Raw genomic sequence first — 144,179 nt, 5'->3', positions numbered from 1 at the left:
TAATGTGAAATATCTTTTTAAAGGCCATGCAATTGTAAATGATTCTTTGCTTTAGTTGTTAAATGCATAATGTGATTGATTTGTGGATTAAACAGTTGTGGAGGGTCTTGCCTTGTTGGATCTTGGGGTCTCACCTTACTCAGGAGATGTGTTTCATGAAGTAAGTTCTATTTGATTTGCACATCCATATCTATGTGTTTGATCAATTTTCTTTAAATTTTCAATTCTACAGTCAGAGATCAGCTTTTTTCTGATTATTTCTTCCAGACACCCCTTGTCATATACCTCTTTCATTTTGTGGTGGACTATGCAGAGGTTGTTTTTATGGTAAGTCCTTATTTTTTTGTTTGTCTTTGTTTTTTTTTTACACATCAGTAGACCGTGCAAAATGGGCAAGTGGATGCGACAATCCCAAACGTGATTTACTATGCAAGTTTCAATGCAATTTTCCAGTTTGCTGTGAATTTCCAACAAAAAAAGATTAGAGTGATTTAAGTGAGAGTGAGTTTATGAGGATGAAGAGATAACATAACCTATAACAAGATGTTAAAGATGCAAAAAGTGTGTTTGAATAATAGATCGTAAGTACTGTGTTTGTGTTCTTGTGCAAACTTCACACATGTAAATTTACTCGTATAACATTGTCATCAGATAGCAGATGGAATCACAGCAGTGGCTCTTTATCTGTCAATCCAGACTTATAACAAGAATGTGGTAAGTTATGTCTTGTTTTTTGTTGATATTTGTGTGTTTTAGAAGTTAGAGCCTGTTAATTTATTATGTTTTGTTATTTTTTTATTTTGGGATAGACTAAAAATGTCTTGCATCTTGGTGTATTTTGTAGTTTAGAAAACAGAAATATGCCTTGGAATCGGACCGGTATCCCGCCGACTGTTTGGAGCTCCTCCGCTCTCCCAAGGAGATGTTCTACATCCCCCTCAAAGTTGCCATGTTGTAAGTTCTGTTCAAGCTTTAAATCAAGACTATGCAATCACTTTTTTAATTTAAAGTAAAGCAACAATAAGTTTTCATGAAAAACGAAGGCATGCATTTTCATTTGACTAATTGTCTTGCAGTTATCTGTTGAACCCCTTCACCATCCTGTCTTGTGTGGCAAAGTCGACTTGTGGGCTGAACAATGCCATTATTGCGCTCTTCATTCTCTGTACATTAAAAGGTGAGATTCTCTTAGTGCACTTAAAGATGGGCCAAACTTTATTTATTTATTTTTTTTTTTTTATCAAAACTTCCTGATTTGCATTCTTCTGCATTGCATCCAAAGCATTTTGCTGGTGAAGTACATACTTCTGAGTCTGTAGTGAAACAGTATGCTAGACTGTAGTCTTGACATTGTGACCCACTATACAAACATTTTTTGCATTTGCATGTACACTATCATTAAGGTCAAAAAGATTTTTTATGAAATTAATACTTTTATTTAGCAAGGATGTGTTAAATTAATGAGTAATGACTTTATAATGTTACAAAATAATTCTATTTGAAATATACTTTTTAAAAATTTCTAATCATCAAGAACCCTGAAATAACTGTTTTCAACATTAATAAAAAAAAGAAATGTTTCTTGAGCAGCAAATCAGAATATTAGAATGATTTCTGAAGGATCATGTGACACTGAAGACTTGAGTAATGATGCTGAAAAATTAACTTTGCATCAGAGGAATAAATTACGTTTTAAAATATACTCAAATAGAAAACAGTTATTTTAAATTGTAAAAATATTTGACAATATCACCATTTTTACTGTATTTTTATTCAAATAAATCCATCCTGGATGAGCATAAGAGATTTCTTTTAAAAACATTTTAGCGGCCCCAAACCTTTGAATGGTCGCAAATATGCAAAGAAATTGTGATGGTTATAAAGCATCTCATTGAGAGTGTCTTGTTTTTGGGTCACCAGTCTTATTCTGGAATGACTGAGATCTTCAACAGACTTTGATTTGTGTAATTATTAAGAAATGAACAGCAGGTCATATGTAACTACTATTTATAGAGCATGGCATTATGTCTATAGATGGTTTACTGTATATGGTGTTGTCTTTTTTTAGGTAGTGCCTTGTTGAGCGGGATATTTTTGGCCTTGGCCACATATCAATCCATCTATCCTCTAACCCTGTTTGCTCCTGCATTATTGTTCCTCCTGCAGGTGAGAGTTTGCACTCAGACTAGTGCAGATACCATTTACATGAGCCTGACTATGTTTACATGTGCACCAATAATGGTATTATTTTCAATAATGAGAGTAAGGACTTAACCGCAGTAAGATGTTTACATGACACGAGAAAACGTCTTCACTCCCTTTTACATGCAATTTTCATTATTCTGTAATTATTTTTAACTCCATTATTCACATACCCATATGTACAGCAGCACAAATGTGTTACTGACCACTTCTTTAATATACTTGCATCAAATGCAAAACACATTTCTATGGACGTGTTGGAATTTTTCGGTGACGTGACTAAAACATTTATTTTGACCATTACTATACTGAATTATATTCATGTCATGCAATGTTGTCAACATGAACTCTGTTTATTCAGCACCCTAAAAATGTGATTCCTTTTTTACCTCTATGTTTATGAATCTGTGCATGACGACATCATCAGTGTGCGGATTCAGAGTGGAATAGATTTGATTAAAGTGTTTACATACCTGTTTATTGCATATTTGACTATAATTATGAGCTTAATTGCATCAATTTGATTGAAGATTTGTTTACATGAGGTGAAGTTTAATTGTCATGTCTAAATCTTATTACAGCCACGTTATGAGGGTGCATGTAAACAGTCACTGATGACCAAAATGAACACCCCCCCCCCCCTCTCTCTCTCTTTCTTTCAGAGGTTGTATATCCCAGTAAACCTGAGGAGAAGTAGTTTCTGGTTCTTCACTCTTCAGTATGTGTTCATATATGTGGGCAGTCTGGTGGTGATCACTGGACTCTCTTTCTTCCTCCTGGGCTCATGGGACTTCATCCCTTCTGTCTATGGATTCATGTCAGTCAGCAGTCATACATCACACTCTGTTTTGATTTTTCAAATACTTGTTTATTATTCAGATATCTACAGTATGTTTGTGTGTGTGTTTTCCACAGATTTTCTGTTCCAGACCTCACTCCAAACATCGGACTCTTCTGGTACTTCTTCGCAGAGATGTTTGAGCACTTTCGTCTCTTTTTCATCTGCGTCTTTCAGATCAATGTCTTTTTTTACACCATCCCGCTTTCCATCAAACTCAAGTAGGTCTTGCATATGGCTGAACATGGGCAACACATAAAGCAATGCATTCATTTAACATGTATAGCACTCTTATGGGTAAAAACGTCATTCAAACAGGGAGCATCCAGTGTTCCTCATCTTCATGCAGATTGCCATCATCTCCATCTTTAAGTCGTACCCCACCGTGGGAGATGTCGCCCTATACATGGCATTTTTGCCAGCCTGGAGTCACCTTTACCGATGTGAGTCTCTTTTCATTTAAATATGTTAACAGGTTTCCTAATTAAACAGGAAATTTGGGCATATGAGAGGTGTTGTCCTTTTTTTTTTTATTTTTTTTTTAAAAATTTCACTTTTTGAATGGAATTAGTGTAATAAATCAACTTTTTGATGATATTCTAATTATATGAACAGCACCTGTAACTTCAATTCAAAGGTCAACGTACTGGTTTTATACTCAATTGTGCAAAAAAAAAAAAACATAAGTCTGGAACAGGGGAGAAGTGAACCTCTCCAAGCAGTGTTCACTCTGCTCTCTTATAGCGGTAGCTCTGCAGCACACTCCTTATGAGCAACAGGTGTGCTAATTAACAGCAAGGAAAGCAGAGTGAGGGAGAGAGACAGTAAATAAGGAACTGCTTGAAGCAAGCTAGTGGTTTGCTGGACGCTAGACACTACTTCCGCATTTGTCCACGGCACTATTGTCATGTGGTTTCTACGTCAGTAAAGTCGGTAACAGGGAACTGACGTCATTGACAGGCGACTGCACTGCCCCGTGTCACTGTTTAGAATGGGAATTTTCTCATGATTTACAAGTAGTTGAAAACATTAGAGATATTGTTAGTAATCAGCTCGACAAAATATATAACACTAGCCTAGTGGTTTTTGGATATTTTACTGCTAAAATTGTACATATTGTACCTTTAAACTCTAAAAAATAAAGGTTCCAAAGGGTTTTTTTTTGCAGTGATGCCATATAAAACTATTTTTGGTTCCCCAAAGAACATTTCAGTGAACAGTTATTAAACTAACCATGTTGTCTATGTGTGAAGAACATTTTTTTTTTAAATCTACAGAACCGTTTTCCTCTATATAGAACCTTTTGTGCAATGGAAAAGTTCCATGGATGTTAGAGTTTTGTTCACAGAACCATTGACCAATAAATACATTTCATTTTTAAGAGTGCAAGTTAAAAAAAGTTTGTTAAATGGAGTACATGGCACTACACTTGTGTTGGTAGACACTTTGTGAATGACAGTTAATCAAATTCTGCAGAGCTTTCAGTGAAATTCTGTGTACACAGAAGCCTGCAAAGACATGCACTCTCTTTGTTTTTGTGCAATTGTTTGAGTTGAAATCTGCTAGCTTGCTTTTTTTAATGAAATCAGATGCATGTATTGAATTGTACAAATGAGTGCCTTTTCTTTCTTTCTTTCTCAGTTTTGAGAAACATCTTTCTTGTGTCGTGTGTGCTGTTGGCGTGCTCAGCGCTCTTTCCTGTACTCTGGCATCTGTGGATATACGCTGGCAGTGCCAACTCGAATTTCTACTATGCCATCACGTTGCTCTTCAACTTTGGACAGGTAAAGGGTCCCATCTTGACAAGCCACTTCACTTAAAGGGTTACTTCAGGATATAGCATTAAACTTTGTATTAGTAGAATACCACTAGTATTTTTTAATTACCGTGCTTTCCCCCTTCATATCAGCCCGAGGTGAGAGATTTATGTATTTTTATGATGCAAAAATCGCCAGAGGCTTATAGCTACAGCCAGTAATAGCAGGTAGTTCTGCATTTTTTCACCACGCCCATACATTTGCGCGTTTGAGGTTACTCATGGACATAGATCAAAGATTTTATCAAAAGTGGGTGTCAATTATATTTTTAAGCTTACAGTAATTAACTTTATTTTGTCTGCACTACATCAGTGGTTCATCTCGCAAATTTATCGGTCTCTGCAGTTATCTCAACCAATACAACAACAGGCTTTTGTGGTAACGTTAGCATAAATAGATAAATAAACTCAGTTTTACAGAACAGTGGCTTTACTTTGATAACAGTCAACTTATATGCAACTTATATGTAATTGTCTATCTAACGTTACTTTGCTAAGTTTGCAGTTTTACTGCTACCTACAACACTACATATAGGCTACTGTGTTATAGTATCAGCGAGTCTTACCTCTAAGCGAATACACTTAGTACCAGATGCCCAGGCTGTTCGTCCTCTGGGAAAGTGAATATCGATGGTATCGCGGTGTCCTTCAGAATGGTTCTCTTCATTGCAAAGATATTTGGTTCGTAGTCCTCGTGCTTGAAATGGAGACTACATATTCTGCGTTTTTTTAGGTTTTCTATAACGGTGTCATCTCCAAACTTCGGGTGTTTGATGGACCGCAGCCACTGTTTACATCGCTCCAAATCTTTAACTTAATCGGAAAATGATGGAAACTTACTTGTCCTTTCCTGGTTTTGGGTGTACATCCAAAGCAATTTAGCACCATTTCGCTGTAAATGTACGAACTAACTCATGATTTATTTGTTTGAATTTCCCTGGTAATGCCGCCTGTAACCGATAGGCGTGGTTTGGGCGTGGCCTCGCAAGGGCAGCGAAACAAGTGCATTCTGGGAGTTGTTGCCTTTCATCCACATTAGTCAAAAATACATTTTCTGCCTTTTCTCAGTCTAGAAAGCTCCAAATTCAAAAATAATTTCACATTTCTACTACATAAATGACCAATTTTAAATACACATTCATCTTTCCAGGGGTGAAGTACCCCTTTAAAACAGTTGGAAATATAATATTGATATGTTAGGCTACAAGTCATTAAGGCAGGGGTGCCAATCCTGCTCCGGGAGATCTACCTACCTGCAGAGTACAGGTCTAACCCTGATCAAACACACCTGTCTGTAATTATCAAGTGCTCTCGAAGATCCTAATTACCTACATCAGTTGTGTTTGATCAGGGTTAGAGCAGGGCTGCGTTCAGCCCCGACAAAACGTTGCAAAACTTTTTTTAAACGGAAACAGTGGTGCGTTGAACACCCTGTTCTGGGGCACGTTCAAGCTCAAACCGGTGCGCAACGTTTTGCTACGTTTTGAACGACATGTTTCCTGGAAACGGTGTGCAACAGGTTTGAGATACGTTTTCTCTTGTTTGGTGGGTGTTTCAGAAATGTCTGCCCAATCAGCGGCCAGATGTATATAAACCACGCGGTATTAAAGAGACAGGTATTAATGTTACGAAAATACTATACTTATATATTTTGTTATTGTATTGTGAAGTGACACTTTAATAAACTTTTCTATACTCCTCTGATTATATAATGGTAAATATTACAATATCATAGCACACCAACAGTGATCAGCAATAATGATAAGCCTAATACTCACAATAAAAATAATATAGATCAACACAGTCTCTGAGGGAAGAAGTGCATTATCCTTCACCTGAAATGTTTGTCTTTTCATGCTGAAATGCGAGGCAAATGATGTATCACAATAATTAGATTCCACAAATCCCTTCACTCGATTGGGATGTTCTCTTTTATTCTGGACAGCAAGGGCAATGACTGTAACATCGAGTGTATTTTGCAGTATTAAACAAGTATTTATATCTATTTCATCAGGCTCTGAAAATTCTTCAAAAAGAACACAAAGAATGTCCTTCTCAGCTGCCATAGTTGCAACACTTGCATCATCAGAACGGGGTGTTCAATGCACCAGCGTTTCCGTTTAAAAAACGTTTTGTCTGGGCTGAATGCAGCCCTGATGACTTTAATACCGCATGGTTTATATGCATGTTGATGCTGATTGGGCTAACATTTTTGCACACCCACCAAACAAGAGAAAACGTATCTCAAACCTGTTGCACACCGTTGCACACCGTTTCCAGGAAACATGACATTCAACAGGGAAACCGTAGCAAAACGTTGCGCACCGGTTTGAGCTTGAACGTGCCCCTAAACTCTGCTGGAAGGTAGATCTCAAGAAACAGGATTGGGTACCTCTACTTTAAGGTAGCCAAAAATGACGTTTTATTCTTAGTTTTTAGCCTCAAGGTAGAGTGTGTTTCTGTGTTCATTAGACTATAATAGAAGCTTGTCATGCCAGGTTTTTTCCTGTACTTATAGAGGTATTACACACAACCTGGTGTCAGGTTGCAAAAAAAGATGGAAGAAAGGCCTATTGGAATGCATAGCAAAAAAAAAAACTAGTAAAATAAAGGTTAACTGCAAATATAGCAGCAGTTATCCACTCCTAGTTTTTGATGTTTGAAAATTTTGGATATGACAGTGTTTACAGCTACTAGGCTAACAAATTGTGAGTGGAAAAATCGATGTAGGAACAAGGTTTCATTATTCATTAACTTGTATTACTTTCAACTAAACAGTCCCGTATTAGGTTAACCAGGGCTGCTGGCAGCACGCCTTACACACGAGGCACGTGCACCTCATGCTTGCTTCACAATGTGACAACAAATGCCATATTTTTTGTAGAGAAATTAGACTTACCCCCGGTTTCACAGACAAGGCTTAAGCTAGTCCTAGACTAAAATGCATGTTTGGGCTTTTTTAACTGAAAGCAACTTGCTCTGACATATCTTAAAATATGTCAGTGCCATTGTTTTGTCTCAAGATGCACACCAGTAGTGTTTTTTTCTAGCCTACGTTTATAAAAGATACTTACTTAAATGCCCTAACTGAACTAAGGTCTAATCCTGGCTTAGTCTAAGCCCTGTCTGTGAAACCGGGACATTATGTCTGGGGATTTACAGCATGTGGTTTTCTTTATAAATGACCTTTTCAACATATTTGTCACAGTTTGAACCCATAACGAAACTAAAAGTTAACTTAGTGAGTACTATTAAGTTTACATAATACATGAACTAATGTCATGTGTGTTTATGCCACCACAGATCCTCCTGGTATCGGATTATTTCTATGCCTACCTGCGTCGAGAACATCACCTGACGCACGGCCTCTACCTGAAGAAGGAAGATGGTTCTGAAGCCACTCTAGTGTTAAAGTGACCTTCTTTCACAGGACTAAGAGATCTCACCGACTGCCTCACACTCCCATATCTTTACTTGTTTTTTATTTAACTTTCCATTCACACTACACCCCCCCCCATGTCTTTTACTTTTTCACCTCAACTTGCCTCTCCTTTCTTTTTTCAAAACCTGTTACTTTCTTTTGCACATTTGAGCATTGTACCTCATGTTTGGATGTTGACACCCCCTCTTGGACCAAAGCTGTTTTGTAAGAGACTTTTTGATAATGGAGCCAACTGAAGGTGTCTGAGTGATACAGGAACTTTACTATTACTTTATTTGGCTCCCATGAATGGTGTAAAAAGAGGTGGGTAGAAAGGTTATTTTCACTTTTGTTTTGCTTGTTGTCTTTCTTTGTTTCAAAGGATTTGCTTTCTTTATTAAACTCCATTCAGACAGTGAGGTTGCTTAGTTGGAAGTGCAGTTTGTAGTCATGGTCAGTAGAGGGTATAATATGAATGTGCAGTGATGGTACAAACTCTGACTGCAGAGGGCCCAAACTGACAGACTCCTCAGAGCCTTTGTGGACGTTTTAGCGGACAGTCCAACATGAAGAGGTGGTTTTGTTCTTTGTATGTGTTTTTTTTTAACTCAAACAATTAAGAGTTGCTTAAATATTCAGATTTGGTGCTTTCTGTATGACAGTTTTGTTTGTTATTACAGAATGAGGGATTAAACTGCACTGCAATTTTATTTATTTTTTTAATTGGTGATGGTTTGAATTGTTTATTGTTCTGATTCTGGAATTAACCGGGCTGGATTTACTTTGATCTGTGCTTTTGATCTAACTCCAGGACACATGAATTGATCTACTGCACACCTGTACGACTCAGCCCTCTTGTGGTTAGACCATCCTTGTAGTCCTTAAATCATGGAATTTTCCATTGCCTGTATTGTTTCCAGACTTCTCTAATAATCTGCCCTTTGGCCAGGTAGGAAGACGTAAACATCCGTGCGGCTTTGATTATGAGGTCACCCGATCCAAAGTTTAGTTTGTGGAAGTCATCTCTAATGTCATAAAGATGTAGATATTGAAGGTTTACAAACATATGCTTGCCATTTTATTTACACATGCAATGACATACTTATCGTACCTTATGTTGACCTTATATGACATACTGTATAACGCAAATGTATTTTCCTTAAGTAAATTGTCATCAGTATTTTATATCATACTGTAAATTAAACTACAGGAATATAGTTCAAAAATAATTTAATAATTCTTATTCATTTTGTCTTGATTTTGAGTAAAAATATGCTAAATTAAGACTTGTTTTCAATTAAGATTACTTTTCTTACCATATTGGCAATACTTTTTTCTATTTTAAGCCTCACTTTTTTGTTTAATGTATGCTTAAAACAAAAAAGATCAATAAGGTAAGAAAAAAATTACTTTATTTACTTTGGAAATCAAGACAAACACTGATTTAAGGTTGTTGTGTTTTTGTTTTTTGTTTTTTTGTATAATACAGCATTTTGACTGAAACTTCTGACCTTAAGTGACCATTTTGAGCAAAAATTAAATGTTACCCCGGTAGATAGTACCCTTTCTTTAAGTTGGACTAGCCAGTACTAAGACCTTTCTGTCCTTGAGGAGGTTATTTATTGTGTTCTTCTGGATGATTTTCCTCCCCTGTTTTACTTTGGATGAACAAGTGTTACACAGACTTGCGTTCATAAATATGCTCTCGGTACCAAGCTAGAAACATTTGAATGGACTGGGAACTGTGAAAATATGTGGTTGGCAAGATATTAAGGGCTTTCCTCCTGCTCGCATCAGAGATGAAACTGCAGGGAATATTTTAAATAGTTAAAGGGTTAGTTCACCCAAAAATGAAAATGTCATTAATGACTCACCCTCATGTCGTTCCAAACCCTTAAGACCTCCGTTCTTCTTCGGAACACAATTTAAGATATTTTAGATTTAGTCCGAGAGCTTTCTGTCCCTCCATTGAAAATGTATGTACGGTAGACTGTCCATGTCCAGTGTCACTGCGGAGTTGTGAACGCGGATTGACAACAGACCCGGAAGAGAAGACGATGCTGAATAAAGTCATAGTTTTTGTTATTTTTGGACCAAAATGTATTTTTGATGCTTCAAAAACTAACTAACCCACTGATGTCACATGGACTACTTTGATGATGTTTTTATTACCTTTCTGGACATGGACAGTATACCGTACATACATTTTCAATGGAGGGACAGAAAGCTCTCGGACTAAATCTAAAATAGCTTAAACTATGTTCTGAAGATGAACGGAGGTCTTACGGGTTTGGAACGACATGAGGGTGAGTCATTAATGACATAATTTTCATTTTTGGATGAACTAACACTTTAAATGTTTTGTCAAGATTATTTTTTTCTCATTTTGAATGCAGTGGTTCAGAAATGTGCACAATGAAGTATTACGCATGAAAAGACCTCCATTTCACATTACCCTGGTTCCCCTTTTGGTCTGAGAGAAGAGTTTGGGTCGTTTAGGATGTCAAGACACTGATTTTTAAATGATTTGTCAATTATATTGTGATTAAAATGCCAATAAAGATTATTTCTCAGTTGTGTTGTTTTGTTAAACTACATGTTGGTTCTCGATTTATGAGATTTTGTAATCTTATGATCTGTTTTCTTTAAGGTAAAAGTTCAGTTTACATTCAGCCTGTCATGGGTTTTCATCGAGAAACAAGAAGTGTAATCTCTCATGTCAGCAGGTATTGTTAGTCACAGTTCAAGCACATTGCTAATAGCATAACTTGATGAATGAACTAATGAATAGACTTCTTAGAAAAGTTTGAAGTTTTCTATGTATTCTAGATGATACATACATTGCAAAAGCATTCCTTTAAATGCTGTCAAAGGTTTGTGCCATATGTCAATGAGAGCTTTGTAGGAATAACTGACAAATGACATTGAAACAAGATCGTGCAGAAAAAAAAAAAAAATACATTTTGAAAATTGAGCAATGATGCCCCACCTGCTTCTGATTGTCAAATACTTCAAGCTGTCTTGAGTGAAACAAAGAGATTTAGCATTTTATTCCCAGTTGCAGCACAAACTCAATACTTGTCTGAAATTGAGTCATGTTTTGTCTATAGTTTATCATTTTAATGTTTTTTGTTTGTTTTTTGCTTTGAAACATTAACTGTACTGACTTGCTTGTTTGCATTTGCCACAAATTACATTACAATCATTTTTTGTAAGTCAAAATGATGTTAGTCATGCCAAGTGAAACTCAGAATGACTCGGCATAACTTTTTTCCCTCCCTTGTTTTGGTGCCCTTTCACCTCTTCCAGCAGATTTAATTATTACTTGACTAAAGGGTTATGTAGATTTCATTATTTATCTTGACATGTTTATTTTTTAGATCATTTCCTTTTGAATATTGATCTTCAGCTATAAAATGTAAAGCTATTAGTCACAATAAATCATAAGTTAATATTTAAATTATAGTTTTCTTTGACATTGAAATAATTTTAATAATTTCCTGTCACTGGAATCAAAGTTTGTTCATTCTTTACAATCAGGTCGTGTATGTTCACAGTTAACGCATAGTTGACATGAACTATTACCATGAGCGATACTTTTAGAGCATTTATTAATCTTGGTTAATGTTAATTTCTACATACATTTTTAACACTTAAAGTTAATAAATGAATACTGAGTATGTTTATAATTAACCTAAGCTGTAAAAAGTTATTGTTTACTTTTAGTTCATGAAATCTATAATGCTACCAAATGTTAACAACTTATAGAGTATACAAACCATATACAGTATACAAACTAAAGTTTGCTTAACACCACACTTCCTTTCATGTGGTTTCTGTGCAGACTGACCGACTGGATAATGTTGCATAAGCATTTACATAACATCTGAGCTACCATGACAACTTCACGGGACTCGATGAATCAGATTTTCAAGTCACCATTCTTTTGTTGAAGCTGATAAAGCGATGTATTGTGATAACAGACTTGGTTCTCTTTGTGAGTGCCGTTGACTCTTGGATAGACTAAAGGGAAATGCTTTTGCGAGCCTTTTGAAAAAGGGCCCCTCATCCTGCCTAACTGGAAACTTGTTGAGTCATGTGCTGACTAGCCAACAGAATATAAGGAGTTACTGAGGTACAGCATGGAAGGTATTAATGAAGGGTCACAATGTTAAAAAGACAGCATGTTCTTGCCATAATCGGTTAGTAAATTGTTTGGTAACCAAGAACAAAACCGCCTTACCAAACCTCAAAACCGTTATCCAAGCTTTAATCAATGGTGTAATTATGTTTTTTTTTTTGTTTTTTTTTTTGTTTGTTTTTGTTGCACAGAGTGTTTAGACATGACTCCATGACAAATCTTTGTTCTTATTATTATTTTTTTTTTACATATACTATTTTAGAACCACTGCAATGGTAACATTGTAATTCTTCTCTAGTATTCTTTGAAAAACCTTGGAGTATCATATGTCGTGGTATATGAATGTGATACCAAGATAAAAGTAATATATATTATATTTGTCTTTCAGCTAAATACCAATATGAATTTATGACTTCAGTTCACAGGCAACATGGTTGCTTTTTTTGAATGCATGATCATATTTCTAGACACGCTGTTCTACTTATTAGTCAGACATTAAAGCTGCCAGCAGGCGCTGTTCCCTTGAACTAAGTATTAAAAAGTCTCCTTTCATTAAAAAAAGTTCATGGGAACCCAAATACACCCATGAGAAAAGACCTTGAATGTGGATTTAAGTAATTAGTTCTCAACAAAGGAAACTTTCTTTCTTTTTTGAGGAGGGTGGAGGTCAAAGAAAGTAACACAAATGTTTACTAGTTAAATTGCAGCACCTGACCTAGTAAGCATGTCACCAGTCACGTACAATTATTGTTTTTATGCTGTAACTAAAAAATGAATATTGATTTAGTTTTTTTAATTGCTTTGGTGCAATTTTCACAAGAAATTGGTAAATTTTCAAAACTCTTAGTCCTAATATCACAACAGATCATCAAAAGTGCACTTTTTTCAAACATTTCACTTAGTGCAATACACAAAATCACAAAATTCAATACACAAAATAAGTGTTTCATCTATATAAATATTTAATTCCGAGTAACTGCCTTTCATAATGCTATTACTATCATTTGCATCTCTTTTCATTAAGTTTAATACATTTGACTATTATTTAATCTAGCTGATCTTAATGGTTAATCAATGAATCATTTGGTACGGATAATAGTATCATCAAAAGCAATTTATTCTTTTAATGTTCAAAGTGTGTGTGTGCGTGCGTGTGCGTGTGTGTGTGGTCATTGTGTTCTCTACATTATGAGGAACAAATGTCCCCACAAGTATACACTGTTTGCAGAATTATTAGCCAAGTTGATTTTCTGATCATATTTTTTTTCCAAGCACATTTTACCAATTCCAATCCACATCATCTTAATAACTACCATTAATATTGTTTGCAATCATTTATAAGTGATGGCTGGAAATGAAAAATGCCTTGCAGAATTATTAGGCAGGTTTTCTTTTACAGACAAAATGAGCCAAAAAAGAGATTTAACTCAATTTAAATACTCATGAGAAGGACGCAATACTAATGCAATACTAGAAATTGCAAAGTTAAAGCATGACCATTGGACAGTGAAATGCTCATTGGATCAGCGGGGTCATACAAAAACAGGTGGAAAAGAAAAGACACATGTTAACTGCAAAATAAAAGGTGAAGAATTAAGTGTGAAACCATCAGGAACCCTTTAGTCTCCAGCGCCACCATTTTCCAGAACTGAAACCTACCTGGAGTCTTCAGAAGTGTGAGGTGTCAGGATCTCAGAGACTTAGGTTAGGTGAAGAATCCTAAAAAATGACCCGCTCTTAATAAGAATCACAAGCTGAAGTGTTATAAAATACATGAAGACTGGGTTTTTATAGACCTTATAGACAGTCAGGGGCGTAGTTTGTGGGGGGTGGGGTGGGGGGGGGGATGGTAACCCCCCCAATATTCAAATCCATCAGTTACAACCCCCCCAATACAATACAACCATACCAACGTTCAACCCCCCCAAAGTTGAAACCAAATCTACGCCCTTGTAGACAGTATATCACAATATTCTTGTGTTGTGAAACAGTGATTTTGGAATGAAAACGTGTAAAACCAGAATGAAAGCTTTAGGTTTTGAAAAGGGTGAGGTTTGAGGGGAAATTTACAATGTGATACAAATGTGATCGGTTTGGATTTTAATGGTTTTGAAAATGTACAGCTTAGTCGTGAAAATAGTACTAAAGTCAATAAAAAAAAAACTGTAAAGGTTTTATATCTATACTTTACAACAAGCAAACTGAACATGCATAAAGTTCAAATTCAAAAGAATGTAAATTAAAACTAGATTAAAAAGTTTTGAGAATGGCTTGAGAAAGCCTAACCAGAGAAAACATTTGAAGTAGTTTTAAAGGGTTAGTTCACCCAAAAATTAAAATTATGTCATCATTACTCACCATAAATTATATTTATGGTGAGTAAAAAGATATTTTGAAGAAAGTTTGTAACCAGGCCACTTTGGGGCACCATTGACTTCCATAGGAAAAAAAGGATAGATAGATAGATAGATAGATAGATAGATAGATAGATAGATAGATAGATAGATAGATAGATAGATAGATAGATAGATAGATAGATAGATAGATAGATAGATAGATAGATAGATAGATAGATAGATAGATAGATAGATAGATAGATAGATAGATAGATAGATAGATAGATAGATATCTTATTTGAACATTCCATCAATGTAAATTCAAGGGATTTTTCCAAGTTTTCATGTCAAATAGTATACCAAGTCAGAATATATATATATATATATATATATATATATATATATATATATATATATATATATATATATATATATATATATATATATATATATGTGAATTATATATATATATATATATATATATATATATATATATATATATATATATATTTTTTTTTTTTTTTTTTTTTTTTTTTAAGAAAAAAAAATGATACAGTTACAAAATATACAAACAAAATTCACAAACCTTTAGCAGTTCTCATTGCTGTCAGTCATGAAGCAATTTGCAATTCTGTAATAAATGTCTAGAAATTTAATATTGTGAATAAAGAATCTTCTATTAATAAATAACTTTTTTATTACAAAAGAAAGGCTGACATAATTGTTTAGGGGGCCAAAAAAGGTCATCATTTTGTATGGGAGAGACTGTTCAAGCCGCTGCGTTTGCCTATTGGCTGATGTGGAGTGACAGCAAGATTCAGACCAATCAGGGATGAGATCATTGTCAGTGAGTGGAAAACTACAAGCCACAAAAGACGCTCCTACGTCACCCCACACTGCACCAATCATAAGCGTTATGTCTTGCGATGATTGGTTCGTATGGGATGGACAGCGAAGAGGAATTATAAAACCCATTAGCGCACGAGTCGAGTGTCGTGGGTTGCAACGGTGCGGCATCTCGCTTTACAGCCGAGAGGCTACGGAGGAAGCTATCTTAACGTTTGTTTTACTATATTTCTGCAGCCGCTCTGCTTGGACATCCAAGACTGTGTTGTCTTAAGTGAAGCCTTATTCGCACCTCGGATATTTGCACTAAAGGTTAGTGGGTTTTTTTTTTACATTCATGATGGCTTACTTTCATCGCGCCAATATATTACATTACAAATCTTGATGACTTACATCATATTTTGCATCACCTCCTAGATCATTATAACTCATCTTTGTTCTTGTTTCCTTAATTTGGTGTTGCGTCGTAATGTGTCCGTCGGATATGGAAATTGTCTCGTGGGCATGTCTGGACAGTGGGCAGCACGCACGCGCGCGCGCCTGTATTACAAGCATCTGGGTTACGCGTCAGACGGTTACCGGCTTTCGTGTAATCTTCGTTAAATGCAATCCAGTTGAGCTGCAGTCTGGGGTTTCTGATCAGGCTATTCCCGCATCCTGCCAGTTAAAGGGGCGGAGAGGCTCGCGCGCACTCAACGCGACTGAAACCTTAAGCCGTCGCTGGGAAACACATGTTGTCCTCTCTGGAAAGTTCTGTGGAGCGCAGAATGCCTCGGTTAGAACATGCATTCTCAAGTATGAGCGAAGATTAAAGCAGTAGTTCACCCATAAATAAGATCATTTAAATTGGGGTGTATGTGAAAGCGTACAATTGAGTTCCTTGAATGGACTTACGAACTGACCTGTGCACGCGGCTCGCTGTCACGCTGCCCTACTTGCAAATAGCGAACAAGTTCTGTTTGACAAGTGGGGAAATAGCTGTTACTAGGTGACCCACAATGAGCAGTTCGATCATTTTAACTTTCTATTTCACACGTTGGTTACTGCGCTGTCACACTTTGAAGCTACGCGCGTTCACTTTCTTAGCGTTGATCTTGAATGACTTGTGTGCTTCTACTTTTTTTTTTTTTTTATATGAGTTGGACATGTAGATGATTCTAAACAGCAGCCTCATAAACCGTCCAGAACATAGAAAACGTTTTGCACGTACTTTGTTAGACACACACGCCCCCCTGGACTTCATTCAAGAAAACGGGAAGAGTCTAAACTACAGTTCCGTGCATTATGCATGTATATATTCAAGTAAAATAATGACGAGCTTATATTTAAAGCGTATTTTAGAAAATAAAGTGGCAAAGTAAGAGTTATGTCATGTCGTGTGGTCCCTATTCTGAATAACTCAGCGAGTTTGACTGAGGCGCGGTCACTTTAAGAAATTGTGCACACTCATGGTTACACTGAACTTCTCTTGCGTAATAACACTCCAGTTAATTCATAAGAAGTATTGGCTGAGGCTTACAGCCTGCCTTACTATAATGCAGATTATATTGGGTTATCTAATAGAAGGGGACCGTATTAGTAGCTAATTATTGTTCATGACCATCATTGAGTGGTCTGGATTGTGTATCTTGGGAGGGGGTTTTATGGTTGTGTTGATGGCTTTTGCAACTCACCATTTGTTCTCTTTTTGCTTGTGACAGGAGAGCCACCATGGAGCTGTACAACAAAGACACATTTTCTGAGGATATCCTGCCTGTTGTCATTGTTGGTAAGAGTCAACATTATATATTTGTTGTTGTAAGCTTTATGTGGTTAAGTGAGTTCATGTGACACATGACATCATCTCTTCCATGACACCTCAAACAACTTTTAATGCACGTTCTACATGCAAAATATCTCCATTCTTTTACTATTTTTTTTCTCTCTCTCGTTTTCATCTTTGTTTCATCTAGACTGTACTTCTGTGAGCAATTTGAAATGTTGTATTCCAGCCAAGGTCCAAAATTAACTAATGGACCGGCTCAAATGGAATCTGTGCATGCCGATCTCTGCAGAAAGACTTGTGCAGAATTGGTACGCCTGTTGATTACAATGTTCTGCACATCCACCACTTTTTGGATTTTTGTATATTCAATTTTGGTTACTTTCATAATTCTTACAGCTACCAATTATAGGTAGTGCTCTCAGTTTAAAACATTTAATGTTTAAATGCAAAAAAAAGTCTGGATGTGCTGATGACAGGTGAATTGGGGGAAAAAATGACCAGTCATAAATATTTCTTACCAGCCATTCGCATACCCACTTACATCAGATTAAAAACCGTGAGGCTCAGACTATTGATTTGTGGCCGTTTCTAAACTTTACCAGCTTAAAGGGATAGTTCACCTATAAATGAAATTTGTCATCATTTACTTACTCAAATGTCATTCCAAAGCTTTATGAATTTTTTATTTATTTTTTTTTATTTTTTTTTTTTCTTCTGCTGAACACAAAATATATTTTTAAGAACAGTTGATGGGCCCTATTGACATCCATAGTATTTTTTTTATTTATTTTTTTTACCCATATTCTTTAAAATCATTTAAGTTCAACAGAAGAAAAAAAAAATACAGGTTTGGAACAACTTGAGGGTGAGTAAATGACAGAATTTTCATTTTCGTGTGAACTATCCCTTTAACGTCCTACTTTAGAGACCATTTGAACATCTTAATTTTCACACCAAAAAAATCATCTGAGCTATGAAAAGTTATTTGGAAAATATTGCAGAGCATTCAGTATTTACATACATGGCTTTGTTTCTAACAGGTAATGGACCTTCAGGGATTTGCCTCTCTTATTTGCTGTCAGGATACACGCCTTACCTTTCCCCCGATGGTGTCCATCCCAACCCGATTTTGCATAACAAACTGACAGAGAACCCTCAGCTGTCTTTGCTTGACCAGGTAACACTTAATCCCCTTACACACATGTACCACACCTCTTTACATAACAAGTGGTGATTGATTGTATAGTTTTCACTAGACGTCTCTATAGGCTGTTCCAAGGATTAGTGACTTTGTCAATGAAAATAGTTCAAATTTGTTTTCAAATACAGAAAAAAATTCTTCATTGTCTTAATATGTGCATGTAGGAGCTGGAGTACCTGTGTGAGGGTGTAGAGGGCCGTTCGTCAAACCCTGTGGCTGTGCTCTTCGATGCCCTCCTCCTTCCAGATGGCGACTTTGGGGTGGATTGCGCTTCCCCGCTGATATGGCGACATGAGCCGGAAAGGGCCACTCCCCATCTTGTACTGGGGAAGGGACCACCTGGAGGGGCCTGGCATGTAAGTAACCACTCCTAAAATACTTCTGGCTTCTGATCTAAGGCCTCAATGGTCCTATTGTTCACTTTTTCAGGAAACTGTATTTTCTTTTACTGTAATATAGTTAAAATGTCTGTATTATCAATGAATCTAAACAGAATCACTATTGAGCATAATGGGGGGGGGGGAACGTAAAATGTTCAGACATATTACAATAATGAGAAATAGGGTGAAATATAAATTGAATATGTTCAAGAAGGGTTTCATGAGGTTCACCCTAATACAGAAGTACAGCCCTGTGGGAAAAGCATGTGACTAATGTTTGCAGGTCTGAAAGCAATTTTGAAAGCGGTTTTGTACCGGTTTGATCAGATGGTATTCTTGTGCTTTTCCTGCTTCATATGTAGATGTGAAGTTGTTGTTTGTTGTTCTTGATTCCTGCAGGCGATGGAGGGCTCAATGTTGACTCTCAGCCTGGCTAACTGGATGGAACTTCCTGGTTTGAAGCTGAAGGACTGGATGAGAGATAAACGACGGTATGAAAAACGAAAGAGAAACATATTTAATCGGTGTATGGAACATTGGGAACATTGTTTCATGCAACATTCCTAGGAAGATTCTTATGATGAATTTGAAATGAGTATGAAAATATTTTTTCCTTTGCTAATATGTAAAATTTGGCTAAAAATGTAAATACTGTGGCTTTGTGGTGCCTTTAACCTTGCTACGTTTGTTTGAGCTACTCAAAATAATATAGCCCATCCAAAGTCAGCATTTTTGAAAGTGGTGTGAATGAATTTGGCATAATAAGTATAAAACATATTTCTAAAAGTTTGAAATGACCAAAATGATGAAACGGATCAACTAACATTTTGTATGTTTTGTGTCTAGAAATTTACGTAATGACCGGGCCACGCCAGCTGAGATTGCGTCCTACTACCAGCACTATGTGACTAAAATGGGTCTGGAGAGGAGCTTTGCTTGCGGCACCACCGTAACCTCGGTCTCTCGGGTTTCCCTTGAATCTGACTGCTCCGTTTGGAAGATCCAAGGCCTCCAGAGAAGAGCAAATGGTGGTGAAGAAAAGGAAGTAATCGAAGTCCCATTCACCGTGTATGCAGAGAATGTGGTGCTTGCCACAGGAACCCATGACATCCCAGCCCGTCTTGGCGTGGAAGGCGAAAACCTTTCTTTCGTGTGCCACAGCTTCTGGGAGCTGGAGGCCGCCATTTCCTCAGGGCGTTTAGATGGCGCCTCAGAGCCAGTTCTTGTGGTTGGTGCTGGCTTGACGGCGGCAGACGCCGTTCTCGCGGCTCACCACTTGAACACGCCTGTATATCACGCCTTTAGGCGACCTGTGACTGATCCGGCACTCATCTTCAACCAACTGCCCAAACTCCTCTACCCTGAGTACCACAAAGTGCACCAAATGATGAGCCAACAGCAACACAAACTGAGTGAGAAGGTGGTTAATCTGTCCAACCAACCTGCTGAGAGCACCAACTCGTATACCTGTTACCCTGGTTACCTCAGTTACCCAAAGCACCGTGTGGTTGCCTTCAGACCTGATGGCAAGTGCGTGCTAGAGGATGAGGAAGGGCTACAAACAGTGCTACAAGTCTCAATGGCACTCGTTTTGATTGGTGCCCATCCCAACCTGTCATTCCTTCCAGAACATGGTCGCCCACTGGCGTTGGACTCCAAAGAGTCAATCAGCTGCCGTAGGAACCCGTTAGACGTGGATCCGTACACGTATGAGAGCGTGAAGGAGCCAGGGATGTATGCCATGGGTCCACTGGTGGGTGAGAACTTTGTGCGGTTCCTGAAAGGCGGAGCTTTGGCCATTGCATGTGACATCGCCCGTAAACGAAGTACAAAACTACAAAGTGCGACAGAAAATGGCACAACCAGCTCATTGAATATTCAGTTGACCAACTGTACCTTGGAAGCATGAAAAGACATAGACTTAAAAAGAGATTTTTATATATAGCTATCTGGTGCATTCCGGAAATGCTCAGTGGTTCTGCTCCGATTGACGTGAAGGAACCAGTAGCTGAACGGTTCAAGGCCGTTCCCACATCCCACTGCAAGTGCTTGCATGCAGACTGCGAATGCACTGGCACAGATTTGTGTAGTTAATGGCTAACTAACCAGGCCTAAACATTAATCCGAGTCTACGCACACCGGGTGCTTTAACTTCAGGGATTCATTTGTGCATGGCTGCTCATTTGAAACACTACTCTTGTTCTCATGGCAATCTTGTCTGTTGTGCCAAATTAATGTTTGTAATTGCCGTGTTTACAAATCTAACATTTTCTTCATGGTAAGGAAAACGCAAAACTATTCTTTGCCAAGCAAATGCTGCGCTTGTATCAATGTTGGTACTGACGCTCTTATTGTCGTCTTCATTGATGAATGTAGAAACCTTGGTGGACCTAAAAAAAAAAAAAAAAAAAAAAACATTTGCAACATTTAAAATTTTTGTCTTCCATACATTGCCTTCCCAAGTAAAGCATACACCTGTAGTGAGTCCATTGGTTATTCCAGCAAACCTGACTTGACTGGCTAGTTTTAAGGCTCTAAGATTTTCTTGTTTCATGCTGCTGTTGCTAACTAAAAGCCAAACCTCAGTGAGGTCAGGCTGCACTTACAAAACTGACCACGAGAGGGCCTTTGCACACCGTGACTGAAGCCAGCGACGTTGCATCAGACATAATGATCCTTCATGACATTATTTGAATCAAGGATGTGTCCAACATAAGCTTATTTATGACCGATATGGGCCAAATGTAACTTTGCCTATGAGATTGACACATTAACTGTACTTTTTAGATAAAATGCATATCTAGTTCATTTTAAGACAACTATTCTACACTGAACATTGCAACATTTGTTTTATCTTAACTAATTGTACTATATTTGCCTATAAGTTATGATCCCTGGCAGCTCTGATTAAACATGTTTGTAAATATGGTTTGTACTCTTTGGAAAGGAAAAAAATACAAACAAAAATTGTATATTTTATGTACATTGATCCTTGCAGTCAAACACTTCAAATAAAATAAATGGAGTCTGACAAAGCAATACTGTGTCTTCATGTGTCTATCCACACAGATACTACTGCACTATTACTGTGAAGTTTTAAGAATGTAGGTCAAAGACAAATAAGGTTGTTAAAAAGTGCCAAGTTTTCTCATGGTTACAACTTTTGCAACCCTTCTGACCTCAACAGAATGTGTATTCTATCCATAATGGATCCAAAATAGGAGATATTTTAATTTCTTTAATGGTTTTCTTGTCACATGACAACAAAAATGGTTGCTTCGTGTTGGTTAGGCCAGTGTTTCTCAACCAGGGGTCAATGGACCCCTAATGGTTCTTGACATAATGCCAGGGGGTCCTTATAAAATATCTGAATATAAATTTTTTGTATAATTTGACATGTTCCCAGAAAAGAAGATAATATATGTATAATATGACTGAATATTAGACAAGTCAACTAACGTAGTAGTAAATTACACTTGATTGCATTTGGTCGTCACAAAGACATTAATGAGCCAATTTTATTCTAGGGTCCTTGAGGGTGGTTCCAAATATGACGAGGGTCCATTACTCAAAAAAGGTTGAGATTCACTTGGTTAAACGACACTGATCGATGATTTTTTTTTATTATTTAAGCAATATTGCTTCATTGCTTTTTCAATATGGTATATGAAATTGTATTAAATTTAAATTATGTAAAAAAAATAAATAAAAAAAAATAGCAGGCAGTATACAACAAATACTGTATGCAGTATATTAGTATTTAATTATAAACAGCCCTTGTCTGCTATGCAAACACTTCTGCATTACTAAAGTTTCACCACAAGATGGCAGCCAGCTCCTTCTACAGATATAAAGTACATCTGTTGTACTAGTATGACCTTATTACCCATAGACATATATGTCTATGTTATTACCAATTTGAATTAATCCCCTACAGTGTTTTGTAGGTTTTTTTTTTTTTTTTTTTTTTTTTTGTGACATTATGTATTACAATTTGTTATTTCTCAGTCTGTGAAGATATATAATTTAAATTATGTTGGCCTGTTATGTTATTGTTCGTATTGTTCGCAAAATAAAAAATAAATAAATAAATAAAAACATCTGTTGTACTAGTGGAGTCATGCTAAAAACTCATTTTGGATACTGAACATAATTGATTATAAGTTTGTTATACTTAGGCTCAACTCTAAAATATTTAACCAGAGAGCAAACTATAAAAAAAACGGATAACTGCAAAAAAATATTTTTTTTGAAAATTCTAATTTATGTAGATGTGAACTGATCTGTTTGTTTTCATAGCAACACTTAAAATGGGCCCTAAAAACACTTAAATGCTCAATCCATGAGCTTTATGAGTTTACATGTTTGTGCTGTGAGTGGGCACATAAAGCTGTGGGAAGCCCATGCAGACTGCTGAACAAGGTGACCTCCCCTCTCTCAGGCAGACAGACAGGTGGCCACTAGAGGACGTGATGCTAAATTTATCATGTCTGCGTTGCTATGAGACTGAGCTTAGAGGTGGACTCATTTCATAATGTCAGGTAACAGCACAGGGCTGGGCAAGATTACAATGATGCTGACTCATAGATGTGATATGAATCCATGAAAACCGGCTCACTTGTGAGTAGATAAATATAACAGGATGTAGTTCTGTGTATTCTGGTTTAGCTTTATAGAAAGCACATTTAAAATGCTTAGGAAGACAGAGTTTAGCAACAGTGTGGAAAGTCATAAGTAATATATTTCTTGTAACAGGTTTTATCAGGTCCCTTAAATGAAAAAATAAATAAAATGGTTAAAAGAACGGCACAAAGTAAGCACATGTTTAGGTAGCTGACTTATAACGTCCATTTTTATTAAACATTTTTATTCAAGATCAAAAGTTCTGATGAAATTTTACTTACACAAAAATTTAGATTTTTAGGTGATGCAAGTGCTTAACCTTTCGCAAGTTTTTGTAATCTAAAAATTAAGATAATAAATATCATCTTTAAAAAAAACTTTGTAAAAGTACAAATATTTCATATTGTCTCTAAATAATTATTATGAGGTAATAAAAAAAAACATGTATTATATTTACATAAGAACTGGAGGAAATGTTTAAACAATATAATAAAAAAAAAATAATAATAATTTAAAAAAAATAGGCTATTTTTTGTTGACAAAGTGTAACATTGTCGGAAAATCACGAAGATTTCCGAAGCGCTCATGCTCCGCCCACTTTTAAGTTCGTCCGCCAGCCGATCCACACAAACGGGTTAGAAAGCGAGAGAGAGAGAGAGCCAGGAGTGAATAATGTTTACCACTCGCTCTGTGGAATCTATCAGGAGTCGAAACTTTAGTCAGGTTTTGCCGTATTAATTTCACCCGAAAGCCTTATTCAAACTGCAACAGATCAAAATCATCTCTGTTAAGGATATATCAGCGGCTGGATCGACTGAATGAAACCATGAGGAATAAAAAACACGGCGGTTGTCGCGATCTACACTAACGTGACTATCGATCCAGCAGAGCCAAGCTTTTGAAAACGCCGAGCCAGGTACTTCGGCGCAGACTTTCAACGGTCAGTTTTTCCTGCGGGTTTACCTGTGCTTACGTGGCACTTTTTTGACCTGGAGACTTATTGTAAAAAAATCCCATTTTAGGCTTTTTATCCACTTTTATCGTGGCGATGCGATGTATTTTCAGAGGTTTAGTAAGTTGCGTGGCCGGGACTAGTTTACTTGCGCCGGGCAGCCAATCAGCGGAATAACACTCACTATTTTTGCTTTAATTTATCCTCATTTTCCTTATTCACACGACAACCTTCAAATACAGCCTCGTACCGCACCCTTCAGATTCTGACAGATTCTTTCCAGGCGAGCTTTCATAAGGAGGATAAGTGTCAACGCTACGCGTGTGTTTTTGGGTTGGTAAAATGGATGCGGGAATGGAGAAGGAGTGCAGCGCTTTGGGAGGGCTCTTCCAAATCATCATGAACGACATGAAGGTGAGTCCCTCTCAAATTAAAATAACAAACCCGATGCTTTGATTTCACCCCAACATCATGTGTGGGTTTGGAGTCTGTCTGCAGAAAGGCTCAGAATAAGTTATTTTCCAGCTGTTTTGGAGGGTTGGCAACAGTTCTGTGGTTGGCCGGCTGCTGATAGATGTGAATCCAGCCGCCCTGTGATGTGCGTCCTCTTCAAATCTCCATTTACATTTGTGTACTATGATCATCTCGGATATATGAGTACATTTACTAGTTTAAAAGACTAGTATACATTTAAGTTATATATAATGCAGTCAAAATATGAGGTTATTCCAGATTGATATGATTGATATGTTCAAAGGGACTTCAAAGGGATTGTTGACACACTAACATAAAAGTACCATGGAATTAACATTGCTAATTTGATATACACCATGGTATTTTTCTAAGTACCTACAAGTACTATCATTTACAGAAAAAATGTACCATGGTACTACTATATATTTAGCTTTGAAATGCTATGTAAATACACGAATTTCAGTACTGTGGTACTTTGATGCAATGTTATTGCAAGATCTCTACAATGGCACAATGTCCACAAATCATGGTATTATAGCAGCTCAATTTCCAAAAACACAATATTACTATAATATCCTATTGCAGTGATGTCATGATGGCAAAATCATATTCATATACCAAAGTGTTTAAATGGCACATCAAGGGACTTCAAAAACACTAGTTTATGTTCCAAAGGGCAAAGTATTTAAATGAGATTTGAATATGTTGGTATATGATATTGTAGTATTCATTCAGTATCATGGCTATATATCTAAATGTAGTACTATTACCTGGCCTAGTTGACAAAATCAATCATTTTATCCAAAATGTGGCAGCTCAGTTTGTCATCTGTCAGAAATTCTAGTTATCAGTCTTCACACATGCGGTGGTAAGTTATGTTCTGTTCTCTAACAGCAGTGTTGGTGACTCTCATTGCTGTAACTTCAATGACTGTCTGAATGTGATGATGCATTTTAGGCGATCTGTATGAAGACTTTTGAGGAACATTGTCAAACACTGACTGGACAGTGAATTTTATTGTATTGTAGAGCATTTTCATGTTTTATGTTAACAAATGCTGCTTGTTCATCATCATAACTCTAACGTTCGCTTAGTTGGAAGTGTGTTGTAATGCATTGGTGTGTGAGTGTGCCCAGGTGAGCAGGAAGTATTTAACGTGTGTCACATCCTGTTGTAAACACATGGCTCAAATGTGACTCAGACTATATTCATGATATTAAAATCTAGACAATTTTGCTTTCAGTTATGCATTCAGAATACAAGTTAAAGCATTGGGTTTTTTTTACCTACAGGTGCTCTCAAAAAGTATATGGACACTTTGGCCATATTAAAAAAATATGGTAATTAAAATATAATAATACTTAATTTATGTTATTATCATGCATACTTTATAGGCCTATTATGTGCAATGGCATTACATACAAATAAGTGTCCAAATACATGTTGGTCTATGTTATAATAGGAACATAGTTTGTTGTATGTTTGGCATTTATTGGTTTGTGTCCATGATGCTTATCAGTCCAGAAAATACATTTGAGTACATTTCCATGTTTTTATTTGCTCTCAGAGTTGAGGTATACAGTTGCAGAAGTGAATGAATGGACCAGCAGTTTTTTTGGCAAGGTCAGGCTATCCATTTGTATGCATGCTGCTAATGTGGAAATAGTCCACTTGACTCACAGGAAGGGGGAAGTGTGCAGGATATCCCCATGATTGTGTGTGTGTGTGTGTGTGTGTATGCACGCATGAATTTGCGTACATGTAAAGATATGATTCACAGAAAAACAGCTGCAGGGAATAGACAAAATTTTGGCCTGATAGTACTCAATAAAATAGCTCCGACCTTAGTGTACACTGATATCCAAGTGCATGGAGCAGAGAAGTCAAGTCGTTTCTATGAACGTTATCTAGATTTAAAGGTGCCATCGAACGTTTTTTTTTACAAGATGTAATATAAGTCTAAGGTGTGTCCTGAATGTGTCTGTGAAGTTTTAGCTCAAAATACCCCATAGTTTTTTTTTTTAATTGATTTTTTTTTTTAACTGCCTATTTTGGGGCATAATTAGAAATGTTGCGGCCCCTTTAAATGCTCACGCTCCCTGCCCATGGAGCTCGCACTTGCCTTAAACAGTGCATAAACAAAGTTTACACAGCTAATATAAACCTCAAAATGGATCTTTGCAAAGTGTTCGTCATGCATACTGCATGCATGTGTCGAATTATGTGAGAATTGTATTTATTTGGATGTTTACATTTTATTCTGAATAAATTTGAAGCTGTGATCCGTGGCTAACGGCTAATGCTACACTGTTGGAGAGATTTATAAAGAATGAAGTTCAAGTTGTGTTTATGAATTATACAGACTGCAAGTGTTTAATAATGAAAATATCGATGGCTCTCTTGTCTCTGTGAATACAGTAATAAACGATGGTAACTTTAACCACATTTAACAATACATTAGCAACATGCTAACAAAACATTTAGAAAGACAGTTTACAAATATCACTAAAAATATCATGTTATCATGGATCATGCCAGTTATTATTGCTCCATCTGCCATTGTGCTATTGTTCTTGCTTGCTTACCTAGTCTGATGATTCAGCTGTGCACAGATCCAGATGTTAATACTGGCTGCCCTTGTCTAATGCTTGAGCATGAGCTGGCATATGCAAATATTGGGGGCGTACATATTAATGATCCCGACTGTTACGTAACAGTCTGTGTTATGTTGAGATTCGCCTGTTCTTCGGAGGTCTTTTAAACAAATGAGATTTATATAAGAAGGAGGAAACAATGGAGTTTGAGACTCACTGTATGTCATTTCCATGTATTGAACTCTTGTTATTTAACTATGCCAATATAAATTCAATTTTTAATTCTAGGGCACCTTTTAAAGAGCTTGTTCACCAAATAATAAACTTTCTGTTAGCATTTGCTCACCCTTATGTGGGTGCATGTCATGACATAACTTTCATTTTGGGTTTACACACTCTTAAAGATCAGGTTTTATTTCTAATTGGGATATTTCATTTCCTTAGTTAGTTTGCAATCAAGCAATCAAACAAATACAATACAGAGTGCATAAACACTTTTACTTAAATAGGCTGGACTAAGTAGCTCTTCCCAGATTTCAGATGTAAGGTATATGGGAAGAATCACACTTTTGCACCAGTCTGTTTTCACATTAGTATATTGCTTTGGATAAATCTAATATCTGTATGCTCCCTCACCTCATACATTACACTCTGTTTCACCAAATTTCTACAAAGTTAAACTGTAATGCATTTAAAGTACCACACAAACTGCTGCTTACTTATGTAAAATGTCACTTACATTGAGAGCTCTCAATTTTAGCGTAGGCTGCAAAACCCAAAAGTGGAATATAAATTGAAGTCAGAGACAAAGTCATTGATCAAAAGTAAAGTTAAGCTGCCAATGTGAAAGTTGTTTCATCTAAGAATTTTACGCTATTCTAGCATGTGTTTATTTGAGAAATAATAAAAAATGTTGGCTACGTTAACGTTTTATGAATGTATATGTAGTTTAGTAGTGAGTGATGCAAGCTTGGTTAACATCTTGTACATTTTATTTTATTTATTTTTTTGCTTTTTAGCTTGACATTTATGGACTGAAGCGAGTGTTTTCTGAAATGCACATGACTTGATTTTTCCTTTTTACATCATTTAGAATTTTTTTTTTTTTTTTTTTTTGAAGTCTGTGATTCTGCTCCTCAGGTGCTACAAAAGGACAAGTTTGTGTTCTGAGGAAATTTTCTATTTTTGTTTACCAAAAAAGGTAGCGCATGCTCTATCAACAGTTGCACATAATCAAAGGGATAATTCAGTCAAAAATGATAATTCTGTCATTTACACATCCTCATGCCTTTCCAAACCTGTATGATTTGGGCTGTCATGGTTAGGAAATTTTGTCTGATGATGATTAATTGTCATAGTAATATATTTTTGTCCTAAACTCATCTTTTAAAGGAACCGTGGCTTTAATATGTCCACTGTTTCATCCCCATAAACTTCTAATAAGTAGCCCATTTTCATTATAATTAAGCATGAAATGTTTAATGACCAAAAATCTGTAATTGTAGACAGTATTTTAATTTCTGGATCCTGAACCATCCTTTGAATAATGGAACGCAATGCAGTGAAAGATTCCTTTGCCCTGTACAGTGTGATCTTTACTGGACCAGCGTGTTTGGAGGTATCATTGGACACCTCCATTTATTTGGAGAGAAGGATAGCACAACAGAATTCCATCTCCACCTGCAAAAATACTGTGAAAGATTGCTTTCTATCATAATACACAGACCTCGGTGAAGAAATGTGTCTTTGTAGGGTTCACAAGTTGACAGGAGGACAGCAGGTAACCCCAGAGTTTTCCCATTCTCTTGTACTGTTTATTTTAAGGTGCTGAACAGGGATCAGATTACTCTACTGTCTAGAGATTGTAGCCTGATCCTGAGACACTACATATAATACGTTAACGCTTTGCTTTATATGCTGAAGTGCATTAGAACAAGCAAAGAGGCATCTGGCATGAAAACAGTCAAAAGTGCTGCACAAAATAGATTTTTATTGCATTAGAAGCAAAGAGAAGAAAGTGAAGATGTGAGCAGGACTTGAATCTGCATCACTTGCATGTGCAACATTGTTTTGGAGCATGTCCGCTAATCACTCCAACAAAATAGTATTTTATCGCATATTCTTACAACTACGAATTTAGAAACCGGATGATTTTAGATCATACATGTAGTTGAATGTGAAATGAGAAATCTCATAAACGGGTTGGTGCTTACTAAGTATGGCACAGAAACAGTAATATATAGGTATATAAGGTTTCTTTTTCACAGTATATTGCATGAAAAAATTAGATCATTGTGTGTGTTTTACTAAATGTGTACATTCATAATCTCTTAAAGTTCAATTAATGTAAATAGCAAGTCGCCTAAATAAGTGTATTCCGCCACAGATCAGATGAGATATCATACTGGACAAAAGTGTTTGCAGTTTTATTTGCAATGTTTTGAATCATGACACAACGCCTATAGTGAGCTAATTAGCGATATGTATTCACCCTAGAATTTCACTTGACCTTGCTTCATGTGCTTCAGGCATGAATGATACCTCAAATCATGCAGCATGGAGAGGTGCAGTGGTATTTTTGACTACACGTTTTGCCTGATGGATAGAACGTGTAAAAAAAAAAAAAATCCCTTAGATTTACATTTAAAGCCATTCACACTAAGGCCGTGTGTCCACCAGAGCATTTTTAGCCAGCTGAAAACGCTAGGCGCTCTGCTTAAAACGCCCGTCTGTGAACGCTTGAGAGCGCTTCTGCAGCACAGCGTTTTTTGTTTTTTTTTTCGTTGAGACTCTTTGTTGCTATGATACGGAATATCCGCAGCACTGTTACTTATAACTGATTTTGCAGGTAATTTGTTTCAGACTTAAAATGTTGACACAATGTGAAATTACTTTGCTATGTATTTTCGGAGAGCAGCAATATTAATTTTTCATCCATTTTGTTCCGTTCTCTGTTTGTTGATGTTGTTGTACAGCAAGAATGTTGTGACGGTTGGCCGGTGTAGTATTTGTCCCGCCCCTCCTCCAATCTGATTGGCCAGCTGGCTAAAGAGTGACAGTGATGAGCGCAGCGTTTTACTCAGTTGAACATTCTTCAACTCGAGGCGACCAGTAAAGAACGTCAAGCTCTCAGCACTTGAGCGTGAAAAAGACGGTCAGTGCCTCGTTACGCTCCTGGCGTTAAAAAAACGCGGCGCTCCCGTTGAAAAAAATTGATAAAGTACGCTAGCAGCTGGAAAAAACGCTTGGGTGGACACACGGCTTAAGAACGAAAACTGTAATAGTAACTATAACGATAGGCAGGCAGGCAGGATGTATTCTGATAGTCAGTGTTTTTGTTCGAAAGCTAGAAAAAAATTGTTCTGAAAGTGATTCCAACAATATTGTTTATCATTATAATTGTAGTGTGGACTCTGCTATTCTTTTTTACATTTAGAATGTTGTTTTTTATTTAAATCATAATTGTCGATTATTCCATTGAAATTGTAATTGGGATTATTAATTAGGATTATCACAATTTACATTGAATGATGTTTTTGAATAGATTTATACTATTGTTTGAAGCAATAATATTTTTTACTTGGTCTGCTTGATTTCAAATGGTAAATTGAATTTTTTTATAAACAAACGGTAATAAAATAAGAAAAAATTAACAAATTACTAACAGTAGCACAAATAAATACAATAGAAAGATAGAAAGAAAGATAGAAATTAAATAGACTGATTTCTTTTTCAGGTAGGTCTAACAGTAGTGATAATCTTCATTGTAAAAGTTAAATACAGATTAATCAATTAAAGTTACAGAAGTTAATCAGTCAAGAGCAGTAGTCTTCGTAGATCTTTGTCTTTTGTTGTTTGATGAACATTAACAACATAGAGAGCGGCATGTTTATTCGGCTACTGTCCCTTTAAGATTTGACAGGCACATTCTTCCTGAACTGTTCACCATGATGGGCATTGTGACATTGTTACTGAGTGTATTTGAACATTAATTATCTGCGAAAAAGAGCTTATTTTGGCGCTTGTATGTCAAAGGCGGCTTTATTATGTGTCCGTGCTTCATGTGAGCACGAAATCTGCGGTAATTAATATAATTATGCGCAATCCCGCACCGAAACTCAGACCCGGTCACACAAACACTATTAAACGAGAGAGCATGAGATGATTGAATGAAAGGAGGCGGTGCGTGCGTCTCTCAACTTGCTGTCAGAGGAGAGCAAGAACGCGTATCGGTATCGGTGTATCGATACTGCAGAAAGGAGTATTGGTATCCTTTCTGATATTTCAGTTTTGATACATATCGAAATATAGATATTTTCGACAGCACTACACTGTGTGCACAGCTTTTTGAAAATGCCGGGTCCTGGTGTTTCGCTTTTTTCCCCCTGGTGTTTCGTGTGAGTTTGACATATCATCGTACACCTACATCACTGGTAGCTCCTTTTGTGCTGGGTTATACCTTTTACACTCTGAAGTAGTTGTGATTCGCCTCTCACAACGTGACATGCTCATAACACACCTCTTAAACATGCAGAGTAATCTAAGTGGATATATTTCCTTGTAGTCGCGCCTTTGAACGATTACGAAATCGTGGCATCCATATTCGTAATCGCGATTAGAAATTCGATTAATTGTGCAGCCCTACATTATAGTTATTGTTCTTGGTGTGAACGGGCCTTTAAGTCGTATTTAGTAACAGGAACATCATAGCAACCACTGTTTTGCAGCCATTTTGCATTCCTTCCCCTCAACCACCCAGCGTTTAGTCCTGCTGGACCCTGATCATTAAAAGGCCTCAACACTTTTCGTTGACATCAGCCAGGCTGCTTGAGGCAGCTTAAGATGTATTGGACAAACTAATGATTTCTGTCCTCCCCATTTGGGATGACGCCAGTCTACAGCTGAGGAGCTGCCTGCCTGTGCACATTCCTGCTTCAGGACGTCCCCCTTCCCCCTCTCCAACATCCCACAATCCCCCCGTCATGAGTAAGTATTGCATGTACCGTGCACAGGCCTGCCTGTGAATCACCTCTGAAACACAACCTGCCAGACTCCCCAGACACTCGTACGTATAGTACACGTGCACGTGCACACATACTGGATACACCCTTTCTGCCAGCTAAAGCAGACACACCCTCATATGCACGCACAGGTGCCTATTACAGACATGCAAAGCTTGTGTTAATGAGAGACTTTATGACTTAAGCAGTTTGGAGTCCTCTATGATATTCAGTATAGTGGTTAAACCATTTGGGATTTTCAGTGGTTACGATGTAGGGTGGCCAATCTGAGTATTTGACACTTAAGCATTACTTAAAATGTTGGAATGTCATTGTATAGATAGAAAAAATAAAATAAAATCTCTCTCCAGAAATTTTCTCAGAAATAATCAGATTTCTGAGACATTTTACTGCGATTGATGTATAAAGTTCATTATCTACAGTATCTCACAGAAGTGAGTACACCCCTCTCATTTTTGTAAATATTTTATTATGTCTTTTCATGTGACAACACTGAAGAAATGACACTTTGCTACACTTTGTAAATAGTGAGTGTATAGTGTAAATTAGCTGTCCCCTCAAAATAACTCAACACACAGCCATTAATGTCTAAACCGCTGGCCACAAAAGTGAGTGTCAATATTTTACTTGCGGTAGTGACAAACAAATAATGTGTGATTTTTAACAGTATGCCATGTAATTCAAATTAATTTCAATAAAGAAAAATACTATTACATTTAATTACATACTAATATTATGCAATATTATGCATTATAAATTATGCAAATTACAGCATTTAAATGGTTCTCCTTTTCCCATGTTCTCCTTGCTGTCATATAGTGTCTCTCTCAGTGAATGGGACACAGATTTTACTAGTAAAATTTATATCAAGAATAATATGTGTCAAATAATGTTCTTAGTCTTTTCTTCCTGTGGGGGAGACTACAATAATTTTCTATGAATTAAATGTAAATCAAATTCAATTCAATTTATTGTGTAACCAAAATACCAATAATGCCCAAAAAGAAAAAACTTAGCGTGTGACTTTTAATTATAAACAAGCCCGAAATACACCGGGACTCTTATTTTGAGTCTTATACTCTTATATTTTTGTCTCTGTACTATTGCAGGCTGATCCTTCAGATTCTTACAACCGTAGAAAACATTTTATATAAAGGCCATGAAGTAGACATTGTAATAATTCATCGACTTGAGTTTATTAGCAATCGCTTGGCATAAATCTGTGCTTTTCATTGATTGAGAATCACAGTCTGAAGTGCTGTTGCACAAGCTTGTAGAATGCGCAACAGCACCCCCTTGTGACTTTGAAAAATGCAACGCCCGTGGGAATGTTAGCGGGAGAAAACAGTTCTGACGCACACATAATGAGCAGGTACAAAATGACTAGTAAATCGATCGTGGATGGTTTCATTATCTTGGACTGAAATAAAAGTATAAGAGGATAAAAATAATAAAAGCAAAAATGTGTCTCCAAATATACTTGGGCGGCCGTTAATATACCTGGGTGGCTGACCCAGTAAAGTCAATGTGTGGGAAGCTATATATATATATAATATATATATATATATATATATATAATATACAGCTATGGAAAAAATTAAGAGACCACTCCAAGTTAAGAAATCAATGTTAAGTGGTCTCTTAATTTTTTCCATAGCTGTATATATATGATAGTTTGATAGTTTTAATACAAAGGCATGTACATTTTCAAGTGCAGCTTAAGTCAAGTGCTGAAATGTGCACTTATTATAATGTTTTTGATAAAATTAAAGGATTAGTTCACTTCAGAATTTAAATTTCCTGATAATTTACTCACCCCCATGCCATCCAACATGCTTGCTTCTTCAGTCAAAAAGAAGTTATGGTTTTTGAGGAAAACATGACAGGATTTTTCTCCATATAGTGGACTTCACTTGGGTATAACGGGTTGAAAGTCCAAATTGGAGATTCGGTGCAGCTTCAAAGGGCTCTACATGATTCCAGCTGAAGAATAAGGATCTTATCTAGTGAAAACGATTGGTCATTTTCTAAAAAATAAACATAAAAATGATGTACTTTTTAACCACAAATACTCGCTTTGCACTGCTCTGCGATGCGCCATGTATTACGTAGGCGGAAGTACCGCGGTAGGGTGAAAAAAATCTAATTTTCTCCTCCAACCTCCGACATCATTGTTTTACCTTTTATTGTATAGGGCGTTTGACTTAGTCTTTGCCTGTTTGCTTTGTAGACACCGGATCATTTCGCTAGGTAAGACTCTTATTCCTCGTCTGGGATCGTGTAGAGTCCTTTGAAGCTGCACTAAAACTGTAATTTGGACCTTCAATCCGTTGGTTGCTGTTGAAGTCCACTATATGGAGAAAAATCCTGGAATCTTTTCCTCAAAAACATTAATTTCTTTTCAACTGAAGAAAGAAAGACATAAACATCTTGGATGACATAGGGGTGAGTACATTTTCATGAAATTTTAATTCTGAAGTGAACTAATCCTTAATATAATAATATTATAATTTTATGATAATTACAATATTTCATCCACTTTGTCTTTTAGCTCTCTATTGTTTATTATCCTATAGTTGAAAAACAGTCATGTTTTGCAGATGCATTATAGTTATTTTCTATTTTTGCCATAGCTGATGTTTTTGTAAGGAATAGCCTTTTGTAGATCATTAGGGTGTTGTTGGTTTACAGCATGAGCACTATGCCATGTCTCCCTTGAGTGCTTGTTAAAGAGGGGGAGATGTTTTTAAAAACATTTATTATTAATCAAAGAAACCATCTGCAAGAGACGTCACTTTTATAATTGAAATTCAGTAGCTGATCCTCATTGCAACCTCTACGTGTGTCTGTTTTGTCACTTGATACAGTGGACAGACAGGTTTTCTGTCCTCTTCTCGTCCTCCGCTCTCTGTGTCACCACCTCTTTACCACAGCAACAGGCAAAGATGAGAAGGATCGAAGACAGGAAATGATAATATATTTCTTTCATGCGGTTGAAAGCAAAACTCTGCGGGGCTGCTTCACAGGAGAGGTCCTCTCCTGAGAGACGAGGGGGCAAAGAACTGAGAGTTTGAAAGGAAATAGTTTACAAGACAGATTTGGTAGGAGGGTTCTCATGGGTGTATCGTCCTTTTAAGTTTCTGACAGACTCAGGAAAGCCCTGGAGGCATGTGTACAAATAATGGTCAATAGTTTCCTATGAGATGCATACTTTGTGATAACCTTAAGTTCTTTAATTATGGCCACCGGAAGGAGCTCCTATATAAAATTAAGGCTGTGCCCCAATTCGCTTACTTTTACTGTGCACTAAAAGTAATTTGCTGGTGATGAGCAAGATTATGTTTTGAATGTGCAGGACATTAAACTGTGTTTGCATTACATGTTAGCATTAGCTAACTCGTTGCCACCATTTACTGCCATTAAAAGACTCGGATGCGTCAGAATATTGATTAATATAACTCCTGATTGTGTTCATCAGAAAGCAGTACGTCATATACACCTAGGATGGCTTGAGGGTGAGAAAATCTTGAGGTAATTTTAATTTTAAAGTGAACTAATCCTTTAAAGGTGTCTATTGTGTTTGAACTTGCTTTGAGGCTGGTACACTTGGCATTGCTTGATCTTGCTGCACGTGTTCTCAGGTGAGAGCATGTCTTTAGAGAGCGTTATGATTGCTGAGAGCAACGAAAAGAGAAGGGGTTGAGGAAAGCCCTTATATGGATATGGTTTGGGTGTGTTTTATGCAAATTGCTAACTTTGGGTGTGTGGTAGACATGTGATGGTATCAAATTTTCATGTTGCGATTAATTGCTAAAGCTTTTATCACGGTATGCGGTATTATCATGATATTGAATTAAGTTGCAAAAAAAAAAGTGTTGTCAAAGTAGGCTATAACAGGTTTAAGAACTCTTTTTGTAATGACAAAAAGAACTGAATGTGTAAATACAATAATACAATACACAAAAAATATATAAAGTAAAATTTTCAAACAAATTAAAGTGCAAAAGAAGTCAGTGCTTCCCACACATAGACTTTACTGGGGCGGCCACCCAGGTATATTAATGGCCGCCCAAGTATATTTGGAGACACATTTTTGCTTTTATTATTTTTATCCTCTTATACTTTTATATGCGCCCAAGATAATGAAACCATCCGCGATCGATTAACTAGTTGTTTCGTACCTGCTTGTTATGTGCGCGTCAGAACTGTTTACTCCAGCTAACATTCCCACGGGCGCTGCATTTTGCAAAGTCACAAGGCGACACCGTTGCGCGTTCTACAAGCTCGTGCAACAGCGCTTCAGACTGCTTCAAAGTGATTCTCAATCAATGAAAAGCGATGTCACGCGTTTTTAGGCCAAAACATTTTTTGTCACATACAGCAAACATCTCCTCACTATCTGCTAGCTGCCTGTCCCCTGAACACACTGTAAAAAAAACGCGGTCTCTGTAGTTGCCACAAGCTCCGAAAAAACGGCAATAAAAACAAACTGGTGCAACCTGGACCACGAATCATAATAAACATGCTCCAGCCAATAACCGACAAGAATGATTTTAAATGCATGTTCATGACTGTTTCAGGAAGCATGGAGGGGAGGGTGAGGAGGAGGGAGGGTCTAGCTAGCCTCTGTTTTGTTTGACAACACTTCGAACGTCAACAGGAAGTTACTCCACCCAGGATTGCTTAGAGCACCTTTAACTTATATTTTATTCACAATATAATATAGATAACATATCTAATGTTGAAAGTTTGACATTTTGAAATGTCATGCCAAATATTGGCTTATTTTGGATCTCATGAGAGCTAAACATTCTAAAAAAAGTTGGGACAGGTAGCAATGTACATATGTACCGGGAAAGTTAAATGTACATATAAGGAACAGCTGGAGGACCAATTTGCAACTTATTAGGTCAATTGGCAACATGATTGGGTATAAAAAGAGCCTCTCAGAGTGGCAGTGTCTCTCAGAAGTCAAGATCGGCAGAGGATCACCAATTCCCCCGATGCTGCGAAAAATAGTGGAGCAATATCAGAAAGGAGTTTCTCAGAGAAAAATTGCAAAGAGTTTGAAGTTATCATCATCTACATTGCATAATATCATCTAAAGATTCAGAGAATCTGGAACAATCTCTGTGTGTAAGGGTCAAGGCTGGAAAACCATACTGGATGCACGTGATCTTCTGGCCCTTAGACGGCACTGCATCACATACAGGAATGCTACTGTAATGGAAATCACAACATGGGCTCAGGAATACTTCCAGAAAACATTGTCGGTGAACACAATCCACCGTGCCATTCGCGGTTGCCGGCTAAAACTCTATAAGTCAAAAAATAAGCCATATCTAAACATGATCCAGAAGCGCAGGCATTTTCTCTGGGCCAAGGCTCATTTAAAATGGACTGTGGCAAAGTGGAAAACTGTTCTGTGGTCAGACGAATCAAAATTTGAAGCTCTTTTTGGAAAATTGGGACGCCATGTCATCCGGACTAAAGAGGACAGTTCAGAAGCCTGCATCTCTGATGGTATGGGGTTGCATGAGTGCGTGTGGCATGGGCAGCTTACACATCTGGAAAGGCACCATCAATGCTGAAAAGTATATCCAAGTTCTAGAACAACATATGCTCCCATCCAGATGTCGTCTCTTTCAGGGAAGACCTTGCATTTTCCAACATGACAATGCCAGACCACATACTGCATCAAAAAGGGGATGCCACACAGTGGTAAACATGGCCTTGTCCCAACTTTTTTGAGATGTGTTGATGCCATGAAATTTAAAATCAACTTATTTTTCCCTTAAAATGATACATTTTCTCAGTTTAAACCATTTGATATGTCATCTATGTTGTATTCTGAATAAAACATTGAAATTTGAAACTTCCACATCATTGCATTCTGTTTTTATACACAATTTGTACAATTTCCCAACTTTTTGGAATCGGGTTTGTAGAATACTCCAAATTCATTAACATTCGAACAAGTTTGTGAACAAATCCATCCAACAAATCCACATGTTGTGAATTAGGTTGAAATTTTTCACGAGGACATTGGAAATATGAATAATCCACACAATTATTTTTATTATCTTGTCACTTTTGATCATTCAAAAATGGTTGTGTATATGCTACAGTGTAACTACCAAGTTTTGGTCTTGTATCATTACCTCACATTTCAGTTCAATTCTGGAACAATCATTATTCTGATCATGTGCTTTTATTGCTGAGATATCTTGTTGCCTTCCACAAGTAAGAAGAATGTATACCACTTCAAGGCGATTATATTTTATGGCCTCCTTATAAAGCATTTCCTGGTATGTGTATTTTTAGTGATTAGATGGAAGATTTGCTTTATTTTTCAACTGTAGAGGGTACAAAAGCACACAATTATTCAGATTTAATTCAATTCAGACTGTTGTTCCTATTTCAGTAATGTGTTTAGGCTAAAGACAAAGACCGCCCAAAAATACTGTTTGTGTCACTGCGTTAAAATACTTTTATTAGCAGTGTTGGAGAAGCCTTTTTTTTTTTTTTATTATTATTTTTAAGTAGTTAGCTACTTTTTTGCTGTGAAGCTAACTGCATTAAAGGTATTTAAGGGGACAAAAAGTAACTGTCAAGTTATGAAATTTATATGTAATCAGAGCAGTGTATCTTGTACTCAAAAACAAAGTGGGTCAATATGTCGCAAGATTTGCTGTATTGGAGATTTTTCACATTTTTGAACCCTGTCACTTGCTTCACCATTGGATTAATTTCATGAAATGTCATGTGGCAGATAACGTTTCACCAATGCAATTTATAGGTGCATTTTTTTTATAAAGTATATTTATCCTGTTTATGAAAATAAACAAGTCAGCATTTTATAAGATTTTTCATAAGCAGGATCAGCTGTTACTGATACCCCTTGTTGCAAATAGAATTAGCTTGATTTTGGATTAGATTTAATAAACCCCGGGGCAAAGAAACAACCTTAGGTCAGAGTGTGATCATTAATGAGACAGAGACTACTGTACTAAGGAAACAAGACAAAGATGTTCTGATTTATGCTAGTAGTCTGTGATGCTGTGAAATGACAACTTGTTGAGTGACATCAGATTAGGTCATTAAAAGTTTGGGAATGTTGTACCTGGTTTACATGACATGCAGTTGAACAATACTTTCTGCACCTCTTTTAATTTGTAGTTATGTAATCAATCTAGTAATTAAACTCTGTTGCATTTGTGGCACAACCAGATAGTCAGAAAAGTTGTTTGATCTGACAACCTGTTGTAATTGCTGTATTATTCATCATTGTTGTTGCCTACCAGTCACCTTGTGAAGACTTGAGTTGCCTAGGCTGTTTTTGGTGTAAACACCATGTACATGAATGACTGCTTCCTCTCATGTGATCTCAGAAAGTTTTCATCCTCATGCACTTTTTAAGGGATTTTTTTTTTTAGGCATTTCAATAAACTCATAACTCTAAATATTAAACTTTGGGGCATATCGATATCCATATCCAAAAACAAAGATTTATATGAATGTAGTCAGTAATAACCGATCATCTTTTAAAGAAACAAAATAAATATTGCTTGTGGACATGAGATGAGCTGTGGGTAAAGTGTAATGATTTACTCTGGTTTGCCCTGACTAACCTCTCTTATTCACTCTCTATTTGTTCTGTAGGCGAGTTATCCTGCTTGGGAGGACTTTGTCACCAAAGGGGCTAAGCTGCAATCTCAGTTAAGGTAAGAACAGGCTTCCTGCATTACACACTTCCTTGAATGTGGAATAATTATGATAATCTTGTTTCGAAAGCAGGAAATGTGCTTGATTATTACATCATTCAGGAAGGATTTTTCATCCAGTGTAAGAAGGAACATTTGAGAAAAATGTATTTTAAAGGATCCAAAAAGGCAATGAAGAGGCAGTGATGAAGAAAGAAGGGAACTTTATTTAAAGGAATAAAGAGATGATTCAGAAGCAGAGACATTTAAATGCAGATAATTAGGAAAGGTGCCACATTAAAATGAGGATGTATAGTTAATTCAATGGGTTGTACTGTCTTAGAGTCAGTATGACATTCAATTTGCTACTTCTATAGCAAAATAGAACAGGACTTCATTTAATCTGTCACAAATTGATTGGATCTTGAAAAGTAGGTGTTATATACTAGAATGGAGCCAAATGTTTGGAGGGAGGAGTCATAAAGTAAGTGCCGGGGACACACCAAACCGATTTTCGGCCGTCAGCCAGTGGCGAGTAGATGATGAGCGTCGGTCGGGCTAGTTTTTGTGGTGTGTTCCACATATCGGCTTTAGTCCGGCCAATTGAACATGTTGAATTGGCGTTAGTCCGTCGAGAAAAGAGATCATTCTGATTGGCTGTTCACCTTTGTAAATTAGTGCACGAGAATAACAACGAAAAATCAATAAATGTACCTACATCTTTATCTTTAAGTGCTGCTTTGTTTACAGTTTGTATATTCACATTCCTAATTCATGTTCCCTTTTTTGAATGACTAATAGAGTCTACTGTCATCTGCTGTTGTGGACCGTTATTATCTCTCATGTAGGCACATGAACGTACTTTCTTGTTGGCCATCGGCTGTACTTATTGCAGTGTGTTCCAGCTAGGGCTGCATGATAAATCGCAATTAACATGAAATTGCGCTTAAACTAATTTTTCTTAGTGTGATTATGAAATTGCAAAGGCTGTGAATTTTTTTTTTCTTTTCTATGCGCAGCTTGTGCATGAAGCATGGCTCTGTAATCAGTAGTAAATGCTGAAAACTCTGTGTTTGAGTCACTTATAATGTGCATTTGAAAACACAGCACAAGTCAAACATCTTTCCTGACAAAAGACAATTTATTCACTTCATAATAAGTGATTAAAGTGATAAAGGCTATGTTTATTAGCATTGAAGTATAAATATACTTTATTATCATGAAAATACCCAAGAAGTCTTGAAGAACTCGGATAAACCGTATATTGTCATAGTCTTGTTTATTAGTCATGTTTAATCAAAGCATTTCAATCTTCTGTTTATTGAGCTACAGCGATAGTATGAAGCCCATAGGGATTTCCTGGAATGATGTGCGTTATATCGTACTTCTGTTGGGCATATTTGGAGTTTCTACATGAGAGTGCCCTCTGGCTTTCAGGTGGATAAGCATTTACTACTGATCACAGAGCCGTGCTTTACTGAGAAGCTGCGCATAAAAAAATCACAGCCTTTGCCAAAGAGTGTGCGCATGTGGTTTATTTTAGATTAATCGTGCAGCTCTAGTTTAAGCGCAACTTTTTTGCCCAGATGCAGCCGACGCGAGTCAACACCACCATAGGCTTTCATCGCCACTAGTTCTCTGATTTCTCTTTGGTGTGTAACAGGTTTAAGAGGGCTTGGTGACATTGGTGACCATGAACTTGTATTAAAATTAAGCAACTAAATGGGGCAAATAGTGATTTTGTTCTGACTACGTCATGTCTAATTTTCACAATCTATTTCTTTGTCCAATGATTTGTTGACCTATTGATCAACACCAAGGTACGCAATGGTACAACCCATTGCACAGACTGTACATTTATCCCTTGTGTTAATTTGTGGCAGATTAAAATTGGCATTTATTCTGACAGGAGCATACCTAGTTGGTACTCTAATCAATACAATACAGAAAGACTTACCAAGGGAGGGAATTATCTTTTAGGTTAGCCCTGGTTCCATTTTTTACAGCAAGTCCCCTCTGCCTGACCTCTCTGTTCTGTCCCTGGAGAGTAAACAGGCTAATGACCCTCCCAAAGGTCCACTCCATTCCTACAGATAAACATCAAACACGCTCCACTCACACACACCATTACCATTGCCAGCTCCTCCGTCTGGACTGCCAAGAGCTGATCAGGGACTGTTTTTTAAAGTTCCTCATGACTTGGGGCATTGTAAGTGTTTTTGTAAACAGAGTGTTAGGTAATATGTACCCATTGCAGTATATCATGGACACGGTATGTCTAAGTTGAACAACATCACAGTACATGCAAATATAGATACTAGACTAGCTGGTTTGGGGATGGCTGCTTTAAATCTTAATTCAAACTAACTGCTGTATGTCCGGTATAACCGTACTGAGCCACCTTTAAAGTGCCATTAAACTGGGATACACCTATTATAATTATGAACTGGTTCACAGTTTTTTAATTAATTTATTTGGATGATTTCTTGGGGGTTTGAAGTTCTGTCTGTAGTTGTGTACTGTCTGTAGAATATAATGAAACCAATATGAGTAGGTGACTAGTCATCCAACAGCCGACCGCTGTGACATGTCTCTATTTTAACAGCTCTAAACATAGTTAATCCAACCAGGATATATATTCAGAACTATTCAGTTTAATAGTGCTCTTCAAAAGGAGGGTAACCAGTAACATATTTTTCCAGGGGATCCCTACCATTAACCCAACCTCTGTTCCTACAACCAGAATTAAAAAGAGATGTCTGTTTTTAAAGCGATGTCTGTTGCGAGCCTACCTATCATGCACAAAAGCTTTTGCAGGACTTGGGGGGCCGCTGTGGGGAGGTGGGGGATTTGCTGAAAGGCTGTACTTTGTAGTTCGTATCACCTGATACCACAGAGCTCTCTCTGATAAGCTGAGATCTCTCTCTTCAGAATGAAGGCTGTGAATGGATCCCTACAATGGCACCATTGACCCTGTCAGTATGTGCCCGTGTCCCCTTCGATGAACACGTTGAACTCTTTCCATTGAGTGGCTCGGACCGTTTTCCATATTCTGACCCATGAGAAGGTTATAGATATTTTTCACTTTCTAATCAAATGATTTAGTATATTTAAGCTTTATACATATAGATAAGAATTTGTCTAATGTCAAATCAAGTAGGATTGAGAATTCAACACACGAGCACTTTATTTCATGGCCACAGGTAGAGATCGTAGTATCATGCTACAGTGCACCTTCTATCAGTTGCAGTTCTGGCAGCGCTGTCTCAGCATACTGTTCAACGCGATGTACATCATATAACACAGTGGTAGGGTTACGTGCACATGACATTGCAGTTTATCGCAGTCACAAAGTTTTTTTTATTTGCATGCATTTGAAAGCCTTGCCAGTTAAACTTTTCATTCACACGCTATTCTAACATAAACTTTTCTGAGTGTGTTCACCTGAAAGCGCACGCACTAAAAGCTTGTCACACAGCGTGTGAGTACTGAACTCTCTTTTCTGTCTTATTGCGCTTAAACTGTCAAATACATACAGGGTTTACATAAACACAGTCAGTTATGTCTTCAGTGACTGTAAAGAGTTGGGAAAAAATCAGATGCGTGTCTGTGTATTAGATCCGTGCATTTGTTCTTAAAGTGACCGCAGCCTAAAAAGACAAAGAGAAAATCACTTCCTGCTCTTGACTAAATAACTTTATTTAGTAGCTTTAATAAGAATCAGTGCATATTTAAGGGAAATTAGTTTGGCTGTGCTGCTCAGTGACTTGCAATAGTCTTAAAAACCATCACAAAAAAGAATTGTGATTAAAATTGTGGATCCTGCCTAAAAAAAAAAAATCTTGATATGATATTTTTGCCATATTGCCCACCCCTGGCCACAGTTTAATATGTCAGCACAGATTGCTGGTCTAGAATCAGATTTTAATCAATTTAACATTTCAGTGTAGACTGCATTTGTGTTAGAACTGTATTTGGTTTTGTTCACGAGTATGACTTTTGTACTGTCACTTCCATTTATTGAAGTTTTTGCCATATTTATCTAAACCCTTTTTGCAAAATTCCAGTTTCCCCACACAATTAGCGAAGAAAATGTTAAAAGTATGTAGATTGTTTTGTAGTACGTTGCACTGTAGTTATCAGCATCTACAGGTATTTAAATGTCATTCATCCTGAGTATTGCTGTCTGCTGTGCTGTTAACATTGGCTCCTGCATCTCTCCTGGTGCAAGCTCCAAAAATCTGTCAGTGGAAATATTTGTCATGATATACCGACTGTTAGCAAGAATCCAGTCAAAGCCACTTTGCTTGTGGGTTTTTCCTACAAACAAATTCTTTTTTTTTTTTTTTTCTGTCATTCAGGACAACAATCATCGTCACTAGCTCATTCCTAGACGCTTTCCAGAAAGTGGCTGACATTGCAACTGGAACACGAGGTAAGATGAGATCTTTACCTTCTTTGTCTCTCTCTCTCTTGTCTCACCCCACAAACAGGCTGTCTCTCCAGTGATCGTAATGAGAAAAGCAGTCAAGTCGTACTTGACTAGAAAGGTTATTCATCTGAAACATGAAGCATTAACTCAGAACACCTCAAGATTCGCCCAAATGTCTTTTCCTTATTTTTTTTTTTTTTTTTAAGGCAGATGTCGGCTGTATGACACTAAAGTGAAAAGACAATGTGTTTTATAGCTTTCTGAACGATGATACTCCTGGTGATGCGCATTAAACCGAGAAATAAATCCACACCAACCCTCTGGAATTTGACAGTGCTTATTGCTAAACTGTTTAGTACACGTTTTGAGCAGTTTGACATTCGCTGTTTACCAGTACAAAGGATTGAGACTGAGCTAAGATATGAAAGATGATATTTGTGTAATATTGTTAGTGTTAAAACACTTTTTCCTATCCCAGTTTAAAGTGCAGCGATGGCTAGAAGTGAGCCATTCGTAGATTGACTCGTAGATTTTCTGGTGAAAAATGTAAACACTGTGGTGATAGCAAAACATTGCTGTGTTTGTTGGAGCACTCCAGCCAACCCTAACATAGCAATGCTGGCTCAACCAATGACATGATTTGAGGGGGGGCCGGGACTATCTGTTTAAGTGACCAATGGCAGGCAGGAGTTAATTTGGGAATTCTGTTTGAAAACATTATTTACAGTTTTGTATGATGAAACACTACAATCACTTGTCATAAACCCAGACTCGAATTTTGACGAAAGTCAATTCTCTTTCTGTTTTATCATTTCAAACTTGCCAGTTTAAAGGATTATGCTGTTTATTATTCTTGAGCGATGTTTTCCCTTTGAAGATCAGCTTGTTCTTATCGTTCTCGCATTCAAAACTGAGAACTAGTAATGCAATTTATCCTGTCATGCTCTAGTGGATTATCTTTGTATTTATTCTATATTATCTCTTTGAGATTTGTAGTTTGTTTATTTGAATGCTACGAGGTCTCACCTTTAGGGCAGTGTGTTAACGTCCTGAAGTGAGTGTTGTAAAATCCTGTCACCCTAGGCAGCAAATGTTCAACCTTTATACATACAGAACCAAAAGAAGGTCATCATGGTATTGTTCTGTGCTCAGACAATTGGAGGAAGGCATTACTGTCTCATAATGGTCCGGATTGGGTTACATAGCTCCACTTCTTGTTACGGTGACCTGTTTGTTTCTATAGTATTTACGCTTTGTGTTTGCGCTCCTCGTTCTTTATACTGCTGCTGTGATTTAGCCCTGACTCTGTTTATCTTGCTGATAGTCCAAGAATTTTACCTTGATCTTGTGTCGCTGAACACTGAATGATATTAGCATAACAAAAACACAGACACTGCTCTCCACGTGGTATTTTGAATCTGTCTTAAGTTTATTTCAATTTACTTAATGAATTTAATCAGTGTAGCCTTGGGTAGGAATTATGCTTCCCATTAACCATCTCCCATGTGCTGAAACTTCATTTTAGACCTGTATGCTTAGTGTTGTTTATATGCTCTATTTTCCTTGTTCTAATTAGTCTACAAAGAAAATCGCCAGCCATAGTAAATAATTTGTGAGTTGTTTTGTTTGTAGAGGAAACCTGATGCTTTTTCCTAATGCACTGATCCACAGCTGATTCGGCCAATGGCAAAGCTGTGTTATATATCAGTTGTGAGTTTCATTAAATAGCTTTCTCTTTCCAACTTTCTACTTGGACAAATACAATAAAAACGGCATTTGACATCACCTTTGAAACTTGTGCAGAAGTCCACAGTAGAGATCTCACGTGAACCTGGATGTATAGATGGCATGTCAGCTCTCTAGGTCTTGGAACAGAGCTGTAGTATTAATTAATTAACAGGTTCTGAGTTTCGTTTTTAATTGCATATGCAAATCTTTTTATACCCTAAGAGAATTCATTTTCCCAAAAAAACAGAAGAAGTCTTGACATGCCAGAAAAGGGAAGTGAAAGAACGTTTAAATATTTTTCTGCCAGTGGTGCCGCCACACCTTATCACGAGAGAGCTGTCTTGACTCAAACCTGCTGTGTCATGCCTTCTGATGGATTTAGCTGGAAAATGGTTACTTGAAATTCAGTTTTTGTTGCTGGGAATGGCTGTGTTGAGGATTTTAGGTGATTCTTTTTGTTGTCATTCTCACAGAAGATAAAGGAATCCGTGTTTCCCATAGGATGCCAAATTTTGTACATTTTAAATTTAAATGCATAAATCTGCTGCATTCTGAGAGCAAAATTAAGTGACTAGGTCAATGAAGAAATGTTTTCTCTTGTAAACAATTTTGTGCTCTAATAGTAATTTATTTATTGGTGATGGTAGGGCACATTAGTCACATACACAACATATAGTAGGCTAAATGATCGTTCATAAGTGGTCAAACATGTAGAGTATACATTTAAACCATTAAAAATATGTAGCAAAAGAGGTTACCTCTGTTGAATTAATTTATTTCTAGAATAATTAGCAGGGGCCTGTATCTATACATCTGTATTTGTGGAACTAATGGTCACTCTTTGATTTATTAAACAATCCAGAATGCATTATAGAGAAAAACAACAAATGAATAAAAATATATAATCATAAGCATACCAATAAATAAATAAACTAGGTGAGTGTATAATTCAGCAGAAAAAAATATTCTAGCCTAACTCTTGAGAGGAAAAAAAAAAAAAAAACTTTGCACAGTTAATTTTATAAGATCTAAATGTTAATAAAATGTTTAAAATTACTATTTGTATCCTTATGAAATTAAAAAATATATATATTAGATTAATATGTATGTGAATGTAAAGAATTATATGTATTTATAATAATGTAAGATTAAAATAAATGTATTGTGCAGCTTTTTAATGGGGCAACAAGATATGATAGATACGACAGAACAAAATAGGATATTAATAATCTATGCAAAACCATGATAATATGAAACACTTCAAAACACAGCAGCACAAACTAAGAAAAATGTTCTTAAAGCAATGTGGAATCACAGTGCGCAGTTGCGCTGCGCATTGAAAAGTTCACGCCACAAAGAGAATCCCTGTGTATATCTGCATCTAATATTTTATTAATCATATGTTTCTTCTCACTTTTATATTTCAGTTATTGTGCGTGTGACGCCAGTTCATAGTCCTTGTGTTGAGCGATCTAACAGACACCCTGTAGCCAGTATGATGACATTGTTCAGAAATGGCAATAAACTAAATTTAACTATGTACACATTCTTCTGTCCCTCACATGAAGCTATGGAATGGCTTCAGATGACTTTGAATATAGTGCATGAAAACTTAATTGGTGCTAGTCTATTTCTTTTACTCTATGACTCCCACTTTTACCGTATTAAAGAGAGCGCAATTATCAGACGGTTATTTAATAATCACGACAGGCCTAATTTCCATTTAGTTTTGAGACTCTGACGGGACAAATTAGAATGTGGCGGGCCACCACAGTCTAGGTCATGTATGGGAAACACTGGGAATAGTGCATGTGTTTGGGTTGGAGTTTATGTTTGATTAGGAAGATGGCATTGACATGACTGACATCTCTTTTAGTCTGAAGAGACTGCTGTACATTTTACATTCTTCAGATAGTTGAGTTGTGACAGGCTTGTTTTTTGTGTAGTTGCTTTCCTTTCACTTCTCTTTATCTATGAATTCATGCATTGTGAGAATTTAAGGTTGTTGATAATAAACTGTTACCAGTAATTTAATAGGTGATGGTTCAAATATATTTGTCGAGAGAACTAAACTTGCAATATTTAGCAGTGTTTTCTATCTTATATATTATTGGTCTATTTTCTTTTTTTCTTTTTTTTTACCTTGGTGTTGTTTTAGTTTTGTCTTAGTTTTCTTAGTTCTAAATAGTTTTTTGATTGTACTCATTTTTTAAGGTTTTATATATATATGGATGTGCAACAATTAATCAGTTCAGAGATATATATATATATCAGTTGAAATAAATTGTGTAGATTCCAATATATTCAAGTCTGTGATTTTGAGGTAATGGAAAATTTGTATTTGACATTCAGTTATGCTGAACAATTTAAAGACTGTTTGCAGCTCGCACAGCACAAGTAGGAAGATACTTGTTTCTACACTGCCGTTAGCAAAGCTATTACTCATTGGATGTAGCCTCATGCATCATAGTCTTTGCACATGCAGTCATCCACAACGTAACCATAAGCTCTACTCTTCAGCACAATGGTAACCATAAAGTCTTCAGCATAACAGAAACTCTTTTAAATGTCAAACATAACAAACATTAAACATTAACATGGCTTTTCCTTTCCCACTCAAAAACACATAAAATAACATTTAATTTCAACATTTACTTTCCTGATCCAGCCATATGCAGAGTATGCTGGGTACAATCCACCGCCCAGTTTCAGTTAATGCAACAAAACTCACTCATCTAATCCCAACACAAATGGATAAAGTAAACTTCAATTTTTTTTTTTCAAAATTTAAGTGGATTGAACACAATGAAATCAAGTTAGGACAAAATGTATAGCAATCATGCTGCTTTAGCTCTTTTTGATTAATTTGAAAAGGCAGCAAAATCTTTTTTTTTTTTTTTCTTTCGTTATAGGGCATTCACACTTACTCTCTGTTGTCTCATTTTTACCAAGACCCTTGACTTCAGTCTCAGTATTGATTATGTTCACAAGCATGCTGAACCACCCACATCCCCTAAACCTGATCAGTCGACTTATTGATCACAGCTGAGACAGCTTTGCTTAACCAACCCATCTGCGCAGGGTTCATTTCATTTGATAAAATTGATATTGAAAACATTTAAGCTGTTTTCTAGAAAATGTAGGTATATGTTTTCACATTAAATTACATTATAAATATAAATATATTATAATAAATTATGGGTATATGCAGAAGATTACATTTTATGCTAACTAAAATTTAATTAGAGTTAATGTAATTAATTTTAATTAAATATTGACAGTAATAATGATTTGGCAGTTGTAAATTGAGATGTATGTCTTTAATTTATTGAGTGGGTATAGAAGGCAAACGTATGGATTTATTTAAAAAAAGAAATTATATTTGGGATATCCAATATTGGGTAATTAATTGTTTCTGCCTATTACGTGGCTCACTGTTTCTTGATTTTGATCGGTCAATTACAACATTCTCAGGACAAAATATATATGTGTAATGTCCTGGTCACCCTGTTGATCTTTATTTTGCAATAATGACTAGCTGACTGGACATTTTCCCTTACTTATCCATCCATGTCTAAGATCAATGATGTTAATGAATAATAAAGACTAGCCCAGATCTCCGACATAAGCTTGTCTCCACTCTCTTTCCTCCAAAGCATCTGTCCATGTGGTAGCCAAAAGACAGGATGAGATAACTACCCCATCCTCCATCTTTCTCATCCATGCATTCATCTATCCCACACTCATTCATTCACTGACTGAATTGATTGATAGATTTCTTTTTTTCCTGTTCTCTCTTGCGTTTTATTGGAGGTTACGGACCAGAACTGCCCTGCATGCTCTTCTTCAGCAGTTCTCTTCATCTCAAAGGGTGTGATCAGGTCGTGATTCACAATTTCGCCTGCATTTTACAACCCCATTCCTTCCATTGTAACAGATGAGGAGAGAAACTACCCCGCTCCCTTGTTTTCTGTCCAGCCATCCTTTTTCTTCCACAGCACTTTTAAGTCAGCTCCTTAGAGGACAGCTGCTGGCCTAAATGTGTATCTCATGAGCTTGTGCCCTAGTGAATAAACCATAAATATCAAAGCAGGACATTCTAGTGCTCACTTCTATGGAAAATTCTTCATCTTTTCTCACTTAACATTAAGTTTGAGCTCTTGTTCTTACAGCCCACTGAAGATAAAAATCAATTGTCTGGGTAGCTTCTCTTCATGAGGTACTGTGTGTGTAATGATCCATGGACAGCTGTGTTAAGACAAAAAAGGGAACAGCAGATGTATAATGAATATATGGAGGTATAGTATGGGGGAGTCGTCAAAAGCACTGTTGCACCGTCACTGGCTGGGGTGCCGTTTTGGTCCCACACCTGTTTTGGACTGCGCCTGGTTCACAGCTGCCACACTTTCACAAAGGGGCCACACCAGCCCCAGTTGTCTGTAAAATGTGTGCATGCGTTTGGATCCCCTACTGACCCTCAAACGTCAGACCTCACTGCAAACATTCCAGATACAGGAAGGCTGTATCGGCATGTATGTGTTTGTGGGGAATTAACCCACTGAGAGAGCTGACCCTCACTACCCCCTTCACAATCCCATCTGAGAGTGATTGAGCATGCGGTGGACAGCTGTGAAGTCCAATGACCCTTTCACGTAAAGACTATCTATGGTTGTATGCCATACAGCACTATTTTAACAGCCTCTCAATTCTATCTGACCTATTTTACTCTTCATAAACTAGATGCATATATATTTGTAGTGTCTTAAACCTCAACGTCTAAAGCAGGACTTCCCAACTTTTTCTGCTGAACCCTTTATAGGAAAATTCTGTTATTATTTACTCGCCTTCATGTCATTCTAAACCTGTTTTGCTTGCTTTTTTCTCTGGAACACAATAGGAGATATTTATAATAAGGCTTGAGGCTGTCGAGTTTCAAAATAAAGGCAAAAACACCTTTAAAGTGCACTACTGTTTAAAAGTACTGTTTTTATAATAAATTAATGCTTTTATTCAGCATGAATCAAATTCGACAGTAAAATCGTTCATAATATTACAGATGATTTGTATTTCAAATAAATGCTTTTCCATTCATCAAACTTTCCATTCATCAAATAATCCTGAATATAAAAAATATATTAAGCAGCACAACTGTTTTCAACATTGTTAATAATAATAGTTTCTTTACTGTAAAAATTATATGATCAATAAGTTATGACATGTTTTTACATTGCTTTAACTCATCAAAATAAGTTAAGCAATTAGTTATACAAGTTAGAAGTTATACAAGATTCATCTTATTTTAAGTCAGCTTAATGTAATTTAAGTTGAAATGACTTCCAAGTACAGCGAAGTTGACTGTAAAAAAGTTGCTGCCTTATATTTTTAAGTACAGTGCAAAGAATATTAGATACATATTAGCATATTAGAACAATTTCTGAAGGATCATGTGACAATGAAGACTGGAGTAATGATGCTGAAAATTCAGCTGTACTATCACAGGAATACATTTATATTATATTAAAATCTATAAATTATATTTCGTATAATTTATATAACGTCATAAAACCCCCTAGTTTACGTCATAGTTTTGGCCATCATTCGGACGGTACAACAGGCTTGTGCAAATATAGTAGATTAAAAACAAGACGACAATATAAGTTATAGCCGTAATTTAACTAAACTATACCTGTTCGATCTCCATGCAGCATATATTTGCAGTTTCTGTTATTATAGTGCATCCTGACTGAACGAGCTCTTGAAGCTCCCCCCCTTTGCCCGATCGCAGCAGCTCATTTGCATTTAAAGGGACCGCACTGAAATGGCTCGTTTTTGCTCAACCACTAAAAGTGGCAACTTTATCATGCTATAAAAAATTATCTGTGGGGTATTTTGAGCTAAAACTTCACATACACATTCTGGGAACATCAAAGACTAATTTTACATCTTGTTAAATAGGGCATAATAGGTCACCTTTAATTCAAAATTTAGGAGCACCTTCTGATCAATAACGGACATTAACTTTCCCATTACAGAGCAATATTTTCCTCTTTACATTAATTTCCAGGGGCATTTTTACCATTATAAGAGCATTTTTTCTATGCATCATATTTGGTCAATTTCTTAAATTAAAATAGAAAATTTGTTTTTAAATGTTAAACGCATTCAGTTAGAACATTAAGACCCAATCAGACTGTTACCAATCAAAAGATCTTTGCACTGCAGAAGTGGCACAGAAGCTCCATCTGAAGTGGTATTATTCAGACACATGTACATAGACTGCTTAATGCAGCTCATTGGTAAATAATGTTGTACGAATGTTTTTAAATATATATATTTTTTTTAAGTTAGAAATATGTAAAAATGTAACTTTTTAAAAGTTTGATATTTTAAGAAGAAACAGTCTATGTAAAGTGTAAATATGAAAATAAATGTAAATAGGAAAATAAAAACGGCAGTAGGTGGCGGTAAATCTTAATGTGCGAGTCATTCATTCGTTCAAAACGCAGATTCGTTCAGGAATCACTGTTGCTTGGAGATGCGCAACAATTCTGGTGTGGCTTTGTTTCAGTCTATTTTCACGAAATAGAGCAAAAACAGACAGTATTGTACCTAAAATGTTGTCACTTATTATCAACTTGTTTATTGGACTTCAGTAAGATCAGCAAGTATCACATTTGCAATCATGCCAATACTTGGAGAAACGGGAGTCTACTCGTGTGGTAGTACTTAACTAGCATATTAGGCTTGCTGTGATCAACAGTGTTAACGGTGTTCAGCTGCAACACAGGTTATATCACATACCCACAGTGACTGCGGCACCGCCCCCCACTAGGGTTGGGCGATGTCCCCTAAATTGGCAGTTGACGATGTTTACAGTAAAACATTGTGATTGACGATGATATCGTCGGGGGAGGAGGGGGGGTGTATTTTAATTTTTCGTTATTATATAATTATTATTCATTTTACTTTATTTATCCCTTTGACACGTACGATCACACCGGTGTGATTAGAACGTTCAGTGCAGTGCATCACCTGATCAATTGCCAAATTCAAATGTGCGCGTCCATCTCTAAACCAGAGATGGATGCGCGCAGCACTTTTCATATATCACAAATATGCAGTGTTTTCAACCACATAATGTTTATTTTAGGTTTCAGATGTTTGAATACATATAAGATGTTGTGAATCCAACAGAACCTGCGGCACAAACAAACATGGCGACGCCCATAACATGTATAGCTCAACTAACGCAATCATTATAAAGTTGTTTAAACAGCAAAACACATCCACTTTCACATATTTGACAATCGGAATATCAGATATTTCATGTTATAGTTAACAAATTAGTGAATATTTTGAATAAAAAAGGAAAACTGAAATAAATGTCGGTGTGCGACATGACAAGCAATGACGCGTCACTATGGAAACAATAAAGTGATACGTTCTAAATAACGGTCGCCTTGAAAAACTCACGCTGGGGGGTCAGCCAGAACATTTTAAACTTGCGTGCGAAAGGGTTATTTTATTTCCCAACTAATGACTCATCCGGGCTTTCCAATAGGTTGCACGTGAGGGGAATAAAAGGGGCGGAGCGGGGCGATGATATCGTCCATCGGCACAACCCTACCCCCCACCATCGTTTTGATTTTTTTTTTTTTTTATAGTAATAAAAATTTAGTTCAGTTAGAGAACAGATACAGCTAAAAACTGAACGCATCTGCTCAATTCACCATGAGCCGAAGACATGAGTCGCAGCACAGATCAGCAGCAGGAGTCAGATTTCACTTTACTTTGCCCATTTCTTCCCTCACTTCTTTGAATGACAAGACGATGGATGAAGATTTGGTTGCAAAGTGAAATATGTCAAGTTTGTCTGAGTTTGTCATTGTACTGTTTTGTTGCTGTGTTTTCCATAAGAATAATAACGAACCCACCCACCATACTACTTCAAAATCTAAAGTAATATGCGCTCGGGCATTCATAACTGTGTTTTTTTTATTTTATTTTATTTTTTTTATTATGGAGGTATTTTGCCCCAAGCCCCTGATAATTTCCAACCTTGCTTATGATAATTGAAATGTAGTATTTACAGTTAATTTGGCTGAAACATCAGCAGCATGAGACAGTCTGGTTAAATGCGTCCTACCAGTTTCACCTTGTAAACAATCTTTGAAGTGTAGCCCGTCACGCACGTCTTTGCACTTGCACTGCTGTGCTGACTGAAGCAAAGTCTTTGAATTAAGGCACGAAAAGCAGCAGATTTCAGTACGAAACATAACTGTTGTTCAGTATAGATGCATTCTGGGAGTTGTACTTTTTTATTCGATTGTATTATAGATCTATTCATGAGAATAGATCGGGTCACTCGCACTGAAGCTCCTAGATATTTTTTCACAGTCGTTTTATTATTTTTTTATGTGTATATAATATAATAATATAATATAATATAATATAATATAATATAATATAATATAATATAATATAATATAATATAATAGTTATTTACTAATATTTCACAATATTACTGTTTTTACAGTATATTTGATCAAATGAACGCAGCCTTGGTGAGTGTAAAGGGGCGGTCACACTGCACTTTTTGTTCCATTGACTTCCATTCAAATGCATGCCAATGAGTCAGACCGGAAACGCAAGCTCGTGCGAAAAATGTCGCATTTCGCTGCGTTCCAAAGTTCAAGTTTGGTGAACTCTGACCTGCGAATTCGCATCACGTGAAGACGTGCGACCAGTAGAAGATCGATTTGTCACGGCATGACCTCTTGGCTGTATTAAAAGAATTATATTTTTTGCAGTAAAGTAGAGTAGGTTCTATATTTTTACATTTTGAATGTATTGCTTTAAGTTATGGGTTGAATTCATGTTTATAAAAAAGACGTTGTAGACAGTGACGTCATATCACGACCGTTACAGCATCCGAATAAATTTTGCACGTTTAAAGTCTAGTGTGACCGCGGCTTAAGACTCCAAACTTTTGAACAAAAATGCATAATAAAAAACAGAAAATGTAGTAATTTTGTCATTATTTACTGATAATCCTCTACTACAGTGAGTTTTTAACCAATCTGACTGGATAATGTATTCAGTGAATTGTGTAGAATCGTTCAGAGTGGTTTTGTGAACTAAAAAGATCCATTCATTAAATAATGACAGAATTTTCATTTTTGAGTAGACTATCCCTTTAAGTATCATCTTATTATACAGAGAATAGTTATTTTTATTTTATACGTTGCTCTTTCCTGTGATTCACCCTCCATGATAAATCACATTGACATGAATGGACTTCTCCTTTAGCAGTGATTCTCTTGCCATTGGATTTATTTCATTATATGTGATGGTACGTTCTCTGTTGAAAAGGCCTGCAAAAACTTGCCTTGTGAATCATAAGGTTGGTGCCATGCAGTGGATGTGTTCCCTTGGGGCCGTTTTTTTTTTGGATTTTAAAAGAACAAATGTTTTAGTCTCTTCTCTAGTCTCTCAAGGAACTCATGACTGGTTACCACAGTGGTAGATGTTGCATAATTAGTTGGCACACCCAATGTTTTATCTAAAGTGAAACTGCCTCTGGAGTTTCATATAATATTTTCAGCATCATTGAATTACAGTATGACATGAGTTTTAAATGTATTGCACTAAAAAATGACAAGATCTGGATAAAATTGCCATTCCAATTTTTCATTGGCTTTGTGGCATGTTAACAATTTATCTTTGAGCATCTGAAATTTGTTTTTTATGACTGATTTCAGATTTCGACCCTTAAACAAAAGAATTAACTGTGGTTGTTTGTTTTATGTCCATCAGGTGGTTTCTTTACCGGAATAAGCTGCAAGTTGTACCAGACTTTATGCTGTTAGTCAAAGTCTATCTGCGGGAGACTAGGCACAGGCTAGCAGGAGACGGAAACTTACAGATAAGAAAAAAAAGCTTGAACACTGAATCATGGGCTCATGGAAAGGGGTATCACACATCAGGAACATAAAAAACCTGACATTTCCGTTCCACAGCATTTTTGTAGCACGTTTTTGTGACTCTTTATAAATGTATAAATAAAAAGGAAGGCGTCTGAATCATGAGCAGGCGTTGAATGTCGAGTCTGTGCTGTGGAGAGAGTCAGTGGGTGAAGTGAGTAGGTGTGAACAGTGACGGACTGTGTAACACGGACACACTGGATGCTTTTGTGTGGGCCGGACATGAGTGGGCACCAGCTAAACTAGTGTTTGAAGAATGAAGTAATGGAGTTTATTTTGGACACCGTTTAATAGAGCGGCAAAGAGGGAGTACAGACACGAGGATGGGATGACTATATGGTCATGTTTGGAAAAAAAAGTGTGAGATCTTTGACTTTCATTTTTTTTTTTGATTAACAAAATGCTATTACCAAGTTAGATGCAATAAAGCAGGAACTAAAAAATTATGTTAATTAGTGGTTTTTGTTTGAAATTTATTTGTAACATCTGTGGCAACGAATCTACTCGGATCATGCGAACAGTGAAAGTTGATCTAAGGCTGTCATGTTTGTCCAAATGTCATATGGACCACTTTTGTACATTTCTTGTTTTTATAGACGCGTGTTAAACCAAACCCAGATGTTATGCAGTCTATGCCCACAGATCATCTGCTTGCAGAGGAATTTCTTGAGGGATACCTTGTTCATGTTGCTCCTCAATCCGTACACTATAGCGCTTCACAACAACGTCTGTGTTAAAGAACGTTTTATTTACATCTGCTTTACTTAGTGCCGAAAATACCAGGTGTAAACGGGTGTGTCTCCCTTGTCTACTTGTGATCTGATCGACCAAAATGCATCTTAATACCAGTTGTAAACAGGGCCTTAGTGGACTCTGCTATAACTGCAGAAAAAAAAAAAAAGAAACGTTCCTCTGCTCCATGGTGTTGAACATGAAAAGTGAAAAGTGACATACAGTCTCTGTTCATCTGTTCTCTTAATAAATAAATACATAATCCCACCCAACTTAATGCATAATCTTGCCCCTATGCTCGTTCTGTAAGTTTAAACATATGATTTATGATTAAACATGAAAATGTTAACAAAAACAAAAGCTGTTAAATGCGTTATCAATAAAATTAAAATGACGGTTAGGACTGTCCGTCAAAATAACAGACAATGAGAAAGTCTAATGCAACCACTGCGTAGGGCGTTTCTGTGGCAGATGTTTTGAACTCACATGACCCAGTGATCATTTGGAACACAAACTGCCTAGAGCTTTTATCTTGTTTTGAGGCTTGTGGCAAAGTGGGGCCTCCATGACTCACGTGGAGAAAGGAACCAAGTGGTACAAACGCAACCCTGTGATCCAGTGGAGAACATCCTCTTTCCATACATGCTTTTTAAACAAGAATCACAAGTCTGCATATAAGATCTTTTGGCCAAGATGCACGCTTGTGTGGCTTGAAATAACAGCAATTGTTGTACCCAGTGATTGTAGCTTTTAAAAGTAAATTTTAAAAATAGTGTTTCTTTTTTGCTTTAAAAGATTAGTTCACCCAAAAACGGCTGCATACAATGATATCATACAGTAACCACAGACTGAAGATCCAAATAGGACATTCAAGCACCATAAAAGTACTATAAATTAATTCTATAGAATTTACACTGATTTATGAGCTATATATAAAGCTTTGTATGAGGAACAGAACAAATTTTACACTTCCATTCAACAGTTTGAGGTTGGTAAGATTATTTTATATAATATTTTTCTTTTTTAAAAAATTCTTTGTTCTCAGCAAAGCTGCATTTACTTGATGAAAAATACAGTAAAACAGGAATAATGTGAGGGGGGAAAAAGTTTTTTTTTTTCTGTATGACTTTATTTTAAAATGTAATTTATTTCTGTGATGGCAAAACTGAATTTTCAGCATCATTACTCTACTCTTTAGTGTCACATGATTCTTCAGAAACCATTCTATGCTTATTTGGTGCTCAAGAAAAAAATTCTTGTCTTATTTTTTATTTTATTTTTTTTGGTATGTCATTTTGGCATTTAGGCTGATATAAAAGGGATAGTTCACCCAAAAATGAAAATGTGAATAATATATGTGAATAAAAGCTTAAATTAAATCTGTTCAGTGTATAAAGTGATCATGTCTCTTCAGAAAATTGACTAAACCACTCAATTCATATGGGTTAGTTTTATGATTTCTTTATGAACTTTTAGAAAGTTTCTACCTAAAATAGGCACCCTATGAAGTTCAATGAGTTTGACTGTGCCAGCTTTTCTACAACATAATCTTGCTCACAAAACAAAAATGACCTTTGCTTGGCTCTTTTTTTTGTTTCACTCAGTTGAAAGATCTTGCCAGCTCTCAGCTAGCTGATATGGTGTTTTGTGTTTAAAACCCTCCTGCCAACCTATGACAACCCTATTTATTTTCAGATTTGCTGAATGATAGCACACAGAGGTAAGAGGAGTCTGTTTCACAATCCTAGTGCTCATGTGGAAAAAGTTTGAGAAATTTTAGACGAATTGCATTTTTGCATTTTGCACATTTAGATGTATGAGTTTGTGCTTTATATTAAGGAAGGATAATACAGACAACGCCTGAAGGTCAGGAAGGACTCGGGATGCCTTGGTATGCCGTGACAGATCATTTAAAGTCAGCTAAGGGAGGAAGTTTGTCCCCAGACGTGGTTTACGAGAGTGTCCCGACCTTGGTGGGGAAGGCAAGCCACTGACCGTTTCCTTTGGAAACACACACACCACCACTGAAATGACCTGTGACCGCTCTGTCTCAGGCTTTAACTATTTTTGGTTTGAATTTGAACACAGCACAGAAAACAGTAGTCCCATTCGGAAGGTTCCACGACACTTAAGTGAAATTAATTATGTGGTATGATGTCACTAGGAAAATAGTTTGACTAGGGCTTTGTTTTAGGTTTTTGGGGGTGAAAATGGTACATTACATGCTATAGATCAGTTCAACTGCTGTTTCTTGGGTAATAACGGTGCACATTGAGTTTTGCGTGCATCTGTGAGGGTTTGTGTGCTTGTACATGCTTCCTTGAAGAGATTTGCAATTCATTATCCCCCTGAAGGGCACACATGACCTGAATGAAGCTGAATTGGCAACTCTTCAGTCCACTGGTCCCTGAAGTCCAAGCAGGATGGCTGGCGATTCTGCTGACGTTGCCTCTAGCTGATCTGCTACAGGGTCAGCCGTCATTGACAAAGATGCCTTATATAGACAAGAGCTTTTCCTTGTATTGCACCTTCATCTGTCATCATGATTCTGAACTCAGTGCTGTTGAAATCTTGAAGTGTTAAAGAGGGAGGAATGCCTCTATGAATGTGATTTCTACCAGAACGTCATACTAATACATAAGAAGGGTTTTGTTGCAAAACAAGACAATAAAGATCTTTTGCTGAATGTTAATATCTTCCCTCTGAACCAGAGAGAATAAGATTTAGACTAGCTAATTGATCCCTATAGAGAATATTTCAATGTTTGCCTGCATATATTTACCCTTTCCTGACATTTTAAAGCCTGTTCACATCACGTTTTTGTCACTGAAGGCACTTACATGATTTTATAACAAGGCAATGCTTATAAAATTCCTTCTTTTTTTGCAGGTTGTCATTTTTTATTAATGATTTCTTTTTTTTTCTTTTTTTTTGATGCTGAAAAAGACACCAAACATTCAATTATATATATAATATATTATATATATATAATATATTGTATATTATCTTATATATTTTATATATTTTATAATATACTTTTATGAGCAATTTAAAGTACCAAAAAAAGGCATTATACTTTGGTGTAATTTCTTTGCATTAGATTTGATACAAACAGGACTTAACACTACTGAGAAAAGTGCACCATTGTGTATAAGAAAATGCACTTAACGGATTCATGCAATAATGCTAATCAGATTTGCTTGCATAAATAAAAATGCTTCATTAAGACACTCTTAATATTTCACTTCCTCATGTGGGGTCATTACGGTTCAGCAGTTTTTCAAGGAGACCAGCTGGGAGTGTAGACCTCTGGTGTTCGCTGGCTGATGTCAGTACAATGAAATAGCCTGTGAACCCTGAGGAGAGACATATAATGTTTTATTACTGAATCTTCTCCCAGTAGTTAAAGGTGGGTGATATTCTGATGCAACGTTGTTTTAACAAGATATTGAGCTGCGGAAAGTTTGTGGGAGTGAACAGGCTTTGCAAAACTTTTCCCTGAAATCTATTGATCTTCAAATGAATTTGGTTGAACTATAGTGTAATAAATGTTTTAAGCACATCATCACTGAATAGTTTACTCTGATCTGACCTGCAAACTGGCATGCAATGAATTAAGAAGTTTTATTTCAGCACTCACATTATTACATTGTTTGCATTATTTTTAATTCTCTATAATAGTCTACTCTGTCTCTGTCTCTGTACCCGATAATCAAATGGACTATTTTTACTTTTACAAATGGAAGTTAAAGGGGTCCTTGATTATGATTTCACCTGTTAACTTTAGTTAGTGTGTAATGTTGCTGTTTGAGCATAAAAAAATCTGCAAAGTTACAACACTCAAAGTTCAGTTTGAAAGGGAAATATTTTCAGAAATCTCTTTTTAAGGACTACAGCAAACGGCTTGTAGGGACTACAACAAGCTTCTTCCTGGGTTGGTGACATCACAAACCCCAAAATTTACATAAACCCTGTCCCTGAGAACATGCAACAAAGGGGGTGAGGCCATGTTGGGCTGCTTTAGAGAAGAGGAAGAGTTGTTGTAGTAGAGTGTTGTTGCCATGGCGTTATTTTACGCAGGACTGCTTCACAAACGAAGGCCAATTTAATGCTGGATTTGCACAAAAGATTAACATGACGGCACATGCTAGTGGATGAGTTGAATCAACTCAACAGCAACTACATAAATGTATCCACTTACCATTAAGAAACATCCAGTTGCATTCTAAAAGTTGTAACTTCTTCCTGAGTCTCTCCATCAGTGTCGACTCCGGTTTGAACAATGTAAGGCTGAACACCGTTACTGACAATCATCATTTTGGCTGCGTGAGATTCTCCAGCTTTGTTGTTGTTGAGCAACTGAAGCATGAGCTTTTAAATCTCCGCCCTCTTCTGGAAAGGGGGCCGGGAGCAGCAACTCATTTGCATTTAAAGGGACACGTACAAAAACGGTGTGTTTTTGCTCACACCCAAATAGGGGCAAATTTGACAAGCTTTAATAAATGATCTGTGAGGAATTTTGAGCTGAATCTTCCAAGACACATTCTGGGGACACCAGAGACTTAAATTATCTTGTAAAAGGTACCTTACACCATGAGCATTGCATTTTTTAATAGTTTTAAATGTTTTATTATTATTATTATACTACAGGAAAAACTAATGTGCTGAACACATTTGTTTTATTATTTATATACTGACTTGATACCAAAGTACCAGAACTTTAGCCATCTTTAGTGTACACGTGACGTCATTTTGTATGTGTGAGTGTGATCAAGATGTGTGATCAAGGTGTGCTGTGTCTGTGTGAATGGTTGTCTTTGTCCACAGAAAGGCCTCTTTTAAGCATCATATCACAGACAGCAGTGAGTGCTTGTTAACTAAGGTTTCATTCTTCAGGCCTCTCTCTCAATCTGAATGAATATATTGTGACTGACCCGCGGTCAGAAAACTCAATAGAGAATCTGAGATAGAAACGGAACGCTGTGAATGCTGGCCCAATGCTCTTTCTGTCCTCCTTAGCTCTCTTCATACAGCCAGCTTATGTGCAGGGGAATTAAATTGTGGCTAAGCAAAAGCTTTTCCATTGAGGAAAACGTGGAAAGGTTTATTGCTCTTGAGCAAACATGATTTTGACCGTTTAAGGTGATGAGGCCGCCAGCTAGGTGTGCGTAACTGAGCGTGTTGTTCTTCTGAGGTTGTGTGCAAAGGCTTGGCTTTATGTTGAGTTATGGACTCTTTTCTAACGGCACAAGCGAGTGGAAAGTATTTGTGCGCTGACGGAAACGTACAGTCTCTCCGTCAGTGATAAAGACCATCTTTGTGTGATTAAGAGGTTTAATGGGGATCATACATCACATTGGCAAGAACAGTGAAGAACCTTTTTGTATTAGACACAATGATCTAAGTGCTTGAATGTTTTAATATGGTTTCAGAAAAAATAGATTTGAATTTGATTCTTGCACCTTTTTTCCCCCCTAGGTATTATTTGGGGTTTATAAATAAATGCATATTTTTATATATAATTTATGTATAATTATTTTTTTTTTTTTATAATTATTATATATAATATATATATATATTTCTGTATTAAATATTTATATTTTTTATAAAGATAAAAAACAAACAGTGTGTGTAAATATGTGTAATATATGATTTTTTTTTTCTTTTTTTCTTTCCCTTCAGGTGTTTCACATAAATATCATTATAGTGTAATGGTATTCTTTTGAAATTGTCCTATGGTAATACAGCATGGTATATGAATTGGTAATCAGTCATTCAGAACCGTGGTAGATATCTAATTACCCTCACGTTACTGTCTGATTCCATTGTAAAGCTACTGAATGGATTTGTAAGTATTAGACTTTTTTTTTAATTAATTCTTTTTAATGTGTGATAATGCATGATTTTGATATCAACCATGCTTCATTATAAAATTAAAATTTGTGTATATCTGAATAACATTGCTTATATAATTGGAACAGAAATCACGAACTGGCTCCCAGCTCAGCCCAAATTTGCTACCTTTTTTATCTCCATCATTTTGCCCCCAGATTTATTTTTAATATTTAAAAATGTTTTTTAGTTCATTAACTTGAGAATTCCCCCCCAACCCCTGCTATTTTCTCACTTTATTTATAGGCACAGGAGAGAGAGAACTGCAAATTATGGGTAAAATATAGGATTTGGAAACAATTCGAAGCTAGATTCGTATCTACAGATATTAATACATGTGTTAGAGCATGTGTGCTAACCGCTAAGCCACAACTCCATCCCAACTGTTTTAAAAAGTGGTATGCAATTGTTTGGTAATGTTTTTAATACATAGCCACAAAAGATAGATTAATCTGATTTAGACAGTAACAAGCAGTTAAATTAATTGAATGCTCCCTATTGTGGTTTCCACCAAGCATAACAGATGCTTTTAAAGTGGCTGGAAAATTGGCAAGCCGGTGACGTTTTATCCCAAGAATATACAGAATGGTGCAATCAGCTTGATCCGTTACTCCTACAAGGAATTAAAAAAGGGAAGAACAAATTTCACACGGTTTTTGAATTGGCAACAATTTTTGCCTGACTTCAAAAGGGGTTTATACTGAAACACCTGTAATTATAGAGTTGGAGAACTATTCTTACAAAGTTTGTTTTTTTGAGCTGCTTTTATTCGAGACCGGTTGATTGACATCAGAGACATTTGAAAAGTTTTAATGTCTCAACTCAACCCCCCAGCAGATGTGTTGAGATCTTGCGTGTGACATGTCACGACAGTAATGTGACTCATTGAGCGTCAGCCTGAGGCGTCGGGGTGTGACGTCCCACCTCCCCAGTCAAATGAGTTGACTTCAAAACATCAACAGAGACCAGTTTGTGGCAGTAGTTGCTGCGCTGAAGATCACGCTCACAGCAACAAAAAGACCAGTGAGGTGCATGATATGACATGTCTAGTCGAACTCCCGCTGGAGGAACAGTCAGATTTTAGAGAGCACACATTTGCTGCCCCCAGCTATAGATCGGGGAAATGCTTACCAGGAAGTACAGTGACAGAGATGTAGATTTATGAAGAACTTCAATGGAAAAAACAGAACAGTATCAAGAATTCACTTCAGTTATAGGGTTATAATTCGACTGTTGTCATTGCTCGAGCATTGGACTTTTAACTTGCATTATGCATGCAAGGTTCACTTTACTTGCGCGTTATTGTATGTTATGTAATACATATATTATATAGTATATATTTACATTACCGTGCTTTAGGGATGTGATGGTGAGGGAATTTTCCCACCGGTTAATCGACGTGTGACAACACCGGTAATACCGGTACCACTAGGGGCGGGGACGTTGGAGTTTTTCCCTCTCTTGCACCCCGCTTTTAAATCACCAATTCGAAAGCCAAAGTAAAATGCACACGGCCGTACCACACGGGCATCCATAGCAGTGCGTGTCCACTGGTGCAGAGCGAGCGTTTTCAGTTCTTGCCTATGCAAGTTGAGCTTCATGCTCACGTGGTCCGCACCAAGTGAACACGCACCATTATGAATGCCTGTGCGGCCGTTCACATTTTAGTTTCACTTTCAAATTAGTGACAATTTGGGTAGCAGTTGCTTGAATGGTGAGTTCATTACTACTCTTAATGGAAAAACTTTTGTGGGAAAATTGAAAAGTTTACAGCATATCTCCAAATTTGGAATGAGGAGCTGCTACACACACAGAAAGTGAAATGTCTTTCTTAAAGTTCTTTTTTTTTTTTTTTTTTGCTTTAAAGTAGGATTGACTTGAGACCCTTTTGTCCACAAAAGCAATCTGAGTCCACTTTCACAGCCAGTGGGACAGTATGAATGCAGGCAGAGTTAATTGTGTTCCTTTATACTTTTTGTTTCAGACTGTTTGTACAGTCTTAACTTAATTAATTTTAATATTTCAGTCACTGTGTCTCACTGGGTCGAGTATGTTAATAGCAATTATGTAATTTTAGAGTTTCCGACTCATCAGATGTGACCTTTTTATGTGTTTATGGGTGGGTGGGTTAATGGATGTATCATTGCGATGTAATGCATAATCTAACTAGTTTATCAGGTTTTGTAATCAGAATTATTTAGAGAGTAATTTATCACACATACAGGCTAATAGTATACCAGTCTAGTCAGTTCCTTTCCCAGACGTGTACCTCAGCTGTTATCAAGTGAATAGATGAATTCCTCTCAGATTAGTGATTAAATGTAGCTTTTTTTGGCTGTGCTTCTCAGCTGTACATGTGTTAGCCCAAAAATGTAGCATCTTTTTTTTTTTTTTTTTTTTTCCTTAGCTGACTTTAGGTTGGAAAAAGTCAAACAAAGTCCAGCAGTGTGTGTGGCCCTAAAATGAGATGCCTTTACTGATTGTGAGAGATTGTTTTTCCATATTTTCCTTACCTAGAAAATGAATAATTTGAAAGGCAAAGTAATCATCGTGTTATAATGAATACAATTCATACCGATTGTTTCGCACATTGTATTGCTAAATAAATTAATTTTAGCTAGATGAAGTTTGCAGTGTGTAAACAACTTTGTTGATCATAATGGGCGCGGTCTAGTTTTGTACTTGCTAAACTGTGTCGTTACTAACCAAAGATAATGAGTGCATAGGCTTGAGGGGCCGTGGAAGAGCTGGTTTTTCTGGCACCGTGTCTGTGGAAAGGGGTTCGTGTGAGCGGTGTCTTGATAAATGTGCAGTGCTCTCCCTGCATGCTGGAGGGTTTGGTGCAGTGATGCATTAGCGTGATTATGCAGAAGCAAAGTAATTGATCTGTTTAAAACTTTGGGGCCACAGCACTAATTACTCAGTATTATGGCACTGAAGAGTTTTATATAAAACCATGCATTATGAGTTGTTTTATAGTTTATTTCCATGTATAAAAATCAGTAATAATTGTGAAATATTACATTTTAAAATAACAGTTTTCTATTTTTAATATATTTTAAAATGGAATTTATTCCTGTGATGGCAAAGCTGAATTTTCAGTCCTTTCAGTTTCACATGATCCTTCAGAAATCCTTCTAATATGCTGATTTGCTGGTCAGAGAAACATTATTACATTGCATAATATTTTTGTGGAAAAGGTGATACATTTTTTTTCAGGATCCTTTGATGAATATAAAGAACATAATTTCTTTGAAATAGAAGTCTTTTGTAACATTAAAAATATATTTACTCTCACTTTTTGATTAATTTAATGCATCTTTGCTGATTAAATATTAATTTCTTTTAAAAGAAAATCTTACTGATTTTTGAACAGTAGTGTATTATATATAATTTATTCAATTAACTGTAAAGAATGTTTATTTTTCCTTAGTCCCTAGCTCTTTTTCTCTATTTCTCTTTCTCTATTTTTATTCTTTAAATGAATTTTTGAGCTCTCATTAGAGGCGTTTTGTATTTAGAGAGGAAATGCTTCTCGGTCAAGATGTCTATATGTGTCCCGTCCTCCCCTCTTCTGGGTCAGAATGCCCTGATGCAGGTACAAGGCCTGTGCTAAAATAAACTAGGTCAAATGTGCTTAGAGACTCTTTTACAGATTCTGAGTGCAGTAACGTAATTACCCACCTCAATGGAATGATATTTCTGCCATTATTTACTCACCTTCATGTCTTTCCAAACCAGTAGGATTGACTTTCTTTATTCCGTTGAAGAAAGTTTGACTGTTGTCCATGCTTTTTTCCATGCAATTACAGTAAAGTGAAACTGATTATTTCAAGTAGTCCATATGATTCGTTCACTATAAGTCTTCTGTCTTTGTGAGCAAATCATTCTTTTCAGCCAGATCTTATCAATGAATCGGTTGAAAAAAGTAAGTCATATGGGTTTGGAACAACATGAGGGTGAGTGAATGATGATAGAAGTTTCATTTTCTTTAATCCGCATTAATGAGAGATCTGTGTTGCTTCGTTTGAACCATACATTCCTGTGAAAGATAAGATGAGTTATGTTGCAAACTGTCTGAGACGTTACCAAATGAAGCCCATTCAGCCATTTATTAAAGAAAGAGTGGGGGAAGAAAGGATTAAAGAGAAGAGAAGAGAAGAGAGGAGAGAACAGAAGAGAACAATGTGATGAAACTGTTCTTTCAGAACTCTTAAGCAACGTGTTTTTCCTCTTGGCATTTTGCAGATTCTGATGGAGCTCAGAATGGAAGATTGTGAGATTAAGGACATTGATATTAATTTCCTTTCTCTTTTTTTCCCTCCAGGAGCGACGAAAGAGATCGGATCAGCTTTGACCAGGATGTGTATGAGACACAGAAGCATTGAGAACAAGCTCAAACTGTTTACCACGTACGACTATTTATTTCTCCTTTGTTTTTTGTAAGCTGATTAGTTAAATTGGTAATGAAGATTATGTATTATACAATGCATTACCTGTATGGACAACTGTGTGTGTGTGTGTGTGTAGGGCTCTCATGGATAACTTGATCACTCCTCTGGAACTGAAAATTGAAGAGTGGAAGAAGGTTGCCAGTCAGCTGGATAAAGACCATGCCAAAGGTATCGGCCTCATTCCCTGTGTGATATAATCGGAATTCGACAGGTTTAGTATTTTACCTTTGTGTGCAAAAAGTTGGCAGGAGGTAAAGTATCATTTTAATCCTTTAATGGAAGTGTTTCAAGCTAAGTAGGGTCGAATTTAAACCTGAAAACGAAAAGTTGGTAAACTCAAGCAGAATAATAATAAAATACCTAGAAGAATATCCAGTGTCATACATCATGTTTAGACTTCACATATTAATGACTTAGACAAATGATTTAATTAATATTACTTAAAGGGGTAATATCTTGATATTTTGAGAGGAGTTCATTATACTATGAAGCAGTTTACAACAAAGTCTTATAGGGATAGTTCACCCAAAAATTTAAATTCTGTCATCATTTGCTCATAGTCATGTCATTCCAAACCCATAAATCTTTGGTTAAAATCTAAGAAGATCCAAAAAGTTCATATAGGCATCGTAAAAATAAATATGAATTTTTAGAAGATTAACCAGTCTCACGGGTTTGGAACGACATGAGTGTGAGAGAATCATGACCGAATTTTCATTTTTGGGTGAACTATCCCTTTAAGAGTAAAAGTGCCCATTAAAAACTAAGTTATGATTGTTTTTGGTTAAGTGGACCTCAGGGCAAAAACAGGGCGATAAAAGAATAAATCGATTCTCATTTTTATGAACCAATTCTTAAATCCAAAAAAAATTATCTTTTAGTCTGTGCTGTTTTCAGTTGATGAATGAACAAAACTATGGCATGCCTCCCATCCAATAAATCGCAATAAGCTTTGTGCTTTGTTACTTTTGATATGAAACAAAGTCTTAGATTTTAAATTCTGCCTTTTTTATCATGAAATTCAAACGATAAATACCGTTTTGGTGCTCTTTAATGTGGCGTGAAAGATTGCTGATGCCACAATTTAAATGTTTATAATTTCAAAAACTAATTGGAGTAGAATAAATATATAATTATAAAGTTAGTATTATAACTTTTATTAATATAAAAAAACACATTTTTTTGTATACAAATCTTTTAAAAAAAGTTAATATTAAACTTCAATATTATAGTAATGTAGCCTAGTACCAACTGACTCCCTGTATAGTTCACAGATAGTTGAAATTTTTTCTTTGAGAAAATTTGCCATATACTGTATATCCAAATGAATTGATATCAAATTGAATCAGAATCAAATCGAATCACAAGCTTGTGAATCGAAATCGAATAGTGAAATTTGTGTCAATACCCAGCCCTAGCAAAAAAAAAAAAAAAAAGTAAAAAAATGATATCACCACCCCTTTAACAACATCACTGTCAGAAAACCTGTGCTATTAGCTGCACTGTTAATTATTAAATGGCTCTTAACTCTGTGGGAGTCCCTCAGACAGTGATATTACAGCTCATAATGGATCATTTATTCATAAGAACAATCCATTATGTCATATAAAATAGGCGTTCAATCAGTTGCCTTGCAACTTGCCATTAAATGCGGCTACACCCACACGATCTCCTGCTCAGCTGTCTGGGGTTGCTAAGGGGTCGTTTCGTTTGACATCACTGTGAATAATTTATTAGCAGTGCTTGCTAAGGAAGGCAGTTATTGTTGCTCATATTTAAGATTAGGGATTTGAACAGCTGCCTTGATTAACATTTATCTTTTGCTTCCACTGAAGAGTCTAATGTTCTTCTTTTCCTGCCTGTGTTGTTTTTTTAGAATATAAGAAGGCACGTGCAGATATCAAGAAGAAATCTTCAGACACAATTAAACTGCAGAAGAAAGTTAAAAAAGGTAAGATCTGACTGCTTGGATAGGAAATCATTGAATGAAAGTCACCGAGGCTGAACACCTTGGGTAAATAATGTCTTAATAATGCTCTGTGAGTTGCAACATATAAAGAGTCCTGTTGTCTTGTTACACAAACACTCACACACACACATGCTTACACACTTTCTCAAATTACTGCCTTAGATCTCTTTGTCTTAACACAATAGGACATGCCTATGACTTCTGTTGGCACCACACCTTGTGTTGTCATAATACCACGACCTGTGTTGTCATGGCATCAACCTTGGCGATCTTGCCCCTGGTCAAACTGTTTATATTTTAACAGCTTGACAAAAAACAAAATCTAGCCAAGAGTTAACAAAGTAAAGTAATGGAATGATGAGGATATGGTTTACCAACAAATCATAATACATGTTTTTTTGGGAGAATCTCACATCACCTATTAATACCTATAAACATATAATATGTCTAGGTCATAGTTCACTCCAAAATCACAAGGGGGAAAAATTATATTTTGCAAAAAAAAAAAAGAAAGAAAATTAAACTTGTTTGCAGAATCACCATATTCATACTCAAATGATCATTACTGTAATGCAAATAATAATAATTTCAGTTGTATTTATGCATCATGGTAGTAATTGCTTTGTACTTTTTATAGATTGTGCTGATGTAAATAAAAATTGTATTGCAAAAGTTGAAAGAAAAAAAATCAAAAGATCTGTGTTAATATTATTGTTGATATAACTATCATAGCATTTATTCATATTCAGAATTTAAAAATCAAAAGTTTGTTTTAGTAATTTGTTTTTTGATTTTTGTTACTTACATTTTTTTATTTCTGTTTAGCAGTGTTGGGCTTTACTTATTTATTTTACTTATTTATATTTGAAAATGTGAATCGTTCATCATTTTGCAAGCAAAGATGGTGATAAAGAAAAAATGTTGGAAATATTTCAGTTTTAAACCATGGAGGCGAGCCAGTGGATATCACACAGACAATGTGCAAACTTTGTGCAAGAGTTAAGTCTCAAACCCCAGTCAATTATTCACTACAGAATCTGAAAGTAAAATTGACCAAGCTTTCTTCATCTGACGCTGCATTAACATTTAATATGCATAATTCGCATGAGAATAGTATTGCGATGCAAAAAAGTTTTGTTTTCTTTTTACAAAATGTAATTGGTTTCTTTGATTTTAGTGTGTGAAACATGGTTTGGACATGTTTGTGAGATTCAGCTTTGTGTATTAAATAGTTAACAGATTTTGAGAGTGGTGGAATGTGGCACAAGATGAGTTCTAGATGGTGGAAGAGCCATGATGGATTGAATACATGGAATAAAGGTGGATAGAGAGATGCGTATGCAGATGTGTTCTGTCATTATGGTGGGTGTCGTCTGCTTCAGCTGTGTGTGGGCAGCAGTAAGAGACTGAATAGTCATTCGCTGTTCACTTCTGCTCTGGTCTGTTTGAGGGGTCAAAACGCCTGCTAGTCTATATTCTGCATCCACCCTTACGCAAATGCTTATTCAACATTTCCAGAGGATGTGATTAAAGAAGTTACTTTTGAAACATCAGTTTTCGGTGTGCTCATACATATACAGTAAATCATAAAATTAGTTAGATCAGGGGTTTTCAAGCTTTCTGGTGCCAAGAAAGCTTGTTATGATGATCTCCTTTTATTCAGCAAGGATAGATTGAATTGATTAAAAGTGACAGAAATATTTTGTTATCATGTACAATTATTTACTATTTCAAATAAATTCTGAACTTTCTATTCATTAAAGAATTCTGAAAAATGTATTATGAATTCCACCAAAAACATTTAGAGGCACAACCGTTTTCAATATTGATGATGTTTCTTGAACACAAAACCAGCATATTAGAATATAGGGCTGGGTTGGAAATATACATTTCTTGATTTTAATCTGTTCTCATTTTGATTTATTTATTTTTTTTTTATTTTTTTTATTGATTTTTTTTTTTAATCTTCTCATTTTGAAAATTCATGTCCCCTTATCTTAATTTTAAATCTTGTATTTAAAAAAAATGGTGGCTAAAAGGTTATTTTATGCATGTTTCTGTACATTTGAGGAAATGAGCAGTTTTTGACAGAACATTGTCACTGGAATAGCTCATAGCTCAAGGCCACACAAACTTTCAGAGGAAAGAGATCCCCCATCCTTCCTTCCATGGCATGTCATCTTTCCCAACGTTGGGAAAACACCCTGTGGTCATACACTCCCTTTCATATGGAAGGGTGCTGCGGCTGCACAATCTGTCTTGTCTTGTATTTAGGAGTAATATGACCTTTGATCCAGTGTCTTTTGGAAACAGTCACTGATTTTGAAAACTGAAAAGCAAGATCTGTATAATTAGGCTGGACATGTTCCCTCTGAGGTTATTCATGCAAGATATTTTCTTCAAATTCATTAGTAATTCTAGACTGTTTGTATCTCCTTGGTTTGAATCGATCAGTGTTGGTCTTATATTTGCATTATTTAGCATTAGTTCAACTTACCTGTAACTTAGTTTTATTTACTCACTAAAGCTAATTTTACTTGGAATTTTTCCAAATCCGAGTAAAAATTGGCATTGAAACTCACCAGTTGCCCAGTACCTTTTTTATGAATTTCAACAATGCATAGTGTTGAGAATCTGATATTGCTTAATGCGATCATCAAATCGCAACGGTTGTGATGTAATTATATAAATATATAGTTTGCCACGCTGAGTTTCAGAGTACTGTAACAGCACTCTGCATTTAAGAACGCAACATTCGTCATGAGACGTTTATGAATTTGTTGTTGTCAACAAAGAGAAGCGATAAGCTATCTCTGCAGTGCGTGATCAGGTTTTCTTTTTTGTCTTTAGCTGATCACATGCCTCCTCCCTCTAAGAGAGTCCTTCACTATAATGTTAGTCATCTGCAGCAGTATGAGGAAAACATGGCCTTGTCTTGACACAATCTGAATCATAAGATAGGGGCAGAATGAAGTGTTAGCATAAGTGATTCAGAGGCTAGCGCTTTTATATCACCACAGCACACCCATAAACCCATCGCTGCACTGTTTGATTTACTGCTGTAACTCACATAGATGGTGAGAAAATGAAATAAATATGGCGTCTAGACCTATGATGCGTCTCGGAGTGCACATTCATCTTTATAACTTACATTTGCATTACTCAGAGGTCTATAGGGGCAGACCGCTCAGAAGACTTGGACGCGTCTGTGTGGGGATCGTGAAGAAAGAGCATTGGAACTGAATTATTAAAACTCATGCACATTAGTATTCCAGTGCCGTTGCCACTGTGTATGAGATGGAAGGAAGAACCAGAGCTCTGGATTTTCTGCTCTCTCTCTAGTGTTTGAATTAACTGCATATCATTATTTAGACCTAGTATGCGAAATGGTATACATACCAGTGGCCAGTTGCATAAACTTAGCCACTATGTAAAGACTGTGTCTTAAGAACTAGTTTGACTAACTAGTAGGGGTGTAACGGTACACAGAAGTAACTGTTCTGTACGTACCTCGGTGTTGGGGTCACGGTTCGATACAAGTTTGATACAATAGGAAAAATGGTCACACTTTAGTTTAGGGTCCAATTCTCACAATTTTTTCCTCATTAAACTCCTAATTACTGCTTTTTAATAGTTATCCTGGTAGTTGTTAATTTTAGGTATTGGGTAGGATTAAGCGATGTAGAATAAGGCATTAATTCCCCCCTGAGGTAGATGGTACAGTATAGCCTCCTATAGTGTATCAAGCACTAAGCAGTAAACAGAATGCACTCTTGCATAGGTCATATTTTTTGCAGGGCTGATAAAAAGAAAATGTATTTTGTCTCAACCAGAGGCATCTTGAGTACAAAATAAAGAGAATAATAAAAAATAAAACTTGTGCATTAGGTGTGTTACAATCTGCTCCACTTAAACTATATTTAAACATTCAAAGCTTAAGCCCAACCTTCTTATACTTAATTTTCCACATTCTACTCCATTTCGCACACAGTCGAATGTGCAAGCCTTTTAAAGTGTGCTCCTTTGTTCGTGAGCACAGAAAGACACGTTCGATCTAGAGGATGGCTGCGTCCGAAAACCTATGTAGCTGTCTTGCTGAGGCAGTATAACAGTTTAATGATCTACAGCAACATAGCGCAAGCTTTGGTGAGAACTAAACAAATATTTAATTACTACAGTAGTAATTTCTCGATAGAAATATCAAAATTGAAATATGTTGATCAAAATCGTACATTTATACACAAACTGAGCAGCAAACGCAACCTTCGGACGCCATCTTTATTTTTCTAGTTTAACTGTCACAGAATGGAAAGCACAGGATTGTGGGATATCAACGGCAGCTAAGGATACATCTATGCTTCCTTCAAAAATCAATCTGAGGAAGGTATCTCATGAGAGAGGAAGTGAAGCTAACATTGGATTCGGACGTGCCTTGATGCCTTCTTACCTTGAAATGTGTCCTCGGAAGGCAGCATTTTTCAGTTTTTGGATGCAGCCAACATGTTTTCAAGCGCTCAAGTCATTCGCATATGCACTGTTCTTCTTCAGAGCTTTTTCCTGTTGTGGTGGTTGGCAAACCATTTCATTTACTACGTGCGCCCCCTTCTGGATTGGAGCATGGATCACCTTTGACTGACTGTATTTGTCATCTGACTGCATGAGCCGTACCGTGATGGTTCGCAACAAATACATGAATAGCGTTACAACCCCTACTAACAAGCAGTTAACTAATGTGCAATCAGTCTTACTTCTCCAGCTAAAATTAGATTGATGTACCTTTATACGAAACTGACCTTAAGAAGTTAGGACCAGTCTTGAAGAAAAAATTTAGATTACTAACTTTTAAGACTAGTAGTTGTCAAATGTACCAAAATGTGATTCATAAACACCTCTGATTGGCCATTGTGTTGACATGCTCATCGGATATGTCTGTGATTAGCTACAATGATTAATGCACAGCATCGTTTGAAAGCACACACAAGTGAAATTTTGAAAGTTGAAAACGGGAGCATTTGAAAGCAGGCATCCATCAGCGGACTGGTCGGTGATAGACGCCTGCTTTCAAACATTCCTGTGTGTATCTGTGTAAGCGCTCTGTGAAGAACATCATTGATGACTATTTACAACGTTTTTGAAGCGTTGATCATTGAAGCCAATCACAGACATATCCGTTGATAGACACAGAGCTCAAAGCGTCACATTTTTAAAATTCTTAAAATACTTTTGACAACTCTAAAGACTAGTCTAAACTGTTTATGCAATCAGCCACAGGTCTACATTCACACGTTGCCGTGCTCTTATTGGTTCATGGTGAAATCTTTGTGGGTGCTTAGTCTTAATTCAGGAGTCGGTACTGCATTGGATCCGTGATTAACTATCATCATCCTCATTAAGGTTCCTTTGCCCTACATCTCCCAGAAAACCTGCACACCTGCCTTGTGCATGTGTTTATAGAGAGAAGGTGTCTGCTAATGACATCATACCTTCCAACCGCTCGGGATTTCCAGACCTGAGGGAATGTCTCTCTGGCACACACACCTTTGTCAGAATGGCTCTGGATTATTTTACCCTCACCTCCCTTTTCTGTTTTTATATGAGGTTTGTTTTGTTTTATGTTTAACTAGCTCAAACTAAACACCAGAGCGGTGATGCTTTTCTAAAGTGTGCATGAGTCATTCCACTTGGTACTACTTTATATTTTTATAGTGTTTTGAGGGGTTGCTTACTGGCCAAGTGAGTTTTTTTCACAAAGTTTAGTTTATCTCACTTTTGCATTTCTCTCCATTGGCTTGTTCCATTTAAGTTCTGTAAGAGGAAATGGGTTCCTGTAACATATTTCAAATAGAGCTATATTTTTTGTAAGCCATTTGTCTTGCTGACAGGCCGTGGGATTTATCAACAGACCTACTGACCTTTGGCCTTTAAACTTCAGATGGCCCCAGCCTTAAGCTCTCCTACCAAACCTGAGTTCATTTTAGCCTTCGCTTTAGGCTATGTTTGAAGGTGTAATGGCCTTAGAACATCTAAACACACATGCAGCCACAGTCCAGCACAAGGTCAATGCACTCAAGGACCAGGGATCATGTCTTTTCTCGGAAGGTCAAAGAACTTAATTGAGTTTCACAACACTGAGGAGAATTGCTTAAATCTCAAAAATGCATACGCAGCACATGAACGGATTTGAAGAGGTTGTTTAGATTTGCTGCTTGTGCAACATTCGTTTATGTGTTTCTGTTATTCAATTAAAACTGCAACTTAGACTCGAGTGGTGTTCTCTAAATGTTAATGAACCTTATTGTCAGGATTTTAGTCTTTTTAACCAAGAGATTGTAAATTTAAATTGTTAAAATGTTCTGTTCTAAGGTGTATTTGTCACAAATGATTAATATTAGTTTTTCTTCAACTGAAAGTGTCCAAATAGGGATCACTGAGATAAAGTTGGCAGTATTCACCAGGCCATGTGATCTCAACATGGCAGCATATCACTGTCGTCTTCATCTAATGTGAGCAAACATCATAATAAACATGTCTGAAGTACATCTGAAGAAACTTGTAGAGCCTGTGATAATAACCTTACATCTGTCTTGCATGCCAACTTGGAGTGCAGAAGATCAGGTGTCACAAAGGACACCTGAGGTTATTGTTAGCAATAGGGGCAATGAGGTCAGAGATGTATGCTTGTACACGCCTTGCTATTGCGTCCTGCACACAGCTGTCAGAATGCTCTCCTGTCAGTGGAATGCTGAAAATGTAGCCGTGTGTATTTTTGAGTCTAAGGAGCTGTAAGTTTTATATAAACATAGGGTTTTCACAGTGATGTTATAGAAGAATAATTTTTGGTTTCCCAAAGAACCTTTCAGTGAGCAGTTTTTAAAAGAACCATGTTTTTCTTGGTGTAAAGAACATTTAAAAAATCTAAAGAACCTTTTTCCACTATAAAGAACCTTTTGTGCAAAAAAGGTTCCATGAATGATAAAGTTTTTTTCATTGAGCCACAGATTTCAATAAAGAAGATTAGGATTGAATAATCAAGATATTGCCCATCCCTGTCATGCACACTCACACATACACAGTCTGCTGAAAGATGAAAAAGAGAGGAAAAGCTCGGGTCATGTGTTTAAAGCTCCTCACGTGGTGTGTGCTGGCATGAGGTCTCTCTGACTCTGTAAACAGACCTCTAAATGTGATTAACCTCACATTTCTCCCATTGCACTTCATCAGTACAGTTAAAGCAGCAGGAGACAGAAGCAGTCATGAATTTTAGGGCATGTTTCAGTGAATCCAGTCATTTTCATTCTTATTTTCTATCATTATATTTATCTGGATTATATCATATATACAGAATCTCACAAAAGTGAGAACACCCCTCACATTTCAGCAACCATTTTAGTATATCTACTCAAGTGACAATACTATAGAAATGAAACTCTGATACATTTTAGAGTAGTCAATGTGCTGCTTATATAGCAGTATAGATTTACTGTCCTCTGAAAATAACTTAACATACAGCCATTATTGTCAAAATAGCTGGCAACAAAAGTGAGTACACCCTAAGTGATAAGTTGATTTTGTTTAACCATGCAAAGCTACATGTCCTATTCATCATGTTCATGTTTTTGTCTGCTTGACAGGACCATACAAATGTATGGATCTTGTATTAGAGCAGTTAAAATTTGGTGCTTTGGGTACAGTTCTCTCATACTGATCACTGGATGTTCAACATGGCACCTCATGGCAAATAACTGAGGATTTGAGAATTAGAATCGTTGCTCTCCACAAAGATGGCCTAGGCTATAAGAAGTTCGGTAACACCATGAAACGGAGTTACAGCACAGTGGCCAGGGTCATAGAGAGAGGTTTTCCAAGAGGGGTTCCACTTGGAACAGGCCAAAGAAGTTGAATCAAAGAAGTTGAGACATTGTGCTGTGCGTCAGGTGCAGAAGCTGGCTTCAAAAAACAGATACATGAGTGCTGCCAGCATTGCTTTCGAGGTCGCAGAAGCGGAAGGTCAGCTTGTCATTGCTCAGACCATACGCCACACACTGCAACAAGTCGTTTTGCATGACCTTCGTCCCAGAAGGAAGCCTCTTTTGAAGCTGGCTCACAAGAAAGCCCACAAACAGTTTGCTGAAGACAACCTGTCCAAGAGCATGAATTACTGGAACCATGTTCTGTGATCTGATGAGACTAAGATAAACTTGTTTGGCTCAGATGGTGTCCAGCATGTGTGGCGAAGCCCTGGTGAATAGTACCAAGAAAATTGTGTCTTGCCTGCAGTCAAGCATGGTGGTGGTAGCATCACAGTCTGGGGCTGCATGATTGCTGCTTGTACTGGGGAGCTCTGATTCATTTAGGGAAACATGGATTCCAACATGTACTGTGACATTTTGAAGCAGAACATGATGCCCTCCCTTCAGAAACTGGGCCGAACGGCTTGATAATGACCCTGAACACACGGCCAAGAAGACAACTGCCTTGCTGAGGAAGCTGAAGGTGGAGTGGCCAAGTATGTCTCCACACCTGAACCCTGTTGAGCACCTGTGGTGCATCCTCAAGCGGAAGGTGGAGAAGCGCCATGTGTCTAATATCCAGCAGCTCCATTATGGAGAAGTGGAAGAGGATCCCAGCAACAATCTGTGCAGCTCTGGTGAATTCCATGCCCAGGAAGATTAAGGCAATGCTAAATAACGGTGGTGCTCACACAAAATATTGACACTTTGGACAAAGTTTTGACATGTTCACTTAGGGTATACTCACTTTTGTTGCCAGTTATTTTGACTAACGGCTGTATGTTGAGTTATTTTCAGAGAACAGTAAATCTGTACTGCTATGCAAGCAGCACATTGTCTACTCTAAAGTATATCCAATTTTCATTTCTATAGTATTGTCCCTTGAGAACATCCAATAAAATGGTTGCTGAAATGTGAGGGGTGTACTCACTTTTGTGAGATACTATGTATGTATGTATGTATGTATGTATTACATCGGCTACCCTGCTTTGTAGAACCGATTGATATTAGTCATTGAAAAACTCTTATTGGTTGTCCACTGCTGTGTAGTAAAACTATCAAATAGCTACTCTGGAATGTGAGGGACTGTCTCAGTAGCAGTTAGACTTTAAAGGAAAGCACACATGCACACCATACAGTCCACCTGTGTACCATTACCAGAGACCCCAGATCGCTGTCACGCCTGGCCGCAAATGACCAATGAAATCTGCACAGCGAAGCTACAAGAACTGCTATTAGCATTGCAGCAAATATTTGCATGGTGTATTAAGTGTCTATAGAAACTGTACTGCCTCCTAGTGGTTGAACATGATGAGTTTTAACATTTAAATGTATTCCTTTGTTTTGCATTTTAGTATTATTTGTTTGTACAATTATAATAATTACTAATATACTAAATTCATATTTATGTTTTTAATTTAAGCTTTATTTCACTGAATGAAATGTTTTTGTGGTTTTAAATTTAGTTAACAATAACTTCATTGGTTGCGTCATTCTTTAATATTAATTGATCATGTTTTGTGTCCAAGACTTTCAATTAAATGATTTTTGGTCTTTTCTTTGGCAAAATATGGTTAAAAACTGCTTGTTTGTATTGTTCGCGATAATCCTATCAGTGGTTCATGAAATGTTGTTGTGTTTGCGTAGGTAAAGACGATGTGCGGGTGCAGCTGGACAGCGCTCTTCAGGACGTCAATACGCGCTATGCCGTGTTAGAGGAGACGGAGAAGAGAGCTGTGTGTCGAGCTCTTATAGAGGAAAGAGGAAGATTCTGCTCATTTGTCACAATGCTCAAACCTGTCCTGGTGAGTGTCTGAGCAGACTGATAAAAGTTTATATTTTTGCCTGGTTTAAAATCTATATTGTTTGTATTGAGACATACATTTTCATGACATTTTAACATACAAATTTTTTTTTGAACCGTAAAATACTTAAATGTTGTGATAGTATGTATTTTAATGCCTTTAATTGATGCTGTTTTTTTTTTTTTTTTTAAATTAAATGGGATGATTCTCTGTGTATTACAGTAAAACAATGCATTACAATGATGAGAATTAGGGAAACATGAAAATTATGAAGATAATTTAATAATGCAAAACCAGGCTTTATTTTCTTTATAAATTTATTTTTATTTCTTTTGATTTTGGGATGAAACTTGACAGATTCATGCAGGTGTACTGTTGCGAATATATTCATATTTAATTATGCATAAATGTTGTCTGACTATTTTTTTTTTTTTTTTTTTTTTTTTTTTTTTTTTCTTTTTCTTGGTATTGTCAGGATGAAGAAATAGGCATGCTTGGCGAAGTCACCCACTTACAGACAATTCTAGAAGATCTTGGCAACCTGACAGCTGATCCCAGCACACTGCCCCCTGCTAGTGAACAGGTACCGCATGTCTTCTGAATAACATTTTAAAAATGTTTTTTAGAAAATGTCTTCTGCATGCCAGGCCAACATGTTACCACATCATATCTCTTTTGATCTGTAGAGCTGTACATGCTCTCTTTGACTATGTCTTGTTTTGTTTATGCAGGTTATTCTTGATCTGAAAGGCTCGGACTACAGCTACTCATATCAGACTCCACCCGGCTCTCCTAGCAACACGTTATCACGCAAGAGCAGCATTAGCAGGTGAGTTCAGTGTCAGGAAATGCTCATTGTAGCAAAAAGTGATCGCTTAAAACATCCTCCTTAAATGGAATTACAAACAAAGCATTTTTTAATCAAGCTCCAAAAACGGCTCATTTTGATATTGCGTAATCTGTGATGGCAAATAGATATGACTGTCTCCAGAGCAAGAAATTGATGTAGTTATACATCATCGCACAATAGGCCCTGGTATTCAGTTGCTTAACAAATGACATTTGCCTAGACTGGATGCAAGTGTTGCGTCAAAAGAAAATAGATCCAATTATAATCACTGATGCTAAACAGTTCTTTTTGCGACTCTGTACAGATTCAGAAGGATCCCAGCATCTGAAACAAGCGGATGGTTTTATTTTAATGGTGTCCTGGATTATGTCAGAGGATTATGTAATTGCTCAGAGCATTTTGTTTTGTAAACAAGGCACAGTATAATGGAGAGTTTGCAAAGAAATTTGTTGAAATATGAAGCAGGCAACTGTATTGGATCTGACAGCAGCTGCGTCACAACCCTTAAGTAAATGATTTCATTTTGTCTGTAAAAGACTGTTTTATATGGATAATGATTTCAAAACACTAGCCTGCAATAGCGAGTGGGCATTGATACTGTTTCCTATGCAATGTCTTTAACCAGTCATAACAGTGGGCATGACAGAGGGTCAGACAGAGGGGCAGAATGAAGGTTGAAAATAACATTAACATTAAAAGTGAACCTCAAGGAACATATTAAAATAATAAAATCCATGTCATGTCCCCTTTAAAATTGATTGGAAATGTATGAGTATCTCTTTCTGTCTCTCACAGTAACTACACCTCTGTGCGTCATGTCCCGTCTTTGGACTCCATCTCCAGCGCAGTGGATGGCCTTCACCTGCGAGCCCCAGACACAACACGGGTATCACCACACCACAAAACTATTGGTCTAACTTACCTGGCCCATTTATGATGCATTAACCCTATGAAACCCAAATAGTTTAAATAATTTGTCATTCAGAACACACATACAATCTCATTCAGCCCAAAGCAAATATGGCTGTAAGCATCATCACAGCCTCTAGTCCGTTGTGGTGCATAATCCAAACCCCCCTCAAAATCCCAACTCACTTTCACTGTTGTGATGCTGAAAATATTAACAAATAAATTGTGTATTCTACTTTAGATGTTTTCTTCACACTAGTCTGAAGGAAGACATATTATGGAAATAATGGCCAAAATAGCCTAACATTTCAAAATTATTTTTTTGTCTGTAGCATCTCTGCTTAAGTTTGACCATTAGTAGCTATATTATGTGATATATAATTTAAAAGATAAATCAACAAGTGATATTTTATGATTTCTATTCAGGCACTGAATAGAATACCCAAAAGCATTTTGACGGAGGCTTGGATTTGACACCGTCTAATCTCATCTTTCTCTTGTCCCACTCCTCTCTGCCCCTCACCTCCATCTCCCAGCGCTCACGCAGTCCTCTCCTCCTGGTCGGAGGGGAGGAAGGCGCTCGCTCTCTCAGTGAAGGGAATTCTCCCACAATCCCTCGCACCGGCCACCGTGGCCCACACCTCCGGCACAGGAGCACTGTGAGCATAGACTCAGTGTAGTGTAGTGCTGTGTGTGTGACTGTGAATGGATTAATTGTTGCATGTGCTATTGGACACTTACCTATTATGTGTTTGTCATTGTGCATGTGTGGAGGTTGTATATGTGTGAAGGTAGAGAGCGCCCTCTGCAGGCCATTTTAGAGGGACACATCTGATAACTTTACACTGGGAGATGCAAGTGATTTTAAATGATTTTCTGATTTAAGAAATGGGGTCTGATAATCAAACACACTAACCAGTATACTTATCTATAACTATAAACCTGCATGCTTCTTAAAAACTCATCTGAACTTTTACCAAACTGTCATTAAAGTCAACGTGGTATCAAAAATTACTATTTATATATGTTTAATGTTAACCAGTGACCTATTAACTATTGATTAAGGCTGTAAGAATGTATCAGTTCACAATATATCGCAATACAGAAATATGTATCATGGATATCGACAATATGTATTGTGTGTATATATATATAAAATTTAATATATGTAGTCAGGAACAGAGTGCAAACATATATGTCTAACATAATTCTGTATTTTTAGCTAAGCAGAATCATGACTATTTCTGTTGGTGTCACCATTGACCTGTCATGGGGGAGAAGAACTAAGCTCATTCCTGATGCAATACCAAATTTAGTATTTTAATGAACAATACTTGAACAGTTTATCATGTCTTTGAAGTTATTTATAAAAAAAAAAAAAAAAAAAGTTAACATTTTTTGCCTTTGTTTAAAGTATAATGACATCAGTATCACGTATCAAACCGAGTGTATTGTTACACTTATGCTAATTAGGAATCATTGTATACTACTGTTGTAGGTAATGCAGACTTTATAAATATAAATTATTTTAAAAATGTGATTTAATGCTGATTAACCTTACTAGAATAAAGGGTTCTGCAGTAATAGCAAATAATGGCAATTTGAAAAGATGCATTAGCATCGGGTTACAATGCTTTGGAGGACTTGATCTTCAGCCTCCATGTCCTGGTTAAAAAACCTCCACAGTCCTCTGCAAACTCACATTCAGACCTGAAACGCCCACTTTACACAATCCAGTAAATTTAAAATGGAGTCCCACCCTACATTTTATATTCTTATAATGAAATCACTTTGAACACCATTTTATGTTGACTTTAAGGGTGTTTTCAGACCTGTAGATCATTTGCTTTGTTCCGAAACAGGGACTGCATTTGTTACAATGCTGCATTTTCTTCTTGGTTCAGTTCACTTTCACATGGCAACATTTCAAAGAGTACCAAAATGTGCAAGTAACGTGAATAAAACTTAAATTATATATATATATATATATATATATATATATATATATATATATATATATATATATATATATATATATATATATATATATATTTATAATGCAGTTAGAGTGGTTATCAAGGCTACATCGGATTAAAGAGATTTAAGATCTCTTTATGAACTTTTTGAAGTGTCAGAAGTGGTAGTTGCATAGCTGTCTATGGAGGGACAGAAATCTCACAGATTTAATCAAAAAGATGATCAAGTCTTATGGGTCTTACAACATGAGGGTGAGTAATTAATGAGAGAATTTTCATTTTTAGGGTGAATTAACACCTTCAAAATGAAGAGGAGCTCTTTGATTTTCAACTGCGATAACTAATGTCCTCAATCACAGAATCAGAGACTGCTGCTTTTTATATAACACATTTCCCAATATGAATTATGATACCGCTTGGTTCATTGGTCCGTTGGGTCGGATTGCTTTCTCACCTCAGCCGAACCACCCCAGAGTTTGTTTTCAGTCGGGCCGAGACCACCTCGTTCAGGCGATTGTTTTGGTGAGGATCCGAGCATGATTGGCATGTTCACATATGCCTAAAAAAAAAAACGAACTATGGAGAAAATGCACCAGGTTTCGAAACAAACGCTCCAAATGAGCCAGGTGTGAAAACCCCCTAAATCTTGTGTTTTAGTGTTTTGTTTTTCTTACCTGTACTAAGTTGACATGGACTAACATAGTATATCCTTGTTTAGGATCAAGGCCAGAACTCTCCTGGCACAGAGAACGGGACCTCAATGCCCCCACTACACAAAGCTTACAGTGGGCATGAGGAGAGAGCCAGGACGCTGTCCTCATCGGGCAAGGTACATACTCATTTTAATGCGGGAATGATGCACTAAATGCGCACAAGTTTTTCTTTTCTAAACGAAAAGTACATTTTTATACACCTTTTGATTCTATTGGAATTATTGTGGTCGACTCCACACTTCCCAACTCTTGATTGGCTCTCGCTCCTGTCCGTAGCCACAGTCAGCCAGGGAGCAGCTGGCTCTTACTCTGGGAGGCGGGCTTAATTCAGAAGCTCCTCGGACCAGCCGAGATTCCCTCCACTGCTCTAGCGGATACAGCACCCAGACGACTACGCCATCCTGCTCGGAGGACACCATTCCCTCACAGCACGGTCAGTACGCGTGCACATACACACACACAGGCATGAGCTTTTTCACATTTATTTATTTTTTTCTGTTCTGTAAAATTCCTTTCAAGTCTGGAGAGATTATCAAAAGTGCTCAATCTAGATTTCTTTTTCTCCTTTGTGTTTTTGTATGGCATTTTCCCCCTTTATGTTTTGACACTTTTACATCTTTCTCAACACAGTAATCTGATTTGTGGTTTGTGTAGGCATTAAATGTGCCTTTGTGGCATTGTAGACCAATTTTAGACTAAATCTGATGTGCTTGCACAAATCACAGGCTTAGATTGCTGTCCAAAGTGCGTGTTTTTGGCCCTTTGTATATATGTTAAATATACTTTATTGTTCTCTTACAGCCGTAAAGAAAGAACCTCCTCTATATGGTAGGTTTCTGAATGTCATTGCATAGACTTGATTATTCTCATTGTGATCATATACCAATAATAAACAACATTAAATGTCTTTATTTTAGGAAATCCATGTCATATTGCAGGCGTGCCTTTGTTGAAAGAGTGTTATCTGTACATGTACGATTTGAGTGTGTGCAACCATGAGATATAACATACGGCATCTCGTCAATTGTCAAGTCTATTATCCATCTTCTCATGTTGTTCGAGTGTTCAGTGAAAGACACACCCTATAACAGAGCTTTTGTGTGTCTGTCTTTTGGGAGGTAATCCAGTACTGTAGTCTTCATGCAGACTTTTTTTAGGGGTGTCAATTTAGTGCGTTAAATTAATGTGATTAAGACAATATGGTTTAAAAATATATATTTTTAATGTTTTATTTATTTATTTGTTTTATTTAATGCATGCATTCATAAATTTTCTTTTTCTTTTTTTCTTTTTTTTGTGCCAGTTAGTTCAGGTTTCCAAAAAGAAAATGTATATTCCGTTTTTTTTTTTTTTTTTTTTTTTTTTTTTTTTATGAATAAATAAATGTTAATTTAATTAAAAAAGTTAATTAAAAGTATAAAAAAAAATAGACATTTTTTTAAAACATTTTTGCATGTTACATACTTTAGGAATCTGTCAAAAAATATTAATTGTCATTTATTAGGCAAATAACAAACTGAAATAACTAAGTAGTCCTCATTCACACAAAATAAGCGTATATATATATATATATATATATATATATATATATATATATATATATATATATATATATATATATATATATATATATATATACACCTTTTTTTTTTTTTTGTACTTTTCCACAGTCTCTTTTGTTCCAAATAGTTTCTAGTTTTTCCCAAAGACTTGCTTTTGATGAAACGTTTTGCGATCTATTTTGAATCCATTAAATCCCAGCAATAACTTTATATTAGCATTAGAAACACTACTGTAACTAAAGGGCTTACACATACCGTAAACCATTACAGAAACTTAAAAAATGATTTTGGTAATAACCAGTACTGTTAGTTTAGGGCAGCTGTGGCACAAACCTTACATTGGGCGGTGGTCTAATAAATTTGTTATAAATATACGCCCACTCTATAAAATATAAAATGTATACAATTGCATGTGTTTGTTATTTTTTAAACAAATTACTCATTGAAATTTAAAACTTAATTACTTAAAAACTAAATTAAACTTCTACATAATGTTACCCTAAAAATGTGTTTAAAAACATCATAAGTTTGCAAGGCATAAAAACACATGTACTGATCACCAAAGGTAAGATGGCGACAGCACAGCCCTGTCCTGATAGAGCTGGTGACGGGTCCTAAACACTCTCACACCGCTGGGCCATCTTCATTGTTAAACACTGACTTCAAATGTTGAAACATGCTTTTGTGTTTTCTTCCACTGTCATTCCCTGCATATGTAATTTCAGCTTCAATTACTTTTTTAATTTCCTTTTTTTTTCTTCTAAACAATGTAGAAGTGGTATTATTCAACATTAACGCAGTGTGTGCCTCTCCTCTCTTACAGACTATGACTACATCTCACTGCACGGAGGAGAGGACGCCCACAGCCAGTCTGAATTTGATAAATCTTCTACAATTCCTCGCAACAGCGACTTAAGTCTCAATTACCGCAAAATGTTTCAAAGCAAGAGGCCGGCATCTACCGTCAGTCTGCTGATGGATCCGGAGCCTATAGGACCCCACACGGCCACTATCCGCCGTAAACCCTCCAGCAAGCCCAATATCCGCCGTGGAACCATCAGTGGGGGAGTGCCTATACCCATCTCCACACCACAGGTTATTCATCTACTGAAACTTAAAGAATGTACAGGAGAACTACTGGAATATCTATCATAATTTTACCATAAAGTTTTCTTAAAGGGTTAGTTCACCCAAAAATGAAATTTCTGCCATTAATTACTCACACCCTCATGTCGTTCCACATCCGTTAGACCTTTGTTCATCTTCAGAACACAAATTAAGATATTTTTGATGAAATATGAGAGATTTTTTGTCTCCCATAGAAAGCAACGTAATTACCACTTTCAAGGTCCAGAAAACAAGACATCATTAAAATAGTCAACGTGACTACAGTGGTTCATTCTTAATGTTATGAAGTGACGAGAATACTTTTTGTGTGCAAAACAAAAATAACGACGTTTTATTTTATAACAACAGTTTTGAAGGAAATACTTTTATTCAGTAAGGATGGATTAAATTTACCAAAAGACAGTATAAAAAGGCATTTATATGGTTAAAATATTTCTATTTCAAATACATTGTTATTTTGAAGTTTCTATTAATCAAAGAATCCAGAAAAAAAATTAGTTTTTACAAAAATATTAAACAGCACAACTGTTTCTAACAGATAATAATAAATGTTTATTGAGCAGCGAATCAGCATATTAAAATGATTTCTCAAGGATCATGTGACACTGAAGACTGGAGTATCACGTGAATTACTAAATTAAAATATATTCAAATAGAAAGCAGTTATTTTAAATTGTAATAATGTTTGACAGTATTACAGTTGTACTGTATTATTGATCAAATAAATTGGGGAATCCAGTAATCCAGTAGTACTGGAAGAAGTAAACAAGAACCCAATTAATTGGGATCTTATTTGAATCTTAGGAAAGTTCCTTCAGTGTTTTTCTAAAGTTATGATAGAAAATATCCTGTACAATTTTTAAGCTTGTTTTCAATATTAAAGATGTTTTTGCATAAGTGTTTTTATATCCCTGTACTGAAACTTTTCGTTCTGAATTTAGGTGCCGATGAAGGCATCCGTTTCTACCGCCGGCCTGAGCGGCAGCGAGGAGACAGTGTGCCCTCCTGGGCTGATTCAGAGTAACAGGTTACCTGGCTCTGATCTGGCTCACACCAGACATAATCTCTGTACATCTACTCAGAGTCTGAGTGCAATGCCGCCTCCATACTATTCCATGTTCCCTGGGCAGCCACCAGTGGGCAGTACTGAGCCGATGTATCAAATGAGCAAGCAACAGCAGTATGCGTTGCACCAACAGCAACAGAGGCAGTATCAACAACAACAGCTGCAACACCAATATCACCAACAACACAATCAACAGCAATATAATCAACAACAGTACAATCACCAACAGCAATATAAACAACAACAGGAGTCGCAATATCAAGAGATCCAGCAGAAACACAAACGTCAGTGTCAGCAGCAGCAGCAGCAGCAACAACAAATTCAGCAGCAGGTTCAAAACATGGCAGCTCACAATTCCAGTGTGCCAGTTGAAAGTGGGCAGCCCAATTCCGCCCAGCCCGGCGTGGACCATACCGACAGCGTTCCTGATCCGGGCAGCGGAGGTGACATGTTGAGTATGATACGCAGAGGAGTCAAATTACGTCGGACACTCACCAACGATCGTTCGGCACCTTTAATCACCCCCAACCATCTCGACTGATTTTATTTTTTCCATTGTTTGATTTTGTCTGTGGCTTTTTATGGTTGCTTTTTCCGTCTTTTCGCTTGGCGACTTTTTTCTGTGCCTTTTATTGTTGCAAGGTTGCTCTTTTTTTCTTTTCTTTTCTTTTTTTTTTTAAGTGGGGGCAAAACTGTTGACTAAGGTGCGACTCTTGCCACATGAAAAGATGTTTGACTTAATTACACTGTGCTCAAAGAACAAACGTTTTGCCGTGTCCTTGCGAATGTTGCCTCTCAAATTAAAGTAAGTTCTGCAGGCTGTGTGCTTTACATGTATATGTATACTTATATATATATATATATACAGATATATATGTATTTAGAGATCTAGATCGAACGTCAGAGCTTAAGATATATTAAAGTTATTTGTTTGTTGTATTCGCAAAGATAAAGCACTCAGCCTTCTGGTTAGAGATCAAAACTTCTGTATATATTAGCGAAACTATTGAAAGACTGTTGTATTATTATTAATTTTGTTTTCATATTTGTTTTTGAAATTAGACAAAACAGCACTAGGCGTCTATTTTTGTACAGTTTAGGGTAACAGAAAACTGCACCACTGCCTTTAATCCGCCCAATGACTGGATGCGAATGCAGCCAATGAGAGTTGTGGAGGGAGGGAAGGAGCGATGTGATTGGGTGGATGAATGAAGGACTGGAATAGTGGAACTTATTTGTGTTGCTTATGACTGTGAGAGCTTACAAAGGCATCACTGTGGTTATTTATTCGACCTGTTTGATTCTGAATCATTTTTAATCGTTTCTTTACCAAAGCTTTGATGCTGTAGCCTCGTAGATGCGTATAAACTTGCTCTCCTGGAAGATTTGCTATAAAGACTCTATTCATAAAACTTCAAACTTGTGGCCCATGACTTTTTTTAAAGCATTTTTTTGTCTTTGAATCAAAAAACTGACTGTTGTCAACAAAAGAGATGCTTAGAGACAAAAAGAGACCTGCAGTTTTCCACCAATACAAAAGCACAATGGTTTAATGTTTGAAAATGATTTTAGCTAGCCATAATATTAGTCTTGTAATTTTACATTTGTACTGTCGAATAAATTATATTTTTATTTTACAGTAGTATGATTTCTTATTGTAATTATTTAGTAGTAATAATAATCATAATAAGAAATAATTATATTTTGCAGTACAAATATTATTTAATAGTCATATTGATATGTAATCACAAAATACTTGGCCAAGTTGTGCAACCCAACAAACAAGCACAGCAAAACTGGAGCTCTTTTGTTTTTTTGTTTTTTTAGTATTGCGTTTTAAATCATCACGATATTTGTCAGAAAAATCGCAATTATATTTTTCGCCAAATAGTGCTGCCCTACTCTTAAATGTTCAGTGTGCAAATTTTAGCGTTATCTTGCAGTGAGGTTGCGAATTGCAACCAACGGCTCAGTCCACCGCTCACCCCTCCCTTTCGAAGCACATAGAGAAGCTACGGTGGTCGACATAGGACAAAAATGTCGTCGTCTGAGACAGTAGAGAGTAGCCAGTCAAGCAGTGAGGTTTCTTTACAAATATAAATTAAGAAATTATATCTTCTTTGTGCGTATTCAACGTTGTGACGATGTAAGCTTCCTCTAAAAACACCAATAAAGAAGCAGTACAACATAGTGAAGGAACGCACTCTGTAGAGCAGTTTGTCCGATTAGGGCTACTGTAGAAACATGTAAGGGCACCCGCAGTGTATGTAGATAGAAATGGTTCATTCTAAGGTAATAAAAACATAACGGTTCATTATGTAAGGTCTTTATACACCACTGAAAACATAGTTATGTATATTATATTGCATTTCAGTCAGTAGATCCTCCTAAATATTACACACTGGACCTTTAATGAATCACTCTAATCTCAAATGCGAGGCTATCATCATTAACTGCTCATTATGACCGCTTTCTACAACAAAGGTGTGTAAAATGTTTGGATGTTGAGAATTGTAAAATGGTTCTGTTTTTTGAGTTCTTTTGGCGGTTATTCTAATATTGAATGTCGTACGAGAGCGAGCAATAAGCATAGCCCAGATGCTTGCCTCATTTATGTTTATCAAATAAAAAAAATGCATTTCCTTTAGAATTTCCTCTTAGAGTAGATTACCCAGAATTCTGTGTTGTGATGCACTTGTGGTTACTGTAGCTTTACTACGCTACCCTGTTGTTTTCTTAAACGAAAGTAATGCTGGACATTTGCTTTCTAGCTTGAAGTGCATCACCATTACCTTTAACATTTTTAATATCAAATCTATGCATCAAGCATCATTTTTTGCACCTCTAGAATAAATTATAAACACTTGATGGAACAATAATCATCTCGGTATGATGCTGAGTGTAGTGAACCTGATATACAGAAACACTTCTGCGGTCTGACAGTATCTCGCAGGCATCTGTACTGTCTTTGATGTCTTATAATTTATCATATCCGTCACGCACGTGCTGGCAGGTGCTCTTTGAAGTTTCCCTCGTGCTACAAAAGTTCTGTTTCTTCATATCTTACCGCATTCTTTTACCGACCCCTATTTTTGTATACTTTTCAGGTTATTCTCAATCTAGTGTTACTTCACACCTGTATGAGCCGCGTCTAGGATTTCTCGCCCCCTGTCCATCTGTATGCTCAATTGTCTTCAGTGATTTAGACATGGATAGAGGCGTTCACTCCTGACACAATGCTCCTCAGGCCTTTTACTGTAGGACTAGCTTGCAGCTGCTGTACGGCCCTACTGGAGTGTAAAAGAATATCATTTCACTCTGAAAGGTGAGCCGACCGAGGTGTTTTTCCACTAATATGCATTGTTATTAGTGCCGCTCAGGCCGGTAATGTCTGAGGTGTTTCATTTGTGTTGAGGAGAAGGTTTCCTTGCTGAGATATGGCGGTGGTTGTAGCACAGTGAGTTTTGCCTGTTGCAGGGATTTTTCAAAAGAACCTAATTATGAGAGGAAGTGTTAAACTTGTAAGATCGGAAGGTGGATAGGAAGGAATTTGCCCAAGAGATGATTATTTTTTGGTTATGTTTTAGACTTGTTTTTTTTGTGAACATTCTTACTTTTTGGATTCCTTGACCTGATGCAGTCAATGTCGTGAAAAGAAACTACCAAGCATCAACTGAAAAAGGATGAATGTCAAATTAAAGATATCTTCATTATTGTGAACTTCTGTGTCCACCGACATTTTGAGATGAGTTATTAGTAGTAATTAAAGCTGCTGCCTGTAACTTTTTTGTGTTAAAATGTACAAAAAATATACAATGAGCAAGTACATCATGAATCCATACATAGGTTATAGGTACACCAATAATAAGTGTTTACATTCAGAGTATTTTCGACTGGTTCGGGTCGTAGCACGATATCTGCGTGACTCATCATAGACGTAAACGCAGAGAAGAAGCTCCGGCTACAACGTTCTTCCACAAGACAGCTCTGTTTATTAACTAGATTTGGCTAGAGCGTCAAAAGTTACGGACTGCAGCTTTAAAGAAGTAATCCACAAGAAAGCTGTGCGTAAATGATTTAAATGATGTTAATGTGGGTGGTTACCAGGGTGTTGCTATATAGTTGCTATAAATAGAGAAATTATAAGGTTAATTCAACAAATACTCATTTAATTGTTTTCATAAATGCTGTTCTTTTGAATTTTGTTCATCAAAGAATCCTGAAAAAACTGTTTACAAGTTACACAAAAATATGAAGCAGCACAACTGTTGATAAGACACACTTCTTGAGCAGCCAATCCAAAATGATTAGAATGATTTCTTAAATATTACTTTCCAACAAAACAGTCATGTTACGCTTTCATTTTTGGTTCTTCTCAAGTTGATACACTTTTCTCCTACAGTTTTAGTCCACTGAAGAGTGTGGTCGAGATCAATCTTATGTGATTAACAGGCCTGAATTAGTGCTGGATTTGAAATCTGAACATACTGCAGTGGTTGACGTCAAATGTGTGGACTCAGAGAGTGTGTGTGTGGCACATTTGTCCACAAAACGGCTTATAAATCAGTGAATAAGTTAAGTTTTTTTGAAAATGTAAAACTGCAGAAAGTTCTCTATGATGGGAAGTTTTAGGTTTAAGGTTAGAGGATAGAAAATACAGTTTGTACAGTATAAAAATAATGTCCAAGCCCCCATAAAACATGAAAAGCCAATGTGTGTGTAAAACATCCACACTTAGTGAAGGTTTAAATCTATCAATGTTCAAAAGGAAATATCTTCTGTCCTGGTTTCTTTTACTGACCAAACCATGTTCATTTGTTCTTATCCATACATTTGTTTTTGTGCTTAAAAAATAAAAATAAGAAATGTGTAAGTTTTAATTTTTTAATTTAGATTAAATTAACTTTGTTTAACCTTAATCTTGAGAAGGTAAGGTAAAACTCCATCCCATAAGGGAATCTTACCAGGTCTAGAGAGCATCTTATTTGGTAATATATATATATATATATATATATATATATATATATATATATATATATATATATATATATATATATATATATATATATATATTTTTTTTTTATTTTTTTATTATTATTATTTATTCCATTTACCTGCAAAATGTTTATCCGATCAACTTTTAGGAGTATCCGGGTTTTCCAGTCCTAGGAATGATAGTGATTTCCTGGCTTAGTAAGGTAGGTTATTTGTAGGCCTACTTATTTATATCAAATCTCAGTCTGTTTTGTCTACTTTTGGAGACTGTTGTACACAAATACTAGGCCTAAGTATTTAATTTTAATTGTTTAAATCTCTGTTTCAAAGACTGTTACCTGATGGAAAATCCTTCACATGAAAATAAGTCTTAAGGCATTTTGGGCACACATTTATTTCATGTAATAACATAATTTTACAATAATCAAATCAGTTTGTCCCGTATGTTGTTTATGCATTTATATGTCAGTTCTGTAGGCCTATCATGTTAATCATTTTGGGCCTATATGTTATGGTGACATTAATAACTCTTATAGCATTAAGTGCAATTAAAAAAAAAAAAAAAAAATGATGTCCAATGTAAAGTTTGGGTCCTGAAGTAAATCTGAGGTAAATGATTTTGGATGATTCAGATGCTGTATCAGTCAGTCACTCACAAAAACAAGCAGACTCACTTTAATTCGTAAGACGGTGCTGTATCACGGTGACTAAGCATTTTACAGAACCCGTGTAACTCTACCGGTCACGGTGATCGGTGATCTCATCTGACCTCAATGCCGCTCTATTGCTGAGTGATTGCAGCATGCTGACTCACCTTCAGCAGTCCCAGCGGCGAACACACGATGGCGCTGCGCGCCGCGGCGGATTCTTCAATCCATCATCACTTCCAGGAATATCGGCCGCTTTTCCCAAAATAGAAGGAGGGGAATCTGTTCTCCAGGGGAAACGAAGTAAAGTGGCGCAGGGCGATGTAAGGCATGAGTCCATTGTGAGTGGTCATGTGAAAACTATTTATTTTCTTCCGAAATTTCCGGTCAGCTGTTGGGATGTGAGGGAAACTGGTTTACTGTAAAAAGAGGAGGAGGCCTGTGTGGATAATCCCACAGTGATGAACACTAGCCATTGTTTTTACTTAATATTATTGTTGAATAGTTAAAGTGGTTTCTAAATGTGTTTGGACATTTAAACCACTATTTAAAAATATCCGAAAGGCGTTACATTAAATACAGAGAGAGAAACTTTTTGTAATTTATAGTAAATACTAAAGTGTTTTTGAACCATACTATAATAAATTGTAGTATACTGTACATATTATAGTATTTCCAACACTTTGTTAATGAATGCTACAGCATACTGTAGTGTTAATTATAGTGAACTGATAAACTATTTAATACTGTAGTATACTTTAGTTTTTACTACAGTAAACTGTAGTGTATTTGTAGTATAATATACCCTATATTTGTACAAAACTTAGTACAGTATTGGGTAAAGTAATTTGTTCATATTACTATAGTTGTTATATTACCACAGCAACTATAATTACCACAACAAATTAAAGTACGATACTATAGTATTTACTATAAATTAATTCTAAGAAGTATTTTTTCATGTAGGTTATCTGAAGGTTTGACATTCAGACATTGTTGAGTGATTTAAGTGTCCAAAAATGTTTTGGTGCCATTGTAATATCATGATAACAGTATCTTATTGATACATTGCATTGTATTGCAAAAGGAAGGGTCAATGTCTGCGGTTAAATGAGTCATACCTGACAAGTTTGATCTGTTTGTTTATGTTGTTCTAACACAATCTGTCGACCCTTTATGTAATCCTGTTTTCTTTCTCCATTTGGGGCGAGTTAAGAGGTGAGTGCTATAGCTTCTGACATTAGAGAGAGAGTGTGTGTGTGTGTGTGTGTGTGCGCGCATTTAAAAGGGAGAGTGAGTCAGTGAGATTTCATCCCGTTATTGTGGCTTGTGCTCTGACTCACTTCCAGAACGTTAAATTATCCACCAGCAACAGCTTCCTAAACCACAAAACACACACACACGCGCTCCAAACAACCCTGAACTTGAACTTTCCTCCAGTTATTCCCTTCCTTATCATGTATGTTTTGTGTGTTTTACGCTAAACCAAAAACACCTGCATTACTTCCCTTGGGATTTCCCTCCCTAACGCTCAAGTAAATCCATGCATCTGTGACCTTGTGAAGTGTGTGTGTTTAGGTCTGTCCATGAGAGAATCAACCTATGACACATTCAAACAGACCTACGATGTCCTTTGTAATTCTAAGCAATAGCATTCATTAACGTTGACTCCATAGTCTGATTCAAGGATTTGTTCACCAAAGAATGACATTTTTGTCATTTACTCACCCTCATCTTATTCCAAACCCATATGACTTACTTTCTTCAGTGGAAAACAAAATGAGATGTTTTTACCAATGTTCATGCTGCTCTTTTCCATACAATATATAGAGATCACAGGGCTGTCAAAGATGAATTCAAATTGTCTGAGGAGTTAAGTGTGTCGAATAGACGGTCATTATTCACACACAAAAATTACAATAATATCTTATGCAGTGCAGTTATTGTTAACTAAAACTACAAGGATTTAAAAAAAATGCAATTAAAATAAATATTAGATGCAAAACAAACTTAAAATGTCTTGCTGTTTTTAATTGCTTTGGCAACTAACTCAACTAAGTCTAAGTTGAAGTAATAAAATTACTAGGTTCCACTTTATTTTAAGGTGTCCGTGTTACAGTGTAATTATACACTTAAGTACTGAGTAATAATAATTGACTACATATACTTACTTTAGGGTTAGGGTATGGGTTTGGTTTAGGGTTAATTGCATGTAATTATGCATAATTTATAGTTATTACTGTATGTAACGTGTAACAAGGACACTATGAAATAGTGTTACCAATTACTAAAACTGAAATAAAAACAAATTAAAACTAAAGATTTAAAGCTGCAGTCTGTAAGTTTTGCCTCTTTGTCGCCATCTCTGTTTGAAACCTGCAATTGCAGTTAATTGCATAATTATCATCTTTACGTGGGTTGTGCATCGGCACGGCTCCTCGGCGTGGATGAATCTAATGTTTTGAGGAGAATGTGTGGCTGTCAGTCACCGCACCGGTGGATACTGTACTTCGGAATAACAGATTGTAGTCTTGGAAGTATGTCCAAAATAAGAATTTTCACTGAAAAAGTCTGCCACTTTTGTTCTGACCAACAGAGAAAAAAAAAGCATTACAATAAATCGCACTACTAATGGTGCTTAAATCTAATGATCGCTTAGCTCATATCACAAAAGAACGTGCAAATTATTATTATTCTTATGCTTTGTTCTCACGTTGTTAATGTTAACAACATCAGAATTGTATTTAGCGTGTATAAGCATTACCTGTAGATTTAAATTTCTGTAAAGTCTATTCTCTAAAGTTAATTTGTCATACCATACAATCCGCCATCAAAATGTTGCAGCTGCTGTGAGAAAAGGCTATAAATGATCCGCCTCACATGTGATATAGCCTACCAGCTGGGATTCCTTCTTTATGTAAACAGACGTGATGAAATGACGGAAAGATGAATGGTGGCGTGCTCGAATTTCTCGCCACCCGTACCACTGGAACACATTACTACAAGCTTATCGTTGTGAATCAGGCTAAGGTAAGGAGATAGTTTTTAACACTGGCTGGTTATGTACTTGCTCAAAAATTGATTTTGGATAATTTTTAACCAAAAACAGTTACGAACTGCAGCTTTAACAAAAACTAATAAAAGTGACAGAAGCACATAATAAAATAAATGAAATAAAAATGAAAACAAAATATAAAAAATTAAAGCTAATTCAAAATATTAAAGCTGCTCTCCGCGATTTTTGGCCCTCTAGCGGTTAATAAACAGAACTGCACGTGTCTTGCGGAGGAACATTCTAGCCGGAGCTACTTTTCTCCGTGTATGTCTATGGCGAGTCACGCAGTTACTGTGATACTCTGCGGCGAGTCCTACCAGTCCCGTCTGAAATAGTCAGAATATAAACACTTATTATAAGTGTACCATAATGATTCAAGGTAAGACAAAAACACGGTTTGGAAAATGGATTCATGTTGTACATTCTCATTATATAATTTTTGTAAATTTTTAACACAAAAAAAGTTGCTGACTGCAACTTTAATAAATACTATAGTAGTTCATATAAATAATACTAAAATAACACTGCACTTATGATACTTTTTATGGTGCTGCTTATTTTAGTAGCCATTCACTTTCATTATATGTAACAGCAGCTTGAACATTCTTTAAACCGTCTCCTTTTGTGTTCCATGGACGATATAGAAACTCATATGGGTTTGGAATGACATGAGGTTAAGTAAACGATGCCAGAAATTTCGATTTTGGCTTAACTCTCCCTTTAAGTTGTGCCAGAGCTGAAGTAGAGCGCTCAATGTGCGCTTTCTTTTTCTCTCTCCCACTATTTCTCTCTTTCTCCTCCCTCCTTCTCATTTTGCGGTCTGAATAAACTTGTGTCTGGTCGTGTCTTCTGTAGTTGTGCCAGCATTTGTGATTGGTCATGGCCGGGATCTCTGACGCACCGCGTGATGCTGCCCTCATCTCCTCCTGATCGCTGCATCACGCCGGCGTCTGTCTCATTATTGGCTTTAAAGATGCTGCTGTACAAAACACTTTCTCATAACTGATGAGGAGACAAAACGACTACTGTATGTTCTTAGTCAGAGAAATAACAGCACACTTCATTTATGCATTAATGTTAATGATTTTAGAAAGTACAATTCTGTTTGTCATTTTTATAACATGAGCAGATAACTGCATATAACAAATAATAATCCTTTAAAAAAGTTGTGCTGCTTAATATTTCTGCGGAAACTGATTTTTTTTTTTTTAAGAATCCTTTGATGAATTGAAAGTTCGAAAGAACAGCATTTATTTGAAATAGAAGTCTTTTGTAACATTATTAATGCCTTTACTGTCACTTTTGATCAATTTAATGTGCATTAATCTCTTTTCATAAGAAGTCTAATGCTCCCAAACGTTTGAATGGTACTGTATGTAAGCATGTCATGCACACTTGATTTTAGAAAGCTGTCGAGTGTTTGACGTCGCTTGAGTCACTGTAGTGCTACTTGTATTTGTGAACACTTCCATGTTTGTGTGTTTGTACTTGTGAGTGTGAGGGCATCATGAGGCGTCCGAATATAGTTTGTGGGTGAATTCTCTAACACTTGGTTAAGTTGCTAGGGAAATACATCATCAGTAGCACCTCCAAAGGGGGTGGTTGGTCAAGCCCGTCCACCAAGCCTATCTTGACAATTAAGCACATATGCAACATATTTCACCATTTCATTTCCCTTGTAAAAGAGATGAATTTTGTAGCTTCAATTTCCCCAAAGTGTTGAATGGTTTCGCCCAAACTAAACTGTCTTAATTATCACAATTTAATATTAAAATATATTAGCTTTTCATCTCATAGAGATATTTACACAGAAATAACAATCGCAGGAATATTTCTTTCATAGATGCAAACTCCTAACCTTTCAGTGAGAACTCACCTTTTTGAGATCAAAATAGGTCACCAATGGGATTTGCATAAATTCAATGAGAAAGTCTTACAAGGGTAAATAAAGAACTGGTTGTTTCAGTAAGTGCTGTACAGTGTCTCCTTTACTCTTTACTTTAAAATTACTATGTCTATAATGGGTAATATTTTATGTATTTGAGATCTGAGATGTGGCAAACAGTATTGCCATCTAATCAGCCAATATTGTCTTATATCCTGCATAGCACTTCGTCTTTTATAACATGAGATTTTATAAAAATGTTTCCAAAATATATTATTTTTTTGCGTGACAAATTACAGTTTTGGATATATAGGGTAATAGAAAATAACTACAAATGAGCACGTAAAGAAAATAAAAAATTAAAAAATCTGTGCCCCACCCCAATATTCTCACCTTTTTTCCCCCTTACCTGTTTATATCCCTGTTCTTTACAGTTAATGCTATAAAAAGTTTTTTAAGATAGTGTAAATAATGTGCTTTATGTTAGAACACCTAAATTAAGTCAAAAATGTAATTTAATCTAACTATATCAACCTGAAATGACATTAACAGAAGTCATTTTTGTGGTTTACATCAACTTTTTATGGTGCTGCTTCTTTATAGCCTTTTACTTTCTTTATATGTAAAACAGAAGCTTGAACATCCCTTTAAAATCTCCTTTTGTGTTCCATGCAACTCATACGGGTTTGGAATGACATGAGGTTGAGTAATGATGGCAGAAATTTCAATTTTGGCTTAACTATCCCTTTTAATTGTGCCAGAGCTGAAGTAGAGCGCTCACTAAATTAAGAACATCTAAAACAAGTTAAAAATTTCATTTAATCTGACTATATCAACCTGACAAATTACATCAACAGAAGTCATCTTTTGTGGTTTAGATCAAGAAGAAATAGATTCTTGAAATTATAATTGCAGGTTACCAGGTTTTCCAGAGTATGTTTTGGTGCCACTTTAGGATTCAAAACTTTCCTGGCTCACATATGACATGAGGAAACTTCTGTTTAGAGTAAAGGGACTATATAATGCTAGTCTGTGCATTTTCTAAAAGCTTTTGAAGCTTCAAAAATGATGCAAATGTGCCATAAAAGTGCTCCATATAACTTGTGCATCTTCTAAAGTCATGAGATAGCTTTGTATGAGAAACAGAGTTAAAAAGATAGTTCACCCAAAAATTATCTCATGATTTACTCACCCTCAAGCCATCCTAGATGTACTATCTTCTTTCAGATGAACACAATCAGAGATATATTTAAAAATATCCTGGCTCTTCCTAGTTTTATATTGAAGCCCAAAAAAGTGCATCCATCCATCATAAAACTAATCCACATGGCTCCAGGGGGTTAATAAATGCTTTTTGAAACATTTATTCCATATTTAAAGATTTATAAACTATAGCTTCCGGCAAACGGTCGTACGCAAGTCGAGTTGTGGTGAAAGAGTAACCTCTGACGCTACGTGGATGTAGAAGTAGTGTAAATGGTAAATGATCATGGTTCAAACAAATAGGGCTGGCAACAAAATCAAGCTCCTCTTATATCGAAATCCTCTGACATTTGTCTTTAAAAATTCTCATTTTAGACTTCTAATTAATGATCTGTGTTTTGTTTTGCTCTATCCTCATTACGTCATGCGTCGGGTTAGAGCTCACTCTTTTGTCGTAACTCGACTTGCGTAAGCCGAGCTAGTTATTATAGTTTATAAAGTTTTAAATATGGATATTTTTCTTAGAAAAACCCATTGCTTCGCTTCAGAAGGCCTGTATTATTAACCCCCTGGATTAATTTAATGATGAATGTATACACTTTTTTGGGGCTTCAAAATACAACACCCCATTCACTACCATTATACAGGTAAGAAGAGCCAGGATATTTTTTGTTATATAACTCTGAATGTAAATCATGGGATAATTTTAATTTTTGGGTGAACTATGCCTTTATATTTAATACATTTTTATCTGACATCCACCCTTCATAAGAGTAGTGATGTCTGACTTGTGAACTTACTGTTCGTTTTACAGATTTTCTGTAAAAAAGTTTCTCATGTTTTATGGTACTTTTTCATTGTTTTTCAAAGCTTGAAAGTTTAAGTCCCCCATTGATTATAATTGCATGGAAATTATAATTCAATTTCATATTTTCCCCTTTTGTTTTCCACAGAAGAAAGAAGGTCCTATGGATTTGGAACCATATGATGGTGAGTAAATGATGACAGAAGTTTCATTCTTTGAGTATCTCTAAGTCTTTGTAATGAGCGCCTAGTCATAAACTGAAAAATGATGTCGGTATGAATGAGAGTTTACCCCCCCCGAAGCATCTGTTGCAATCGACAAGTAAAGGGAGGAAATGTTTTTACGACCCTAACCGTTAGATTAACTAACTCTTTGAGCCTTGCACACAATTTGTTTGCCAACTTATTCAGCACAAACTATGCTGTGACAACAATGCTATTACACATACTGTGCAATAAATTAGTTAATATGTATCCACAGTTTTGTTTGAAGTATGAATCGGTTAAATGTCCTGTACACATTGTGGGTAAGCACTGTCATATGACTAACAGCTCTTGGACTTCATCCCATTTTGAAAAAGGCGGTTTGTCAGTTTGTCAGTGGAGTGTGTTTTATTACACCCTTCCTAAAATTGCTTGAACAATTTCTCAAATTGCGATAACGCCAGAGAGAGTGACACGTTTCATGTGTTTCTCTGTGTGACACAATGTGACCATAAATTATGTTTAATTAATTTAGCAGATTGACAAATAGTCTTTGTTCTTAGTTACACAATTTTATCATAAAATATTTAGCTTATCACACTTACAAAATAGTACCATGATATTCTTGGAAGTACCATGGAGTACCACATTTTGTAAGTGCATGGTATATATATCAAAGCACCATGGTATTACCATCTGATATCATCACTTTACCATGGTATCACCACAGTATTTTTTGTAAAGATGAACTTTATAAAAAAACTTTTACAATTTGTGAAATTGAGAATATTACAAACAATAATAAAGAGTAAAGAATATGTCTTGTTTGCTCCCTTCTCAAAGATGAAATGAGATCTTCTCTTCGCCTCTTTTCAGTACAAAGAATATTAAAGTACACAAAAGCTTTTTTTCCGAGGGAATTTTCCCGCCAAAACGCAGCTGGCCTTGTATCTAGTGTCCTGGTAACCATGGTAACGGAGCCTGTGCCACGTGAATGAGGAGGCCGTTCTGTGTGTTCAATTACAGTGCCACACACTCTGATGCAGTTAGTCAGTGCCACATGGACTGTGTGTGTGTGTGTGTCATGCTGAGGTAATGAAGTTTGGCAGATCCCCAGGAGCCCTCACCACCTCTCTGTGCTCATTGAGTTACATGTTCCCTCTCAAACTTCAAACAACATCTTCACAATCGAGCCTGAATTATAAAGGTCCTTTAATAGATGCTGGCAGTCAGTGAATGTACTGTAAAATAATAGCCGTGCGTCGTCATGGTGCCACTTAACCACTAGAGGCCCCTGTAATGTTAGCAGGAGTGTGTTGTGATACTGAAAACAACATTCCCACACAGGTAGAAGCTCCAGCTGTGTGGCTCTAGTTCAGCTGCAGTTCAGATCGATCTATCTATCTATCTATCTATCTATCTATCTATCTATCTATCTATCTATCTATCTATCTATCTATCTATCTATCTATCTATCTATCTATCTATCTATCTATCTATCCGTCTGTCTATCCATCTGTCTGTCCGTCTGTCCGCCCGTCTATCTGTCTGTCTGTCTGTTGTCTGTCCGTCCGTCTTCTGTCTATCCGTCTGTCTATCCATCTGTCTGTCCGTCTTCTATCTATCTATCTATCTGTCTGTGTCTATCTGTCATTCATTCTTTCGCTCTATATACTGTGATGTTCGATCTGTCTGTCGTTCATTCGTTCATATTTTTATTTGTTCATCTTATTCTTTTGGTCTATCATTCTATCATTCTTTCCTTTGCTCTATATACTGTGATGTTCTGTCTGTCTGTCTATCCGTCTGTCCGTCCGTCTTCTATCTATCTATCTATCTATCTATCTATCTATCTATCTATCTATCTATCTATCTATCTATCTATCTATCTATCTATCTATCTATCTATCTGTCTGTCTGTCTGTCTGTCTGTCTGTCTGTCTGTCTGTCTGTCTGTCTGTCTGTCTGTCTGTCTGTCTGTCTGTCTTTCATCTTATTCTTCCATTCTGTCTATCATTCTATCATTCTGTTCTTTCATTCTATCTATCTATCTATCTATCTATCTGTCTATCTGTCTGTCTGTCTGTCTGTGTCTATCTGTCATTCATTCTTTCGCTCTATATACTGTGATGTTCTGTCTGTCTGTCATTCATTCATTCATATTTTTATTCGTTCATCTTATTCTTTTGATCTATCATTCTAGCATTCTTTCCTTTGCTCTATATACTGTGATGTTCTGTCTGTTTGTCTATCTATCTCTCTATCTGTCTGTCTGTCTATATCTATCTATCTATCTATCTGTCTGTCTGTCTGTCTGTCTGTCTATCTGTCTGTCTGTCTGTCTGTCTATCTATCTATCTATCTATCTATCTATCTATCTATCTATCTGCCTATATGTCTGTCTGTCTGCTATCTATCTATCTATCTATCTATCTATCTATCTATCTATCTATCTATCTATCTATCTATCTATATCTATCTGTCTGTCTGTCGTTCATTCATTCATATTTTCATTCTTTCATCTTATTCTTCCATCATTCTGTTCTTTCATTCATTCTATCTCATTTTGTATCTATCTATCTATCTATCTATCTATCTATCTATCTATCTATCTATCTATCTATCTATCTATCTATCTATCTATCTATCTATCTATCTATCTATCTATCTATCTATCTATCTATCTATCTATCTATCTATCTATCTATCTATCTGTCTGTGTCTGTCTGTCTGGAAGCTCATTGGTAGATGCTTCTGGAACAAGTGTTAGTGGGCAAGCAAGAGAGAGGAAGATGGAGTATCACATGAGATCCCTCCCCTCAGCGCAGCGCACTCATTGACCTTTTGTTCTCTCTTACTCTGCTGTGAAAGAAGGGGAAGCGCGCGAAACTGCAGCCAATCATGGCACGGCACAGCAGCTGGCAGAGAATACTACAATGGCGTACAGTTCTGACAAAGGGAGGTCCTGTTCCCGCACTATGCAAAAATACTGGCAGTCTTCCAAATGCATTCCTCACAGAAACCCTCCTTCAGAGGGAAGTTGAGAGAGCGAGAAGCACAGGGTTAGAATGAGGAAGCGTGCTAGCTGTATTGTGCTGGCTGTTCTTTTTCTCCCTTTCCGTTTGAAAACTAAATTGGACAGTTAAGTGTTTCATCAGCAGTGGTTTACCACACATCCAGTCAGACAGTTAGTATAGATTGAGTTCTTTGGGATATTGTGCATAAAAAGAAACATTTTCATAAAGTGTGCTATAGTCTAAAGCTAAATTGAGTTCAGAACTATGTGTGTTGCAGAATTCCAGAAAGAAGTGTTTAGACTACAGATGAGAATTTGAAACGGGCTGCGTTCAGTCTGGCAGCATGGGCCTCTCGCTCACTGTGTAGTAAATCCAGTCGTCAGACAGTATGAATGGGGTTGCAGCTTTGGCTCTATCTCCAAAGTCAAACAGCTTTAGCAAACAGAAGCACACTGCAGTACCGTTGGCTCTGTCAACAGTCAACGTGTCACATTTCCACGGAAGAACTCGAGTAGTCTTTACGTTTACCCAGAAAAACCCACCTCCCCCTTCTCACATTACGAATGCAAGTCAAAAGATGCCTTAACACCCCCTTCCCAAGATCCTCCACTTGATCCCACCCATTTATAACTGACAGTTCCATCAGTACTCCCACCATGCTCTCGCTGTGTGCTGTGCACGTGTGAACTCCCAGGTGTGTCTTTAACATTTGCCTTCATAGACCCTCCTCTTTCCCATAAGTAACGTCACCACTGTTTTAAAAAAAACGAAGAAAAGAAACCTGTACCTTTAACTAACCCATTTTTATCTTTTCTGTCATTCACTTCCTCTCTCTCTCACACAGTGTAATGCAACGTGTCTGAGACATTTGATCTTTCTAACAGTTGTCATTAGCGTAGCCTACAGACACCCGTATAAGGGCTTTGTGGTGCGAATGGTGGTGGCATGTTGACAACTAAAGAGAACATCTGGGTGGACAGAGATAGAGAGAGAATGTGCAGTGCATATATATTTAAAATCATATATATACAGTACTGGTCAAAAGTTATGTTTTTTTAATGTTTTTGAAAGAAGTAATATTTTGAAATATTATTATCATTTAAAATAACTCTTTTCAATTTGAAAATACATTAGAATGTAATTTGTTCCTGTGATCAAAGCTGAATTTTCAGCATCATTACTCCAGTCTTCAGTGTCACATGATCCTTCAGAAATCATTCTAATATGCTGATTTGCTGCTCAAGAAACATTTATTATTATCAGTGTTGAAAACAGTTGTGCTGCTTCACATTTTTGTGGAAACTGATTTTTTTTCTTTTCAGGATTCTTTCTTTGATGACTTGAAAGCTCAAAAGAACAGCATTTATTTTCAGCAATTTATTTAATGCATTTATTTCAGCCTTTGCTGAATTAAAGTATTCATTTCTTTCTTTTTTCTTTCTGTTTTATATCTTACTTAACCCAAACTTTTGAATGGTGATGTATCATGGTTTCCACAAAAAAACCCTGCAAAAAGAAAAGAAAAAAAGAAGCAAAAGCTCTTTAACATAACAATAATAGGAAATTATCTTAGATTGATTTCTAAAGGATCATGTGACACTGAAGATTGGAGTAATGATGCTGAAAATTCAGCTTTGATCACAGGAATAAATTGCATTTTAACATATATTTACATAGAAAAGAGTTCTTTTAAATAGTAATAATATTTCACTGTTTTTACTGTATTTTTGATCAAATAAATGCAGCCCTGGTGAGCAGAAGAGACTGAAGAAACAAAAGAATGTTTCCAAACTTTTGACTGGTACTGTGTATATATATTCACTGCCCGGCCAAAAAAAAAAAAACGCTGTTTGGATTTTAACAGTGTTGGGCACATTACTTTAAAAAATTAATTAGTTATAGTTACTAGTCACTTCTCACAAATAGTAACGGAGTTAGTAACAGAGTTACATCATTATAAAAGTAACTAATTACCAGGGAAAGTAACTATTGCGTTACTTTAAAAAAAATTTAAATGTCAAATAACTTGAATGCCTCCAATATTAAATATAAGTCTAAGAATAAATTATTCTTTACCAACTCGTGACTCATGATCCGCTCTTGCTTAAGAAATTGTCTGTACAATACATGTTGGTAGCCTTTTAAGAAAATGTAGTTTCATATATATGTTTAAATAGTGTTATGTTTTAAATTAATTTACTTGATTATGAAAAGTGAACAGCATGAGTAAGATGCATCATAAGATGCGCAATATATTGGGAGACATGGAGTGGGTCAGACATGATTTTAAACACTTCATTAAGTTTTGTTTTGTAGAAAGCCTTTCTTTAAAGTGAATTTCGTTTTGTAAAAATTGTATCTTAATTTTTTATCAATGTTTCATCAACCAATTGCCTGGATTTAATAAATAAGAAGCAAATATAGCAGACAATATAATCATGGCAGGCGCGGGCGCGATCACTGGCGCGTGAACTGGAGCGCGACTTATAGGCTAAGTTAAAAGTTTAGCCTAAAGACTTGAAAGTTCAAACAAACAGCATTTATTTGAAATATAATATTTTGTTACATTTTAAATGTCTTTACTGTCACTTTTGATTGATTTAATGCATCCTTGCTGAAAAAAATAATTTAATTTCTTTAAATTTAATTTCTTTAAATTCTTCTCAAAAAAATAAAAATAAAAATTCTTACTGACCCCAAACTTTTGAACTGTAGTGTATAATGTTACAAAAGCTTTGTATTTCAGATAAATGCTGTTCTTTTGAACTTTCTATTCATCAAGGAATCCTGAAAAAAAAAAAAAGTATACAACTGTTTTCAACATTGATAATAATGATAAATGTTTCTTGATCATCAAATCATCATATTGGAATGATTTCTGAAGGATCATGTGACACTGAAGACTGGAGTAATGATGCTGAAAATTCAGCTTTGATCACAGGAATAAATTACAGTTTAAAATATATTCCAATAGAAAACAATTATTTTAAATTGTAATAATATTTCACAATATTACTGTTTTTACTGTATTTTTAATTAAATAAATGCAATCTTGGTGAGCAGACAAAACTTCTTTTAAAAATATAAAAAATCTTACCAATCCCAAACTTTTCAATGGCAGTATATATATATATATATATATATATATATATATATATATATATATATATATATATATATAATTGTTATAGTTTGAAGATGTGAGTGTGCATGGTGCAAGATAAATTATGCACCAAAATTTGTTCAAGTAACTGATACTAAGCATTAAAGTTGTATTTCTATAAAAAAAAAAAAAATAAATAAAGTATTACACTGTAGTCTGGAAGATGATAAAATGGGTTAAAAATACTTTAGGCTTACATTAAAGGGAGTTGAATTATTTCTAGAGACCACCTGGAACAGCTTAGCAATGCCCTAACAACCAACAAGAACACCTTAGCAAACATATCACAGTCAGAACAAGCTTATTAACTACATAGCAACACACTGGCATAGTGATGGCAAGTTGTGCACAAGCAGCTTTTTCTTCGGAAAACATGAATACGGTTATTTTTACAATTATGTTTGGTGCTGGTGCAGACACACTTTCCCTTTAAAGATACTTGGAAAATATTAGTTTCAAAAAGTTCAGACTCATCTGGAATTAGTAGAAGGAGTATATGTGGTTTAATGAAAGACTGTATGTGTTTCTGCTTTACAGGTATCAGAGCGGCAGTGATTCTCCGGGGAACTCAAAGTGCCTGTTGTGTGTGAGTTCGCATAATGCACATGTGTGTTTGTCGTGTGTCTACACACTCGTCTAAGTCTGGGCTCAGAGGGTCATGATGGAACACAGTTAGTGAAGATCCTCGGACGCCCTCTGAGACCGCAGTATGTGAAGCTCACCGAGGGGGAGGAAGGATACTGCGTAGTCTGTAATCACACCAGCTCTGTGACAGAATGGAAAAGCTGTCGCTCGCAGGCCACACAGCCACCCCACACAAACATGTATGCCACACACATGCACGCTCTCACACAGGAATTTAAAGCATAGGCAGTGAAAACTTTATGGGCGGTTGAAAGGTTTTGTACACCATGCTCATCTGCATGTTACCACAGTACACACAGAAAGCGGATTTCTGACAAATCATGAGCTTTGATTTAATTTCAATTTCAAAAAGAACTGAGAACATTATTATAGTATTTCAGACTGTCAGAAAAGCTTTTTGCTGATGCATTTTCTTTGCTTTCAACTTTCTAATGCTCAACCTCAACATTGCTCTTCCTGCCAGAGCTCAATGGAAAATGAGGTTTCTTTGTTCTTTTACGAAGTTCAAAGCAAAGAATGTTATATTTTGGTTTCTTTATAGTAAGAGAAAGACTCATGTGATCACCCATGCTGATTAACTGGCCAATATCAGTCCATTTTACATGATTAGCATCAGAAAATTACTGTGCTGATTGTCAGTTCCAATATCTACCAACATCCATGTGAATGAAGATTTTTTGTAGTGAATTATGAGTAAATATTAAGTAAAATAAGTCAAGGCCATCGCCAGAACAAATGGGGAGGCATTTCATTTTCATAGGGGGCACACTTTTTATGATCTACAAGACATACATTCACCAAAACAATAACATTACGTATTAAGCCTAATATAACTGAAAAAGATTTCTGAAGTTCTATATTAAAACAACACCAAAATACAAAATATGAATTTTCTGGTTGCAGGCGGAGGGTGACCCAACACCATGAGATATATTTTTCCCCTTTAAAAACATTTAAATAGATTTCTTTTAAATAGTTTCAAGTTTCATGTCACCGCACAACCTACACATCCCAGCATAAGCGATAAATTATTTATTATACGTTGTCTACGTTCACAAATCACTGTTTGAACAGAAAAGCAAACATACTATATGCGGGATTTGGCATTTCAGAAAGCTCGCAAAGAGAGCTCATTTTATTATCATTAAAAAGCGGTTATACGACTTTATCACGGCTACACAAAGCTCCATTCTCTAATCAGTGAAGCTGATGCACAATGAATCTCTTGTTTACACAATTGCTTATTTTTAATGAGAGGATTTGCTAGCGTTTAGAACTCAGAACCCGCTTGAGTTTCGTGAAAACTGATCCTAGACCAGCATTTATGGACAGCTTTTCCCTCTAAAAGCAATCACAAGCATATGGAAACTTGTTTCCGCCGCGGAATTGAAAGATAATCGTGACTTTTTATCTCACAATTCTGACATTTTCACACGATATACAATTCTGATTTTATTTCACACATTTGCTACTGTAGGGTATCACGCAATTCTGACTTTATCCGCAGAATTAGGTTTGGGTTTTTTTGCTCTCAATTTAAGCTTGCTGAATGCCCATACGATTTGGTGGGGCACATTATGTCATCTGGGGGGGCGCTGCAGTACCCTTGTAACCCAAAACAAGTTTATTGACCCTATTTCCATGCCATAATAAAACAAATGAACATAAGAGTCAGAGCAGTAGGTCATGGTTTAATGGTCATTCTGCCCTGAATTTGTACCGTGTCGGGTGAATCTCATGATCAACATTCACTCTAATGTCAGAGAGACACTGCTAGGGGCACAGGTCACTTTGTCAAATGAAAATGAACCTTTATTCGTAGAACTCTGAGATTAAAACTGAGAGAATTCCAGACAGTATTTGTTCATGTATGTGATAACAGCAAGCTAAAAATTAAGGGCAATGTGCTAATGTTACCGCTGTAAAAAAAAAAAAAAAAACACACATTCTGGGTAGTTACCATTACACAACTACTGTTTGAAATCATGTGAGAAAGTGCATCTGTCGACCTTATCATGTTGGTTAATTCAACAGATATCAAACATTACCCAATGACATTACTCAGTCTCATTCTAGCCCTTCATGTTCCGTTATCAAGTCAGAGAGCTGGTAAAAAAAGACATTTTTATTATAGCCAAGGTGATGGCGGACCTTTAAGTTTGGGCTTTTTACGTCATAGAGTAATTTGCTGAGTTTGCGTGACAATGAACATGACTATTAGGTCACCCAAAAATGATCATTCTCTCATCATTTACATAACAAGAACAGGGACTGAGGTTTCAAGCTTCCAGACAGACACAAAAACTCCATAAAAGTCATAAAAGTAGTGAATCGTTGTTCACTGATAATCATCCCCTCCAGTGAGTTTTGAGCTGAGTCAGTGTATTGAACTCGAACTGAATGAGTCTGATTTGTGAACGAAACTTTCAGAGCATTTTAAACAAGATTAACTAGACAAACCAATTCATTGGTTAGGTCTAAAAAGATTGTTCACAAATCAAGCATTTGAATTTCTTTCATGGGATCTCGTCAAGATGCCAAGGAGAGTTTGGTCAGATTTTAAGTGACTTAAATTTGTGTCTGTTATAATTCTCAGAATATAGCTCATGAGTCATACAGTACCACTTTTATGATGCTTTGATGCATTTGTGTGCTATTTGTTCATTTTGTTTATGAAAAAGAGCGACAACATCTCAAAGTCAACATGAGGGTGAGTAAATGAGGAAACTATTCCTTTAAAGGTACAATTTGTGATATTTTTTTCCGCTAGAGGTCGCTAGAAGCCTATTCAAAACAAAGGCGTAGTTTGATGACGCCAAGTTTTAGAGCGGAAACTTGGGACATGTGGTCTCCATCTCAACGGACGGTGCAAAAGAATAGGGATTGGAGTCTGGAAGAACTCATGTTCGTGGATGCGATTATTAACGTTACTGTAATATGAAGCAGAGCAGGACCGAGTGTTGCGGGAGCTGAACGAGGAGCTGGAGCGATTGATCAAAACATGCCTCACGAGCAGCGGGACTTTTATTATGACACAGTCGCCGGCGCCGCTTCCGCTTTTCCGGTCATGAGTTTACGGGAGCTGTCCTTGTCGACAGAACCAGCGGCAGATGGTAAACAGTAATTATGTTCCATAAATAAGTAACACAATCCAGCATAAAACGTGCAAGAAGTAAATAAGGAACTGCTTGAAGCAAGCTAGTGGTTTGCTGGACGCTAGACACTACTTCCGCATTTGTCCACGGCACTATTGTCATGTGGTTTCTACATCAGTAAAGGCGGTAACAGGGAACTGACGTCATTGACAGGCGACTGCACTGCCCCGTGTCACTGTTTAGAATGGGAATTTTCTCATGATTTACAAGTAGTTGAAAACATTAGAGATATTGTTAGTAATCAGCTCGACAAAATATATAACACTAGCCTAGTGGTTTTTGGATATTTTACTGCAAAAATTTTACATATTGTACCTTTAAAGAAACCACCAGTTTTATATCCCTTGATACACTGGGCACAGTTAGATCTGAATGGGATCTAATGAACATCGCCTAGTGTTCCTGTAACTACAGAGTCATTTAACTCTGCAGATAAGATAGATGGTGGCAGAAGCGGGTCATTGGGTGTATATTACATGCTGTTGGCTCCCACTAGAGTTGTTCGCTAAACATGGAGTCTCAATCACTCGCATATGCATGTGTGTATGAGGACATATTTTCCCACCACACTGGAGCTATTCTGAGTCGTGTTGTGAGATAGGCCAGATTACGTATCTTAACAGCAAGTGTAGTTGATTGGCTGGCGGCTTCTTCAAAGTCCAGAGCTCTATTAGAGACGCCATACTAACACCTTCCCTCTCTCACAGTCTATGGGGGTGTTATGTCAATCATTAGTTAATCATAAAGTTCATAAATGGCTGTACACTGTATAAAAAAAAATTTAAAAAAGAAGTATGTTGAAGTACTAATATCTATTTTGTACTTTTGTAATACACTGATAACCACCAAACACAGTGGTGATGAGTCACATAATGAATCAAAGCTCATCACTAGCAGCTTCTCCACAAGCTGAGAAGGACGATACTAATAAATAAGGTACACTGTGTCATTCACACAAACACTAAACACCATCATGGTAACAGACATGAAATGTTAAAAACGCAATAAACATTCATTTACAATATTAGATTAGGGCTGCAACTAACAATTATTTCAATAATCGATTAATCTGTCGATTATTTTTACGATTAATCGATGAATCGGGGGGTGGGGGGCATTAATTTTCCAACCTTTTATTCAAAAACAGAAATGACAGTGCAAATTCACAGTGCAAAAAATCCTCAGAACGTGCAAAAACAAGTTGTTCTTTTAACATCCCTGAGCTGTTAAAGTAATAAAAAAACAAAAAACAAATAGACTAACACAAAAAATTACACATGTATGCTTTACATCTGCCAAAAAGATAGTTTTTTTTTTTGTTTTGTTTTAAATAAAGTGCACAAAAAGATGTATATTTTTTTTGTTAGCTTAAGATGACCAAGTGCTATAAAAAAACTTTAAAATGAAATTTAAAAAGTAGGCTACAATAAACACAAATATATTTGTCAACAATAACCGATATGGGACAAAGCACAGAATAAATACATGACAACAGATCAGTGTTCATTTTGACAGCAAATTTTGATTTAGTTTTAGTCATGGTCTTTTGGATTTTCACGTTCGCAATCGAAATGTATGCCACTGATAAGCATTGTAAATGCAGTATTACAGTACACATACCAATTAAACGCGCAGGTCTCCTCTTGTGCGTCCTCCTCACTGGACGAGGCAATATCACTTTTGTTTCGCTTTCAGATATCTATTTTATAGATGCCATCATCAATGCTTTTATCTTTCTAGATGTAATTACCAAAATCAAAACAGTCCATAAACCTTAAATCCTCACGAAAACTTCGGTCAAGCCAGCTCGCGCGTCAACCTTCCTGAGAGATCAGCCTCCTTACCTTCAAGTGTCAAATTCTCGGGTTTCTGAATGGACAGTTTGGTTTTGACATTCGGGCACGATTTATATACCATCGACCTGTCCTAAAACGTTAGAACGCTTTAACCGGTGGTTTGGAGATCGCGTGTTTCTCCCACAGACGGTTTCTCCGTTCGAGAGCGCATTTCCTATTCTTCACATCCGCGACAAAACAGTTGATTATTTATGAACGAAAGCTCACAGAAACGTGAAAATGGTCTCATTTGAAAGAAAATATCCAAAGCTAAAAGATGATATAGCGTGACTAATTGAAGCAGCCCGTATCAAAAGTGCGGGGGTCGATTTCTGTCTTTTCAAAACTGCGGGGGTCCTGTCCCTCGTGCCTGTTCAGAACGTTACGGGTCTCTCCGATGGTCTTTCCTCTAACTCCGCTCTGCTATTTATTTATTTATTTTTGCTCCGCTCTGCTTCGCGCTCAACCGCGCTTTTTTTTACTCAAACATCTCCGCGTCTTATTGAGAGGCATAATAGTCGCGCGACACAACGAATCGATAATGAAATTTGTTGCCAACTCTTTTAATAATCGAATTTTAGCGATGTTATCGATTCGTTGTTGCAGCCCTATATTAGATGTAACATAAATCCCTAATGTACATAACTGATACGAAAAAACTAAGAAGAAACATTATTTCAACGAAAATACATCAAATGTGAAGTGTCATGCAGGGAATTGTAAGAATGTCAATTTACGTTTTTTCACTGTAAATTATATAATGACATGTTATTTTTCACTTGCAAAAACAGTAAATTTAACAGTATTTTACCAACAGTATTTTATATATATATATATATATATATATATATATATATATATATATATATATATATATATATATATATATATATATATATATATATATATATATTGTTTTCTTTATTTTAAATTAGCTTTTACTTTTATATTTTATACAATTTAACTTATACAAAGTGGCACAGGCTGATCAAACTCAATCTTCTTGCAATCACATCATATAGCTGATTGGTTCTTGCTGTATCAAGCCAATGAGCTCACTGCTCAACTTTCAAATACTTGGTCAGCGTTTGCTGTCATAGTTTGCAGAGAAACCCTCCAACTTCCCCAGCTCCACCTGTGTATATATTTAAAAATTGCTTTATTTCAATGACTGATTTTTAGTTTTAATTAACCATAACAACACTGATGTCAACAAATGTCTACTGTATTAAGGAAGATCCCTGCAGTGCTTAGTCAATATCTAGACTTATTTCTCAATACAAATCTGCTTTGACATTCTGCAGAACATTTTGTTCATTTAGTTTTTTCCAAGAAAAAAATCAAACAGGCTAGGGGCGATGTGGGAGTGAGTAGATGATGACAGATGTTTCATTTTTTGTGGTGATCTGTTCCTTTAAGAGTCAGGCATGCAGAAACAGGTATAACAGCTCTCTGTGGTTTAATGAAGTATGTAAACAATCATTTCTGTTAACAGTGCTGAGTAAGTGTCTTGAATATCCTGCACATGAATTTACATCCATAGCGGTCTAAGAATGACATCTATCATTGTTTAGCTTAAGTAAACAAAACTTCATGCCACTAAACTGGAGTTTATCAACTCACAATCAGTGAATGTCCAGGTGCGTCAGTCCACTCGACATTCGTCTTTGTGACACCCCTGAGCAGCTGTTTTCTATGGAAGTACAGCTCCTATTTGCTTAAATGGGGAAATCTGTAATATTCAAATCATATGCAAAGCAATAACATACAATAAAACAAAATTTCAAATTAAAAATGTTTGTAATACATGAGTAATAACTTTAAATTTAACATATTATCATTAACTGCATATGTTAGCAATTACCTAATCAGTAATAGGAAAATTGACAATCGTGTAAATGCATGAACCACATCAGAAGTGCTATTTACCATCCTAACATGTAGTTTTGTTCATAGATTTGGAGGATGAGAGATGTTGCACAACCTGTCTCAGATACATAGCCTTGATGATTAACAAAAAAAGTATGTGGTAAACATTATCTTCTTTATTTAAAAGGCATACTTCTGTTCAAAAGTTTGGAATCTTTAAGATTTTTTAATGTTTTTGAAAGAAGTTTCTTATGCTCACCAAGCCTGCATTTATTTGATCAAAATACAGCAAAAACAGTAATATTTTAAAATATTATTACAATTCAAAATAAATATCTTCTATTTGAATATATTTTAAAAAGTAATTTATTCCTTTAGTCTTCAGTGTCACATGATCCTTCAGAAATCATTATAATAGCTGATTTGCTGCTCAACAAACTTTTCTTATTATTATCAATGTTGAAAACAGTTGTGTTGCTTAATATTTTTGTGGAAATCGTGACACATTTTTATCTGCAATCTGTATATTTTGATGAACAAAAGAACAGCATTTATTTGAAATAGAAATATTTTGTCTTTACTGACACTTTTGATTCAATTTATGAATTTATGAATCAATTAAAAAAGTTTTAATGAATTTATTTTACTGTAATAACTGTAATTCACTTTTAATTACTTCCATTTTATTAATTAAATGGCTCAAAAGCATACGTTATTAGTAGAAAAAAATTAAATAACATGTTGAGCATGTAGTTTTATGCAATCATTTAGGGCATTTCTCCTTATATAGAACCTTAAAATTGACTCTGGGTTCTATATAGAACCCCATTGAACCTTTTTTCTAAGAGTGTATAAAACACTAGTTCTGTTACTGTCTGTGATGTTTGAGTATTGTGAGGGTGTATCGTAGTTATTAAGTGTGGATGGAGGCTGCTGAGGTTGGTTAGTGTGCAGCCTGAATCCTCAGACAGTATATAGGGCAGTCGTCTCAACCATATAAACAGCTTAAATAAACAGTACTCTAAATGGTTCACTGGGTCAAACGGAAACCAACAGCTAGGAGAGGACACAATTCCTCTTTTACTTATGGTACAATGATGTTACCATGTTTTTGGACATGTACCATAATATTACCATGGTGCTTTTTGAAGTAAATGCATACCTCTAGAGGATGATGCAGTGAGAATGGGGATTGGGGGGAGGTTTGGTGCACGGGAAGTGAGAAAGTGAGTGAAAGGTTATTCTCACAGATCAAGCACTATTAGGAATGTGTGATTCAATGCTGAGCTGTACGGGCTTGTTTTATCAGCAGAATCCTGTAGATGCCAAACCCATTAATGTACTGCTTCGCACACACAGCGTGTGTGTTTTTTGGATACTCTTACTGTTATTTCATGTCATTTGTGAAATAACTAACCCCTTAGGCCTTGGTAAACAAATAAACCGCCGCCTCTCCCAGTTCCATGTTGGATAATAGAAAAGTGCAGATGATTTAGTTGGATTACTTTCAGTTGGATTAACTGATATCCTTGGTAGAACATGAATGAGCACATTCTTTCCCATAGTAAAGACATGAGGGTGTGAATAGGTGATGATATCTTTTCAATTGGGAGAAAAAGGAGAGAGAGAGAAAGAGAGAGAGAGAGCCCTGTGGTAAAGGTGGGCAATATTTGCACTTCTTAAGGAGTGGTGGTATATGTTTAAGCTACCGTCATTTATAAAACATTTTAGTCTCTTTCTCTTTTTTTATTCTGTCACTTTGAATTCCAGTGTTATTTTAGTATTATTTATGTACTATTATAGTTTGTATTAGCTTTTTATTATTATTTTTTTTATTTTACTTTACTCAATTTTTAATAATTGTTAATGTGCTTTTGTCATTTTTATTTATCATTTTTGCTTTTTTGTTTTAAATATTTCTAAATAGTTTTTTGTGTATTTATTTAAGTAATTTATTAATTCATTATTTATTTTATTTATTAGGGCCCGAGCACCGATGGTGTGAGGACCCTATTGTAATTGCTCAGCCAATTATTATTCTTCTCCAAAATGAATCACATTTTTGAGGGCCTAAACGTTCTCAAAAACTCATGAAACTTTGCACACGCGTCAGAAGTGGTGAAAATTTACATCTGATACATCTGGCAAAATGGCTCAATAGCGCCACCTACAAAATTTCAATTACGCGCCCTTCGTGCTACGTTTCACGTACAGTTATGAAATTCGGTAGACAGATGTAACAGCCCAATACCTACAAAAACGCCTGTAGTTGCAAAGTTTGTTAACCCAACAGGAAGTGAGATATTTTGAATTTTCTTTGCAAAATTTGTGCAGTTTTTGCCATTTCCACATGTTGTACTTTAACAAACTCCTCCTAGAGCTTAAATCAGATCAACATCATATTTGGTCAGTCTAATCTAAAGGCCTTTGAGATGTTAAATTGCGAAGATCTAGAGTTTTCACTGAAGGGCGTGTCCGTGGCGGCCTGGCAAAGTTCGATGTTTCGCCATGAAACAGGAAGTTGTTGTAACTCGGGCATACAATGTCTGATCTGCCCCAAACTTCACATGTTTTATTAAAGTCCTGACCTGAAGACATCTATATGACAATATACAGTTACAGTCATAGCGCCACCTGCTGGACACAGGAAATAACATGTTTTACACTGTGATTAACTCCTCATAGAGATTTAACCAGATCAACATAATTTGTTATCAGTCTAATCTTAAGACCTTAACGATGATAAATGTCAAAGATCTTGAGTTTTCACTGAAGGGCGTGTCCATGGCAGCCTGAGAAAGTCTGATGTTTCGCCATGAATGATGAAGCTGTTGTAACTCAGGCATACTATGTCTGATCTGCTCCAAAGTTCACATGTGTGATAAGAGTCCTGGCCTAAAGACATCTATATGACAATATTCAGTTAGTGTAGCGCCACCTTCTGGCAACAGGAAATGGCATGCTTCACACTGTAATTCACTCCCAGTAACACATTTCAATATGCCACGAAGTACCAAACATGCTAGAGACACAATCATGCAACCCTTGGCTAAGTGCTAATGTATGCTATTAACGCCACAAAACAGGAAGTTGTTGTTACTCAGGCATACAATGTCCAATCTGCTCCAAACGTCACACATTTGATAATATTTCTGGCCTGAACACATCTATATCGCAATATTCAGCTATGGTCAAAGCGCCACCTGTTGGCAGTGTGGCACTTTGAAATGATTTGGCCATAATTCTCCTGTATTTACTCGATTACATGCATGTCGCCCACTATTCACTCTTTTCCTAAGGCCAACGGTACGTGGTGAGCCCGGGTGTGAGGGCCCTTTCATCCCTGCTTGCAGCTTTAATTTTATTTTATTTCTGATAGTAATTTTAGTTCTTCAACCTAAATTTCAGTTAGTTGGCAAGGCATTGTTTCTAATTTTTGTTTAGTTTAAGTTTTTCATCTAATTTTATTTTATTTTAGCTTTATTTCTATTAAGAAAAATGTTTTTAATAGCTTTATTTTTCTTTAACAATAATTTAGATACATGTGGGCTTAGCTATAGTTACAAGTACATTTAAGTTTTTAAGTTACCCATGTGACTATTACTTTTGGAAGTATTTCATTAAATAAATCACACATTTATCTGAACTTACTTTGATAAACACAGTGTTTAAACTATTAATAAAAGAGCTGTTGCTTATGTGGAACCTCCCAAATCAGTCTTTTATAGGTTTTTATGATAGTTAGGATGTAGACACTAGCCTCATTCTGTGGTAACTCTCTTGTGAATCTCACTAGGTTTTGGAACAGAGCTGTACACAACATTACTTTCTATTTGAGTTGCCATAATCAGGCAAGCATCATGTACAGACCCAGGTGAAGTGACTAAAGCTTTTTGTATGAGTGCTGTAGCAGATACACAGTCTCAGGTGAAGTGCATGTAGAGGTTTTTGTTTGAGTAGGAGGGGTTAGTGGGATGAATACAGCATTGGTGGTTTCTCTGAGTCAACATCACAGTTTAAAGTGCTATTACTGAATTGAATGAGTGTCATTTTCTTCAGCGTTGCCGTGAATGATGATTTAACTGCCTAAGTAACTGAATTATTTTCTTTTGAATGCTAATAGGATGGAAGTCTCTCTCTCTCTCTCTCTCTCTCTCTCTCTCTCTCACACACACACACACACACACACACAAACACACGCACACACACACACACACACACACACACACACACACACATACACACACACACACACACACACACACTCTTTTACACTTTACCACCTGTTGGACTGGGATTCATCTGCCAAAGTTATTCTCCAAAATAACAGGCTCTTTTTCTCCTTCCCCTACATTGCAAATGACGTAACTGAATCATAAACGACAAAGTGATATAAAACTAAAGACTGCAAAAATGAAGAAACAATGCATTTTAAGATTAATGCTCAGACAATACAATAATTAATATGTTGCCAAAGTATATGTAAGATTATACTGTAAATAGGAGCTGGGGAAAAGATATATGAGCGCAGTGTTGGCTGTATTGCAACTAGGGAGGTAGAGATGAGAACCAGCTTCCACCTACATATGCTTTTAAAGAGATATCCCTATAAGATATCATGCTACACTTCCATGCAATTTTGTGTGGGATATGAATGTACATGATGCACCGAAACCATGAATCACTCAGATCCCCCAATCAAACAAAAGAAAGTGTGAGAAAGACATGAAAGAGTATAGGAAAAGTAGGCTTGAAGGCATCCAAAGCTCTAGGATGGCATGTACTAACAGAACATTGATGCTTTGCTTTTGGCTTTCCACCAATCTGAATCCGGTTCGAGGAATTCCGGTCTGTGTGGGAGTGTCTGATTGGTGTGAGCAGTACCAACTTGTATCCAGCCTACTAGGGTTTGGTCTGAAACAGGTTGAGTTTTAGAGGGGATGGATTTGGGATTGAGTAACTTTGCGGGATGTGTTTGCTGATAGCAGTGTTCCTGACTGTTTGGAAATGCGTGTTTGGAATATCTGACCCGAATGTCATGCAACAAGCCGTAATCTTGCAAAAAAATCAGGAAAAAGGCAAGAGCTGGTCTGTTTTTCAGGTGCTTATTGTTTTATTTACATGGCAAATATGCTTTTCTCACACACACCCACATCCTCTGCCAGAACAGCACACACACACTTACACTCCCATCATAGGTGTGTTATCTCTGACCTGTTTCCTGTCAAAGTCTGTCAGCTCACACCTTTTTTTTGCTAGCAGGTCAATGTGTGTGCGCAAGTTTCTCTTTGAGTGTCTTTTGCCCAGTTTGGTCCTTTTAATATGCATCATTGCCTCATTTACAATCGCAGGGGGGCAGTAAAAGCAGACTGTGATGCTCATGTGTCCCTGGTCACACTTGCTGAGGTGTTTATGAGGCCGTCATGTGTTTATCTTTTCACTATAAACCTCAGTTGAAACCACCTGCAGTTCAACAGCTTGAGTAATCCATTCTAGCAGCCACAGAAGTGCAAATCTCATGCACAACACACACACTGAATATTGATCAGATTCATATTAATGAAATTCTGTCATAATGACCCTCATGTTGTTCCAAACCTGTATTTTTTACTTCTGTGAATCACAAAAGGAGGCGTTTTGGAGAATGTTAATGCTGCACTTATGAAGTGAAAATGATTTATATTTTCAAGCTCCTAAAAGGACAAAAAACCTAAAAAGTATACTTTGTATACATTAACTCTTCATGTTTTAGATATCATGAACTAACAATGAACTATATATATTTTTTAATTATTTTAATTAAATTTTTACAGCTTTTGTTTTAAGTGTTCATTTATAAAAATATTTATGTTCAGCGTTTGTGTTCATTCACAATGCATATATGTATTGTAAAGAATGTCCATTTTAGTCATTATTGGCTGATAATCTTACCAGTTTGCACTTTAACATATTCAAACTTGATGTGACATGTTTGGTTTCAAAACACAGGACAACCAATTGTGTCAGCCAAATGACCAAATTTTTATTTTTGTGTGAATTTTGATACATTCCTCTGTGTTTTCCCAAACACAGCCATATTGTCGTTTTGGCAAAAATAGTTGAATCATTTTTTAAAATGTGTTGTTTTGTATTCTGCAGAAGAAAGAAAGCCTGTTTTGGGATGATATGAGGGTGAGCAAGTGTGATTGTTCCTTTTAAAGATTCAGTTGAGGACAAAGGTTTTTAGTTATCTGTATCTTTACTGGCCAGAGGCATCTGAAACTCTATCATGTTAGCATGGAGTCAGCGATATGACACATTCATTTACAATACGGCATAACATGCTAGAATAAGATAAGGACAACAGAGAAACAAAAAGCATCTGGATAGTAAACGACTCATTGTTCTGAGAACAACAGCACTTTTGTAAAATATTATTAGAAAAGGTTAATAGCAAAGGTTCAAGAACACAATGTGAGCAACATAGAGCAATAAGAGGCAATAGTTCTTCCTTGAAAAATTAGCCAGACCTAAGGACTGTAAAATATAATGGGTCAAGATATCCATTGCTAAGGCGTTGACAATAGCTGTGCCTCAGGTAAAGTGAAGCCCCCGCAGAGAGAAACCCTTCTGCTCAACAGCCGACTAATGGGAGGTCAAAACAAGATCCTTGTATCTTGTAACGCTTGAGCACTAGTCATATGCTTCGCCATAGTGACTCATAAAGTTGAAAAGAGCCGTGACTAATGTGACTCAAAGTGTAAACATAATGGACAAATCAAATCTTTTTGAAAATCTCCCTTCTGTTTAGACAAGGAGCAGCAAGGACACAGTGACAGTTGTGTTGGCAGAGGGGAATTAATTGGCCTACTTTCATGATGACAGTTTAAATAAAGCTTTAACAAATGAATATACTGAATTTAAAAGTGGGCTTTATAATCAAACATTGTTTTGAAATTTGAACAGTCTTTATGTGTTGCAGATTTCTTTATAACTGTATTTTCCAAGTGAGTGAGAGTTTTTGCCCTTGCCACATTCCTAAGATGTTGCCAGGGTGGTTGCCAATGCCAGGTCATTGCTATGCAGTTGCTCGAGTGTGCTGGGGGGTTGCCAGTAGGGCTGCACGATTAATCGCATGCTATTCTCACGCGCATTTCGTCAGTAAAGCCGGTTCCCTGATTACCGCTAAATCGCCATCACCTGCTTTCAAATGAAGCGGCATTTAATAGACAGAGCCGTAGATCACTGAAAAGCCACGCAATATCGCGTTCATATCGCAGATGAATCGCCTGCGATAATGAACGCGATATTGCGTGGCTTGTCTGTGAACTACGGCTCTGTCTATTAAAAGGCGCTCCGTTTAAAAACAGGTGATGGCGATTTAGCGGTAATCAGGGAACCGGCTTTACTGACGAAATGCGCGTGAGAATAACATGCGATTAATCGTGCAGCCCTAGTTGCCAGGGTGTTGCTATGTAGTTGCTAAGGTGTTCAAGGTGGCCAAGTTGCTGCTATGCAGTTGCTAGGGTGTTCTGGGTGGAAGCCAGGGCATTGCTATACAATTGATAAGGTGTTTCTAGGTGGCCAGGTTGTTGTTATGCAGTTGCTAGGATGTTTTGAGTGGTCAGAGTGTTGCTATGCAGTTGCTAGGGTGTTCTGGGTGGTTACCAGGGTGTTGCTATATAGTTTATAATGCGTTTTAGATAGCCAGGTTTCTTTATGCAGGTGCTAGAATGTTTTGAGTGGCCAGATTGTTGCTATGCAGTTCCTACGGTGTTCTGTGTGGTTGCCAGGGTGTTGCTATCAAGTTGATAAGATGTTCTAGGTGGCCAGGTTGATTTTATACAGGTGCTAGGATGTTTTGAGTGGCCAGATTGTTGCTATGCAGTTGCTAGGGTGTTCTGGGTGGTTGCCAGGGTGTTGCTATACAGCTGATAAGGGGTTCTTGGTAGCCAGGTTGTTACTATGCAGTTGCTAGGGTGTTTTGAGTGGCCAGATTGTTGCTATGCAGTTGCTAAGGTGTTCTTTGTGGTTCCCAGGGTGTTGCTATACAGTTGATAAGGTTTTGTAGGTAGCCAGGCTTTCTGTTTTATCACCTTTTAGATGAAATTGAAATTTTGATCACTTAGAAAAGTAACAGCACACCTCTCTTCAACAAATAGTGAAAGATGAGTTAGTTAAGTTTAGGTGTTTGAGTAAATGCTTAATGTTAGGTGTTTGTATAAATCCCTAAACCTACATATGAGTGAAAGCAATATTAATGTGTGCGTACTGTCATTGAATACTGAACAAAAAGTGTGTAAAATTACTACACTATGCAGTACTATGAGATCAATAATGCTGCAGGGAAAGGTGTATCAGGAAAGAGGATGTGGCTCAGAGGTTCTCAGATTTAGTTTGCAACACGAAGTAGTATGACACAGTTCCAGTATTACCAGATGAATGCAACAAAACTAGTTCACATCTAACACACAAGTCACAAGTCATATACCTCCAAATGTACATACTTACACATGCAGCAGAGCATTTGCATGTGTTTATACCTGCTTTCTCACCCACTTCCTGTCAGCGAAGAGAGTACTTCCTGTTTTTTATCTGGCTTTTGTGGTTACACATTAATTCTGGATGAATTTTGTTTTACTATTTGTGAACTCTCTCTGGCATAGATCAACATTGTTTATTGGCTATATGCAAACGGTGATTGTTCTAATTAGAATATTGCCTTTTTACTAGAAAAAATATGGGGAAATAACTCAATTAAATTTTAATCTATATGTTAATGTCAGTACATTTCAGATCAAATGTTTTTGCATGGTTTATTCAAAGTCTAGATGAAATACTAGTTGTATGATATCTGCATATATTTTGCATTAAAGTGAGTAAAATTTGCATGATAAGATGTGCTGTGTCTTGCATTACATATTTGATGACTGAATGTAGGGCATTATCACTCTGACTTTTTAACCTGGTTTTGCTCTAAAATAGCCTTAACAGATGCAAGGGAAAACACAGAGTAATAAAGAAACTGTAGGAGGAACAGTGTCTCAAAAAGGATACCCCTCCTCCTCTGCTCGGCCTGGGAAGAGTAAAGTTACCAGTTACAGCATTAGTCACTGTAAAAGTGCAGTATTTACAGTATTTACCATTTGAAGTAGCAGAAGTCCTCTGGATTGAGTGTGCTGAGTATGAGTAAGTTATAATAAGACTGCCATTTAAATGAAGGGAATTCATTAGGAAGGGGCCATTTTTTTCTGCTGTAATTAATGCACATATCCTAAGACCCCTCACACAGTTTTTCACACCACAGATCAATTCACGCAAGCCCCTCTTTCATCTTGGTCGCATCTCTCTAGGTGTTCACACATAGTTGTTGTAAAGCATGAGATGAAAATGGCAGTCATCTATAAAATGTGTGAAGACAAGGCTTGACTCATTACAAATGTCCTTTGTTAATACTGCATTTTACAGAAGAACAAAAAGTACTTGTGCTTAACATTTCATGGTCTCCATCTTTCTTTCAGAAAGTTAATTTGTCCTCCTTCTGCACTGCTTCGGCAAGAAAGAGACAACTAAATGTAAATAGAGCATCAGTCTGTGGTTTATGGGAGAGAGCCTTCACAGCAAACAACAAAGGGCCTACGTATTACAGCAAAAGCCTACACTAAAGGGAAATGGCACTTGTATATGTGGAGATGTTTATTTGCGTTACCATTGTGGGCCGCGCTTTGTTGCATCACCACGGAACTACAGGCCTGCGAGGAAGTTTCCAGTGTGGTTACCATGACGAGAGTCTTGGAATCCAGGAAGTTCATGTAGGAAGTTTTAAACATTTATTCATTTCATGCCATTTACATTTTTTGGAGCATTCTGTGAGTTTTAATGCTGCTTGCTAAGTTAATCATATTACTGTACTCATGCTATACTCATACTTAGGGGATTATTATCAGAAAGTTAATTAAGCATTCAACTTGTTGATAAAATGATCAGACAAAAAAAAAAAACACTCACTTTTGGAAAAGTTCCTCAGACTTACATCGAAGGAGAGACCTTAGCCATATGTAGATGTAATGGAGGCAAACTAGTAAGAGCTGTGTTAGTAAACCTCAAGAGGCACACGAGTGACTGATGATACAGACTGCAGTCTTTAGCGTCCATTGTTAACGCATCTGCCTCCCATGCTGGAGACGCCAGTTCGAATTCCGTTCAGAGCGAGTCGAGTAGGACCGGTTACATTTGGTGCCATGACCCTGTGCCTGCCTCACATGCAGGAGATGCTTGTTGAATCCCGCTTGGAGCGGGTTGAGTAGGACAGGTTACATATGGTGCCTTGACCTGGATGGAAATGAGGTTTTGAATGCCGTGAAGGAGACGTCATTTTGGAATCCTGTTCGGAGCGGATTGAGTAGGATCGTTTACATTTGGTGCCGTGACCCGGGTGGGAATGAGGTTTGGGGGGTGAGTGTAATGGAGGCCAGCTAGTAAGAGCTCTGCGAGTAAATCTCACTCCCTTGGCATAAAGAAAACCACTTTCAAATGATGCTGGAGACCGCGTTTTTTATCGTCCTTGTTAGAGCTCACACCTCCCATACCGGTTTGAATCCCGCTCGGATCGGGTTTAGTAGGACCGGTTACATATGGTGCCGTGACCCCGTGCCTGCCTCACATGCAGGAGATGTTTGTTGAATCCCGCTTGGAGCGGGTTGAGTAGGACAGGTTACATCTGGTGCCGTGACTCGGATGGGAATGAGGTTTACCTCCTGCCTCCCATGACGGAGATGCTGGTTCGAATTCCGCGTGGAGCGGGTTGAGTAGGACTGGTTACATCTGGTGCTGTGACTCGGATGGGAATGAGGTTTTGAATTCCCGCCTCCCATGAAGGAGACGTCATTTTGGAATCCTTCTCGGAGCGGGTTGTGTAGGATCGGATACATTCCGTGCCATGACCCGGGTGGGAATGAGGTTTGGGGGTGAGTATAATGGAGGCCAGCTAGTAAGAGCTCTGTGTGTAAATCTCACTCCCTTGGCATAAAGAAAACCACTTTCGAATGATGCTGAGACCACAGTTTTTATCATCCTTGTTAGAGCGTCCACCTCCCATGCCGGTTTGAATTCCACTCGGAGCGGGCTGAGTAGGACAGGTTACATTTGGTGCCGTGACCCCGTGGCTACCTCACATGCAGGAGACGCTTGTTGAATCCCGCTTGGAGCGGGTTGAGTAGGACAGGTTACATCTGGTGCTGTGACTCAGATGGGAATGAGGTTTTGTGTACCCGCCTCCCATGCCAGAGACGCCAGTTTGAATTCCACTCAGAGCGGGTTGAGTAGGACTGGTTACATTTAGTGCCGTGATCCGGATGAAGTTTATATATAGTTTAGATAGGCCGGTTCGAATCCTGCTCGGAGCAGGTCGAGCAGAACCGGTTACATTTGGTGTCGTGACCAAGATGGGAATGAGGTTTAGCGTGCCTGCCTCCTATGCTGGAGATGCTGCTCTTAACAACCAAATAGGAACATCCTGACATCATGGTGTTGAGATTTGCATGTGTCTGGAAAATGTATCATTCCGCTTACAGCTCACAGCTTCACAGCGTCTGTGAAGGTGATCAGAGCTGCTTCGTTAAAGGGTCACTCCTGAAGCATTCATGCTTGACTTTCCCTTCTGTCTCCATCACTCTCCCTCTCTCTTGTTTATCTCAACAGTGCTAGAAATGACACCTGAAAGGGACACAGACAAACATTTGTCCAGATGAGCTGCGGTAACAGGATTTTGTTTGGACAGGAGCTTCTCTCTGCAGGGAAGAAGGTGACAGTTCATCACCACACTTAATGTGACACAAACTAAGATCTGGGGATGTAAATGTTGTTCAGTGTAATTGGCCAAACCATGCATGCTCACAAAAGTTGACACTGTGTCATTGATGTCCGCCCTCTGTAGTGATGACGTCTGAACCACACCAAGTTATTTTGAGACCGGTATATTAGACACATGTTGGCAGTGTTTCAAACCCTGTGTACTGAGACGCTCTCTTAGCGTGTCCCCTATAAATTTCACTTGTGTATTTATGGACTGGATACACGGACCACAGGAAGGGGAGGAATCAAATTGTATGAGTTAGCTAACTCAGAATTTCAAGTTAGTGCAATTAACATGCTTGTTTAATAAAACCAAGATTTAATGAAATTATCTGTGGAGCTTATTAACTGGATGTAAATGATTACCTTATTAGTGTTTACAAGAAAATGAGTGAAATAATTTGGGTGAAAATGGGCTTAACTCTCATAAAAATAATCTTAATGCTCTTTAAATATTATTTCTTTATGCAAAATATTATTTTTTTAAACAAATATTAAGTTTATTTGTCTTGACTCTTATATGTTAATGTAAGCTTCACCTATATATGTATAATAATATCAATTCCTTTGTTTTAGAACTTAAGTTGAAATTATGTCTGACCTCAATGCAAATTCTCTGAAGGGAAATGCTCAGAAGGATTCTAAGAATGAACCGCATGTAGAACTTTCTTTGTGGTTCTGATGATTCATCCTCCAGCCATGAGTTTAAATCGACTGCAGCTCTAACCAAGTTCAACTGGTATTGCTGTTCTGTACATGTCACACTTTTAAACACGCAAATATTTGACAGCCTACCTCAAGTGTGTTAATATTATAAATTATAAAATAATATGCATTATTTTTCATAAAAAGTGTATTGATCATGCTCATGTAAACAGAGAGGAAAACATTGGGCAATAACAACATTTACCTTTGAATATCAGCGAACACCCGATTCAGGGGCTTTAAAAGATAAGAAAAGATGCCATCAGCTTCAAGGCTTTTGATTCATGCAATCTGGCTGCTTCATCAATCTGAGCTCTTTGTTTGAGAAGTAAAAGACAAATTGTCTTTTAGGTACACTAGATAAAGGCTGCACTTTATTCTTTATAAATGAGTAGATAGTGCATCTGTCTGGCTCTCGTCTCCTTTCCTTTGGTCTTTTAATGGAGGAGGCCCTTTTTTTGCTCTTTAGTTGTTCCTTGAGGAGTGACCACCTCCTGACCCCAGTCCTGAGTGACATGCTCAAGTATACACTTCTCCAACAGGGGGAGGTCAAAACTCAGAAAGTGGCAAATGCTCTTCTGTGTACAGATGGGGATTTTTTTTTTTTTTAACAATTCTAAAACCGCTAGAAACAGTGGAAAGAAATGAACTGATAGCCCTACTTCATATTTAAATTTAGTGGTGGTAATGAGAGTGATTGGTTAAGTGTTTTACAATGAGGGTTTACAACTCCTACACTGCAAGTGTTTTATCATTTCTTTAATATACTATAAAAACGTTTAATCAAGCAACTTGAAATGTGCTTTATGTGGTTGCATCTAAATCAGTTGTTTTCATTGAAATAAATACATTTTATTGGCCCAGCATCTAAAACACAACATATGTTGTTTTTAGACAAGCTTTCCCTTTCTGCAAGTTTTTCAGTTTTCAGCTCTTCTTAATTTCATTTAATGTCGAGAGTGCAGATTAAACCTCCTGCTAATAGCCATGTAAAGACATCAGCATCTGCTGCCTCTGATCCAGGAACAGTGTCGAGTTACGTGCTAATGGATCCTTATTGCTGCACAAAGAGGGTTCAGTGAACTTCAGATTCCTGACGTATCTCAGCTGGCAGTCGGGTGATAAACTGTAAACTGTTTGTAAACCCTGATTCAGGACCACACTGATTATCTAGACTCGGATAAGAAGAAGAATTTGTTTTGAGTTTGTAACGGTGCATGAAGCTTTAAGTGCTGAACTCATGAAAACAAACTCATGTGATGCTATTTCTTCATTTCTTCTGTAGAACATAAATGGAGAATACCCTAAACACTCATTTAATGAAAATGAAAAGCTACAAAGTTAACTATGATGCTTCTCTCCATATTTACTTTCATTGGATGGAAAGTAGCAGCCTCACTCTTAGAAATAAAGATTCTATGGGGTTCTGTATAGAACACTAAGGTTCTTGACTTCATTTTAAAGAATGCTTTATGATAGAAAGGTTATAAATGTCTAATATGATTGCATTATACTTTCATGTTTAACAGGTTATTCCAATTTTTTTCTAGTGATAAAGTATGTTGACGAGCTGGTAAATTCATAAAGTGGTCCCACTTTATATTCGGTGACCTTAACTACTATGTACTGACATTTAATCATTTGATACAATGCACTTATTGTATACATACATGTTTTTAGATTGAACTTGTATTTTAAAAAAATGCCTGCATGTAATTAAATCTGTATGCATCTATAATTACACTGTTTGCCCATCCCTTACACCTTAACCCACCCTTAAACCTACCCAAACCAACAAACCTGTCCCTAAACTTACCCATATCCCACCTGTAATAGCAGCAAAAGTGTTTTGCAATACAGTATTAACACAAAAAGTACACTTTACTTATTTTTTGATGTAAGTACATAGTAGTAAATACTACCTAATATAAAGTGGGATGCAAAAATTATCCAAAATAAAAAAATATATATATTTAAAACTAAATGCATAAAATGATCCCATGATGAGAACACCTAAAAAGTTCTATAAATGAAGTGCCTGACAGAACTCTTTAAGGTTCTATATATAAACTTTTCTTCTAAGAGTGTGGACATTCTCCAGAATTAGAGTTTGGAAAGTCATTAGGGTGAATTTCTTTCTGTGTGAACTATCCCTTTGATGATGAGGATGATTTGCATAAGTGTTTCAGCCTTGCACATAAAGCTTGTGAAGAGGAATGGGTTAATGTGGCTTAGCTGCTTTATAGTATAAAGTTATGTAAATAAGATGTCCTTTGCAGCCGGTCATTAAGTGAATGATCTGTTTTCATCCACAGAAGTGACCATTTGTATTTCCATATGTAAAAATCCTGTACAGAACGTTCTGTAATTATGCCTTTTACTCGCCACCGGTTCAGACAAACTATAAATCATGCAAAACACAACTGCGTCTGAGGAATGTGAAATGGTTTGCTCCACAGCAGACACAGACAGATACACAGATGCTTAAAAGCACACACTCTCTCCTCTTACACACTCACGCACTCCGGCACATATATACTGTCCTTTTGTCTTGTTTCACGTCCCTCAGCTGTCGACTGTCACTCACCCCATTTCATGCTGCTGTCACAGGACATTCTCCCACAAATCTCCCATGCACATGTGCCCTCTGACAGCTCACACACGTGACAGAAACACACAGCACACACGTTCAACTCTGACAAGTCTGAAGTCAACATAAAATAAAAACGGCCCCCTGTATAATGATTCATTGGTGAATGTTATTTCAATTTTTTAAATTTGTCTAAATAATCTTTATTTAGAACTTTTTTTGAATTTTTTCGTTGACCAATAGCCAAATAAGTATTTTTTTGTCTTAGTTTCATTCAGGTATGGAAATGCCAACGCTATCTCACGACCAATTCGTACTTATTCTACGAGGTGGCTATTTCGTATAAATTCATACGACCTCACTCGTGCGAATTCGTACGATTTGTCTAAACCCCAGTGACGGTTAGGTTTAGGGGCGGGGTTTGGGGTAGGTCATTCGTATGAATTCATACGAATTTGTCAACTCGTAAAATACATACGATTTAGCAAAAAACGTATGAATTAGTACGAGTGAGGTCGTATGAATTCATACGATTTAGCCACCTCGTAAAATACGTACGAATTGCCGTGAGATCGGGTTGGAAATGCCCACTTTTTATGATCCAATCAATTTCCGATGAATAAATTCAAGTGCCGTCCTACATTTTTTTTGTCCTTAAATATTTTATTTTAGTCAGAAATACATCATATTACAGAAGTGAAATGAGTTGTGAGCCTTTTTTTACTATTAAAAGCAGGGAAAGTTTGATGGAGCTAAATTTTCTAAAACTACAAACAGCATATGTTGATTTGATTATGATTTGTATTAAATAATGTGATTTGAATTGAATTTGAATTCAAACTGGGAATGCTAAGCCAGAAGAAACAAGAATTTTTGAATATTCAAATTTAACGTGCTGTGAAATCAGACATTCTGAAACTGCATAAAATTACATTTAAATTTGCATTTTTGAAAAAAACCTTTTTAATCAATACTTTTGTCTTTTTTCCACTAAAATAGTCTAAACACCTTTAAAACAGGTAAATTTACATGAAAAGCAAAGTAGTTTAAGATATTATGAATTAACTTTATTTTATTGGAAATGTATTAATATTATTAAGCATAAATCTTGCTAAATTTAATGTGGCTTGTGCTTAAAAGGAAAATAAAAAGAAAACAATTTGCCAGTGGGGTAAGAGAAACGCAGCACATGAATGAGATTTTTAATACGTGAAACCAAATTTCCTGTGACACACTTGAAATTTGGTACCCAGCATTCGAGGAACTATCTAGATATCAAGCAATTCCGTCTGACCAAATTAAAGCATGTATCGAGACTGTGCTTGTGTCACATGAGGACTCGTTCTGACTAACCTCTATGATAGGGTTCTGTGTGCCACATGGTGAATACAGAGAAATCCAACTTCTCAGAAAGAATTCCCTAGAATGGAACCGAGTGGATATAAAGCAGAGCCAAGACTTTCTATCTTTGTATTTCTGCATTTTTATCAAGCTGGCATTCATACAAAGACCTGATTAATCCAATTCACTTCAAAACTACACACGCTCATGCAGTCATTTGAACTCAGTCTCTTGTTTGTCCTCTTCACAAAAAGTCATCTGGCCTTGAAATCACAGTGATACGTCAGCCACCAAGCAAACACACATACACACACATGCATATCAATCACCAGGGAATGTAAACCAAGCTTTGCTGAGTACTGTAATCATGTACTACTGAACTTTGTCCCAGTATTTAGTAGGAGATCTTGGTCCCTTTAATTCAGTGACATGTGTACCTCATGGATACTTGGAAATACTTTATATTTTAAACCTATATATAAAGGTGTTAGGTCTTTTTTTATACTGGTGCGCCTGACCTGAGGCAAAACAGATTGAGTCATAAACATAAATTCTGCTCGCCAATATCTTTATTTTTGCAATCATATTTATTTGAATAAATTTCCACTAAATAATCCCCTGTAGGCAAATTTTTCTGTAACTTGTCACATTCCTGTATGTTGAAGAGCTTATCGTGTTCTTATGATCTCTGCAGGTGTAGGAAAAAGCTGAAGAAATTGAGAAATACATGCCAGCGGTGATCGTGCAAACGTCTGTTTCCCACTGGACTGAAGCTTATACAGGTGAATCCCATGCAAATAATTAAAAGTAAGAAAGAAATGTTAAGATTCACTTTACAAGTTACAAGTTTCATGACAATGAAGTACATTTTCACCCCCAATTCCCATTACTGTACTGCATCTGGAAGTTTTTTTTATTAAATAACTCCCATGATTCAGACATCATCATACTTTGCAGTAAGATGCGCGGGGGCTGAAAACACCACTGAAGACCACTGAAGTGCATATAACCACCTGCCTGGAGTGAGATATTTTGCACCTTTACAGTTAGTCATATCACTCTCGAAAGCCCCCCCCCCCTCCCCCTTTACCCGTTTCTCCACAGGCAAAACAAAGAAAAGCCCCCTCAGATGGAGAGGAAGAGAGGGATGGAATGAGAAAGAGAGCGAGTGAAAGAGAGTGACTCATGAGTGCAGCTTTGAACAACAAGGGGAAATCCTCCTATTGAGAGGCATGCGCTGTGGAAACACTCATCACTCATAGAGGTAACGGAACCGGAGGCCATGCACAAACCAAAACCTTTAGCCATTTATCTGGAGATTGTGTTATGCAAAACGGTAGCAATTTTAACTAAAAATGCGAACTGTGCTTCCTGAACATTTAAAGATGCTAAAATGCTTTTTGATGTTTTTTTGTTTTTATTTTAGAAAAGTAAATGACCTGGCCACCTACAAAGTGCATGAACATAATCCTGATCATTTAGATTGTTATGTATGTTCTTGTAAAGTGTGTCTCGAGTTCTTTTCAGAGTGATTCAAATTTGTGGTTTTTCACACTAAAATACTTGAAGCGCATCAAAAAGTCAGCGTGGGCCACACAATGGAGTTATTTAGGGAAATTTCACATGAATGTCATATGTAGGTATTCACCCCGTACTTTCTGTTGTAGCACTTGCGCTAGCACTTTACTCACAGGAAACTCAGGGGGAAGCTACCCATCTGGGTTTAACATAAAAAAGGAACGTTTCCTGTTGCTTACTAGTGTTTCTTTCACGTCTTTCTAATTTGCATGATTTCCACTCTGATGTTAAAATCGGCCCCAAAAGTTACAATTACATCATATAATTTGCTTTGGAGACCTTTATTCTGCTTCAACAGAAATCATGTAGAAGGCAACAGAAAGTGCATGTTTTTGAATGGTTTTATTTAATCATTATGAGAGCATTAATTTTATTAAGAGTTTGTCAAATCTCATATTTATACTTGGTGCTCCATGGACTTATTTTCGTTGAAAAATGTATGCAGAGTGGGGAAAAAATGTTGCAGAAACAAATATATTTTATTTTAACTGCAGATAAAAATCACAAAAACCTGTAGTATATGGCAATTTCATGCATGAACGTTTAAAAAAAAAAATAGTAATCATAAAAATATTCAATAAAATGTGACTGGTGCTCTTTTAGCATAGTACAATAATTTAGCACAGCGGTGGAGGTAATTTAAGGATGCTTATGTCCTGTACAAAAAATATGAAATGATGTTAATTAACAGATGGCTCAGGGTCAAAATCAGATCAAAATGGCCTTAAAATGTCACCTTTTGTTGCATTGGCTGAAAACAGGAAAAAAAACTTATTGGTGTTTGTTCAGGAAAATGAGCTATTTTATGATCAAAAGATCCATTCACTTTCCTGTTATATGCAGCACATGTCTGAATGTTAAGACCCCTTCACAACAAGGACAATAACAACAACGATAAAGATAAAGTTCTAAAAATTGTTCTTAATCGTTTTTTTTCCAGCTGATGAACGATAAAAACACTGACAGCCAATCAGAATCCATCCTGCTTTCAGAGCTCGAGCATTTATAGCGGCAGACGACAAAACTGCAGCGCGCTTAGAATAAACAGAACAATATCGTCCACTGCTGGCTCTGTCTGCTGCTTTTGACACAGTTAACCAGATCCTCCTGTCAACCCTCATGACAAAAGGCATCTCGGGAACCGCACTCCTTAGGTTCAAGTCTTACCTCTCAGGTAGGTCCTTCAGGGTATGTTGGAGGGGTGAGGTGTCTTAGTCAGATCATCTTGCTACTGGGGTACCTCAGGGCTCAGTGCTTGGACCACTTCTCTTCTCCATCTACATGTCGTTACTAGGATCTGTCATTCAGGAACATTATTTTTCCTATCACACCTATGTTGATGGCACACAACTCTACCTCTCATTCCAACCAGATGATCCGACGGTTGCTGTTCACACCTGTGCGCCCTCCAGAAGCTTGCGTTCTGCAAGTGAATGGCGCCTTGTGGTGCCATCCCAAAGAGGCACAAAATCACTCTCACGGACCTTTTCCTTGTCTGTTACCTGCTGGTGGAATGACCTGCCAAACTTAAATCTTTTTCGCCACTTGATCCAGTAATATTAGCTCTTACTCCTCTATTTCTGTTCTCTCTCTATTTATTTATTTAAATGCTTTCTATGTGCACTTTGCTGGAATAACTGGGACTTGAGCACTTGCATACTTTTGCACTCATGTTGATTTGATTGCTTCTATTGTTCTCATTTGTAAGTCACTTTGGAGAAAAGCGTCTGCTAAATGATTAAATGTAAATGTGAATGCTAATATAGTTATCTTTATAGTTATCGTTCGGTGTGAACGGGCCTTTATTTTTTCATCTCTCTATAAAACTGATTTGTTTTTACATTGATTTTAACTTGTTTCATAGGTTTCATAGGTTGAAACCCTTTGCCTTTTAATTGTGTCCATTGAAAGTGTTGACAAGCTCTTGCGAATACATAAAGTTGCTCCAACACAAAACAAATGATGCTATTTTTATAGACTTGAGGTGTCAAGTGTGAAATCTCTGGTTTAATCCGCAGATGTATTAACACAAAGAGGTCAAGAACAGGTGGGTTAAAGGGTACATTATGAGAATGGCCCACTGTTTTATATCTTGGCGGCTGTTTAGTTGAAATCAGAAGATTATGAGTAATCAACCAACTGAAGCTCCCACCCTTTTACCAGAAGAGTTCAAAGAGTTTGGGTTCCTGTGTGTGTGTGTGCTGAGTGTGTTATGATCTACCATCCGTCCAATCATCTAACCAAGTCTGACTGTGTCTTCACAGTTGATTGTGCATGACAAGAACATCTAACTAAAATTATCAACCACCACCAGTAAAACTGGTATGAATATGAATGATCTATGAAGCTCTGAGACTTTCAATGAGCTCATTAATCATGTTGTGGTGTCTTAAGATTCCTGTGCTTCTGCACTCACTGTATCGGACAGATCATGCTGAAGGTAGAGATGAGCTGTCAGACACCAACACACGTATAAGGGGGTGCCCCCCTTGCAAAAACAAGACTCATCATCTGACATACATGACAGAAATGGAAGTTTTGGGCTCAAAAACACCCACCCATGAGGCCCAGGTCAAATTTAGAGCTCATTTCTGATATAATGAAAGTGAACCTTTTCACAGGGGTGTCATGTATTTTCTTTCTCTCCCCCTCTCCTTAACTCACGCTAAGACAAGTATCTGGTCATACTTTAGGTTAGGGATTTAAAATTCTAAGGCCTAAGTAATATTTGGCTAAGCAATAACTAGTCCCACAGTGTGCAATAAAACGACCAAACAAATATGATAGACTTGCGATGAAAAAAAAAGTTCCATTTCATACAGTGGCATGAAAAAGTATGTGAACCCCTTGCAGAATCTGTGAAAATGAGAAATATTTGAATAAAATATGAGAGATAATAAAAAAATGCATGTTATTTTTTGTTTAGTACTGTCCTGAGTAAGATATTTTACATAAAAGATGTTTGTATTTAGTTCATAAGACAAAACAATAGCTGAATTTATTAAAATAACCCCATTCATAAGTATGTGAACCATTTATTCTCAATACTGTGTGTGGTTACCTGATGATCTACGACTGTTTTTATGTTGTGTGATGGTTGTTCATGAGTCTCTTGTTTGTCCTGAGCAGTTAAACTGAGCTCTGTTCTTCAGAAAAATCCTCCAGCTCCTGCAGATTCATCAGTTTTCAAGCATTTTTGCATTTTTGAACCCTTTCCAGCAGTGGCTTTGAGATCTGCGTTTTCACACTGAAGACAACTGATGGACTCTATTAAAAAAGGTTCAAACATTCACTGATGCTCCAGAAGGAAACACAATGCATTAAACTTTTGAACAGGATGAAGATGTCACAATGTTTCTTATTTTGTTTAAATATCATTGTTTTTCATTTAGTACTGCCCTTCGGAAGCAACAGAAGATACTTGCATGTTTCCCGGCAGAAAAATTAAGTACAATTTACCTTTGGTATTTACCTTTTTTCTATTTGAATTCAAAAGTTTCCACCCCTCAGCTCTTAATGCATCGTGTTTCCTTCTGGAGCATCAGTGAATGTTTGAACCTTTTTTAATAGTTGAGTTTGAGTCCTTCAGTTGACCTCAGTGTGAAAAGATGAATCTCAAAATCATACAGCCACTGCTGGAAAGGGTTCAAATATGCAAAAATGCTTGAAAACTGATGAATCTGCTGGAGCTGGAGGATTTTTCTAAAGAACAGAGCTCAGTTTAACTGCTCAGGACAAACAAGAGACTCATGAACAACCATCACAAAACAAAAAAACAGTCGTGGATCATCAGGTGACCACACACAGTATTGAGAATCAATGGTCACATACTTATGAATGGGGTTATTTTAATAAATTCAGCTATTTTTTTGTCTTGTGAACTAAATGCAAACATATTTTATGTAAAATATCTTACTCACAACAGTACTAAACAAAAAATAACATGCATTTTTTATTATCCCTCTTATTTTATTCAAATAATTCTCATTTTCACAGATTCTGATATATATATATATATCTTTTGTCTTGATAAGCAGCCAGGTAGAACACCCTAGCAGCACCCTGGCAACCACCCAGAGTAACCACACAGAACAACTTTAGCAACAGCCTGGCATTATAACTAAGTTTTGCACAGGTAAACACCACTCACATTTTCACAGAAAATATAAAAATTTAATTCTTTATACTGCAGTTATATGTGTTAAACAAACACAAAACATGAATTATGTGAGTTTTGCATAAAACTATGTACAGACCTGCATGGCAGTGGCTTACTGAAGTAAATGGTTTTATGTACTTCATAACCATACATTTTTGATTGCAAAGTAATAGTGATAGAATGGTTAGGAGATGTTACTATTTTCATCGAAACTGCCTTTTTGGTCACCCAGATTTCACAGAGCTTTTCTCAGGCTTCCATCTTCAGACTTGTTGGCTAGTCACAGACCACACATGCTGGAGAAAGCTGAAATTACAGCGAAACACAGGCAGAGCTTCTTGTGTAAGCAGTTTTTCCTTGAGGTAATTAAAAATGTCACATAAGGGCTTCATTACAGAGTTTCCTAATGAGAGGTATGCATAGTTACAGCAAAATAAAATAAAATAAAATAAAGCATGCAAGTTGGAATTTAATGGTGCTTTTGTGTCCTTTTTTAAGCTCCTGACGGTGACAGCTCCACTTTCACAGTATGGAGAACCTCTGAAATTCTGAAAAAGCTATACTGCTTTTGTGTCCTGCATAGGAAATAAAGTCATATTACAGCACGGTGAGTAAACTATGACAGAATTGTTTACTTTAGAATGATCTATTCCTTTTAAGTGTGCTGTACAAGTAAGATTTAATCTTATTCAGTCTATATGGTCTAGGCACACAGTTCTGTTTCTCTGTATTATGAGGACTCTGTGGTCCCTCCTGCCTCTGAGTAGTTGTTATTTTCCATGTGTGTCTTCATGTACAGTATGTACAGTATGTCTCTGTACTTCTATGAATTTTCCTGGACTGTGGTCCACGTGTCTGGGATCACACCCTCCCGTCTGGTAGGCTGGAATGAAGGGCTTTTCTCCGCCCCCTGTTTTCAGTCCCTTCAGTTTCCACATGGACACATATGTACAGAAGGTTGCCTCTTCAGCTTAACTGGAGAGAGCTGAGTTTCTAGGAAAAGCCTCACAGAATGTCTCCTTCTTAGCCAATGTTTAACAGGTGCCATAGCTGACCAGCAAAAACAACACTGGGGAACTCACTGACTCCAACTCAGTGTGCTTTCTGCTGTTTGATCCAAACTTTGTATTCAATTACACTTTTGTTATTAGTTTTTTTTCTGTATTAATATTTTTTTGTAATTATTTTTATTCATTTATTTTTAATTATTATTCCAATTTAGTTTTTAATTAATAACGATTTAATCACTTTTTATTTTATTTTTAACTCATATTTCACTTTTCTTACATTTGCTTAAAAAAAGTAATCTGGTTGGTTAAAAAAAATCCTAAGATTGAACATTGACTTACATAAAAAAGGAAACCCGAGACATATCTAATGACCAGAATATAGAGACGTGGGTGGGCTCTTTTGATTTCGATTTTTTTTTTTTCTGTTATTTCCTGTTATTTTATTGGGTTTTTTTTGTCAGTGTAGTATTTTATGCAGTTATGTAAAATATTAAAATTGGCGTTATAATTATTGACTTGTACTGTATAGGGGGCATTTATCATTTATTTCTAAAAACAAAACACTGTTTATGTGTTTTGGCTGTTCATTTACACAAAAAAATCGTTTTGGGGGCCTGAAAATGCATACTTTTAGTTTTTGAAAAAAATACCGTTATCATTTCCGTGTAAACTTCAAAAGCGCAAATTTGTGAAAGCGGTGACATCATGCGTGTGTGTATTACGTGTTCAATTTATAGGCGCTTAGTGTTTCGTTACAAAAGTAACATCGCCAACTACAGGCCTGGCATGCAAAATACATAGTTTTCGCGGATCCATGTGAACGGGGATCGTTTTGATAATGTTGTCATCTGTACGTGAAAAATGCAAAGGAAAACCATTTCTGTTTTTAGTTCATCATTCTCGTGCAAACATACCCTTAGCTTGCATATGATTTTTTTGTGCAAGTTTTACCTATGCTCTGCACTAACATTATGTAACAGCAGCATTCTCACATTTCTTCAGTTGGTGTCTTGACAAAGTGTAGATATATCTCCGAGGTGGCGTGCAGAACTGAGATTACACTGACAGCGCTGACATGCAGTTATAATTAGTTTCAAACAGCAACTGCTCTTGCATTCTTTCACACGCTTTCTCTTTTCCTCCTTCTCCCCTCATACACCTTGACCCTCCGTTGCATTCTTGGGGGAAGGGATTAAAGCTTGAGAAGGGGGTTGGAAGGGGCAGAACAATTACCCTGAAGAGGCGTTGGGCCAGACCCCTGCAGGTAGGGCTGACAGGGCGAGACCTCAGGCTGTCATGAGCTATTAGCTAGGCAGAGATGGCCAGAGAACACACACCCTGATGGATGAACTAAACAAAGAATAGCTTTTTTTTGTCTATGGTCTATGGCTGTGTTCAGCATACGACTTGTATTATTTTTTTCTGTATGTACTAAGTGCAGTATTTTCTGTATGCATGAATTATTTTCACCAGGCGATAGCCATGCGATGCACTCTGTTTGACCTTCCTTTTCAACATGAAAAATGAACCAAGATATTCACACTATGTACGAATCTGGAAATTGCCTCCATTAATGAAGGACCAACCTTTGAACAAATATACTGGGTGTGTGTGTGTGTGTGTGTGTGTGTGTGTGTGTGTGTGTGTGTGTGTGTGTGTGTGTGTGTGTGTGTGTGTGTGTGTGTGTGTGTGTGTGTGTGTGTGTGTGTGTGTGTGTGTGTGTGTGTGTGTGTGTGTGTGTGTCAACAGAATGATGCAAAGCACTAAAATCATGTGCAACTCTTGCACACACACAAACACACGTGTACCGTAACAATTTCCCATGTTATTGAGCAGAAAAACATGATGATTTGAATTTTTTTACTACATGAAAACGCACCACAACTAGAATCCCCCTATCACACCTTCTCTTTACTTCTCTTTTCTTCTCTTTGCAGTATGTTTCTTGGTTACTTCCTCTTTTTAAATTCTTAATTCTGAAATCTGATATTAAAAAATAAATCTCACAGGTTTACAATCTTGCCTTTTGTTCGTTTTCAGCTCTCATTTTGCTTCTTAGCCTGTTTTACCCATAAATGAGTTTCACACAGAGGAATGAAAGGAAAGAATGTTGTCACAGTAATTTGGACAATAAACCATCAATGAACTATTTAAGCCTGTGGGCGACTAAAGTTAGTGAAGGTTTTACCACTTTTTTGCTGATCTATTTGAATAACTATAGCATACAGGTATTATATTTATATACTTATACTGTACTATTGTTTTCTCTTATTTTTCAGTAAAATCCATAGGGCAAAATGAATATCTTACTTGAGGAAATATATTTTTGAATATATTTTGTTCAAACCTTCAAATGCTAAAATATATAATAAAATGTACTTACAGGAGCAAAAAATACCTTTCTAATCTTAAAATATATTTTAAATAAATACCAAATGTATCTTTATAGTTTGAACATCATAAATATATTTAAAATATAAAAAAGAAGTAATATTAAGTAATTAACTAGCAATGACTAAATTAAAATATATTTATGTAAATATATAATAAAATTAATAAGATTTTTTTGTTTGTTTATTTGTTTTTACCCCACTGGCAAATAGTAGTTTTTCTGTTTTATAACTTTCTGCTTTTAACTTCACAAACTTCACTTTTTTCCAGATTTATGCTTCAAACCAGATTTTATATGTGCCCTAACCGCTCTGCATGTGTACGTACATGTGCTGCAGGACATTCTTGAGATGACAGACATGCACACCTACAGGAGCTCAGGGGTGAAGCCCCCCACGGCGAAGGAAACGGCCCGAGGAAAAGCCTCATGTTAAAGGGAGAGGGGCCCGGCCGCTCCTTCAACAATGGAAGTTCCTGGGAGATTCTTGGAAGGTCTTGTGATTTACGATTCATCTTTTTCTTTATATGCAGCATGAACGGCACTTTACTCCCGGCTCACTTTGAAACATGGAGCAGTTTTTCAAAGAAATTGGTGTGTGGCGTGCACGTGACCGTGTGATACCCGTGTGAACCGACTAGTCGAACGGCATTTTGGCGCACTCAGAATATTAAAAGGAATATATTGTGTAAAGCAGCTAACGTGTCAACACAAGCTTTTATCATTCCTTTGTCAGTATAGAAGCCTTTATGTGGAATAATCTTTCCGACACATTTGAAATAATCCACATCAATTCCATTAATGTTTAAAGACACCCTATCTGCTTCTACACCTAATTACCCTGCCGCTTCTCTCACTGTGACTGGACTCTCATTATGCTCTGAGGGCATGAATAAAAGGAGGTTTAACATCCACAAAAGAAAGACCCTTCTTATGCCCAGGAAAGTGGATACATAGTGACCTTTAACCTTTGGGGGATTAGGCTTCATTAGGGGGTGACCGTAAAACCTCTGTTCACCCGTACGCTCATCTCTCTGGGATTAGTGATCTCTGACCAATAGGTCCATGGGCGTTTAAAAGCAGGTTATCAACGTGTGGTGTGTGTGTTTGTACTAGTTTGGTCTTTTGTTGTTTTGATTCTACTCATTATGATTAACTAGTCTTGATGTGCTGGCTAGTACATCATTATGCAGCATATTATAAAGAAATACAGGAATAAATGTACATAAAAATAACTTTTTATTCCATTAATTGTCCCAAAACAAGGCAAAGAATGACTGGGATCTGAGTGCAAATCATTATGCACTTAAATTAGGATTAAGATAAAGCCACTTTGTTTCAAAATTGTTGTTAATTCTTTGAAACTCTTAATGGTGATAAAGAGGTTTAGTTGATTCTGAGTTGATAAGATTATCTGTCAATAGTTCAAATGTTCTAGGCTGTGCTATTCAAGCTTAGTTGCTACTTTGCCTACATGTTTAATCGGTAAAACACTAGTGAATAGTCCATATCTTAACCTAATCTAGATAACTTCTTACATGGCAATCACGCCATTTATTCACGAGGGACATAAAGTCAGTTGTATGACAGTATGACGCATATTTTATCAGTTGCATTGATGAAAGTGAAATGGTGTGCAATGTATTGTACGCTATTCTCAAGACAAAACCGATTAATCCTAGCAAATGGTTCACACTCGTTCTGTTGGTGTTGCTGTTGTGTGTTTGACATAGAGGCCTATAAATGACAAAGAATATAAGATCATAAAAAAAGAGTAATGTTTGTTTCTTGGGCACTGAGATGCAAAGAGCACCATAGCTGTGTTGAAGTCAACATGAAGTGTGTAGCGTAGTGTATTTCAGAGAAATAAAATGTCGGATATGACTTGATTTTTTTCTCAATGGGTTTTAATTGGATTGTAAAAAATGATATCTTTATGGCAGGTGGTTGGAAGGGAGAGGTTAGAAAAGTTGATAATTTTATTTGATAAAATTACAAAAACAACATGCAGCTGATGAATCATGAACAATAATGTGGATTAATAGGGTCAATTGTCATTTTATGTTGTGTTCATGTTAGGAATATTGCCAATTAAATTTCTTAAGTTAAAGGGAGGGGTTGGGAAAAGTTGATTTTTTTTTTTTTGATAAGATTACAAAAACAACATGCATCTGATGAATTATGAACAATAATGTGGATTAATAGGGTCAATTTTAATTTCATGTTGTGTTCATATTTGGAATATGAATCAAAAGAAAGAAAAAGTTTGGAACAACATTAGGGCGAGTATTTATGATTGAACAATCCCTTTTAAAGCGGAACTCTGTAAGATTTGCGAAGCTCCCCCTACAGGTTCCTTCAGTGAATCACACTGTCGTAATTACTCCAAGCGCAGCTCTGGACTACAACGACTAACGCTCACCAGCGCAGTAGTTTTGCTAATACAATACAAAATATCTCGATGGAGGTGGGTAATTTTTGACATTGTCTTATAAAGTCATAATATATACATTGTTTTTGAATTACCGTAAAGCATTTTGTCACTCGCGCATAAATGTGAACATGAGGCGAGATTGTGTCGGGTCGGCGAAGCTCAACTTGCAAGTGCTATTTTCTGGCATAGACGTGCCAGAGGCGGTTAGTGCACGCCTCAAACACACCACTACAAGTCAATTGACCATCATAAGGACTTAGAAAACTATTTATGAAGGTAAAAAAGTTTCTTAGTTCTGCTTTAATTCAGGAATACACTACACAACTTTTTAAAATCGGAACAGATTAGACATCATACACTTGCTGAATTTGTAAATGGTTACAGAGAAAAATGTCTAAATAGTCTAACGTAGCCAGACCTTCAGATTGACAGCAAAAGGTCTGGACTCTATAGCAGATTTCATTGGCCATGGACCGCCCAGAGGCCGTCTAACTGACATGTAAAGCAACCAATCACAGTTAATTTTGTTCCGCGTCATGTTTAGGGGAGTGAAAATGTAACGTCGATGTCCCTACAATAACAGACCAGCGTGTAAAACTCTTGGACATATTTTAAAAAGTCTACATTGTGGACTTCACATACTTTTGAAAATCAAGCATTTAGTTGATCCTGATAAGCGCTCATTATCACATTTTGTAAACACAACGGCTTTCCTTTTCCACGAGGGGGTTTGGCATCACGGCATCTTTGTTTCCAGGCGGGCCGTTAAAGAACACAACACACACGTCTCCAGGAAATCCTGTAGAATTCAACCAATCAGATGACGACTCCTGAAGTGTTTCAAATTTTGTGTGCCGTATGTATCAGATGTTCAGCCAATGGTCCGTGGGTGTGACGTTTGAGGCTGAGACTAAATACTAAACGACTGAGGATCACACACTAACAGTCATTCCAAAAACAACAAACTCACATAGGACCTGTTTACACCTGGTCACTTCATTCATATTCTCTGATCGGATAGCTATCCGATCGTGAAAAGATTAGGTGTAAATGCCCTCCGAAGTGCTTTTGAGATGGATTTAAATCTGATCACTCAAACCACTTCATGAGGTGGTTCGAGACGCATTCCAGACGAAACTGTATATGTATAGTGTAAATGCTTCTGGTTATTGAAACCACATATGTAAATTTTACTCCCCCCAAAATGGTAAAAAAAAAAAAAAAAATGCCTTGATAGCCAGATATGACAGGGCTACTGGAACACACACCGCATTCACCACAGATATGGCCCATTGCATGGGTATCTCTTCAGCAAGTGATGCGCAAACTGCCGCAAATGAAACCGAAAGTGCGCTGTCGCATCCTGAAGCTCAACACACAGTCATCTTCATTAAAAGTAGTGACTCTAAATTATCTTATCAGTGCTGTTGTCACTCCTATTACGGTATTTGATCTTAAAATTAGCTGATGATAAATAAAATGCAGAACTAAACTTGCATATAGTGTGGGAATTGAAGATAAGATTTATATTCATTTTATGGGCACATTTATGTGATTTATTCACCCTCAAGCCATCCTAGGTGTATATGACTTTCTTCTTTCTGATGAACACAATCAGAGTTATATTAATAAATATCCTGACGCAGTGAACGGGACCAACGAGTTTGAAGCTCAAGAAAGTGCATCCATCCATCATAAACATATTCCACACAGCTCCGGGGTTTAATAAAGGCCTTCTGAAGTGAAGCGATGCGTTTGTGTAAGAAAAATATCCACATTTAATATGGAAGGCGGTCTGGCAGAAGCTAGATATTTTACTTTATAACTTTTTAAATATGGATATTTTCGCATCACTTTGCTTTTGGCTTTTATTAACCCTCCGGAGCCGTGAGGAGTATGTTTATGATGGATGGAGGCACTTTCTTGAGCTTCAAACTCATTGGTCCCGTTCACTGCCATTATAAAGTTTGGATGTGTCGGGATATTTATTAATAGAATTCCAACTGTATCCCATCTGAGTACAGTTGTGCTGTTTTGTAATGCCGGTTGTGAGCGCAGGGAAGATGTGCTCTGGAATTGACTAACTTTAGCCCTGTGGTTTGTTCATGTTGTGTCTTCATAAATCATGTGCTGAACACACACA

General features: G+C 36.7%; 3 protein-coding genes and 1 long non-coding RNA gene across 9 annotated transcripts in view; all 4 read left to right on the top strand.

Annotated features, from left to right (window-relative positions):
• pigu (phosphatidylinositol glycan anchor biosynthesis, class U) overlaps window positions 1-10,514 on the top strand; it is an 11,393-nt gene extending 879 nt beyond the window's left edge. Inside the window, exons 2-12 of the mRNA XM_067373608.1 lie at window positions 96-160; window positions 268-327; window positions 652-714; window positions 845-954; window positions 1,077-1,177; window positions 2,069-2,166; window positions 2,865-3,019; window positions 3,118-3,261; window positions 3,359-3,483; window positions 4,682-4,824; window positions 8,160-10,514. Of these exons, the coding sequence (XP_067229709.1) occupies window positions 96-160; window positions 268-327; window positions 652-714; window positions 845-954; window positions 1,077-1,177; window positions 2,069-2,166; window positions 2,865-3,019; window positions 3,118-3,261; window positions 3,359-3,483; window positions 4,682-4,824; window positions 8,160-8,273 (1,178 nt within the window). The 3' untranslated portion in view covers window positions 8,274-10,514. The remainder of the gene's footprint in view (window positions 1-95; window positions 161-267; window positions 328-651; window positions 715-844; window positions 955-1,076; window positions 1,178-2,068; window positions 2,167-2,864; window positions 3,020-3,117; window positions 3,262-3,358; window positions 3,484-4,681; window positions 4,825-8,159) is intronic.
• A 5,198-nt stretch (window positions 10,515-15,712) lies between these two features.
• On the top strand, window positions 15,713-21,973 carry osgn1 (oxidative stress induced growth inhibitor 1). Of its 2 annotated transcripts, none has more exons than XM_067373367.1 (6): window positions 15,713-15,912; window positions 17,301-17,368; window positions 18,406-18,542; window positions 18,731-18,922; window positions 19,346-19,437; window positions 19,793-21,973. In XM_067373367.1, the coding sequence occupies exons 2-6, from the start codon at window positions 17,311-17,313 to the stop codon at window positions 20,853-20,855; spliced, it is 1,542 nt and encodes a 513-aa protein (XP_067229468.1). In that variant the 5' UTR covers window positions 15,713-15,912; window positions 17,301-17,310; the 3' UTR covers window positions 20,856-21,973. The 2 variants fall into 2 exon arrangements, with proteins under 2 accessions (XP_067229468.1, XP_067229467.1); XM_067373366.1 differs by lacking the exon at window positions 15,713-15,912 and adding an exon at window positions 15,924-16,375.
• A 2,227-nt stretch (window positions 21,974-24,200) lies between these two features.
• mtss1 (MTSS I-BAR domain containing 1) lies at window positions 24,201-88,940 on the top strand. 5 transcript variants are annotated; one of them, XM_067373781.1, is made up of 16 exons: window positions 24,201-24,935; window positions 40,273-40,334; window positions 44,675-44,748; window positions 67,408-67,492; window positions 67,611-67,702; window positions 69,411-69,485; window positions 79,160-79,317; window positions 79,793-79,900; window positions 80,049-80,146; window positions 80,963-81,053; window positions 81,613-81,735; window positions 83,771-83,881; window positions 84,042-84,198; window positions 84,567-84,593; window positions 86,151-86,422; window positions 87,397-88,940. In XM_067373781.1, exons 1-16 carry the CDS (start codon window positions 24,864-24,866, stop codon window positions 88,060-88,062), a joined length of 2,271 nt encoding a protein of 756 aa, XP_067229882.1. In that variant the 5' UTR covers window positions 24,201-24,863; the 3' UTR covers window positions 88,063-88,940. The 5 variants fall into 5 exon arrangements, with proteins under 5 accessions (XP_067229882.1, XP_067229885.1, XP_067229883.1 ...); XM_067373783.1 differs by lacking the exon at window positions 24,201-24,935 and adding an exon at window positions 43,245-44,556 and having other exon boundaries at window positions 40,299-40,334; XM_067373784.1 differs by lacking the exon at window positions 81,613-81,735.
• A 37,034-nt stretch (window positions 88,941-125,974) lies between these two features.
• The window catches only part of LOC137011144 (uncharacterized), a 23,310-nt gene continuing 5,105 nt past the window's right edge, over window positions 125,975-144,179 (top strand). Inside the window, exons 1-7 of the long non-coding RNA XR_010893439.1 lie at window positions 125,975-126,110; window positions 131,161-131,248; window positions 131,424-131,730; window positions 136,082-136,179; window positions 136,436-136,565; window positions 136,702-136,810; window positions 139,875-140,096. This is a non-coding gene — a long non-coding RNA (uncharacterized lncRNA). The remainder of the gene's footprint in view (window positions 126,111-131,160; window positions 131,249-131,423; window positions 131,731-136,081; window positions 136,180-136,435; window positions 136,566-136,701; window positions 136,811-139,874; window positions 140,097-144,179) is intronic.

The sequence above is a fragment of the Chanodichthys erythropterus genome, chromosome 21 (assembly GCF_024489055.1).
Source record: "Chanodichthys erythropterus isolate Z2021 chromosome 21, ASM2448905v1, whole genome shotgun sequence".
NCBI classification, from domain to species: Eukaryota; Metazoa; Chordata; class Actinopteri; order Cypriniformes; family Xenocyprididae; genus Chanodichthys; species Chanodichthys erythropterus.
Note: the sequence above shows the minus strand (reverse complement) of the source record. Positions and strands in the feature narration are given on the sequence as shown.

Excerpts from the sequence above, each read along its gene's own strand:
- mtss1 (XM_067373781.1), top strand. The coding sequence starts at position 24,864 with ATGGATGCGGGAATGGAGAAGGAGTGCAGCGCTTTGGGAGGGCTCTTC. Across the intron at positions 67,493-67,610 it reads AAGCTCAAACTGTTTACCAC|GGCTCTCATGGATAACTTGA; the intron begins GTACGACTATTT and ends GTGTGTGTGTAG. Across the intron at positions 84,594-86,150 it reads GAAAGAACCTCCTCTATATG|ACTATGACTACATCTCACTG; the intron begins GTAGGTTTCTGA and ends CCTCTCTTACAG.
- osgn1 (XM_067373366.1), top strand. The coding sequence starts at position 16,332 with ATGTTGTCCTCTCTGGAAAGTTCTGTGGAGCGCAGAATGCCTCG. Across the intron at positions 16,376-17,300 it reads GTGGAGCGCAGAATGCCTCG|GAGAGCCACCATGGAGCTGT; the intron begins GTTAGAACATGC and ends TGCTTGTGACAG. Across the intron at positions 18,543-18,730 it reads AGCTGTCTTTGCTTGACCAG|GAGCTGGAGTACCTGTGTGA; the intron begins GTAACACTTAAT and ends ATGTGCATGTAG.